This window comes from Gobio gobio (genome assembly GCF_949357685.1).
Source record: "Gobio gobio genome assembly, chromosome: 8".
Classification (NCBI taxonomy): domain Eukaryota; kingdom Metazoa; phylum Chordata; class Actinopteri; order Cypriniformes; family Gobionidae; genus Gobio; species Gobio gobio.
The window spans coordinates 56,997,969-57,142,147 of NC_137114.1; the positions used below are offsets into that span (position 1 = coordinate 56,997,969).

At 44.7% G+C, this 144,179-nt stretch overlaps 2 protein-coding genes and 1 long non-coding RNA gene across 10 annotated transcripts in view; 2 read left to right on the top strand and 1 right to left on the bottom strand.

Annotated features, from left to right (window-relative positions):
• Positions 1 to 20,124, top strand: part of LOC307130462 — a 29,177-nt gene extending 9,053 nt beyond the window's left edge. For 2 of the 3 annotated variants that reach the window (XR_013817035.1, XR_013817036.1), the window contains exons 2-3: positions 17,960 to 18,658; positions 18,777 to 20,124. This is a non-coding gene — a long non-coding RNA (uncharacterized lncRNA). The remainder of the gene's footprint in view (positions 1 to 17,959; positions 18,659 to 18,776) is intronic. The other variant, XR_013817037.1, reaches the window with a different exon arrangement.
• Positions 20,125 to 36,724: 16,600 nt separating this feature from the next.
• LOC307130529 (NXPE family member 3-like) lies at positions 36,725 to 95,194 on the bottom strand. Its single transcript, XM_079823561.1, has 8 exons — positions 95,083 to 95,194; positions 94,291 to 94,358; positions 54,838 to 55,230; positions 54,327 to 54,742; positions 54,159 to 54,235; positions 53,823 to 54,026; positions 53,409 to 53,746; positions 36,725 to 37,308 (listed from the first exon to the last, which is right to left on the bottom strand). Exons 1-8 carry the CDS (start codon positions 95,108 to 95,110, stop codon positions 37,114 to 37,116), a joined length of 1,719 nt encoding a protein of 572 aa, XP_079679687.1. The 5' UTR covers positions 95,111 to 95,194; the 3' UTR covers positions 36,725 to 37,113.
• Positions 95,195 to 122,507: 27,313 nt separating this feature from the next.
• Positions 122,508 to 144,179, top strand: part of arap1 (ArfGAP with RhoGAP domain, ankyrin repeat and PH domain 1) — a 92,014-nt gene continuing 70,342 nt past the window's right edge. For 4 of the 6 annotated variants that reach the window (XR_013817038.1, XR_013817039.1, XM_079823434.1 and 1 more), the window contains exon 1: positions 122,508 to 122,638. The gene's annotated coding sequence lies outside the window, so the exon portion shown is untranslated. Of the gene's footprint in view, positions 122,639 to 122,846; positions 123,015 to 127,481; positions 127,565 to 144,179 lie in introns of those variants that run through there. The other 2 variants (XM_079823436.1, XM_079823437.1) reach the window with 2 other exon arrangements.

Genomic DNA, 144,179 nt, shown 5'->3' on the forward strand with positions numbered 1-144,179 from the left:
ATCCATCATAAAAGTGCATCTGTCCATCATAAAAGTGCATCCATCCATCATAAAAGTGCATCCATCCATCATAAAAGTGCATCCATCCGTCATAAAAGTGCATCTGTCAAGTTAAGTCAACTTTATTTATATAGCTCTTTTAACAATGCAGATTGTTTCAAAGCAGCTTTACAGTGTTAAACAGGAAAATAATGCAGCATAATTTTATTCAGCCGTACAGCCGCTCTGGAGAAAACGGTGATGTTATCAGTTCATTTCTATTATCATACAGTGACAGTGTGGGCTTTAGATCAGTAATTAGATCAGTAATTTAGTCAGATCATGCAACGCACACCCACAAAAGCTCCCTAGAATCACAGCTCTCCCAAGGTTGGAGAGTCTTAACAAACTATCAACAAAACACTTCACCAAAACATGCAGATAACATGTGCTTTTCTCTCAGCCAGGGGGACAGACAGGCCAATGCTTTAGTGTTTCAGTAAAAGGAAATATAAAATGAAATAAAATAAAATGAAGGACAAATCCATATTTCATCTCTGGAAGCCGTCACCGCTCAGAGAAAATATAAAGGAAGAAACAATCACTGGTCCTCTTGATATAAGCAAAATCATAACTGGAAAGAATCATTAAAGTCATAATAATTATATAGGAGGATGAATATTATATAGATATAATATATATTCTATAGAAGTTTTCCTCTGGCCAATTAACAAACAGCGTATGATTATTATTCTGGCAACTTTACAGGTCAGAGGTCATAATAGATCGGAATATTCGAAGGATCGGAGTCCTCACGCCGGAGACGGGTTTATTGAGGATCACTGGAGAAAGTCTTGATAGTTTGGTCCGATGGTGTTGAAGTTGCAATCGATTTCTTCTGCATTGGCTGAACTTGCACGTTATTTTGACTCCGTCGTGGTCAGGTCAGAGGTCATATTAAATAGGAATATTCGAAAGATCTGAGTCATCACGCCGGAGACGGGTTTATTGAGGATGCTGTGTCGATGAGGCAGTTTCAGGGGAGCCTAATCACGGTCTCTCAGACACTTCAGGGTCATGTGTTGGTCTTGTCTAGCGCAGGTCCACCATCTGATCTGGATCCGGCCCGGATCCGGCTGACTGCAGTAAACCTCAGGATAAACAGAGAGACTATCATTAGCGTAGATAGTCACGAGTACTACAGGTGTTATGGGAAGTGTTCCCGATGTTTAATAGGGAGCCAGTGCAGTGTTGACCATAGATATATCCATAATAAAGGCTAGATGTCTTACGGCGGAGTCTCTAACGTCATCACTGGCGGCCATCTTGTCACAGGCAAGCGTTCTGGTGGCCATCTTGTCACAGGCAAGCTTTCTGGCGGCCATCTTGTCACAGGCAAGCTTTCTGGCGGCCATCTTGTGACAGGCAAGCTTTCTGGCGGGCATCTTGTGACAGGCAAGCTTTCTGGCGGACATCTTGTCACAGGCCAGCTTTCTGGCGGGCTCCTGATGTGAGGCGAGTGATCTGAACTCAAATACTCTTATCTCGCTGAAATCTTGACAGATTTACAAATGGTTTGGTTTCTTACAAACGTTATTAATGTGGCTATAATTATGGATGCTTGAACAAATTATGAATATGATTTTTCATAAGTATGCAGTGTCATAACTACATCTCTGAAGTTTATAACAAATCAAACAGTTTGAAAATTGGTAGAAAATTGAGCAAGTTATGGTTATTTAAAAAGTGCAAGCACCATTAAAACACAATGAGTGAGTGAGCTGCCTGTGACAAGATGGCCGCCAGGTGCGGACGTCGATCTCCATTGGCCAGCAGCGCGGACGAGACATCTAGCCTTTATTATGGATATCTATGGTGTTGACAGAACCGGCTAATATGGTCACACTTCCTGGTTCTAGTAAGAACTGGAGCTGCTGCGTTTTGGACCAGCTGGAGTTTGTTTATTAGGCGAGCAGGGCAACCACCCAGTAGAGCATTACAATAATCTACAGCTCATCAACGACTCAACTCACTGTCACTGAGAGCATGTGCCGTAATGTAGAGATATTTTTAAGATGGTAGAAAGCAGTTTTACAGATGCTAGAAACGTGGCTTTCAGATGAGAGATTGGTATCAAAGAGCACACCCAGGTTCCTCACTGACCAGAGGACTGGACAGAGCATCAAGTGTTAGAAAGTATTCTAGGTTACTACTTGTGGAGCTTTGTCAAATAATTAAAAATTCAGTTCTTTCTGAATTGAGTTGCAGGAAATGGCCGGTCATCCAATGTTTTATATCTGCTCTGCATTCCGTTAATCTTGTGAATTGGTAAGTTTCTTCAGGGCGTGAAGAAATATAGAGCTGAGTATCATCAGCATAACAGTGAAAACTAACGCCATGCTTCCTAATGATATCTCCCAGTGGTAGCATGTAGAGGGTGAAGAGCAGCGGTCCTAGCACTGAGCCTTGTGGTACTCCATACTGAACTTGCGATCAGTGTGACATCTCTTCATTTACTGCTACAAACTGATAACGGTCAGATAGGTGTGATTTAAACCATGCCAATGCAGTTCCACTAATGCCTACATAATTTTCGAGAAGATTGTTGTGGTCGATAGTATCGAATGCAGCGCTAAGATGGAGTAACACTAATAGAGACATACAGCCACGATCGGATGATAAGAGTAAATCATGTGTAACTCTGATGAGAGCAGTCTCAGTGCTATGATACGCTCTAAATCCTGACTGGAAATCCTCACAGACGCCATTTCTTTCTAAAAAGGAGCATAGTTGTGAAGACACTGCCTTTTCTAGTGTTTCTGACAGAAAGGGTAGATTTGAGATCGGCCTGTAATTGACTAATTCTGGAGGATCAAGTTGTGTTTTTTTAATAAGTGGTTTAATAATAGCCAACTTAAAAGTTTTGGGTACATATCCTAATGACAAAGATGAATTAATGATATTAAGAAGAGGATCTATGACCTCTGGTAGCATCTCTTTTAATAGCCTAGTCGGTACAGGGTCGAGCATACATGTTGTTGATTTTGATGATTTAAAGGGGTGGTAAAACACATTCTTTCGAAGGCTTGATTGTGTTTGTGGGGTGCACTGTATCATGTGTTCATGCTTTGTTTTTAAAAAATTGCATTATTTTTCATATATTTGACCTTTATTCTACACTGCTCTGTCCCTCCTTGTAAAAACGGTCTGATGGTTTCCGGGTTCTATGAAGCCGGTCCCTCAAAAATACGCAATGGGCTCAGATTGGTTAGCTGGCCCAGTGTGTTGTGATTCGCTAACCGCAGTGCACGTTTGTTGGAAACTAGAGCCCGACCGATAAAGGATTTTTAAGGCCGATACCGATACAAATATTTGGTCACTTAAAAATCCGATATTCCGATATATCAGCCGATATATATAAAAAATAAAAAAATAAAATAACAGAAACGCGTAAAAAAACACAAACAGATTTCCCTTATACATCAGTTATTTGTAGTTATTCATGATCCCTCAGCCTCTCTAAAATAATATGATAATGCAGTTTAAAAATAAACTTGTTTGTTTTATTGTTACAACAGAACAGAGGAACATAAAATATATTAAAGTTCTGATAAATAAAATGTATAAAAATACAAACTTAAGATATGAAACTTAAAGTCGTTTGGACGAAAACACAATAGGCTAACAAAAACAAAAAATCAAAGTTACCAGTATTAATAGATGTGGTAAGCTTTATAAATATAACTTTTAGCAAGACTGGAAAAAAAAATATTCAGTTAAGTTCTAGAAGTTCTGATAAATAACAACAACAGCAAAACATAAACTATATACAGTATAAATATGAGCCACCTTATAATTACAATGTCAACTTGCTTATCAAATCAAATCAAATCAAATCAAATCACTTTATTGTCACACAGCCATGTACACAAGTGCAACAGCAGGTGAAATTCTTGGTGCAGTTCCGAGCAACATAGTAGTCACGACATGACATGTACAACATTTAGAGCAGCATCAGATTACACTGATGCGCCCACAATTACTCACAGCACAGTAAACTCTACAATAAACAATAAATAATTTACACAATGTGAGTGTGGTTCTCACAGCTTTAACCAATATACACATACTTACAATATACATATACTTTAAACAATATACTTTAAACAATATACTTTAAACAATATACACACTAAAACATACATTAAACAATATACATTACGCTATAATAATAATAATAATAATAGTATACAATGTACAGTATACATTATTATTCACAGTAGAGATCCAATGTGCAATAGGTGCTATATGATAAATAATAAATTATATAAATGTGTATATAATGTGTGTGTATCGACAGTGGGTTGTGCTGAGTGATATTCTGTCCAGTGTGTGTTATGATCCTGATGGATCAAGAGTTCAGGAGTCTAATTGCTTGTGGGAAGAAGCTGTTCTGGAGTCGGCTGGTGCGTGTTCTGATGCTGCGGTACCGCCTGCCTGATGGCAGCAGTGAGAGCAGCCCATGGCTCGGGTGGCTAGAGTCTCTGATGATCCTCTGAGCTCTCTTCACACACCGCCTGGCGTAAATGTCCTGGAGGGAGGGAAGCTCACCTCCGATGATGCAGCTGGCCGTGCGCACTACCCTTTGCAGGGCTTTGCGGCTGCGGGCGGTACTGTTGCCGTACCAGGTGGTGATGCAGCCAGTCAGCAGGCTCTCTGTAGTGCTGGTGTAGAACCGTGTGAGGATGTGGCGGTTCATTCCAAACCTCCTCAGCCGTCGCAGGAAGAAAAGGCGCTGATGAGCCTTCTTCACAACGGCCTCGGTGTGGACGGACCATGAGAGTTCCTCTGTGATGTGGACACCGAGGAACTTGAAGCTGCTGACTCTCTCCACCGGTGCTCCATCGATGGTGATGGGGCGGTGTTCTCTCTCATTCCTCCTGAAGTCGACCACCAGCTCCTTGGTCTTGCTGACGTTGAGGGAGAGGTTGTGCTCCTGACACCACCGTGTCAGAGTGTGCACCTCCTCTCTGTAGGCCGTTTCATCATTGTCAGTGATGAGACCTACCACCGTCGTATCGTCAGCAAACTTGATGATGGTGTTGGAGCTGTGGGTTGCCACACAGTCATGTGTGTACAAGGAGTACAGGAGTGGGCTGAGAACACAGCCCTGAGGGGCTCCAGTGTTGAGAGTCAGTGGTGAGGAGATGTTACTGCCCATTCTGACCACCTGGCGTCTGTTTGACAGGAAGTCCAGGATCCAGCTGCATAACAGGCTGTTTAAGCCGAGAGCCCGGAGTTTAATGTCAAGTATGGAGGGCACAATGGTGTTGAATGCTGAGCTGTAGTCTACAAACAGCATTCTCACATATGTGTTCCTCTTTTCCAGGTGGGAGAGAGCAGTGTGAATAGTGGATGAAATGGCATCATCAGTGGAGCGGTTTGTGCGGTATGCAAACTGCAGTGGGTCCAGTGAGGGGGGGAGAACAGAGCAGATGTGGTTTCTGACTAGTCTCTCAAAGCATTTGCTGATGATGGGGGTCAGAGCAACAGGACGCCAGTCGTTTAAGCAGGTGGTTTTTGCTTGCTTCGGTACAGGAACAATGGTGGACGTTTTGAAGCATGTGGGGACCACAGACAGGGAGAGGGACAGGTTAAAAATGTCTGTGAAAACTCCAGCCAGTTGGCGCGCGCACGCTCTGATGACGCGGCCCGGAATGCCGTCTGGACCCGCGGCTTTACGGACGTTCACCCGCCGGAAGGATCGGGTAACATCCGCTACAGATACGGAGAGTGCACTAACCTCTGTATCTTCAGCCACGAGCTCTCTCTCCGCGAGGGCGGTGTTAGTTCCCTCAAAGCGAGCATAGAAGGTGTTTAGCTCGTCCGGGAGAGAGGCAGCGGTGTTCACGGTGGAGTTTGTGTTCCCTTTGTAGTCCGTGATGGTGTTAATTCCCCTCCACATGCTTCTAGAGTCGGTGGTGTTGAACTGTCCTTCAATCTTGTCCCTGTACTGGCGTTTTGCTGCTCTGATGGTTTTCCGGAGGGCATAACTTGCTTGTTTATGCTCCTCCGCATTACCGGAGTTAAAGGCGAAGGTCCGCGCATTGAGTGCCGCGCGAACATCCACATTTAGCCACGGCTTCTGATTGGGGTACAGCCGTATTGTTTTGGTCGGAACAACGTCTTCTACGCACTTCCTGATGAAACACGTTACGCTATCGGCGTAGACCTCGATGTCGTCATCAGAGGCCGACCGGAACATCTCCCAGTCCGCGTGATCAAAACAGTCTTGTAGCATAGAGTCCGATTGGTCCGACCAGCACTGGATGGTTCTGAGGGCGGGTGCTTCCTGTTTCAACCTCTGCCTGTATGCGGGCAGAAGGATGATGGAAGCGTGATCCGATTTGCCAAATGGTGGGCGCGGGAGTGATTTGTAACCATCCTTGAAGGGAGAGTAACAATGATCCAGAACTCGGTTCCCTCGTGTGTTGAAGCTAACATGTTGGTGGTATTTGGGTGCGATGCGCTTGAAGTTGGCTTTGTTAAAGTCCCCGGTCACAATAAACGCAGCCTCAGGATGCGCGGTTTCCTGCTCACTCACTGACCTATACAGTTCCTTCAGTGCCCGGTCTGTGTCGGCTTGTGGGGGAATATACACCGCTGTGATGATGACCGCTGTGAATTCCCTCGGTAGCCAGAATGGTCGACACATAACCGTGAGAAATTCCAGATCAGGAGAACAGAAAGACTTGATAGAATGTACGTTCCTCTGATCACACCAGGATCGGTTGATCATAAAACATACACCCCCGCCTTTGCTTTTCCCGGAGAGATCTTTTTCTCTGTCCATCCGATGCACGGAGAACCCCGTGGTTTTGATGGCCGAATCTGGAATCTCAGCGGACATCCAAGTTTCTGTAAGGCAGATAATGCAGCAGTCCCTCGTCTCTCGTTGGAAAGAGATCCGTGCTCTCAGCTCGCAGAGTTTATTGTCCAGAGACTGAACATTTGCCAGTAAAATACTGGGAAGCGGGGGTCGGTTTGCGCGGCGTCTTAATCTGATGAGCACGCCGGCTCTGCTTCCCCTTCTCCGGCGGCGTTTCCGTGGTCGGGCCGCCCAAACAAAAGGATCCGCTGCTGTGTTTGTAAGCAGCGGTTCGTCACTGGAGAATTTAAAGTCCAGTTTTCGGTGTGCGATTGCCGAACCAATGTCCAAAAGTGTCTGTCTGTCGTACGTAGTGAGGCAGACAACATCCAAGACAAAAAACACAAAAACTATAAACAGAACAAACAAAAAACTACAATGTTTCAGCAGAGCTTGCGACGTTGCGGCCATCCTCGGCGCCATCTCGACTCGACTCCCTTTACCCTTTACATGCACTTTTAATTCTATCCATCAAGCTACCACAAACCATTTTCAATCATCATTTGCTGCCTGCCTTCTAAAATCTACTAACGTTACTGATGATGACTCGTGTAATCCATTATTTGACTCGTTAATGCGGCGTCTGAACGAAGTCACGCACTTTCGTTCACTCTTCACGAGCCTAACTTACGATTTACAATGCAGAGACTGGAACTACAAATATACTAGTTATAAATACAGTAATCATTACTTTATTTAGGCAGAATAAGTTTGTTGTGTTTTTCAAGGCGCATTAATGTTAGCGGTCTCCCACTGATAGCCATGGCATTAGCTAGCTTTGTGGTTAGCGTCTATGATAAGTTATAATTTAGAAATATGTATACTTTTTCAAAATAACGGGCAGGGGAGAGATGATACGTCTCATGATGTCAAACTGTCAGACTATTAAAGAAATACATTTTATTCAGTCACATTGTCCGAGGTAAAATAAGTCAGTCAACTGTAACCTAGCGTAATTACCAGCTCTCTTGGCTTACATGTAACAGCAAAACTGGACTTGGCAGTTACAAATTGTGTCATGTTATTTGAGTTAAGAGAACTGATGGGGATGTTCTTTTAACTGTTATTCAATTCAAGCAATGTATGTCTCGTTGCCAACTTACATGCATTTCGCGGATGATCTGTGTTGTGAATGCAGCGCTCAGAGCGCTGAAGCTCAGCATGACTCTGCTGGATCAGCTGGTGGTGTTGCCAGCCGGCACGTTGTAGAGCGCCCTCTGGTGGACAAACTATGAAACGCCAACACTCAATGTGTTTGAGAGGTGTTTCGTCCGGTTTTTTTATTTTTAAAAAAATATTCATTTATCGGCCATCATAAATGCTGATACCGATAGTTTGGAAAAAGCCTAATATCGGCCGATAATAACGGCCCGCCGATATATCGGTCGGGCTCTATTGGAAACGTCACGCCCCTTACCTTTACCGGTAGACTGTGCTTTGGGTAGTATTAGAAACAATGGCGTCAATAAAATCATACCAATTTGAGCCTGAATCAGACCCCGACAATTTTAGTGAAGATGATCGAGCAGAACCTGTTCAGTCCTCAAGAGTAAAGACTGCGGATCTACAGTGATCGCTACCAGAGGTGTCAAGTAACGAAGTACAAATACTTCATTACCTTACTTAAGTAGAAATTTTGAGTATCTAAACTTTACTGGAGTAATTATTTTTCAGCCTACTTTTTACTTCTACTCCTTACATTTTCAAGCAATTATCTGTACTTTCTACTCCTTACATTTTAATAATAGCCTCGTTACTCCTATTCCATTTCGGCATGTTTTCATTCCGGCTTGTCATTAAAAAAAAAACAACTATCCAGATAAATCGCGCCATCCGGACAGAGTGAATTTGATTGTGGTTGGATGAGAAGGATAAACACAAACCATTCCGACACCCTATTGGGTTGTAGGTGATCAATCACGCCTGCACCTGCACAAATTATGTTGCCAGATAGGGCGGGTTCTCGCGACGAGCACGCACTTTCAGCCAATCAGCGATCAGCAGGCAGTGCCCATTCATGACTTTAGCCGGGTTTTTAGCGTGATAACTCGTAGCTGTATATTCCAGTGATCGCTATGCCAGTGGCATAAATATACAGTAAGTTGTATCTACAGTAAAGAGTGGGAGAGTGACTCAACTCTCAAATGTGAATTACACCTGTGACTCGAAGACTCTTTATAAATATAACCATGACTCCAGTCCATCGTCATATACACACACTTAAGACATCTGCAACTAGCAAACCCTACAGCTGCTGAAAGAGGTTTAAATCAACGATTAATCCGTTTTGACTGTGCTAAGTGCGTGTGCCATGTACTTCACGAAAGACATACTGTAGTTTTGTCAAAGCAAAGTGCAACACAAAGGTTGTTATTTTTTGTTGGCAGATTATTGTACAGTATCAATGAATTACGCATTTTGGTAGTGGTGTGAGCATTAACGTGTGAAATGCCTGTTTATTCCATTGCTTTTCCAATCTCTATATTGGGCACTTTTTGCACGTAAATTGGCTTCTTACTGTTGACATGGAAAATTATGTATGTGTTTTTCTGAGGTATAGCTGTTTTGACAGTTTCTACCCGGACATATAGTCATATTTGATCCGTTTTACTGGGATTAAAAAAACAAACATGTATCATCAATGTTATGTTTTAAGGAGATAAAATGGTAACTTACTTATCAACATTGATTGGTATGGCAATAAAATAATACATTATTTTGGCAGTTAAAGTTTTTGGGGTTTTTTCTTGGAGTGACTAGTTGCCTATAAGTATTGTAAAGGTGCAAAAAGTCAAAATTGTTATCAATAACCATTTTTTTTTAAATATAAATGTACATTTGGTTAGGTTTTTGGGCTGGAAATCGTCGACCCAATCTGGCCACACTGATCACACATTCAAATAATGGTTATTGATAACATGCCTCTGAATTTTGACTTTTTGCACCCCTACAATATTTATAGGCAACTAGTCGTCAAATCTTCCGCTCCATGAAACACGTTAATGCTCAGCAGTACACATGGTTCTTTAATGTATTTGCATTGTCCTAAAATGCGTTCTTTTTCAATGGGAATATATATCATTTACTCACCCTCAAGTTGTTCCAAACCTGTATGAGTTTCTTTGTTCTGAAGATATTTGGAAGAATGTTTGTAACCAAGAAGATAGAGCAACCATTGACTGCCATTGTAGGGGAAAATACTATGGTAGTCAATTGCATATAATCTGCTTGGTTACAAACATTCTTCAATCTTCAGAACAAAGAAACTCATACAGGTTTGGAACAACTCGAGGGTGAGGAAATGTTGACAGAATTGTCATTTTTGGGTGAACTACCCCTTTAATGGCATTCTTTTTTCCCCTTACATTACTTTTACTTTTATACTTTAAGTAGTTTTGAAACCAGTACTTTCACACTTTTACTTGAGTAAAAAAGCTTGAGTTGATACTTCTACAGAAGTCTTTTTAAACCCCAGTATCTATACTTCTACCTGAGTAATGAATGCGAATACTTTTGACACCTCTGATCGCTACTGAATGGCACTGTTACTTTTGCATTTTTAGAACGATTATAGCCAAATATCTGTCGCAAGAACTATTAACCCAAAACGAACACTAAACATTGGCTTTACTATAGTAGCCAAATCACACACAGAAGCATGTTTAGCATGCCTGTAGATAAACAATACATAAAAGCTCTAATCAAAGGATCATTTACACTAATGCCAAGTTCGCTGTTGAGATTTTATTTTTTCCAGTGAACATATACAATACAAACACAACAAGAACATAGTAATACAAATTCTAAGAGTATAAATATGAAAAATTGTATAGAAAATATAAGGTCACAGTTACGTTTAGTCAGACTAAACATTTACAGATTATGAACATATTTACAGTATTTGAGTAGTATGAATATATAAATATAAATAATCTCTAAATAATAGCATTGAATGAGTGTGTGTGTGTGTGTGTGTGTGTGTGTGTGTGTGTGTGTGTGTGTGTGTGTGTGTGTGTGTGTGTGTTCTCCTATAATCGTGTGAGTGTGTGTATGTGTGTGTGTGTGTGTGTGTGTGTGTGTGTGTGTGTGACATCAACATCAGAAGCTGAAGCTTTATTTTTGTTTAATTTAGCCACTCTATGGAATAAATACCTAGGGTTGTGTTTGTTTTCTTCTAAGAGAGTTGAGAAATAAGCAGATCTAGCAGTTTTTACGGCCTTTCTGTATGCGATCATGCTATCTTTCCACCAAATGCGAGAAACCTCCAGTTTTGTTTTCTTCCATCTACACTCCATTTTTTTGGCTGCTGTTTTAAGGGCATTTTAATCATAAAAGTGCATCCATCCATAATCCGGGGGTTAATAAAGGCCTTCTGAAGCGAAGCCATGCGTTTGTTTAAGAAAAATATCCTTATTTAAAATGTTATAAAGTAAAATATCTATCACGGGCGGCCAAGGCTCATTGATGCACGTGAGGAGCGAAGGCTTTAAGACATTGATTAACTGGACATAGAGTTAAAGGTCATAGGCTGAAATGCAGGAGGTGTGAGTCATGAGCGTTGTGTGTGTGTGTGTGTGTGTGTGTGTGTGTGTGTGTGTGAGGATTTGAAAACTTCAGCGATTTACATGACCTTACAGTCCAAAACACTCCGGATGTTTCACTTCTCACCAAGCTTTCTCTCGCCCGGTTAAACTACAGCAAGATAAGCGTAACGGTTCAGAGATTATGACCATTAGTGCTGTTAGTCTTGTAAACAAAATGGCGGCTTCACTGTAAGGAGATTAATATTACACACTGCACCTTTAACTAATACACACTTTACATGTGCTTTCATTTCTCTCTGAGACCAGCCTCAGATCTCCATTCCAAAGCTTGTGTGTGTGTGTGTGTGTGTGTGACCTGAAGATCCAGTCATGAATGTGGCACGTCTAGTTTTGTGGATGTGTGTGTGTGTGTGTGTGTATGTTTCATGCAGATGTCGCTCTTAAATAGCTGAGTGTACTGTGTTAGAAAATATGGTAGTGTCTTCAAGTGTTTTCCTTTTTCTCAGAAGAAAATTACACCTTTACTCATTTCACACTCACTCTCACACACACACACACACACACACACACACACACACGCACACACACACTCACACACTCACACACCCTGTCATTTCACACTCTGTGTTTGTTTGCATTTAACAGATGCACTTCCTGGTAAATAATTTTAAATGAGGAAGCAACAAAAATAAAAGAGTTTGTTTTTTGATCCTGTGTGTGTGTGTGTGTGTGTGTGTGTGTGTGTGAGAGAGAGAGAGAGAGAGAGAGAGAGAGAGAGAGAGAGAGAGAGAGAGAGAGAGAGAGAGAGAGAGAGAGAGAGAGAGAGAGAGAGAGAGAGAGAGAGAGAGAGAGAGAGAGAGAGAGAGAGAGAGAGAGAGAGAGAGAGAGAGAGAGAGAGAGAGAGAGAGAGAGAGAGAGAGAGAGAGATTGAATTGAATTTTTACAAACAATTTTAATACACTTTTCAAAAATTAAATTACAATCATAAACATTTATCAATCAGATCATAACAAAGTTCACAAAAAGAAAAATACTACTTCATTTTCAAACAGACAACACAGGGCACTATTGCAACACCAAATATTAACAAAGGTATCGAGATCATCAACAAATTTATAATAATTATAATCAATCAAGATTCTTGCCTGTACCATATTAAAAAAAAGCTCAACTACATTTTGTACTACATTTTCTTCAATTTTTTTCTTTCTACTCAGATAAATTGCTAATTTAGCCTTGCCTATGATAAAATTCAACAACTGACAATGAAATCTTTTCTCTCTAGCATATTTAAAACCAAAAATAAACAATTCCACAGAAAAGGTTTCACCACATCTTTCAAAAATATTGCTTAATGACAAAAATAGAGGTTTTAACCTGTAACACTTTGCAAAAGCATGGAAGACAGTTTCTCTTTCATTACAAAAAAGACATTTGTCACTACTTTCAGGGTTTATAACAGATACAAAGGAATTAACCGCAATGGCTCCATAAAGGATTTTCCATTGCAAATCTCCAGTTTTCATTATCAATGGTGGTTTATAAAGTGACCTCCACTGAGGTTTTATATCTGCACTCAAATTGAAAACAGTACGCCACGGGGTATCAACTTTCCCATCCAACATCTTTTTGTTAAAACCAAACACACAATATTTATATAATTTTTTTCCAACACAGGATAAAAAATCAATATACACAGTACTGCAAGACTCCAAAAAAACTCCAGAAAAATTTTCCACATTCACAGCAAAAACTAAATTTGGAAAAGGATCCACTGGATTAGGTTCGATAAGCCCATCTCGGAACCTAGACAACAGAGTTAATTCAGTTGGTTCAAGTGTAGATTTCCATTTTGATAAAAGCTTTGTAATGATGCGAACGGACTTAAAGCCCAACTTTTGAGCAATTGTACCATTGTTCTTTAGGTCACAGTCTGTTTCCTTCAATAACAGGCCCAAGGTTAGGATTCTGTTATCAATAAGGGCTTTGTTAAGTCCTGGAAATAAACCATTTTTAGACAAATCCATTCGTGTACCATATATTAAGGGCTCCTCCAATAACCAATGAAGTGATTGTAGATCCTCTGTTCGCTTGAAGTGAAAAAGATTCCAGACTTTAAAAATGTTTCTATAGAAAATTGGTAGTCCAGAAACGTCTATGTCCGAAGAATTCACGAGGAAAAATTTTTTGTCCAATCCTAGACCTTTGAACTTGCGTAGAATGACATGGGCAACAGCACACCACTTCACATCAGAAGAACTAACCAACAGTTTCTGAATACGCTGAAGCCGAAAAGTTGCCACTCTGCTCTGCAGATGTACCAAACCTTGACCCCCTTCTTCTTTAGATAGAAAGAGCAAACTTTGAGGAATCCAATGTATATTGTCCCAAAAAAAATCAACTAAGATGGCTTGAATTTTCTTCAATAAAAGAGAGGGGGGATCAATACATGCAAATTTATGCCATAACGAGGACGCAACCAAGTTATTAATTATTAGGATACGACCCCTATACGACATTGCTGGAGTCAGAAATTTCCATCTTTCTAAGCGACCTTTAATTTTTTCTAAAACATTTTCCCAATTCATTTGTAAAGTAGAATCGTCTCCCAAAAAAACACCTAAGTATTTAAGACCTGTTCTTCCCCAAAAAAAACCTTCTGGTAACTTTGGCTTTCCTCTCAACCATTTACCTAATAAAAGAGTTTCACTTTTTCCCCAGTTTACATTTGCAGATGATAACTTCTTAAAATCGGATAATATCTTCAATAATTTTTCAATGTCATCTTGATCATTAATCATTATGAGGACATCATCAGCATAGGCTGATAAAATAAAATTATCTTTGCAATTTGGCAAACATACACCTTTTAACTGAGCTCTAAATTGCTGTAAAAGGGGCTCAATTGCTAAGGAATAAAGCATTCCAGATAATGAGCATCCCTGTCGAACCCCTCTATTCACTTTAACAGGAGCACATAAACCACCATTGATTTTAATAAGACTCTCAATATCACAATAAAGAACCTTTATGAGATCGATAAACTTTGGGCAAAAGCCGAATGATTTTAAAACTTTCCAAAGGTAACAATGTTCCACACGATCAAAAGCTTTTTCTTGGTCTAAAGAGATTAAGCCACAATCCAAATTAAGCATCTTGGAGACCTCTAACATATCACGAACCAACGAAATATTATCAATTATTGTTCTGCCAGGGACACAATAAGTTTGATCAGAATGGATGACAATATCCATAACTTCTGCTAATCGATTTGCCAGAATTTTAGAGAGCAATTTATACTCACTACAAAGCAGAGATATGGGACGCCAGCATCTTATATCAGTGAGGTCGCCTTTCTTGGGCAAGAGGGTTAATACTGCTCTCCGGCAGCTTTGAGGAAGCCGGCCCTCAGCCAGGCTTTCATTTAACACCTCTAACACATCCTCTTCCAGGACAGCCCAGAAGGTCTTATACCACTCAATTGGTAGACCATCAACTCCTGGAGCTTTTCCTGACTCCATTCCTTGAAGTGCTTTACACAACTCAGCTCTTCCAAGAGCACCTGAGATCTTTGCATTGTCTTCTTCTGACAATTGGGGTAGATCATCAAAAAAAGCATCCTCCCTCTCATATTCTGCTCCGAGTTCGTTCGTGTACAGTTTTTCATAAAAACTGATTGCTCTCTTTCTAATTTCTTTAGGATTAGACAAAAGCTTACCAGACTCTGAACGTAGAGCATGGATAACTCTGCTCTGTCCATTTTTCCTTTCCAAACCGAAAAAGAAACTGGAGGGAGCATCCATATGATTTAATTTTTGGAATCGCGATCTGACCAAAGCTCCTTGTGTTTTAACCTGCAGTAAATCATTCAGCTGTGTCTTCTTTTTTGCTAGAATATCAAAATATTTTTGGGTTCTAGTTGATTCAGCCAATTCTTGTAGTTTTAGGATATCAGCCTCCAAGATACTTACATTTAAAAAGGTCTCAGCAGTGATATTAAGAGTATATTGTGTACAGAATTGCTTTATTTGGACTTTTCCATAGTCCCACCATTGCCTTACAGAGTTAAACGTTTCCTTCTTTGTCTTAAAATCATCCCAAAAAATTGTAAACATTTTTTTAAAATATTTATCATTTAATAAATTAGCATTTAACTGCCAATAGGCACTCTTTGGTTTAATTGAATTAACAAACACATGACACTGTACCATACAATGGTCAGAGAAACCTAAAGGAGTGATTAAACATTTTTTAATGATGTTGCAATGATGATTAAAAATATAAAACCTATCTAGCCTAGCTAAAGAAATTGTATTGTCTCGAACATGTGTCCAAGTATACTGTCTTTGGGTTCCTTCTAAATGCCTCCACACATCACATAACTCATAGGTTTTAACAAGTTGAATAAGGCGTTTACGCGAAGGTGTGTGCGGTTCGATGTGATTTCTATCCAAGTTCGATACAGTACAATTGAAATCACCACCTAAAAAAAGATATTCTTCTCCGTGACAGTTTTGTATAACAGAACTAAGTATGTCTAGAAAAACCATTCTTTCAACAGCAGAGGTAGGGACGTATACACAAATCAGAACAAAAGTACACTTTTCAAAAGTAACCCTTACTTTCAAGAGTCTTCCTTTAATGACTTCGTCAATCTGATATGTATGGGGAGACATTTTTTTTGTAAAAAGGATAGCAACTCCTCCACTGAGTGAGGTATTATGACTCAAGATTGAGAGCCCACTCCACTCTACTGCCCATTCAGGGGCATTTCTAAAATCACTATGCGTCTCTTGTAGCATAGCAATATCTATTTTCTTTAGTTTAATTTCTTCAAACAAACCAGCTCTTTTTTTTATATCTCTCAATCCATTAACATTGATTGTTGCTATGTTTACATCACAAATAATTAAAGAAAAAAAGAGAAAAAATAAACAAAAAAACAGAGGTGAAAACACATACTCTTTCAAGGTTTTAAAGTTAAGTCTTTCCACTGTCAACATTATCCCCTAATGAAAGCTTTCTCACAATTTTTTTCAACCGGTAAACCTCCTTGTTTGTGAACAAACTCTCAGACATAGAAAACCTGACCTTGTCAGCAAATTTTCTTGTGTCTGGGAAAAAATCAGCTACACACACACCTCTTCTATTTTTTGTTGCTCTTAAAAAGAGTTTAATATCCTCAACTTCATAGCCGCTGCTAGTAAAGTCACTTTGAGACAAACAAATGCTGGAATCAGAGGATTCACTGTCACTTTCTATGTCTTCATCAATATGCGTACTTCCAATGCCTATCTTTATGGCCTTTGCAATTTGAGGAGAATCAGTATTTTTCCTTTTATTCGGGACTTTAAAACGATTTTGCTCTGTTTCTGTCTTGTTTTTATCCAGATGTTGATGAGACTGTGGCATATTAGACTCATCATCACCTTCTTGCATTTCTGTCTGTACACTAGGATCATTTGTTTCAGTGTTAACAAGATCATTTTTACCAGCCATAGTAACAGAGCCAGCTCCCTGAGATTCTAAACTCACTCTCTCAGATACAGCGTCTTCGATCCTCTTATCGGTATTCACGGTTTCACTCGCAGCAATGTCCGATGGTCCCGCTTTAACAGTCTCATTCACATTTTTCTCACTATCATCATTGACTTTGTTAGGACAAGAACGAATTAAATGCGTTGTTTCTCCACACCTAAAACACTTCATTTTCTCTGTTGTGACATAAATAATATAATCACAATCCTCTACTTTGAGACGAAGTGACAAATCAATCTCTTCATCATCTTTTAAGATCATGAACAGATAGCGTCTAAACGACACCACATGTTTCAACAACGGAGACTTGCATCCAACTGGAATCATCTTAATCGGTGATACAACTTTACCGTACCGTGACATAATATTAACAAGAGTTTCATCACTGACAAACGGAGGAACGTTCGATAGTAACACTTTCTTAGACGGCATAGAAAGCGGGAGTACCGGAATAAAACTCTCACCCACAACAATGCCGGTTTCAACTAGCTCGTTAGCTTTTTCAACTGAACTAAGAAAAATTACTACAGCACTGTTCATTCTAGAGGCCGACAATACATGCTCATGTCCCACCATTTCACCTGCAGCCAAACAACATTCCTCTACAGTCACCGCGGACGCCACTTTCACTCCGTGACGCCGTGTGAGGGAGCTTAACATTTGCGATCGCGGGGCCGCCATGCTGCCTATAGCAACAGCAGCACACACGGCCCAACTCAATAATAACAACACGAAAAAAACTCCACTTACTAAAACTAATCCTATAAAGCAGAGAGAGAAAAAAAAGAGAAGAAAAGTACTCACATTCACTTCTCACACTCAAGCCACTCAGCCTCACACACCTGTCCACTCGCACCGGAAACGGAAACGAGAGAGAGAGAGAGAGAGAGAGAGAGAGAGAGAGAGAGAGAGATCATCATGACGATGCATAAAACTACAATAAACAATATTTTGTTTTATTGTGTTGTAGGGCTATAAGAAACTACACGCCTGCACCCTCCACTGGGATCCTCCATCTCTCCTGCTTTGCAAGCTTTGTTACTCCCATTGGCTCCAACTCATCTGCAGATCTTCCACCTTGTCCCTACAGTACAGCAACATCACCCTGATTCTCCAGCCCTCTGACTCCATCTTTGTCTCCAGCATTCCTGATTCTGCCTTGTTCTTCTGTCTCCTTGGCTCCAACCTGGTATATTGTGCCTAAAGCTCCACTGTGGGTCTCCATTTCTCTGACTATATCAGGCCATCCCAGTCTCTCGTATTCATAAAGGCTGCTTTGCATATATTTGTGACATGCATATCTTCTTATTATTGCATAACACTACAATAAACAATATTTTATTTTATTATGTTGTAGGAATATGAGGACACCTTGTAGTTTAAAACAAATAACTACACCTGCATCCTCCAATCCTTTGGGTCTACTCCATCTGTCCAGGTTCATCAGTACCACTGACTTCACTTCCATCTCCACCTTGGCCCTCTGGTCCAGCGTTATTACCCTGGTGCTCCAGCTTTCTGCCACTATCTTGGTGTCCAGCCTTCCTGACTCCACCTTGGTTTTCTGTTTACCGGGCTTCACCCTGGTCTGCTAAAGGTTTCCCATGGGTGTCCATCCCTCTGGCTTGGTACCCCATCAAGGCAACAAAAGTCTTCACAGACACTTAATGTAAGCATATTTAGTATTTATAAATGATTTGCACATGTTTTTCATATGGATATTATTTGTTAATCATCTTAGCATTGCATAAAACTAAAATCAACAACAATTTTGTTTTATTGTGTAGTAGGACTATGAGTACAGTACACCATCTGTCATCTTCTAGTTTAAAACAACGGACTATGTCTGCATAGTCCGACCCTTTGGCTCCACTGGGATCTTCTATCCCTCCAGCATCTTCATCAGTCCCACTGGCTCAACCTCAGTCCACAGATCTTTTGTCTCCACCTTGGCCCTCTGGTCCAATTGCATCACCCTGTTTCTCCAGCCATCTGTCTCCATCTTGGTATTCAGCCTTCGTGACTCCACCTTTTTTCTGATCTGCACCACCTAAAGTTCCACCATGTGCCTCAATCCTTTCAGCTCTATCCACTGTACCATTACTGCCATTGCAACTAATATTGGTTTTAATGTGGTATCGTCCTCTGCTAGCTCCACCAAAGTCTCTACCTCTACCACCACACTGGCTGTTGTGATGTAGTATTTATGTATCAAAAACTGCCTTTGGAAAGGGCAGATACTGTCATGTTCTGTTTCTGTTCCAGGACTGTTATTTTGATTCATTTTGTTCAATGGTTTCTCAGTTTATGTTTAGTTACCTTGTTTGTTTGATTTTGAGTTTTTCTCATTTGTTTCATTGCTTGCCCATTATGCTCATCTGTATCTGGTGAATACATTGTAATTTCTCTGTATTTATATATATATATATATATATATTTGTTTTTTTTTTTGTTTTTTTTTCTGTTTATTACCACTGTCTTAGCTTTGCTAAACTAAACTATTTTGTTGTAGTTTCGCTTGCCTGTGCTTTGAATAATTTGTATAATCTTTGTATTTGATTAATAAAATAGAATGTACTGCGTGTTACAATATCCTTGAGCAAAGCACTTAAGAATGGTGCAAGTTTTGCATCTGAAATTGTTCATTCTTAAATATTTTTTATTTTAAAACATAAACTGACAGTCTACTTACACTGTACATGTTTAAAATTAGATTTAAAACAGCTTTTAGACACATTGTACTTAATGAAAAATTAATCAGTATATGGCTCTACAGATTGATAACACAAATATATATATTTTCTTTATCATTCTGATTTCATTAATTTAAATGCAGAACTGCTACTTATTGTCAATAAAATCTAAGAATTCTGCCATTATTTCTTGATAATTTATGAAATTGATTTTTTTTAACTGTTTTTGCCTTTGAACAGTTTTTCTATTTTCATAAGTCAATGTTGATTGGACGAATGTTGTAAGAATGGAAGAAACAACAATAGCAGACGTTTTAAATATAATTAAATGGTAAATGGCTGAAAAAACATAAGGAGAATTCTTTATGATGTATTACACTTTCATTTAAGTTTAGGTGTGTTGTCATCAAATTGATGAAGGTATTGAGGAATGCTGATTACAGTGAAATGTCATAGATACAGCTTATTGCATCCAATAAAAAGTTATAGAAAAAACAAATGATTATAACCTCTCCATTTTGAGTTGAACATGACTGTGGTCCCTCCTCAGTCCCTTATGTGGAAAAACATGGTTTAATATGAATCATTACTAACAAGGCTCAAAATTGTGACCATTTGTGTGGCCTATGTGCCTGAAATTTCATCTGTACAACCTCAAAATATATTTGGGAACATTTGTGCAAGTGCAAATAATTGTGGAGGTGCAAACTTTTTTTTCATTTCTACAAAGTGTAATTACTGTGCCTGCTGTGAGCTGATACACTGATTGGACCACCATTCTATAATTAACAAATTAAACTTCATCTTCGTGCTCTAAACTTTAAAGCAGGCTTTAGGTTGTTTAATTAGTCACTTCCTTTCACTGTGCTCTGTGTACATGACAGAGAGCTAACCAGCGCGCAAAATGTAAAGAGCTGAAAGAATTTTACTTGCCCGACCAGACATAAGTAGCCTGATTAACTGTTGAATAACAAACATAACTAAAGAATAACCAAAACGCAATAATGATTCAGATTGTATTTAATTTAGTGTAAGTGATGGTGGATAATAATGTATGTAGGGCCTACTATAATGTTACTGATGGTAACAAGGTTGCGTTGTTGAGGCTCGTGCAGCCTCTCAAGGAGAAATTAAAACAAATCAACAGCACATACAAATATTGAAAATGTGATAGTTTCATACAACAGTTTAATAAACAGTTTAAATTAAGTGATTTACATTTTAGACGTAATATGTACTTGTTCTTTTTCAGCAGCAAAAATAGTTACAAACAAAGATCACAGCAGACAGCACCTTTCTATTAGTGAATGATTCAGAGTTTTGAACGAATCCGTTGAGTCAAGATTAAATGACCCTTTCATAAACAACTGCCTCATTCATGAATGAATCAGCCGTTTGAACAAATCGTTTGAATAAATGACTCAATGAATCACCCATTAAGATGGTCACCTTCCGCCACCTACTGGATGTTTATGTTCATGTATAAATTATTGAATTTGATTGGCAACAGCCCTATAGTGAATTATTATTCTAATAAGACACTTTTATTCTATTTCTTTTAATGTATTGATCAAATTAAAGAATTAAAAATGAAAATGCATTTAATAACATTGGAGGGGAATGGCCTTCAAAAAAAATGGTGAGAATATTAATTTAAAAAATTGTATTTGTAAAACAAAAATCTTATTTTCATCACACACACACACACACACACACACACACACACACACACACACACACACACACACACACACACACACACACACACACACTTACACTCAAACATAATATATAAACGTGTTAGTTGTGGTAATCCTACATTTTTGCATGTGCTCCTAAGTTTTTAATTGGGAGCACTAATGCTACCAAGTAAAAAAATAATAATTTCCAACCCTGACTAATATTAATTATACATGTATTACAGTTTTTCTCAGTCGCTTTGGTACATTTCTCAGATCAGAATTGAAATTCTCAAAGCTACCTGTTCAATCTTCATATCATTGTGTCACTTGTGCACATCAAAAAATCAGTTACTCATTTCTTTGAAAAAGTTGCAAATACTTTGGTACATCCATGCAAATGATTATGTACAATTCTCTGCTGTTTCCTACATTATCAATTGCTTATGTCATGTTGATCAAAATGTATTATAATGGGTCTCTGTTGAATAGTCTCACCCCCACAACATTTAGGCATTAGTTCATAGCAGAAGTCTTTACATGCAAAATGGTTTAACAAAGTTTTCATAATATGTCAAGCATATTTCTATACATTTCCATTAGACGTTCACATTTCTACTTTTGTTTTTTCTTTTTTTTCCCTTTGTGCTATGCAGTGCTGTCTTTTCCTTACTGTATCGCAATGACATGGTCTGTCAACAAATTACAGTACAAACAGTAAAAGCCTAAATGTGAATCTTGTCCAGTCTCTTGCAATCAAACTCCACACATACACTGAGGTGTAACCTACAATTTACAATACAGTTTTTCTTGATTGCTTTGATGCAGCCGTCAGCTCAAACTCCACATTTTCAAATTAGTTAACACACAGGCCTAAACAGTGGCACTCATAGTCAAAATGACACATTTTGTTTGCAAAAGGCTGTAACCGCACCAAAACATTTAAAATATGCAACAAAAGCAAATTTTGCCTTCAAACAACACAACTTGCACACAAGTATATGAACTCTTTCAGTCAATCATTACACAATTGACAACAAAATACAAAATACAGAACTCAGTGCACCATTGCTTGTCATTGTAGCCTATTGCCAGTCACATTTGTTGTCTTTCTATATAGGCTGTTTCAAATTTGCCTTTTTGCAAAGAATTGGATCCAGAATAAGAAATGCTTTGATGCATTTTTTATTGATTCCATGACATTCATTTTTTTTCAAACCGTGTCTGAAAACTGAAATACTGTAAATATTACAGAGAATACATGTAAACCAAAATACAGTAAAGTCTATTGGAGTAGCCTATAAGACATAGCCACTATTGATACTCAATCTCTTCTGTCGTGATGATGGGGCCACATGGCCTCATCCACATCACATTCAATATCCTCTCTTACAATGCACCCAGGTAAAAATCTTATTGCATGCCTTATCCAACCTGGACATTCCTCTGCACCTATTTCTTGGGCAGCAGCAGTCATTGCATTCAGCAAGGGGCATTTGCTCATAGGGATGGTGATCATAAACCTTCTACCTCCAAGCACTGAAGAACTCCTCTATGGGATTGAAAAATGGGGAATATGTCATCCACCTCGCACACAGACTCCTCTTCCTCTAACCCCTCTACCTCTTCCTCTCACTCTCATCTGCCTTAGACCTCCTCCATCCATGCTGGTAAAGAACAACACAGACGTGGCACCATTTTTTTTATAAAGCCTGCAGACTGATTGCTAATTGAAGATTTTTGTAAAGGAGTGTCAAACAGTTGCTTCAGTGATTTCATACTGATCTAGGTAGTTTCTAATAGTTAGGAATAAATGGTTTCTGTTTGGTTACCATAGCTAAAACAATGGAGTTTGGACTGCTTGAATGACATCCGTGTTACAGTAACTGTTTTGCAAAAGGGTGGGGAAAATGTGTCAATCCAATGAGAAAGGGTGAACACATTTGCAAGACGTGTCTTCTGCTCTGCTGAGATAGTGATGATGAAAACTGAGTGGATCCTAGTTTCTTTAGCCAGGTCAAAGCAATCAAGAAAAACTGTAATTGTCATCAAAACTTTCACCATAGTTTACATCAGAACATCCCTCCAGTGTACACTGTTTTTGACAACATGACTAAGCAATTTGACTGTCTTATCCGTACACAATGACACAAGGATTTGTCATTCTGATGGCACTGACATGTTCATTGACACAAATATTTACTTTTGAGAGATGATCTAAGGATTTTGAGCAAGAGACTGGTTTTTGCAGGTAATCCATGGTGTTTTGCTATTTGTACGAATTGTTTTGAGAAATGCACTTACTGTTTTGCAAATGTCGAGGATGATTCAAGAAATGAACCAAAGCGACTGAGAAAAACTGTAATATACAATATTAACACAAAAGTGTTTGACATGCTTAATGAAATATAATAACATTATTAATGAAACAATAATGAGACAAAGTCTTCTTGACTAATATGAAAAATGCATTGTAGTCTGAGAGTGTCAGACCAACTGCAACAATGAACAATTATACAGTTTAAGAAGATTAGGCAAAATGGCTGAAATGTCAATAGGTGGCACAGTTACGAAATTGATGTGGTGTGGTCAGAATAAGGGAACAATGACACATGGAAAGTTTGATGCCAATATGTCAAAGCATTGCAGAGATACTACCTCAAGAGTCATTTGGCCTCAACTTCGTCGCTGCGGTATACAAAAATGGTTTCATCTATTAATGCAAAATCCATAACTTTTTGTTGACACAGTCTGAAGATGATATGATTCGATTTTGGTGGAAATCGGACAAACGGTCTAGGATGAGTTTGAAAAAGTAGGTTTTTATCAAATAGCAACATGGAGGTCAGGAATTTTTACCAAATATGGCAAAATTAGTATCTATGTTCTCGGCATGAGCCAAGGAATGTATTATTACCAGTTTCATTAAACTAGGCAAATTTAATCAAAAGTTATTAGCATTTTTGTACATTTTGTTATAACTTTTGACCACAAGGTGGCGCTGCCCCGAAACTTTTTGAGTACCTTCAAGTCATGGTGGGGAAGACACATACTGAGTTTCGTAACAATACACTAATGCATTCGTAAAAAATAGCATTATTTGACAAAATTCAGAGATGGATACCAGGCTGCCAGGCTACAAACGGCCAAAATTGCTGATATGTGAAAATTGGATATTGTCTGACTCAGCGTGATGCCCTGAATCTAAAGAGACCAGGGCTGCGTTTCCCAAAAGCATCGTAAGCCTAAGTTGATCGTAAAAACGATCGTACGAGTGATCTTAATATTAAGGTCTGTTTCCCAAAAGCATCGTAACGTAAGTAGCACTTGAAAATGATCGTAGATCTACGAGTGCTCTGGAGTAATCGTAAAGCTCTAAGTGTATCGTAAGAAGACAGAGTTATGAGGCAGTGGCGGCTACTGGTCTGTCAGAGAGGGGAAGCTCATTTTCGGCCTACATCATAAAATTGTCTATTTATTTAAAAGTAAATTCTGCCCTACGTTCCTTTTCAAGAAAATGGTCTGTGACCCTGTCGTACCAACTAGGAGTCTTTTCAAGTGACTTAACCAGTGTCCTCTCAATGGCCAGCAGAGCTAGGCTGCTTAAACGGCCTTGCCCCATTGTGTTTTGGGTGTAGGACTTGAGTTGCTTTAAACAGGAGAAGCTCCTTTCTAAACCTGCAGATGTAGCTCCAATTGTTGCCACTAATGAGAACAGTTTGTAAAGCTGAGGCATTGCACTGTCCAACTCCATGTCTTTAAGGAACACCAAGTAATCACACAGCTTTCCCCTGTTACCCTGCAAGTCCTGATCTGAATACAGGACTTGAAGTTCTGACCTCAGTCTTCCTGAATCAAAGTGATGGCCATAACTTTTCAGGACACTTTGGAAGGCCTCCTCTGGAAATACCTGTCTCATGTCATCAAATTTCCCTGGATTGACTAATTCTAAGAAGAGCATGCTTTCCAAATTTGAAAAACGTCGAGGAATCTGCTCCAAGATGTTATCAAGGATGGCCATGTACAGATTTCTGTATCGCACTTGGGGATCCTGCAATTGGGTCCGACGGCGCTTTCTCATGGGCTCATCTCGTGGGTCTGATGTGAGATCTGCTGTTTTGGCATAAATGGCTTGGAAAGCCCCCTCTGACCTCTTCTCTTTGACAAATGCAAGAAGAGATTCAATTCTGTTCTTGCAGTAAAGAACATCCATTGCCCTCTGCTGGACAATATCAAAGACCACATCAGTCTCAGAGAAGATTTGTTCATATGTGTACAACATGAACACAAACTCAAAATCCTCCAGTTTCCTCACAAAGCCTTTGGCACAATCCAGTGTATCCTCATCCATTGTTGTATCTGCAATGATGTTCTCAAATGTCTGCAGGAGGCCATCATAATTGTTTGCCACAGTGCTCACTATCCGTGATGTGAAATTCCATCGAGTAGGAGCGTTTCTGGGCAACCTTGAACAGTCTGCAGACTCCAGAAATGTGGCAAATCCAGAGAGTAATGCAAAAAAAATTCTGCACTCAGGCAAGCATTTAGCCCCCTGTGACAGCACCAGATTCAGTCGGTGTGCATAGCAATGCACAAACATTGCACTGGGGGCTATTGCTTTCACTTTGGCCTGCAGACCATTGAGATCTGAAGCCATGACAGCTGCCCCATCATAGGTCTGTGCCACAAGCTTGTCCTTAAAATTGTAGCCCTGCATGTTCTCATTTAATATTTCAAAAACGGACTGGGCACTATCCACATAGCGAACAATGACAGAGAGTTGGGCATGGCAGGATATATCAGTTGTTTCATCCACCTGCCATCCAAAAAAGGGAGCATCCTGAATTTCATCTCTGATCTGATCAGAAACGGTGGCTGCAAGAGCAGAGATCAAATCATTTTGAATAGTATGGGACATACCAGAAAACACAGTTGAGGACTCAAATTGTGTGGACAGGACAGAGTCATATTTAGCTAATGTTTCTGTGAACTCCCTGTAATTCCCCTTGTTGGATAATTCACTACTTTCATCATGTCCCCTAAATGACAGCTCCTGCTGGCCAAGCAAGGATGTCACATCAATAAGGCGGTTTAGGAAGGCCCTGTTTTGTTTGACTATTTCATTATGTTTAGCCACTTGAATGCGAGCACCTTCATTTATTGCATGCTCAACCCTGATCCTGCCCATGCAACTTAATCTTGAACACACACTCACATGTTCATTGCTCTTTTCATGTCTTTTATATGCCCTGTCAAAGTTAGACAGATCTCCAAACCCCACCTTTGACCAAACAACACATCCGTGAGATGGTTTCATCAAGAGGCATGGCCAGCAGTACATTTTATTTGTCACAGCACTTCCAGTCAGCCAGCTAACTTTGTCATACTAGGAGAGCTTAAAAGACCTGTTATTTTTCCCTATCTTTTGCACTAAATCAATCTTAGGTGTTGATCTGCCCTGCTGTTTAATTCAAAGTTTTTCCTCGTAAGGAACACTTTCAAATGGCTTCGCCAAAATCAGGTCGACAATATTAGCACCGTCTGCCATCGTGCGCAGTTTCACCCACGACGCTAGCCTAGCCTACTTACGTTATATGAATGAATGAAGGAATGAATGAATGAACGATCTAAAAAAAAAAAATTAAACTCTGTAAAACTGAAACAAGGAATGTGGTGTATAATTGTGTGAAATGTATGATGAAAATCAAGCAATTTCGGCAAGCAAATATCAAAGAAATAGGTTGCAGCAGTTTTTATTTCGAATGAACTTGAGAAATCCGCAATGGGACTGAGCGCGAATAGCTTCAGTGATTCCTTATAGTACAGAATCGCTGTCAGTCAAAAGGAGATGCAGTCTTTCGACAGACCCTCCAATCATCACGCAGAAGCTCGGAGTCCGGGCCAGCACTGCATGAAAAGTGGGATTTTCGACCCCATAAACGCCTGTATACTCCTGGAAATCTCCCTAATTTTCGGCAGTTTTCGACAATTTAGAGGCAGCGAACGTCGCGTTCGTCTGTGCCACAAATTGTCGTAAACGAACCATGACGTAGGTGGAGAGCCCCCCCCCGCTGAGAGACCGCGCGGAGGTGCGACGCCTCTAATTTGCATATGAATAGCAGCGAAACCAGAGAGTCAACGGCCAGACTTGAATTTACTCACTCACTATTGGCTGAAGCCACTACATTTAAAAAAGAAAAATCCCTCGTGATTGGTTGGCAGATCACTGCAAACCAATCATTATTGGTCCCCCTGGCTCATTATAAATGTAAACCCCAATAATAATAATAATAAATATATAATTTATGTTGTAATAATTTGTTTCATATTAATGTTATTGTGCTATGAAGTATTCATACCATCAAGGAATATATGGGAAAATTATACGGACCGTGCCGTTTATTCAAACAAGGGGCTTCATTTATAAGCATACAGCTGTTCATTCAAAGAAAGGGCTTCATTTATAAAACACAGCGGTTTACTCAAAGAAAGAGCTTTATTGTTAAACACACAACTATGTACAGTGCAGCAGTAATGTCTCGTAATGTAAAGTTCGGCGTGCTCCAGGCTGCGAGAGCGCGGTGGCCGCACAATCCATCCAGACACCCCGTCAACAAAGCCGTCTTCCTCGTCAAACATGAGTTCAATGGCCGCGGACTTCCAAACGTCCACCTCATCCAGCACACTCTTGCTTCCAGCAACTGTAATACAATCCATAAAGACAATAAGCAACCTGAAAAATACTCACATTGACAAAAAACGGATCTAATATAATAAATCTTACCCTTTTTCTTCTTGATCGACTCCGAGCTAAACTTCGCAGTTTCAGGTTGTTTGTATCTGAAGCTCCGGCGTGTCGATTCATAATACGTCTTACAGGCAGCTGGAAAACAATTACATGAAACTGGTATTAATAAAAACAGTCACGGTAAAATTAAACAAGGAATGAGAAACACATTAGAAGTTACTTACACACAATTTCGTCATGATCAGCGGTTAAATCTGGACTCGCGGAAATCTCTCCAAGCAGATAAGAGCTCGCGGCTTCGTTATGAGGCGAGGATAGTCTGTGTAAACAAAATGTGCAGTTTTAAGCTCGGATCTATTAACGCATCCATTTCCTTATACAGCTGAATAAAAGCATATTCTTTAAATCGTAACGTTACATTACCCATGCTGTGGTTCATAGCGGCTGCAGTTTGCCTCAGAGTTATGAAGACGAAGACAGCCTCCTGAAAATGAGTCCAAAAAGTTCGTCGCGTCCATGATGCAGAGATTGAGTTGAAGACGGTGTCCTGTCATTGTTGATCACGAAAAAGGAAAGCAGCAAAAAACATAAAAAAATAGTTTAAAGCTCGTCTTCTACGCGTCATGGCCATGACCTCGACCTCGCACCTCATTGGACTAGGGCTCTGATATGGAACGCGCCCGGGGCCAAATCTCTTTATACGAAACGCGTGACTTATGATCGTTTCAACCTTCAACACGCCCTGTTTTCCGCTTCACGCACAGTTTTAACATGTTAAGAAGACACATTTGAACGTGTTTCTTAACGCGCACATTCTGTACATGTCGAAGCGTAATATTTTTTTTTTTTAAAGCAGACTTACCTTTAGATGTAGCCTAGGCTACATACATATTAATATAAGATATTAATTAATTGCTTAACTGACTACTGTGCTAGAGTAAAGTAGCCTAATGTTACAATGTATATTAAGTAAATGCTTAATATTATACAATTATTATAATTTATCTATATGGGTTATTGTTTGTTTTTTAAAGTTAGGCTATATATAATTTCTAAAAGTATAGGCTAATTTACACAGCACATATTTATAACTGAAAACACACACAACTTTATTCACTTTCACATAATAATGTTTTTGTAATTTGGTGTTTAGTTTGTTGTATAGTTTGTTTATACTGTTCTGTCTCTGTTTTGTTTCCAGGAACATCTGATGAGTGCTATAATAAAATGACTTCATTATATTTAAAATATGTTTTGATATTCATTTTATTTATATTATTAATATTTTATTTACCCATAAACGTGTCTTTAGGAAGCCATAAGTTATAGAGACAAGAATAACTTTTGCCATTTAAATGCCACATTCATTTACTGAGGACCCATACAGCCAATGATCATGTGTGAAAACACTTATACATAAATTGATCACTTAGAAATCAAAACTAAGGTTTGAGAAAGAAAGAATATGCATACAACAAAATATATTGTTTCATAGCAGCTTCAGTAACAAGTTCAAAACAAATTCTGCTGTAAACCGGCTCTAACAAGCCAATATAGTGTCAATATTCAGCTCAAGTGACTTCAGTGTTGATTCAGTTCAGTTGATTTCAGTTCAACTGTAAATTCCATGTTAATCTTGAGTACCTATAGAGTAGTGTTGCATCCGTCATATCTCTGTAGAGTCTTTAGTTTGATCATATTTATAACGCTGTACCGATTCTTTTCGAAAACACCCGAGCTCATGCAGGCGTGCAGAGCTAAAGAGTCACGGACACACACACACACACACACACACACACACACACACACACACACACACACTACATCATGACATTATCCCTGGATAACTTTCGATTCACTATAAATGCCACCCAGTTGTGCATTGTGTAGTTAGATATATGCAAAAACAACATTTTTGGAAATAGTTAAAATAGTTTTGCACAAAGTGTTGCTTTTGCAAGAGATGTCTGATGTTTTGTGTGTAGAGTTACAAGAAATGGAGCCATATTTTCAGAAATTGTGTGTAAGCAATTAGATAAAACTGTAAATGAATCCATTTTATTTTAGTTCAGGACTCATAGTCCAGGTGTTAGTAATCTGTGCTTAATCTTTGTTCCAGGCAACAATTTTTTAACTCACGATTAACTAGATTAAGGCCTACTCTTGGCATAATTTAAACCAGGAAACCACCTATTGAAAATCTGCATTGATAATTCATAAAATGTGGTGTGAGCTCAATTTAAATGACAATTACAGAAAAACACAATCTGACTTAACTATAAACACACAAACTTGTACTTTTCACATTTATGATTAATAGCCATTTAAAAAATCATTCACAGTGCAGGGTGGAAAAATTAATGTTGGTATGTAAACTGTATGCTTTACTTGATTTATTTGTGTGCTTTGGTTCATTGTCTTGTTGCATCACATAACCTCTCTAAAGGTTGAAGACATGAACTGCTGTCCTGTATTTTTTTATTTTTTTTACATAACATTGGTTATCGCTAATGACATACAGTGTAATTAATCTACACTGTGAGCCCGGACAAGTTGAATCTACTTAAAAAATTGGAGCAAACTGGTTGCCCTAAAAATTTAGTAATGTGTACTAAAACGAGTACATTTTACTTAAATTTAAGATAACATTTTAACTTAAACTTTAAACTTGTTTTAGTCAAAAAAATTCAGAACCTAGATAAAACTCCCCCTGCTGCTACTCTGATTTGCATTTGTGTAGCTCACAGCATGTTCATTTACATGATAAAGCCTCCCCTAGAATTAAGGGGAGGGGGGGTCATGGGGGGACAACTGCCAAGCAAGGCCCACGTCAATTTACCACAATTTACGGCAGTTTTCGGTGTTGCCTGCAAATTGCCGTGCACAGTCGTAAACCTGAAGTTTCACGGCAATCTACAGTGTCACATACTGACGAAAATCCCACTTTTCATGCAGTGCAGCCCACTCCCCATTCACCCCCAGAGACGCTGAGCGTCCGTGGGCGGGACATAATCGCAGCGTTTATCCAATGACCGTCTAGTTTCGAAGCGCTGAAAAAAAACGTTCAAAGCAGCCCCATTGAAGTCAATGGACGCTGGGCTTCAATAGGGAAATGCACTGTGACGCTGCGGGAATGTATGAGAAGGAAATCGAGTCAGCCGACCTGCTATATGTAACTGATTCTGAACGAACTCGTCTTTGAGATGAACGTTTTCTAACGCATTTTTAGTCAATAAAATGTTAATACAATAGTACATATTTGACCATTAATTTTGTGACATTATAAGGGAAGCCGAGCTTCCCTTGCAGTCTTAAAGAAATTGCCACTGTTATGAGGTCACCTACAGGACAACAGGCAGATTACACCTTTAACTTTATTCAAGTGCATTGTGATAATACTATAAGGTTTTGATTGTACTTTATTGTACATTTTTTTATTATTTTTTTTATTTTAATATTCTCATTATTATCAATGTTGATTTAAAAAAAATTATAAATACACAACTGAATTAAATTAGGATATTTATTTCGTCTTTTTGAAATGTATCTTTTCTTGTTTTTTTTGTTCAGCCTTTTGTCAGTGCCTCAGCCTGTAGGTAGTTGCTTTATATAGACGTGTTTTGATTGCTAATCCACATAGGATGACAATTATTAGCAGTGATGCCAGTAACGCGTTACTTAGTAACGCGTTACTCTAATTTGACTACTTTTTCCAGTAACGAGTAATCTAACGCGTTACTATTTCCAAACCAGTCCAAGTCACTGTGAGTTACTATTTTTGTCATTTTCCATAGTAAAAATATATATTTTTGCTTTCTTGTTTAGTCTCAGCAGGGTTTTTCCGGCATAGAGAATTACGAGGCGGCCGCTCCATCTGTCGACAAAACTCAAGACAGGCAGTCACTTGCTCAGATTAGGCATATCGTGATAATTAAATAATCATCAGAAATATATATTGTCACATTATCCTTCAGCAATCATTATTAGTATATTATGATTTGCTAGTAGCCTACAAAGTCATCTAAAGCCATTCCATAGCTGAATGTCTTTCCTCCGCTGTAGCTGTCAATCATTCTCCGTTCAGCATTCAAACTGTGCGTCGCGTTCGGTTCCAGTCAGCAGTCAGTGGTTAAGCTCACTCCATATGATATATTACCGTTATAATACTTGATAAAATAATTTATCTTCCTGGAGTTTATCTAGCGGTTTCTGAAAGATGTTGTGCTCGCTACCCAGGTGACAACACAAGGACTATTAATTAGCATCACACGCACAATAACCGGAATTTAAAACTGTGAAGAAACAAATAATCAGTGAATGTTTGGACCGATATAGGCTACATAGTAGACTAGGATTTGTGGGCTCAACACTCATCTTCTCTTTATGCCGTGAACTTTTCAATGTGCACTCACGCTGCACTGCACACACTGATTCCATGTTGCTTTAAGCGCATCATTCGGCACCCGGGATGCGCATAAGCGCTTTGTTGCCGCTCTGTTTTGAAGCGTTTCATATATTTTCATAGTTTTGTGCACTTAAAGATTATTAAAAAATATATTGTTCTCACGTATCGATCATATATTTGTTGTCCCTTTACAGAGCTGCACATTACGTTTACAATAAAATATAAATCTTGTAATTTTATATTATTTGTGTAGGCCCATATAATTATTTACATTCATATATATAAATATAAATTAAAAATTTAATATAAATTGTTTTTCATAAATGTATTTAATAAGAACACAAAGTAATTTGTACCTTTTCATTAACATGTTTAGATTTTATAAAATTAGTCAAATAATTTTTTTGGAGATACAATTTCAGGAGATACATTGTTGACGTTACTTTTAAAAATGCACTTTCCAATAAAGTGTTGGCAAAAACGGTTGTCATTTTTATGTTGATGCTGCAGAGGTGTTGTCGGCAACTGATGAATGTAACTAATAAAGTAACTTGTAATCTAACTTAGTTACTTTTAAAATCAAGTAATCTGTAAAGTAACTTAGTTACTTTTAAAATCAAGTAATCTGTAAAGTAACTAAGTTACTTTTTCAAAGTAACTGTGGCAACACTGATTATTAGGTGATACTTTCAGAGGAAACAATTCCATATAGGCAAGGCAAGGCAAGTTTATTTGTATAGCACATTTCATACACAGTGGCAATTCAAAGTGCTTTACACAGAAATGAAGTTAAAATAGTTATAAGTGAATAAAATAAAAATATATATAGTATAATAGTTATAATAGGAATTAAAAGGAAATTAAAAGGAAATAAAAATAAAGATGAAATCCCCTCTCTGTGGTGGAAGAAAATGGAGAGTCAGGTATACTTTAAAAATATTTGTCAGGTAACTGTGCGTTTAGACAGTACCCTTACAGACAAATCTTCTTGGCCTAACTTGAGGGTGTTCTCTAGATGTTTTACCCGTCAGAGCAGATCTAAACGGGTCTTCCTCGCACCGGAGGGAGTACTCAAAAAAATATTTGTCAGGTAACTGTGCATTTAAACATTACCCTTACAGACAAATCTTCCTGGACAGGAACACCAGGGCTATCTCTACTTTGTTCGACCGTCAGAGCGGATCTACACGGTCCTTCCTCTTACCACCAAGGCTATACAGATCTATCCGTCAGAGCAGATCTAAACGGATCGTCCTCGCACCGGAGGGATTTCGATTTATCGCTCCCCCGTCTCTCAACCTCTTCCACCCAGACAGCCTTATAACCTTATAGCCTTATAACCTTATAAGCCTATAAGGTTATATTTCTTCGCAAATGGACAGCGACTCTTAAGTAGCACTTAGAGCGCGTTCTTGCGCGTTCATGTTAAGTAAATTTTTGGGAAACGCACGTGGAATTGCTGTGAGTGAACGTAACTTCGCTCGTAGAACATGCTCTTTAGAGCTAAGATACATCGTTATTGGGAAACCCGGCCCAGGTTTGTGTTGGCCAAAGCGTTCAGAAGTTATAAGCAAAATTAGACCATTTTCGTATCTCCGGACCAGTAGGTGGCGCTTCGTCGAAATGCTGCATGTTGCCTCAGGTCATACTTGTGTTGACATTTACCAAGTTTGGTTTGAATACGATAAAGCGTTGCGGAGATATAGCCTTAAGTGTATTTTTGCAACCGCTTCGTAAAATTTGTCCACGTGTTTATCGAGAACGATTTGACGAATCAACATGATTTGCAAGATTTTTTGTCTGCATGGTCTGAAGATGATCTGTAAAATTTTTGTGAAAATCGGACAAACCGTCTAGGACGAGTTCACAAAAGTAGGTTTTTTTGAAAATTCAAAATGGCGGGAAAATTTTCTTGACAGAAAATGACGTCATATGGTGCACTTGAATCGACTTGAGCCAAGGAATCAGAGGAAAAAATAATTGTGTTTCTAGCTATTATGATTCGAAAGTTATTAGCATATACATGAGTCAAACTTTGGACTAATTGTGTCGCTAGAGGGATTGAGTTAGAGACTCCAAATTTGCTATGGTGACATTTCAGAATGTCCTCTATTAGTGTGCCACATTTCACAACTTTTTACCATATGGTTCTATGGGCTGCCATAGACTCCCATGGCGGAAGATGAATATTAATAATAACAAGCAGCCATTATCGGGACCAAGCGCAAAGAAGAAGACAAGACATGCCAAAATGGCTGGCAGTGTCAGATCAACTGCAGCAATGAGCAATTGAAGACCTTTTAAGGTGATTTTAGGCAAAATAGCTGTAAAATTATAAATACAGTCAATAATAATGATTTAATGGTTTATCACTTTCAACCAAAAGGTGGCACAGTTACGAAATTGATGTGGTGTGGTCAGAATAAGGGAACAATGACACATGCAAAGATTGGTGTCAATATATCAAAGCAGGGTGTCAATATAGTGTCAATATGTCATTGCAGAGATATAGCCTCAAGAAGCATTTTCATTATAAGTATTGACCACATGGCGGTGCTTTTTTGAAACCTTTTAAGTACCTTAAAGGCATGGTGCTGATGGCAAATACCAAGTTTCGTAATGATACACCAATTCATTTGAAAAGCATAGCATTTTATATCATAATACTGTATTGTAGTAAATGGGAATTTCATGTTTTGTTCTATTATAGCGCCACCAAGTGGCACAATCCTACCATTTTTTGTATGTGTCCTCGGAGTGAGCGCATACATGTCTGTGTCAAGTTTGGTGAAAATATCTTGTTTTGTTTTGGAGTTATAGACATTTATATGAAAAAAACACATGAAAAATGACTGACACCTGACTTTGATTTGATTTTACACCCCCTTACTATCAATATTTTGACATTTGGGCATAAATATATGGCTATTGACCTATGTTTTCGAACTTCTGACGCTGGTTTCGTCTCGATCGAACTAGCGGTTTCGAAGATATCAGCTAATGTTTTTAAAGCATTAAATTGCAACGCTGCACAAACCATATGCCAAAACCTAGCAAGTCTGGTATCGTTGGACTCGGCGAGGATTCAGGAGACAAAAAAAGTTACTCCCATGAAAATACGTCAAGTTCACCCAAAGTTGTAAGCATTTGAAAAAAAAAATTCTGCACTAGGTGGCGCTGTTTCGAAACTTCTTGGGCTCATTCAGGGCATCGTGTTGATGACCCAAAGTTTCGTAACAATCCGTTCATGTGTTCATAAAATACAGCATTTTAGCACATAATTCAAAATGGCCGACAGCCAAAATGGCCGATATGGTAAAATTGAATAACAGACAACTCGGCATGCCGTCCTGAATCTAACGAGACCACGTTTATGATTTTTCGACAAACGGTTCTAAAGTTATAAGCAAAAACAGCAATTTTTTGTATCTCCGGACCAGTAGGTGGCGCTGCGCCGAAACGCTGCATGTGTCCTCAAATCATGCTTGTGATAAGATGTACCAAGTTTAGTTTAAACACGATAAAGCGTTGTGGAGATTTTGCCTTAAGTGTGTTTTTGCAACCGCTACGTAAAATTTGTTTGCGCATTTTTCGAAAACGATTTGACGAATCCACTTGAATTCCATGTTTTTTTGTCATCATGGTCTGAAGATGATCTGGTTAAATTTTTGTGCAAATCGGACCAACGGCCTAGGAGGAGTTTGAAAAAGTTGGTTTCGGTTAATAAAAAATCGGAAAATTTTAATGACGGAAATGACATCATATGGTGCAATTGAATCGGCTTGAGCCAAGGAATCTAAAGAAAAAATGATTTTGTTTCTAGCCTTTATAGTTCAAAAGTTATTAGCAAAAACATGAGTCAAACTTTGGACAGGTGGTGGCGCTAGAGAGATTGATTTAGAGACTCCAAAATTGGTGTGGTTACTATTGGTAATGACCTCTATCAGTGTACCAAATTTCATCATTTTCCCGCAAACGGTTCTATGGGCTGCCATAGACTTCCATGGCGGAATAATAATAATAAGAAATCTAACGGTTTCAAGAGGGGCTCCGCACCTTCGGTGCTTGGCCCCTAATAATAATAATAAGAACCGGAACGGTTTCAATAGGTGCCTTCACTCCATCGGTGCTTGGCACCTAATAATCACAATATAGTTTATCTGTTATTAAAAATAAGAACAATGATGCAAATAAAAAAACTGAACCAATACAATATGAAACAACAATTAACAGTGCTTTATATTTCAAGACATAATGCAGAAACTGAATAGCCAAATGTAAAAATAATCAGTGCATATTATTTAGTGTATTAATTACAAATAAACATATCATTAAAAACAGACAACAGGTTTTTCAAGCAAGTCTAAAAAAAATATGTTTTGAATTTGAGGATGATACTGTATAACAAAAAATGAGATCTCTGACATGTACTAAACCATTCTCTTTTTTTTTCTTTTTTAAATGGTTGTAGTGGAGATTCAATGAGTGGTTTATAATTTGACAATTTAATTACAGCTCATAACCTAGACATAACCGGAATTATTTTTCTAGTAATAACAGTCATTGAACACAAAATTGTCATGATAATTTAATTTAAATTCAGTACGGACAAATAAAAGAGAGTAAAATGTCAATCTCATTTTTAATGACAATAGGGCCAGGATGAATGTTCTCTTCACTGTAGTGACATGAAGTCATTTGCCACACATCTAGAATATGAACCCCAACACCCTGAAAAGCCCAGCGCAGAATTCTGTTCAACTGTAGAGAATACCAGTCACTGCCAAAAATATCCTATTATAGAGACAGAAAAACACAATATCATTCATAAACTTGCATCACAGAGTGGCTTCATTGTATCACTTGGTACTCTATACACTTTAATACACTTTTATCACTTTTATTTATGGAGATATGTTGTCACATCCAGTTCCGATTAGTAGCGTAATTTATTTTGCACCTGCATTATTGTCAATGGACGGTTGCCAATTTTGTCAAAAAATTATAATAATTTGAATTTGACAATAAACATAAATATTTCAAATGGTTTATTTAGCATTACATGATACCCCACCATGTGTGCATTCTTCCATTTTAATGTCCAACATCATGTGAGTGAGGCAATTTTCAGCATTGACTATGTTGCCACAGTCAGTCAAGAGATAAATTAAGATTTGCACACTGTTCAAGTTACTGCTAAGAATAATTATCGGAATACACTACAATATACGAAAGGGTGTATTCGTGTATAAATGCTATCCCAATATTGCATTCAAATGGATAATCAAACAAAATCAAAAGAATTTTGATCAAAACAAAATAAAAAAAATTCAATCAAAAGTTTTGAATAATTCACTCTAGGCTGGAAATATTCCTTTATTTGAACAATTTAAATTTGATCAACTTAATGATTTTATTGCAAAGTAGAGTGCATGAAAGCAATCCATTTTTTTATGGGATGTATGACATTATCTAATTCGGATGGTCTTTAATTTGACGTGTTGTTTGTTTTCTATTTTGAATTTATTAAAATATTTTAAAACGTAAGCATACTCTGAAGTATTGCACATGCACATAAAGTAGGCTTCTGCGCTCCCTGTAGCAACTCATAATGTAATAACTGCACATAAATGTAAAAACTGCACATAATGTAAAATGCATGAAATTTTTATTGTAATAAAATGTTCATAATGTACATAATAAAATCTTGAGCTCATAATGTAATAATGTTTACATTATGAGAAATCAATATTGTCATATTGTGATAACTTTTAAAACATACAAAAACATAACAACATAAAACATCTCGGTTAGGTATGAAACTAAGGGATCTTGCGCTGCGTCACTGCTGTGGGAACGCTATACCCACATCTCCATAGGAACCAGATGCCCGCCTGTGTGAAATTGCACACTACGAATCGAGCACCGATGCCCTCGGTGTAGAGCTGAGGTCAAGTTCATAGAACCTCACAAAAAGCTATGCAGTGAGGACAACCCTGCCTCATCACACACTCTTGAAGGGAAGCAGCCATACTCTTAGTAGAGTGTGCCCGTACAGCCAAAGACCGGCCACCTCATAAGCAAGTGAAATGGCCTCGATCACCCACTTGCTCATTCTCTGCTTAGATGCTGGGCATCCCCTTCTAGGTGACCCGAAACATACGAACAGCTGTGCAGTTTTCCTCCACAGGGCAGCTCTGTGGACATAAGCATCTAAAGCTCTCACAGGGCAGAGCAGATTAAGCTTTTCCTGGTCTGACGTCCAAAAGGGAAGAGGACAATAGGCCTGCAGAATAACTGGTCTTACAACATTAGTAGGAACCTTAGGAATCTATCCCAGCCTTTGATGAAGGAAGGCCTTAACCATACTCAGAGAAAATTCCAAGCCCGTGGGTACCACCGAAAGAGCTAGAATGTCTCCTATTCTCTTGAGAGACATAATAGCAAAAAGTTTTTAGTGTAAGAAATGTATCAGGAACTTCTTCAATAGGCTCGAAAAGAGCCTCTGAAAGGCCCTAAAACACAATGGCCAAGTTCCAAGCCTGCACCCAAGAACGTTTCGGTTACATATGTAACCCTCGTTCCCTGAGGAGGGAACAGAGACGTAACATCATTGACTGACGAATGGGGGTTTTGCCTAAAAGCCAATCATCTTTGAGATCTTAGAAAACGCCCAATGGCAGTGCCAATGCCATGGGCATGCGGAATTTGCATGCATAACTCCGCCCCACCACGTGGGTATATAAGGGAGTACGCTGGCAATATCGCATTATGTTTACCTGCTGAGGAGCCAAGACTGAACTCCCGGTCGTTCCAGCGGTACAGCGGACGTGGCAGAGGGACGTTACGTCTCCGCTCAGGGAACGAGGGTTACATACGTAAACGAGATGTTCCCTTTCATTCACTCCAAGTAACGTCAGTGACTAACGAAAGGGGGTTCCATGGACGGAGAACTCTGGGGTACCAGCCAAAGGTGGAATTTTTAACCCCAGGATGCAAGGGCTTGGCAAGGGAAAGACACCTGCTCAAGGAGGCTTACGGTGGAAATACACATGTGGGGGTCGCCCAGAGGGGAACCATGCACACGGAGGCACCTAGCCTGACACGAGGGTCTGGGCTCGAGAGGGCAGACTTACTGGTGTCAGAGTCGACAGTGCTGGAGGAGCTCAGGGCTTCTGGAAAGCTCCACTCAGTGATTGTAGAATCTTGCGAATGTGTTGGGTGTCGCCCAGCCTGCAGCTCTGCAGATGTCTGTCAGCGAAGTGCCATGCGCTAAAGCCCAAGAGGAGGCTACACTCCGGGTGGAGTGAGCCCTGACCTCAAGGGGGCATGGACGCCCTAGCGTCTGGTAAGCCAAAACAATGGTGTCCACTATCCAGTGAGACAACCTTTGCTTTGAGAGAGCCTTTCCCTTCAGCTTCCCACCATAAAAGACAAAGAGTACTGGACAGAGCAGTGCCAAGGCTGGGTCTGCCTCCTCCAAAGGCAGCTCTTGCAGGTTTACCACCTGGTCTCTAAACGGAGTGGTGGAAACCTTGGGCACATATCCAGGCTGGGGTCTCAGGATCACAGGAGAATTAGCCGGCCCGAACTCAAGGCACACTTTGTCAACCGAAAATGCCTGCAGGTCCCCTACCATCTTGATGGAGGCCAAAGCGATCAGGAGCACTGTCTTCGTTGACAGGCACCTAAAATCAACCGACCGCAATGGCTCGAAGGTAGCCCTCTGCAGAGCATCTAAGACTACTGCGAGGTCCCAAGAGGACAGCGAGGAGGATTTAATCTCCTGGCTCGCCTCAGGAACCTGTTGACCAGGTCGTGCTGACTTACCTGTTTGTTCTCCACGAGGTCATGGTAGAGTGATATAGCGGCCACGTAAACCTTCAGGGTGGAAGGAGACAGCCTTCAATCCAACCCTACTTGGAGAAATGAGAGCACAGACCCGATCGGGCATTTCCAGGGATCTTCTTGGCGAGAAGGACACCAGGTGATGAAGAGGTTCCACTTCAACGCATAGGCGTGTCGAGTAGATTATGCCCTAGCAGAAGTGATGGTAGCCACCACCTGAGGTGGTAGGGTACTCAAACCTGCCACGTCCCATCCAGGAGCCACACGTGGAGGTTCCAAAGATCGGGATGCGGGTGCCAAAGAGTGCTCCGTCTCTGAGAGAGAAGGTCCTTCCTCAGAAAAATCGGCCAGGGGAGGGGCTGTTGCAAGGAGTATGAGTTCTGAGAACCAGGTCCGGCCGTGCTAGTACGGGGCGACCAAAAGGACCTGCTCCTTGTCCTCCCTGATCGTGCAGAGTACCCGTGCAAGAAGGCTCACTGCGGGGAACGCATACTTGCGTAGACCCCGCGGCCAGCTGTGCGCCAGTGCATCCGTGCCGAGCGTGCCCTCGATCAGGGAGTAAAACAGGCGGCAGTGGAAAGAGTCATGGGAGGCAAACAGATCTACCTGTGCATCGCTGAACTGTTCCCAAATCAGCTGGACCATCTGTGGATGGAGTCTCCACTCTCCAAGGAAGTGGCTGAAACTGTGAGAGCTCGTCGGCTGCACGGTTTAGTTCTCCTGGGCTATGGACAGCATGAAGGGACCTCAGATGCTTCTGACTCCATAAGACGAGATGGCGGGTGAGTTGACACGTACGGCGGGAGCGCAGACCACCCTGGTGGTTCATGTATGCTACAGTGGCCGTGTAGTCTGACCAGACTAGTACATGTTGACCCTTGAGCAACGCTCGGAAGCGGTGCAGGGCGAACCGTACTGCCAGCAACTCAAGGCAACTGACATGCAGGAGGCGCAGGGGTCCTGTCCAGGAGCCCGCGGCAGCATGTCCATGGCAAATGTCACCCCAGCCCGTGGTGGAGGCATCTGTTGATACAACAACATGCCTGGAAACTTGTTCTAAGGGAACACCTGCCTGTAGAAAGCTGAGGTTCAACCACAGGGTGAGGGTCTGCAGGCAGGCCAGAGTCACTGGCCCATCGTGCTGCCGGAGTGGGGCAAGGGCTGCCTCGACAATCTTCGTGAAGACGCAAGGGGACAGAGCTGGCCCGAATGGGAGGACAGCGTACTGATATGCCCGCCCCTCGAAAGCAAACTGTAAGAACGATCTGTCGAGGTAGGGTGGAGACATGAAAGTAGGCGTCCTTCAGGTTGATTGCTGCAAACCAATCGGCTGGACGAACGCATTCGAAAAGGCTTTCGCTGTCAACATCTTGAACGGAAGCGTGTAAAGGGATCGGTTCAGGACGCGCAGATCCAGGATTGGTCATAACCCACCAGTTTTCTTGGGTACAATGAAGTAGGGGCTGTAGAAGCCGGACTTCATTTCGGCTGGAGGGACAGGCTCGATCGCACCCTTCGCCAGTAGGGCGGCAATCTCTGCATGCATGACAGGGACATTGGGCCCCACTATGGTGTAACGGACTCCTCGGAAGCAGGGAGGAGCCTGCGTGAACTGAATCGCATAGCCGAGCCTGATGGTCTTCGCGACCCAGCGGGACAGTCTGGGAAGCTCTAGCCAGGCTCCCAAGAACTGCACCAGCGTGGTCATTCGGACCACAGACGTACCCCGGGTGGGGCAGTGAGGCAGCGTGACTGGCCCAGACGCGGGAGGAATAGCGTCCCGCGGCTGCGACCTGACAGAGGAGACCAGGGAAGGAAGTGTGTTCCATTTGGGGAATGCCCTGAGAGGAGGCTGGGCGCGGCCCTGGGGCGGTGTACACTGCCGTCACCGGTCTCTGGGGGCTCAGAGATGGGGACATGAGTTCTTTCCAGGCGCCGCTAGCCCAGGGGCCAGCAGCGGAAGGATTTTCCCCCGGCCCTCCACCAGGGGAAGGAGAGATGCTGCTACCATCCCCTGGAAAGAACTGGAACCCTTCTCTGAGTTGTCCGCGTCAAGAATGCTACAGCGCCTGGCGTTAGGCAGGCTGCCGGACTGGAGCGGACTGGGTGACATCCTGCAACCACCTCCACGGCGAGGCCCAGGTGAAGATGAGGGGGGAGGGCGCCCTCGGCGGAGAGCAGGCTGAGGCGACTGAGCCGTTTCTGAAACAAAGAAAATACAGCAACTATTGACTACCATAGTATTTTTTTCCCTACTATGGTAGTCAATGATTGCTCTCTCTGCTTGGTTACAAACATTCTTATAAATATATTATTTTGTGTTCGGCAGAACAAAGAAACTCATACAGGTTTGGAACAACTTGAGGGTGAGTAAGTTATGACAGAATTGCCATTTTTGGGTGAACTATCCCTTTAACTGTCCCATATATATCGATCTCAAATTAGGACCTACATGCTCAAAGGTGTTATCATTGTTTTTACAAATCATTTACTACTAATAATATTATTATCCGTGTGGAGACATTTCCCCACAAAGTAAGGAATACCAGGACACACACACACACACACACACACACACACACACACACACACACACACACACACACACACACACACACACACACACACACACACACACACACACACACACACACACACACACACTTCATCATTTAATCACACTGTCTTCACAACAGTTTGTGTTGGTTGTAGTCAGATGACTTTAGCTGTAGTGGTCACACTGCTAGCCTACATTGTACAACTGAAGAAATAATCTTTAAATAAATAATATTTTAATTGTTTTACAATATTTTTTTTATCTTTAATATTAATGAGTTTGTCTGGAATTTATCATTTTTATATTTTTATATATTTTTATATTTTTACGTTGCATTTATTTGGTTCTTTGTTCAATGTCAGACCATTGTTTGTCGTATAGGTCATAGTTTGAATCTTAAAAGGTGAAGACCCAAATCTATTCATGTTTTGTAAGATTCTCCTCTCTCCGTTAAATGTGTTTTGTTGGACTGTCCTGGGTTAAAACAAGAATGCTCTTTTATCAAGTTATTTCACTTAAGGACTTATTTAGTAAGATTATGCATGAAAAGGTTTTGGATTTTTTTTTATCATAAGTTGATTATACAAATCTTGTATATGACTTGTCATGTTTGTTTGCTTGTTAGGGCCCAAGCCCTGAAAGGGCGCAGAGCCCTATTGTTCTTCCTCAGATTATTCTTTGTTTTTTTTTTTTTTTTTTTTTTTTTTTTTTTCGACTTCTCGGGTACTTTTGGGGCACTTAACATGCTCGAAAACTCTTGAAACTTCGCACAGGCGTCGGAATGCGCGGCCATCAGAGCCGGGCTGAAGCTGGTACCCGGGCGTGGCAGGGGGGCTCGACAGCGCCCCCTAAAGTGGGGTCTGAAAACTTGGTCCATATATCAAACACACTTGCACGTACATGTATGAAACTTGGTACACATTTAGATCTCATCGGGCCGAACAACTTTCGTGCTCATAGTTATGTGTCAGCCCAACAGGAAGTGAGCTATTATGGGTTGTTCGGAAAACGCATGCTCTGGAATTTAATATACTCCTCCGAGGCCATTGTTTCGATCATTGCCAAACTCGGTCAGCATGAAGAGAACATATCCAGGATGCTAAATTGCGAGCGGATTTTTGATATCTCGAAAAGTCTGGCCGTGGCGATGCAACGAATTTATGGCGAGAAAAGGGAAACAGGAAGTGTGTTATAACTTGTGCAAACATTGACTGGTTTGGATGAAACTTCAGCTGTGTGTTTGTTATAAGAAGCCGATCACATGGATATGACTTTTGTGAGTCAAAGTTATAGCGCCACCAACTGGCAGCAGGAAGTGTGTCACTTTCAAAAATGCTTTGAATCACCATCTTATTTTCACCAGATTTATTTCAAACTTCATCAGTATAATGTGAAAACATGACAGATAGAGACGTATGAAATGGATTCCTGAAATTTCAAATACTGTTGCCATGGCAACGTGTCAAAGTTTAATAATCTTTTGGCTGTTCTGAGGCTCTTAGCATGCTTGAAATTGCTTGAAACTGCTTGAAACTCAACACACACATCAGAGATGTCAGTCAGTACACATTGGCAAAGCCTCAGAAACGGGCGGGGATGAGGGGCTCTCTAGCGCCACCTTTTGACAAAAGTGAAGGGCTTCGTTTCATCTACAATCACCAAACTCAGTATATATATTGACCTCATCGAGCCGGACAACTTTCTAATTTACAGTCATTAGCTCCGACCAACAGGAAGTCAGATATTTTGGTTTGAAGGTAAATTTTTGGTTAAATCGGGGTCTGAGTTTTTACGTTCTCCTCGTAGGCGTTTTATTCAATCTCCACCAAACTCGGTCAACATGAAACAAAGATACTGAAGATGCTAAAATGTGAACGGATATTGGATATCTCAAACGGTGTTTCCATGGCAAGGGATTAAATAAGGACAAAAAAGGGGAACAGAAATTCTCTGTGTCTGCTGCTCTCCCCTCAATGAACACAAGATGGCAGCATTGTATTAGTTTTGAAGCAGGATAAAAAAAAACTTGTTTCTCTCTCTCTCTCTCTCTCTCTCTCTCTCTCTTGTTTGTGATTTATGAGGACACAAATTTGTATAATGACATGGGTATTACACTGGTATTACAACGTGTATGTGTGTGTGTTTAAAAACATACTAAAACAATGTTTTATTAAAATGTAACCAAATAGCTTTAAAATAATCATACTATTTTTCAGATCAATATATTTATTTTATTTAATATATTTCTTCTGAATATTTCTTCTCTGTCTGCCCTCCCCTCACTAAAAGGTAGCAGTGTTGTTCTGAGGCTCTTAGCATGCTTGAAATTGCTTGAAACTGCTTGAAACTCAACACACACATCAGAGATGTCAGTCAGTACACATGGACAAAGCCTCAGAAACGGGCGGGGATGAGGGGCTCTCTAGCGCCACCTTTTGACAAAAGTGGGGGGGTTAGTTTTATCTTGAGTCACCAAACTCGGTACATATATTGTTCTCTTCGAGCCGGACAACTTTCTAATTTACAGTCATTAGCTCCGACCAACAGGAAGTCAGATATTTTGGTTTTAAGGTGAATTTTTGGTTAAATCGGGGTCTGAGTTTTTACGTTCTCCTCGTAGGCGATTTATTCAATCTCCACCAAACTCGGTCAACATGAAACAAAGATACGGAAGATGCTAAAATGTGAACGGATTTTGGATATCTCAAACGGTGTTGCCATGGCGAGGGATTAAATAAGGACAAAAAAGAGGAACAGAAATTGTCTCATATCTTGTAAAATCATATTTTGATTTCAATTAAATTAAGATTGTATGTTTGGCAATTGAACTTAGATTAATTTAAAATGACTATACTATTTTTCAGATGAATATATTTATTTATTTAAAATATTTCTGTGAATAATATTTTCTGTGTCTGCTGCTCTCCCCTCAATGAACACAAGATGGCAGCATTGTATTAGTTTTGAAGCAGGACAAAAAAAAACTTGTTTCTCTCTCTCTCTCTTGTTTATGTGATTTATGAGGACACAAATTTGTATAATGACATGGGTATTACACTGGTATTACAACGTGTATGTGTGTGTGTTTAAAAACATACTAAAACAATGTTTTATTAAAATGTAACCAAATAGCTTTAAAATAATCATACTATTTTTCAGATCAATATATTTATTTTATTTAATATATTTCTTCTGAATATTTATTCTCTGTCTGCCCTCCCCTCACTAAAAGGTAGCAGTGTTGTGTTATTTTTTAAACTCTCTTTGTGTGTGTGTGTGTGTGTGTGTGTGTGTGTGTGTGTGTGTGTGTGTGTGTGTGTGTGTGTGTGTGTGTGTGTGTGTGTGTGTGTGTGTGTGCAGGCCCGTCGCGACAAGGCAGGCAAACCAAGCAATTGCTTGGGGCCTCGAGCTGGCCTGGGGCCCCAAGACAGCGACAGGTTAAGAATAAAATGAAACGACAAACTGTGTGAGCGCCCCATTGATAGTCAATGCAGTAAAGTGCAATGACACTGTTATCGGGATCCCCCTTAAGGGCCCCCTCTCAGAAGTCGCTGACAGCAGTCAGCCAACCACGCGATCTCTGCTGTCGGCAAAATACAAAATCTTCGGATTTTAAGCGGAATTTTATGCTTCAGGAAGCCAGAAAAGAAAATAGAGAAAGGAAGAGGAGGATAAGAAAAAACAAGATAGTGGTATGTGATAAATTACACTGGATAAAATAGCTCTACTTGTCTTGTACAAAAAAAGTGTAAGTTTGCAGCAGGTAGGCTAGCAAAAATATGTTTATGTTAGCTATCGTTACCTGCCTGACGGCAAATGCTGCTTGTAACGAACAGTTAGAGCAACTTTTTTTTCGAACAGACGGAATGACATGAGATTGCTATAGCTTTGTAATAGGTTTTGATGAAAGTGGCATAGCATGCTCTACTAACTATTATTTATGCTATGCATAAATAACCTGGAATAGTTAATATAGCATGCTATATTAACAATTATTATAAACATTATTTAACCAGAAAGAGGCAGAGGAACATGATTTTTTTCATAGCTTATCTTAATGTGCTAGTGTCGGGATATATACGGTAGTGACAGTTTATGCAAATATGACATTATTTTTATGAGTTACCAATAGATCTTGAACAATTACTTTATTCTGTGGCAATTTTTACACTGTTACATTTTGAAGTACAGTATCAGGACAACCCACATGTTTGACTGGTACTGTTTACATGTTTTACTGGTACTGCCCACGTTTTACTGGTACTGTTTATTAAACTATTTAACAAGGTATTATAGTCATCGGTTGCAACTTTATAATAACCATCCAGATAATGTTTATAGACAGTTTACAAAACAACTAGTAACCCTTAAGTATTCCCAAAGTGTTAGGAATATCTGGTCCGTCTATCTATGTAAAAGTAATGTTTATAGATGTTTAAAAAATGGTTACTTAAAGGTTTAAAAAAAATTTAATGATACAGTGGTGTTTTTTGCAAATGTTTTCACATTTTATGCACAGTATATGCAACAACAGTATTTGCACTGTAAACCTTTTTATTAATATAAAGTGTGGGTGAACTTAAACTGTATGGCTATGCTGCGGTATGCTGTCTGTGTGTGTGTGTGTGTGTGTGTGTGTGTGTGTGTGTGTGTGTGTGTGTGTGTGTGTGTGTGTGTGTGTGTGTGTGTGTGTGTGTGTGTGTGTGTGTGTGTGTGTGTCAGTGTCCTATCTGTGTGGATGCGTCTCATGTCAGCTAATCAAGGGACACTGACACACACACACACACACACACACACACACTCGACGCATAGATAGACTCGCGTCAGTTTCCTGCTCACATCGAGTTCTCTTTTGCTCTTGAACAAACAATAACACAGAGGATTGTGAGTATTTTCATATTCGAGTCTTAAATTAGTTAAATAACGTCTTAAATGAACTTAAAGAGTTGTGAGGAAATGAGATGCGCGGGACAGCGCGTGAGATCCACGGCTGTTCTTAAAGTGACAGGAGCACTGATGATGCCTGTCATTAATGTTCATCAAAGAACAACGGGAACAGAGAAAATTGTAGCTTTAATGATGATTCATCTATATTTCATTTATTATTTATGCAGTTAAGGAAGGTTTGATAACTATTACATTTCTGTATAACAGGGAAGGCCATGGGTAAATATAACATTTATTATTTTGGTGATTTAGGTAAAATGGTTTAAAAAAACACAGCAGAACCACAGCGCATCTGATATGACTGGCATAACGCTGGCGAAGTTAGGGACCGTCTGCAAAGTTACATACAACATTGAAACGTGTATAACGTTACCAAACTTCACTAGCATTTAAAGAGAATGACAGTCATAAAACTGACTGTAAAGTGTTCATCTAGGTGTCAGGTATGATGCACACATTTTGATATTTAATAAAATAAACTGTCAAATCATATGGAAATATGGATATGCATTATTTCACTTGGATACTGTTTGGGCTCTAACACAAAATATGCTTGATTTAAATGCATCATAGCTGAACACTGATGAGAATATTTATTGAGAATATATTTACAGAGATAATATTAGAGATTATATTTACGACAAATTATTATTATTTATGCGTTATGCGTTGCTATTGACGACGGCCATTAAGTAAAGAAATCCCACAGAATCTAGCTTAAAAAAGTGCTTAGAGCTGCTTTAGTTATTTGTTGTTTGTTTAATTTCAAATATAAAACTTGTTGAAATGTTTTAAGTGTGTGCATCTGTTCTTTTTGAACACTTTCATCTTGTTTGAACAAAACCGTGATAATATTGATAACCGTGATAATTTGGGTCACTATAATCGTGATGTTAAATTTCCATACCGTTTCATCCCTACTTTAGTGTGAATAAGTAAAAAAGAACTACAAACACCTTGAATTAAATACTGGCCTTCTGGACTTACAAAATTTTGAGCAGGAAAATATAACTTTTATTTATTTTATCCTATGATATTAAAATTAATCTAGATTTAAATTACATCATGGGTGTGGCTTGTGGTGATAGTGGCACCAGTTGCTGCGGTAAATGTGGCATATTCGAGCGATTCTAAAATATTCTCCTGTTTAAATGCATATTGCCTGCCGTGCACAGTTAAGCTGATGCCACCGGCGTGGCGGTGCCACCGGCTTGGGCCCGTCATCGCTGCTCGCAGCTTTAATTTTTATTGTATTTATATGATATTTGTATATTTGTATTTTAATTTTTGCCATGAATATAGCCTTAGATGCTGACATGGCATTAAATAAAACAATCTGTATTCTATTATTTTATTTTTATTATTAAAATGTCTGCATAAGAGTTAACTCTAATCTGTGCAAACATTAAACTTTGCTGAAATTAAAAATCTTGATTTGGTCTCTACACTTTGTTCTGGTAACTCTGCTAAACTATAATTACAAAAACTAAAACTGAAACGAAATACATAAAAATGTGTTTACAAAATAAAAATTAAACTAAAACTAGCAAAACAATTTATAAAACTAACCAAAACTAAACTGAAATTTGTTGCATAATTGAAAACGATAATAAAATAAAAACTAATTTAATAATGCAAAACTATAATAACCTTGGATGGTAGACACCATCACTTCCGCTAGAGCTCCCTCTACGAGGCGCCTCTATGCGTTGAAGTGGAACCTGTTAGTCGATCGGTGCTCTTCTCGCCAAGAAGACCCCTGAAGATGTTCGATCAGTTCTGTGCTTTCCTTCCTACAAGCACGTTCTGATCGTCAGGTTCCTGAGGGGGGTGAGGAGACTAAATCCGCCTTGCCCTCCCTCTATACCCTCTTGGGACTTAACTCTGGTGCTAATCGCACTGCAGAGAGCGCTCTTTGAGCCTTTGCTTTCAGCTGAGTTAAAAATTCTGTCTCTGAAGGTACTACCCTCTTGATGGAGGCCAATGCAGTCAAGCATTGGCCTCCATCAAGAGGGTAGGGGACCTGCAGGCATTTTCGGTCGACGAATCGTGCCTGGAATTCGGGCCTGGTAATGCTCATGTAATCCTGAGACCCCGGCCTGGATATGTGCCCAAGGTTCCAACCACTCCCTTCCGGGACCAGGTGGTGAGCCTGCAAGCGCTGCCTTCGGAGGAGGCAGACCCAGCCCTAGCTTTTCTCTGTCTGGTCCGCACCCTGTGGACTTGCATTGGACAGAACGCAAAGCTTTCCGTAAGTCTGTTACGGAGGCCAGCAGAAGGGAAAGGCTGTCTCCAAGCAGAGGATGGTCCACTGGATAGTGGATGCCATCGTCTTAGCGTATGAAGCCCAAGACGTGCCCTGCCCGCTCGGGTTAAGAGCCCACTCCACTAGGGGTGTTGCTTCTTCCTGGGCGCTGGCTCGTGGCGCCTCGCTGACAGATATTTGTAGAGCTGCGGGCTGGGAGACACCTAACACGTTCGCTAGATTCTATAGCCTCCGTGTAGAGCCGGTATCTTCCTGTGTGCTCACTTCCCATAGTCAGTAACACTGAAGTGCCTGTTCTAAGTGTCGGCTTGCTGCGCCATTCTCTTCCCCTTGTAACGGATATGTGCGCTTATTTGCTCCAGGAGATGCCCCTATAAGGGCAGGGGTCACCCCGGGGACTTCCGTATGTTGTACTGCCCAAGGCCAGTCCATACGGGTATTCTCCACATGGTAACTCCCTCTGGGCATGATGTGGCTTCCGCAGCGGCCCCTCCGGGCACGCTTTCCCAGCGCAATAGTCTGCTGAGTGGGTCTTGCGGAACAGCAGCAGTGACTCTCTCTGCGTGAGTTTTCCCGCCCGGAACAGACGGGGTCTGAGGGGCTCTTCGCTGGGAGCTGGAAGGGGATCCCCCCAAAGGGATCCCAATTCGTCGGTGACGTCTGACATACGTCGAACGTGACCAACTGAAAGGGAACGTCTCGGTTAGGTATGGTAACCCTCGTTCCCTGAAGGAGGGAACGGAGACGTACGTCCCATCGCCACAGTTGCTGTACCATCACTGCATGGCCGAGTCACTAGTTCGTCTCCTCAGTGAAAAACAATAGTGCGCTGCTCTCTCTTCCTGTTTATACCCGCAGCGCGGTGCGGAACGCAAGATGCAAATCTCGCACGCCAATGGCCCATTGGCCTGTTCTCTATATCTCAAAGCTGATAGGGGCTCCCTGAAGTGATCCCAATTCGTCTGTGACGTCCGACGTACGTCTCCGTTCCCTCCTTCAGGGAACGAGGGTTACCATACGTAACCGAGACGTTTTCTGTTATTGTCCCGTTTACTGGTTGTTCTGTTTTATTGTCAAGAGTGTTTTTTTTTCTAGTTCTTTTGTTGAATAAAAACTTTACTGCTGCACTTAGATCCTCTCTCTCATCGTTCATTGCAATCGTGTGTGACGGTAGTAGTAGTATCAGTACTCTGGTGGATTTTGTAGGCAGGTTAAGACTGGATTTAGATTTGTAAAATGTACTGTAAAGGAATGCCAATAGTGAAGTGACCCATACTTGGAATTTGTGCTCTGCATTTAACCCATCCAAGTGCACACACACAGTAGTGAACACACACACACCCAGAGCAGTGAGCAGCCCTATTGCTGCGGCGCCCGGGGACTTTGCATGAATATTTAAATATTGCATTTTGTTATAGTTTAAAGACTGGATTTAGATTTTTTTTTTAATCTACTATGAGGGAATATTAATATTCTTTTGTTGTTGTTTTTTTTTAAGCTAATACAATTATGACAGGCTATTATAATTTTGGTAAATGTATAATGTAATACATTTCTCATAACATAATAATTATTACATTACGAATATTTTATTACAATAATAATGTAATACTTATTACAATATGTGCAGTTTTTACATGATATGCAGTTATTACATTATGAGTTGCTACACTCCCCTTTAAATCATGAAATATGTGCCGCAATAACATGACACCATTTTTCATTTAAGGCGAGACACGGCAGGTGAAAACATAATTTTTTCATGCAGTGGTCAATTTTGAGATTTTGGGCCAGTTTGCTCCCTTAACATGTAAGCTTTCATGTCAAAATAAAAAAAATGTCAACATTACACATTAAGGTGGTTATTTAATTATATTTGGTCACCGTGCGCCTTTAGATTTCGACCCGAAATCATCAAACGTTATTCTAGCGCGATCTCTCCTGCCGTCTCCATTCACAGAAACATGTCATGTTTGGTATCATTATAAAGCTCTCAGTCTCACACACAGCGCTGGCTAATCCAAATATGGACATTTCCTTTGTAGAACTAACCAACTGCGAAAATTTGCAGCCGAAAACCACATCTGATTGGTCGATGTGAATTTCTCACGCGCTGCCGCTTGCTTGTGTATTCTCCACCTGAGAGAAAGTGCAGACAATGCTGAAATCGGCTCATAAACGCTCACAGAAAAGACCAAGTAGCAAGAGCTAGTAAAAAGAAAGTAAACAACAACAGATTAGACAACGAAACCCCGTCAGAATTAGATTCAAATAGTTATAGATGGACCAATACAACAAACAGGGACAGTTCATCAGCAGTTTTTGTGACTGGTGTTTGTTAAGGTAGTTCTCTTAAGGTAGATCTCTAATAGCTATTGCTATTAATAATTTATTCATTTATCAATTTCCACGTGTTTTAAATATTATACACTACTGATATTAATTAACTGAATATATATTTTGTTTGTAGGTTGGGGGTTTTATAGAAATGTATGCAGTTATACAGTATAAAACTTTAAAGGCCGTTTTCTCAAAATGAGTTTTTCCTCACACTCAGAATCAGATTTATCCACTTCAGGAGCACCTACAAGCCCCAACTTTTGCAGTCTTATACTGAACTATAATCTGAAGGCTTTTACAGAGGGATTTGTTGATATATCATTCCTATCCTGAGTTATAGGTCCTTTAACTCCAAAAAACATGGCGAAAATAGATTTTTTTAAGGCTATTGTCAGTATTCTCTAATTTACTAAAGCACAGAATAAGATATCCAGAATCCCCTCTGTTAAAGCCCTCTCATCTAACATGTCAACAAATAGAACCAAGAATTTTAAACATGGTCCTTTCCAATTTCCAGATTTTGTTTTTGGAAAAGTATGCAAATGAGCGTATATTTAAGTATATAAGGCCTCATTTGCATATTAAAACATTAATTTACACAAAACGTGTAATACATTTTTTTCTTATGTTTATGCCAGTAATAAACTGGAGAAGTTTCACAGTGATATCTTGTAATTAAAAAAAAAATCCCTATTCACCTGTAGTGTCTCGCCTTAACATCATCCCCAATTAATGATAGTAAACTGATGTGTTTATGGCATTATGGCAAACTGAGGTTGATGTGTTTAGATGAAATATCTGTTATTAACTGTACATCAATAAATAACATCAATCCTGTGCTACGGGAACTGCCGTTGATACAGGCTACAGAGGAAGATATTTTATGCTGCTATTTGAAGCTTCCGCTTTTGAAGTGACAAAAGCCTATAACATTACCTTATAGCCAGTGTTGGCAGTCTTGATTATAACAGTAGTAGCAGGTGCGCGCTGTAACAAGGCTAGAACAGCTTTGCGGACACTCAACACTCTATGGGTGAAGAAATCCAGGGGGTATGTGGAGAAATGGAACCCCAGATTGAACACAAGGACAGTGTCGGATCCTCCAGCCAGGTTATTGATCTCATTACTCATGTAGTGCAGATTAGAAAATACTGCTTTCATAGTTTGCCAAGGAAGGCCGTGAGGCCTCCAGCATAAGTCAATTTTGTTCGCCACATCCACTGCTATGAGTGGCCCAAAGAAATATGGTTTGTTGAAAAACTTCTCCTCCAGGGCTGAAAAACAGACCCACAATTACTGCATTTATAAACTGTATACTATATAATTCTAATTAACAAATAAGCAACTCACTTGGTAATGTTTCCACAAGGAATTGAAACCACTGTTTTGAAGTAGAGTCTCCCATCATGTAGATGTGTTTGTCTTTCAGGCAGTCTGTTGTCGCTTGGGTTGTAAAATGGCGGGCGCTACAGACAAATGAAGTCCACACATCATTCAGGTAAAAGCCAGCCGGAACTGGAGTGTGTAAACCAGGACGACATTTCTCTGTAACATCTGCAGGACGAATAAATGTAGGTTCTGTCAAATGTATACGTTTTTAAAAAGGAGATTTTATTTGACTTGAAAATTGATTATGTGCAACACATTTCCCATTATTCTGCTGGGTTAAGCTATTGACCAACATACCAATAGTTCCATTTCCATCAGATTGAAAAATGTTTATGATCCTTTTATCTCCATTGATACCTTTGTTAGTTTGCTCCCTGCCAAAGAGAACATGGTTGTCATAATTCCTTTCCATCAATGCATCAAATAGATCAAATGCACAGTCAATCAAAAGTTTGTTAATCTCACATAAGCAATTTCTCCTCATCAGTCAGGGGGTTGTTATAACCACCCAAAGAGGTGTACACAAGGGCATTGCATGGCAGTGATTTGGGTCTCTGACAGAGCCAAGTTTCTCCAGTAGGTGGATCGATGTATTCACAGCAGCAGTTTCCTTGTCTCATACGCTCTAGTCCATTCTTGCCCCACTTTAAATTACACACCATTATTTCCTCCAGCCAGGTATTATTTGGTCCTGATCCCTCATAATGTCCATAGAAAAACACTCTGTCAGCGTCAGTATCTGTGAGATGCTTCAGGAGCTGCACAACTTCACTGGAGTGAATTAGACGCACAGCCACCTGTGCCTCTCCGACCCACGGCAGGAGGAAGCGTACAGAGTAGGAGCCATTGAGCAGGTCTACCACCTCCCCAAAAACACTGGCCTGTGACAGAGGCACATTTTCAGTATAACTCTCTATGACACAAGCAGCAGATTAGATCATGTTAAGTACATCATGTGTAAAAAAAAATCACTGACCTTAGTTTTGTCCCAGAACAGCTTGGCTTGAAAAAAGTCACCTCCGTAACCCTTGGATTTGTTGCCAAAGTCCTTTGCGTGCACAGTAACAAAAAGTTCCTCCCCTATTTGATAGCTCTCTTTCAGGTCCTGAATGATGAATTCAGTGTGGTCTGGACTAGTCGTCATGGACACATTTGTGATTGCTCTGTCAGGCCTGGGCCAGTAAAGAGCCCTCTGTAACCTGGAGTAGTCATATAAAGTGATACCGAATTCAGAGTAAAATGAGATTGACTCTTCTGAAGTGAGTACTGAAGGAGAAGAGGAATTTGTATGGAGGCCGGCAAAGTGCAGAGAGAAAAAGCTGGGTGGAGGGTGTTTCTTCCTTGCTTTACCTACATAAGACCATTTGACCTACAAATACACAAAATATTGTTGTTAATCAAAAGTTTTGTCTTCAATAGTTTTGACTACAATCATGCTTGTAGATTACTAAACTAAACTTCTAGGGTTATGTACATAACCCTGATTCCCTGAGAAGGGAACGAGACACAGCGGCATAACGTTGATGCTATGGGAACGGCATACGGTGTGACCTGTGTCTGAATTATGCATGGAACATGGCAATTGATTGGCAGACGGCAGTCCTATAAAAAAATGATTCTAAACAGCATGGGTCTCACATAAGCATGCATTTTTACCCGATGATTTGAATGATTTCATGCATAAACAGTATCCCTTATGGTCCACTCGTTGCGTTCTTTCTTCCAGGTTGTTATTCCACACACAGCACAAAGGAAAAAGATATACTTTTTTTATGAAGGAACTGTTATGACATCCACTCCAAACATTACAAAGTTCACGATAGCTTTCATTCACACAGTAATTTCACTTCACCTAATTACTCTTCAACAGTGGACTAGCCGACGTTGTCAAAGGTTTCATCTTTGCAATGCAATTGGATCCCGTAAGTCTATGCATCACATCATATTTTGCATAGGCTCGTATGAATCAAGATCAATTTAACTATATTATTGATATGCAAATTACTACCCAGCACACATGTGACATCAAATAGTCTGTCATGTCTGTATAACGTCTGTCAGTTCAGGCCCACCTTTGCACGTCTGTGGACGTGCAAAACTGGTTCAATATCTGGACGTCTGACTAGGACCCCCTATGGATGTCTGTGGACGTGTGAAACTGGTTCAGTATCTGAACGTCCGACAAGGAAACCATTTGGACGTCTGTGGACGTGCAAAACTGGTTCAATATCTGGACGTCTGACTAGGACCCCCTATGGATGTCTGTGGACGTGCAAAACTGGTTCAATATCTGGACGTCTGACTAGGACCCCCTATGGACGTCTGTGGATGTGTGAAACTGGTTCAGTATCTGGATGTCTGACTAGGACCCCCTATGGATGTCTGTGGACGTGCAAAACTGGTTCAATATCTGGACGTCTGACTAGGACCCCCAATGGACCTCTGTGGACGTGTGAAACTGGTTCAATATCTGGACGTCTAACAAGGGACACCCTTTGGGTGTCTGTGGACGTGCAAAACTGGTTCAATATCTGGACGTCTGACTAGGACCCCCTATGGACGTCTGTGGATGTGTGAAACTGGTTCAGTATCTGGATGTCTGACTAGGACCCCCTATGGACGTCTGTGGATGTGTGAAACTAGTTCAATATCTGGACGTCTGACTAGGACCCCCTATGGACGTCTGTGGATGTGTGAAACTAGTTCAATATCTGGAGGTCTGACTAGGACCCCCTATGGATGTCTGTGGACGTGTGAAACTGGTTCAATATCTGGACGTCTGACTAGGACCCCCTATGGACGTCTGTGGATGTGTGAAACTAGTTCAATACCTGGACGTCTGACTAGGACCCCCTATGGACGTTTGTGGATGTGTGAAACTAGTTCAATATCTGGACGTCTGACTAGGACCCCCTATGGACGTCTGTTGACGTGCAAAACTGGCTCAATATCTGGACGTCTGACTAGGACCCCCTATGGACGTCTGTGGATGTGTGAAACTAGTTCAATATCTGGACGTCTGACTAGGACCCCCCTATGGACGTCTGTTGACGTGCAAAACTGGCTCAATTTCTGGACGTCTGACTAGGACCCCCTATGGACGTCTGTGGATGTGTGAAACTAGTTCAATATATGGACGTCTGACTAGGACCCCCTATGGACGTCTGTGGATGTGTGAAACTAGTTCAATATATGGACGTCTGACTAGGACCCCCTATGGACGTCTGTGGATTTGTGAAACTATTTCAATATCTGGACGTCTGACTAGGACCCCCTATGGACGTCTGTGGATGTGTGAAACTAGTTCAATATCTGGACGTCTGACTAGGACCCCTTATGGACGTCTGTGGATGTGTGAAACTAGTTCAATATCTGGAGGTCTGACTAGGACCCCCTATGGACGTCTGTGGATGTGTGAAACTAGTTCAATATCTGGATGTCTGACTAGGACCCCCTATGGACGTCTGTGGATGTGTGAAACTAGTTCAATATCTGGACGTCTGACTAGGACCCCCTATGGACGTCTGTGGATGTGTGAAACTAGTTCAATATCTGGAGGTCTGACTAGGACCCCCTATGGACGTCTGTGGATGTGTGAAACTAGTTCAATATCTGGACGTCTGACTAGGACCCCCTATGGACGTCTGTGGATGTGTGAAACTAGTTCAATATCTGGACGTCTGACTAGGACCCCCTATGGACGTCTGTGGATGTGTGAAACTAGTTCAATATCTGGACGTCTGACTAGGACCCCCTATGGACGTCTGTGGATGTGTGAAACTAGTTCAATATCTGGACGTCTGACTAGGACCCCCTATGGAAGTCTTTTGACGTGCAAAACTGGCTCAATATCTGGACGTCTGAGTAGGACCCCCTATGGACGTCTGTGGACGTGCAAAACTGGCTCAATATCTGGACGTCTGGCTAGGACCCCCTATGGACGTCTGTTGACGTGCAAAACTGGCTCAATATCTGGACGTCTGACTAGGACCCCCTATGGACGTCTGTGGATGTGTGAAACTAGTTCAATATCTGGACGTCTGACTAGGACCCCCTATGGACGTCTGTGGATGTGTGAAACTAGTTCAATATCTGGACGTCTGACTAGGACCCCCCTATGGACGTCTGTTGACGTGCAAAACTGGCTCAATTTCTGGACGTCTGACTAGGACCCCCTATGGACGTCTGTGGATGTGTGAAACTAGTTCAATATATGGACGTCTGACTAGGACCCCCTATGGACGTCTGTGGATGTGTGAAACTAGTTCAATATCTGGACGTCTGACTAGGACCCCCTATGGACGTCTGTGGATTTGTGAAACTAGTTCAATATCTGGACGTCTGACTAGGACCCCCTATGGACGTCTGTGGATGTGTGAAACTAGTTCAATATCTGGACGTCTGACTAGGACCCCCTATGGACGTCTGTGGATGTGTGAAACTAGTTCAATATCTGGACGTCTGACTAGGACCCCCTATGGACGTCTGTGGATGTGTGAAACCAGTTCAATATCTGGAGGTCTGACTAGGACCCCCTATGGACGTCTGTGGATGTGTGAAACTAGTTCAATATCTGGAGGTCCGACTAGGACCCCCTATGGACGTCTGTGGATGTGTGAAACTAGTTCAATATCTGGATGTCTGACTAGGACCCCCTATGGACGTCTGTGGATGTGTGAAACTAGTTCAATATCTGGAGGTCTGACTAGGACCCCCTATGGACGTCTGTTGACGTGCAAAACTGGCTCAATATTTGGAGGTCTGACTAGGACCCCCTATGGACGTCTGTTGACGTGCAAAACTGGCTCAATATCTGGACGTCTGACTAGGAGCCCTTATGGACGTCTGTGGATGTGTGAAACTAGTTCAATATCTGGACATCTGACTAGGACCCCCTATGGACGTCTGTGGACGTGTGAAACTGGTTCAATATCTGGACGTCTGACTAGGACCCCCTATGGACGTCTGTGGATGTGTGAAACTAGTTCAATACCTGGACGTCTGACTAGGACCCCCTATGGACGTTTGTGGATGTGTGAAACTAGTTCAATATCTGGACGTCTGACTAGGACCCCCTATGGACGTCTGTTGACGTGCAAAACTGGCTCAATATCTGGACGTCTGACTAGGACCCCCTATGGACGTCTGTGGATGTGTGAAACTAGTTCAATATCTGGACGTCTGACTAGGACCCCCTATGTACGTCTGTTGACGTGCAAAACTAGTTCAATATCTGGACGTCTGACTAGGACCCCCTATGGACGTCTGTTGACGTGCAAAACTGGCTCAATATCTGGACGTCTGACTAGGACCCCCTATGGACGTCTGTGGATGTGTGAAACTAGTTCAATATCTGGAAGTCTGACTAGGACCCCCTATGGACGTCTGTGGATGTGTGAAACTAGTTCAAAATCTGGAAGTCTGACTAGGACCCCCTATGGACGTCTGTGGACGTGTTAAACTGGATCAATATCTGGACGTCTGACTAGGACCCCCTATGGACGTCTGTGGATGTGTGAAACTAGTTCAATATCTGGACGTTTGACTAGGACCCCCTATGGACGTTTGTGGATGTGTGAAACTAGTTCAATATCTGGACGTCTGACTAGGACCCCCCTATGGACGTCTGTGGATGTGTGAAACTAGTTCAATATCTGGACGTCTGACTAGGACCTCCTATGGACGTCTGTGGATGTGTGAAACTAGTTTAATATCTGGACGTCTGACTAGGACCCCTTATGGACGTCTGTGGATGTGTGAAACTAGTTCAATATCTGGAGGTCCGACTAGGACCCCCTATGGACGTCTGTGGATGTGTGAAACTAGTTCAATATCTGGACGTCTGACTAGGACCCCCTGTGGACGTCTGTGGATGTGTGAAACTAGTTCAATATCTGGACGTCTGACTAGGACCCCTTATGGACGTCTGTGGATGTGTGAAACTAGTTCAATATCTGGACGTCTGACTAGGACCCCCTATGGACGTCTGTGGATGTGTGAAACTAGTTCAATATCTGGACGTCTGACTAGGACCCCCTGTGGACGTCTGTGGATGTGTGAAACTAGTTCAATATCTGGACGTCTGACTAGGACCCCCTATGGACGTCTTTGGATGTGTGAAACTAGTTCAATATCTGGAGGTCTGACTAGGACCCCCTATGGACGTCTGTGGATGTGTGAAACTAGTTCAATATCTGGACGTCTGACTAGGACCCCCTATGGACGTCTGTGGATGTGTGAAACTAGTTCAATATCTGGACGTCTGACTAGGACCCCCTATGGACGTCTGTGGATGTGTGAAACTAGTTCAATATCTGGACGTCTGACTAGGACCCCCTATGGACGTCTGTGGATGTGTGAAACTAGTTCAATATCTGGACGTCTGACTAGGACCCCCTATGGAAGTCTTTTGACGTGCAAAACTGGCTCAATATCTGGACGTCTGAGTAGGACCCCCTATGGACGTCTGTGGACGTGCAAAACTGGCTCAATATCTGGACGTCTGACTAGGACCCCCTATGGACGTCTGTTGACGTGCAAAACTGGCTCAATATCTGGACGTCTGACTAGGACCCCCTGTGGACGTCTGTGGATGTGTGAAACTAGTTCAATATCTGGACGTCTGACTAGGACCCCCTATGGACGTCTGTGGATGTGTGAAACTAGTTCAATATCTGGACGTCTGACTAGGACCCCCTATGGACGTCTGTGGATGTGTGAAACCAGTTCAATATCTGGAGGTCTGACTAGGACCCCCTATGGACGTCTGTGGATGTGTGAAACTAGTTCAATATCTGGACGTCTGACTAGGACCCCCTATGGACGTCTGTGGATGTGTGAAACTAGTTCAATATCTGGACGTCTGACTAGGACCCCCTATGGACGTCTGTGGATGTGTGAAACTAGTTCAATATCTGGACGTCTGACTAGGACCCCCTATGGACGTCTGTGGATGTGTGAAACTAGTTCAATATCTGGACGTCTGACTAGGACCCCCTATGGAAGTCTTTTGACGTGCAAAACTGGCTCAATATCTGGACGTCTGAGTAGGACCCCCTATGGACGTCTGTGGACGTGCAAAACTGGCTCAATATCTGGACGTCTGACTAGGACCCCCTATGGACGTCTGTTGACGTGCAAAACTGGCTCAATATCTGGACGTCTGACTAGGACCCCCTATGGACGTCTGTGGATGTGTGAAACTAGTTCAATATCTGGACGTCTGACTAGGACCCCCTATGGACGTCTGTGGATGTGTGAAACTAGTTCAATATCTGGACGTCTGACTAGGACCCCCCATGGACGTCTGTTGACGTGCAAAACTGGCTCAATTTCTGGACGTCTGACTAGGACCCCCTATGGACGTCTGTGGATGTGTGAAACTAGTTCAATATCTGGACGTCTGACTAGGACCCCCTATGGACGTCTGTGGATGTGTGAAACTAGTTCAATATCTGGACGTCTGACTAGGACCCCTTATGGACGTCTGTGGATGTGTGAAACTAGTTCAATATCTGGACGTCTGACTAGGACCCCCTATGGACGTCTGTGGATGTGTGAAACTAGTTCAATATCTGGACGTCTGACTAGGACCCCCTATGGACGTCTGTGGATGTGTGAAACTAGTTCAATATCTGGACGTCTGACTAGGACCCCCTATGGACGTCTGTGGATGTGTGAAACAAGTTCAATATCTGGAGGTCTGACTAGGACCCCCTATGGACGTCTGTGGATGTGTGAAACTAGTTCAATATCTGGACGTCTGACTAGGACCCCCTATGGACGTCTGTGGATGTGTGAAACTAGTTCAATATCTGGAAGTCTGACTAGGACCCCCTATGGACGTCTGTGGATGTGTGAAACTAGTTCAATATCTGGACGTCTGACTAGGACCCCCTATGGACGTTTGTGGATGTGTGAAACTAGTTCAATATCTGGACGTCTGACTAGGACCCCCTATGGAAGTCTTTTGACGTGCAAAACTGGCTCAATATCTGGACGTCTGAGTAGGACCCCCTATGGACGTCTGTGGATGTGCAAAACTGGCTCAATATCTGGACGTCTGGCTAGGACCCCCTATGGACGTCTGTTGACGTGCAAAACTGGCTCAATATCTGGACGTCTGACTAGGACCCCCTATGGACGTCTGTGGATGTGTGAAACTAGTTCAATATCTGGACGTCTGACTAGGACCCCCTATGGACGTCTGTGGATGTGTGAAACTAGTTCAATATCTGGACGTCTGACTAGGACCCCCTATGGACGTCTGTGGATGTGTGAAACTAGTTCAATATCTGGAGGTCTGACTAGGACCCCCTATGGACGTCTCTGGATGTGTGAAACTAGTTCAATATCTGGAGGTCTGACTAGGACCCCCTATGGACGTCTGTGGATGTGTGAAACTAGTTCAATATCTGGATGTCTGACTAGGACCCCCTATGGACGTCTGTGGATGTGTGAAACTAGTTCAATATCTGGAGGTCTGACTAGGACCCCCTATGGACGTCTGTTGACGTGCAAAACTGGCTCAATATCTGGAGGTCTGACTAGGACCCCCTATGGACGTCTGTTGACGTGCAAAACTGGCTCAATATCTGGACGTCTGACTAGGAGCCCTTATGGATGTCTGTGGATGTGTGAAACTAGTTCAATATCTGGACGTCTGACTAGGACCCCCTATGGACGTCTGTGGATGTGTGAAACTAGTTCAATATCTGGACGTCTGACTTGGACCCGCTATGGACGTCTGTGGATGTGTGAAACTAGTTCAATATCTGGACGTCTGACTAGGACCCCCTATGGACGTCTGTTGATGTGCAAAACTAGTTCAATATCTGGACGTCTGACTAGGACCCCCTATGGACGTCTGTGGATGTGCGAAATTAGTTCAATATCTGGACGTCTGACTAGGACCCCCTATGGAAGTCTTTTGACGTGCAAAACTGGCTCAATATCTGGACGTCTGAGTAGGACCCCCTATGGACGTCTGTGGACGTGCAAAACTGGCTCAATATCTGGACGTCTGGCTAGGACCCCCATGGACGTCTGTTGACGTGCAAAACTGGCTCAATATCTGGACGTCTGACTAGGACCCCCTATGGACGTCTGTGGATGTGTGAAACTAGTTCAATATCTGGACGTCTGACTAGGACCCCCTATGGACGTCTGTGGATGTGTGAAACTAGTTCAATATCTGGACGTCTGACTAGGACCCCCTATGGACGTCTGTGGATGTGTGAAACTAGTTCAATATCTGGAGGTCTGACTAGGACCCCCTATGGACGTCTGTGGATGTGTGAAACTAGTTCAATATCTGGAGGTCTGACTAGGACCCCCTATGGACGTCTGTGGATGTGTGAAACTAGTTCAATATCTGGAGGTCTGACTAGGACCCCCTATGGACGTCTGTGGATGTGTGAAACTAGTTCAATATCTGGAGGTCTGACTAGGACCCCCTATGGACGTCTGTTGACGTGCAAAACTGGCTCAATATCTGGAGGTCTGACTAGGACCCCCTATGGACGTCTGTGGATGTGTGAAACTAGTTCAATATCTGGAGGTCTGACTAGGACCCCCTATGGACGTCTGTTGACGTGCAAAACTGGCTCAATATCTGGAGGTCTGACTAGGACCCCCTATGGACGTCTGTTGACGTGCAAAACTGGCTCAATATCTGGACGTCTGACTAGGAGCCCTTATGGACGTCTGTGGATGTGTGAAACTAGTTCAATATCTGGAGGTCTGACTAGGACCCCCTATGGACGTCTGTGGATGTGTGAAACTAGTTCAATATCTGGAGGTCTGACTAGGACCCCCTATCGACGTCTGTTGACGTGCAAAACTGGCTCAATATCTGGAGGTCTGACTAGGACCCCCTATGGACGTCTGTTGACGTGCAAAACTGGCTCAATATCTGGACGTCTGACTAGGAGCCCTTATGGACGTCTGTGGATGTGTGAAACTAGTTCAATATCTGGACGTCTGACTAGGACCCCCTATGGACGTCTGTGGATGTGTGAAACTAGTTCAATATCTGGACGTCTGACTAGGACCCCCTATGGACGTCTGTGGATGTGCCAAATTTGTATAATTTCTGAACGTCTGACTAGGACCCTTTTGGGACGTCTGTGGACGTATGAATCTAGTTCAATATCGAACATCTGAATAGGGACCCTTACTGTGGTTATTTGTGGATGTGCAAGAAAGCCAGGACTCCTTTTGGACAGAAGACTATTTCAGTATCTGAACCAATCTGAAACGTGTCATTGTGAAATGTAAAAAGTATTTTGACAAATCACACAAAATACTGTTAAATAAATAAATTAAATAAAAAAATCACATTATTATATAGAAAATAGGAAATTATATTTGATATTAAGTTGATATTATTCAATCATGGCAAAATTATTCAATTATTTACAATTTCTTTAATATATGGATTGAGAAAGGCAAACTTTCTGGGAAATTTCTGGAAAAAAAAATATTGGTGAAATTTTGCCCAATTTTAATAGCAAAAGTTGCAGTGCATGTACACGTAATTTCCAGCATTAAAAGCAATTCAGTAGAATTGGAACCCACTATCAAGCGATCTTGCACACAGGGTTGAGCCCACAATGAGCCTACAATTTCACTGATTTATATTGCATTTTTCTTTTTTTGAAGTTTGAAGGACCATATGTGTATTTTATATATATATTTTTTTGTTGTTGTAAAGACTCCTAATTCAATGCTGATTTAGCACATATATCATCATTTAGCACACTACAGTTATTAATATTAGTTTGAGCATGTCCTGATGTCATTGGATGACACTGAATACTGTACTGATATAGCAAATACATGTTTATATGTGTGAGATTATATGTGCTAAATAAATCAGGATTGTTTTTCAGTGAAATGTCCCTTCAAATAAGTAAATTAAAGAATTGTTACATTTTATCACACACATATAGCAAAGGCATGTGGTCCAGTTTTGGTATAAATCTGGCACAGCTGGTGCAGATGTGGGCCAAACATCTATTTTGACTAATTTTGGTATGTGGAATTCATTTCTGCCATTGATATGACCATATTGGGTGATTTTTGACCTTGAAAGGGCATGGTCAAGGTCGTTTTCTATTTCTACAGCGAGCTGCAGGATGTTTTGCCTTCTCCCTCTGACACCAACAGTATATGGAAGTCAATGGGGCAAAAACAGCCACGAGGAGTAAATGAGGGAGAAAAATTTTTAATCTGATGCTGCACAAAAACTAACAATGCATCAAAGCCAAAGTTGTTTCTGATCTTTGACATGTCCAAGACTGTGATAAAAGGTACAAAAAATACAGTCAACAATTACATTTAATATTGAAAATAAGTCATTTTGTGTGGATGCCGCCGTGGAACATCACTCGTTCGAATCAGCTATCGCGTCTGTTTTAAGACTTTTTCTTGTCTTCTCTTGTTGTGATCTGGCGCTATATAGAAAATAAAATTAACTTGACTTTCAAGGGGGGTGGGGGGTGCATTGAATTCAAGTCTGCAGACTTCTTCAACAAACATTTGTGAAAGAATGGGTTGCTCTCAGGAGCTCAGTGAATTCAAGCGTGGTACCATGATAGGTTGCCACCTGTGCAATTAATCTATTTGTGAAATTTTCTTTACTACTAAATGAACTAACTTGGAATGCACCCAGTGTTGACTTGCGTGATTCAGTTGCATCCCGTGGTTCATTCTGTGGTCTGCAGGGCCCATTGGCGTGACCAGCCCCTGTTATCTCCGCCATAACCGGTTGCCATAACCAGTTTTTGAAGTTTTCACACCCAGGGCAAGAACAAAAGAGAATGCAGAATAGGGAGAGAATAAGTGCAGTTCCCTTTCGTTCAGTCACTACGACGTAACGTTAGTGACTAACGAATGGGGGTTTCGCTTAGAAGCCTATCAACTTCGAGTTTTGAGAAAACGCCCAATGGCGTGCCAATGCCATGGGGCATGCGGAATTTGCATACGTAGCTCCGCCTCACTGCGTGAGTATATAAGGAAGTACGAGGCAATATCGCATTATGTTTCTGCTTTCGGAGCCAAGAGTACCTACCTCTTCACTCCTACAGCCTTCTGAGACTCTGTCAGCTTCTTCGAGACGAGCAGCTTTCCAGTCGGTGTTGGTGTGACGGCGCGTTCCAGTGATCGCATACTTCCTGCCTGCTGATCTGTGCAGTGGTCTGCATCCAGCTGGTGTGTGTTTCCCTGGGCGCTTCGGCATCGACTGTGAAGTTTCCTCTCACAAAAGAGCTTGCACGTGACGCGTCCTTTTCAGGATGTTTCGTCCGTGCACTTCTGGGTGCGGTAGATCGCTTTTTTCTTTCGACGGGCACGAGCGCTGTGTGACGTGTTTGGGCTTTCAGCACGCTCAGGCAGCGCTCGTGGATGACTCATGTTCTCTCTGCGGGAACCTGGCCATCTCAGTGCTACGATCGAGACTCCGTGAATTCCGTGCTGATGCCGGAACGAGAGTCCCCTCCGTCCCCCCCCAATCTGCGGTCTCCTCTGGAGGCGGCACTTTGGCTGGTGACCAGGGTGATCTGAGGGTGACGGTGTGGAATAAAGCTCCGACGCTAGTTCCTCGGCCCACACCCCCCTCTCAGGCACTTGACCCGGCCCGCGCTCAGGCGTCTACATCGGGGCCGGCTCCTGCTGTCCCGACTGTGGCGTTTGGCGCGGCGGAGGAGGAAGTGATGTCTATCGCCGCATCACAAGGTGGGCTGGAGTCATCTGAGGATGAGGATTCGGCTGTGCTGCCACCTTCGGGTGTCCCAGCATTGCCCGAGTCGGACCCAGAGTTGACAGCCATGCTCTCTCGGGCCGCCGCAGCGCTTGGACTGGAGTGGAACCCTCCGCCTCAGCCCGAGCGTTCGCGGTTGGATGATTGGTTTTTGGGGGCGGCGCGTTCGGACACCCGTCCGGCCGCTCCTCCAATACCTTTCTTCCCCGAGGTGCATGAAGAGGTCGCGCGTTCCTGGAAGGCCCCGTTGTCTTCCCGTGAACGTTTGGCGGCCTCTTCCGCCTTCACCTCTCTCGATGGAGCCGCGGCTCATGGGTACACTGGGGTCCCCCCAGTCGAACGTTCTGTTGCGATGCAACTGTGTCCACAGAGCGCTTCGTCCTGGCGTGGTGACCCAAAGCACCCCTCCAAGGCCTGTAGGTTTTCGTCATCTCTGGTGGCGAAGTCCTATAGAGCTGCGGGGCAGGCCGCCGCTTCTTTGCATACCATGGCAACTCTTCAGGCTTACCAAGCCAAGTTGCTGTGCGATATGCACGAGAGAGGGGCTGATCCAGGGCTCAGCAATGAGTTGCGTGCCGCCACCGACCTCGCTCTCCGGGCGACGAAGGTGACCGCGCGCTCCCTGGGTCAGGTGATGTCCACAAATGTGGTCCAGGAGAGACACTTATGGCTCACCCTGTCTGATATGCGCGACGCCGAGCGAACACGTTTCCTCGACGCCCCCATATCACAGGATGGGCTATTCGGCGGAGCGGTCGAGAGCTTCGCCCAACAGTTCTCGGCCGCTCAGAAGCAGACTGAGGCAATAAAATACATCCTGCCCCGGCGGTCAGCTGCTGCCTCCACCCCACCGCCCGCGCAGGTGCCTCAGCCTGCTCGCCGCCGAGGACGTCCTCCCGCGGCCTCCTCCGCCTCTGCGCCACCCAAGCAGCAGCCTCCACCCGGGCCGCGCAGAGGCAGCCGCAGGAAGGCGTCCCAGTCCGCTCCAGCCCCGCAGCCCGCGAAGAAACGCCAGGCTAAGCGGCGCTCCTGATGCGGACGGCTCAGGGATGGGCAGTTCTTTCCAGGAGACGGCGGCAGGGCCGCTCCTTCCCCCGGTGGAGGGCCGGGGGAGAATCTTTTGTTCAGCTGCTGGCCCCCGGGTCAGCAGCACCCTAATGTGGTTAAAGAAAGAACTGACAAACCCATCCCTGAGCCCCCAGAGATCGGTGACGGCAGTGCGCGCCACCCTCGGGTCACGCCACTCTCGTCCCTCTCTGTCGCCAGCCCCCTGGCAGAGCAGACCCCCGTGGAACGCGAGTCCTTCCCTGGTCTCCTCTGTCAGGGCGCAGCCGTTAACCGTGCTCCGACCCGGGGACGCCCAACAGCCTCCCCTGTCCGCGCCGGTAACGCTGCCTCGCTGCCCCACCCGGGGTACGCCTACTGTCCGTATGACCCCGTTGGTGCAGTCTCTGGAAGCCTGGCTTCAGCTTCCGGGGCTGTCCCGCTGGGTTGCCCGGACCGTCAGGCTCGGCTACGCGATTCAGTTCGCGCAGGCTCCTCCCCGTTACAGGGGAGTCCGCTATACCGTGACCGGGGCCCATGCCCCCGTCATGCGTGCGGAGATTGCCACTCTACTGGCGAAGGGTGCGATCGAGCCTGTCCCTCCAGCTGAAATGAGGTCGGGGTTCTACAGTCCCTACTTCATTGTACCCAAGAAAACCGGTGGGTTACGGCCAATCCTGGACCTTCGCATCTTGAACCGATCCCTTCACCGGCTTCCGTTCAAGATGTTGACTGCGAAACGCCTTTTCGAATGCGTTCGTCCGGACGATTGGTTTGCAGCGATCGACCTGAAGGACGCCTACTTCCATGTCTCCATCCTTCCTCGACACAGACCGTTCCTACGGTTTGCTTTCGAGGGGCGGGCATACCAGTACGCAGTTCTCCCATTCGGGTTATCTCTGTCCCCTCGCGTCTTCACGAAGATCGCCGAGGCAGCCCTTGCGCCCCTTTGGCAGCACGGGGTCCGCATCCTGAACTACCTCGACGACTGGCTCATACTAGGCCACTCTCGAGAGCAGGTTTGCGGACACAGAGATCTGGTTCTCCACCACTTAACCCGTCTGGGCCTTCGGGTCAACTGGGAGAAGAGCAAACTCTGCCCAGTGCAGAGGATCTCTTTTCTCGGTATGGAGATCAACTCGGTCGCCATGTACGCGCAGCTTTCGAGCGAGCGCGCGCAGTCTCTGCTGACTTGCCTCCGACAAATCGAGAGCAAGAATGCGGTTCCACTGAAACTTTTTCAGAGGCTCCTGGGGCATATGGCATCTGCAGCCGCGGTAACGCCGCTCGGATTGCTTCATATGAGACCGCTTCAGCACTGGCTTCGCGATCGAGTCCCGAGATGGGCATGGCAGTCTGGCACGCTCCGGATCCAAGTGACTCGGGCCTGCTTACAGACACTCACCCCGTAGTCGAACCTCAGCTTTCTACGGGCCGGTGTGCCCTTAGAACGAGTTTCCAGGCATGTTGTCGTATCGACGGATGCCTCTGCCACGGGCTGGGGTGCCATGTGCAATGGACAAGCAGCCGCGGGCTCCTGGACAGGACCCCAGCGCCTCCTGCATGTCAATTGCCTCGAGTTGCTGGCAGTACGGTTCGCCCTGCACCGCTTCCGAGCGTTGCTGAAGGGTCAACATGTGCTCGTCCGGACAGACAACACGGCCGTAGTAGCGTACATCAACCACCAGGGCGGTCTACGCTCCCGCCGCATGTCTCAACTCGCCCGCCATCTCGTCTTATGGAGTCAGAAGCGCCTGAGGTCCCTTCGTGCTGTCCATATTCCGGGAGTCCTGAACCACGCAGCCGACGAGCTCTCGCGGTTTCAGCCTCTCCCGGGAGAATGGAGACTCCATCCCCGGACGGTTCAGCTGATTTGGGAACAGTTCGGCGACGCACAGGTAGACCTGTTTGCCTCCCACGACTCTTCCCACTGCAGCCTGTATTATTCCCTGACCGAGGGCACGCTCGGCACGGATGCACTGGCGCACAGCTGGCCGCGGGGCCTACGCAAATATGCGTTTCCCCCAGTGAGCCTACTCGCACAGCTTCTGTGCAAGATCAGGGAGGACAAGGAGCAGGTCCTTTTGGTCGCCCCGTACTGGCACGGCCGGACCTGGTTCCCCGAACTCATTCTCCTTGCGACAGCCCCTCCCTGGCCTATTCCTCTGAGACCGGACCTCCTTACTCAGAGACGGGGCACCCATTGGCACCCGCGTCCCGACCTTTGGAACCTCCACGTGTGGCTCCTAGACGGGACCCGGCAGGTTTGAGTGGCCTACCACCTACGGTGGTCGCCACCATCACTTCCGCTAGGGCAGAGTCCACTCGGCATGCCTATGCGTTGAAGTGGAACCTCTTCGTCACCTGGTGCTCTTCCCGCCAAGAAGACCCCTGGAAATGTCCGATCGGGTCCGTGCTTGAGTTTCTCCAAGAGGGGCTGGAGCGAAGGCTGTCTCCCTCCACCCTCAAGGTATATGTGGCCGCAATATCTGCCCACCACGATCTCTTGGAGAACAAAAAGGTAAGTCAGCACGACCTGGTCATCAGGTTCCTGAGGGGAGCTAGGAGACTGAATCCTCCTCGCTCTCCTCTCGTACCCTCTTGGGACCTCGCAGTAGTACTAACTGCTCTGCAGAGACCTCCCTTTGAGCCTTTGCGGTCGGTCGATATTAAGTTTCTGTCTATGAAGACGGCTCTGCTGACCGCATTGGCCTCAGTCAAGAGGGTCGGGGACCTGCAGGCATTTTCGGTTGACGAAGCGTGCCTGGAGTTCGGGCCGGCTAACTCTCACGTGATCCTGAGACCCCGGCCTGGATATGTGCCCAAGGTTCCCACCACTCCGTTCAAGGACCAGGTGGTGAACCTGCAAGCGCTGCCTTTGGAGGAGGCAGACCCAGCCTTGGCATTGCTCTGTCCAGTACGCGCTCTCCGCGCCTACGTAGACATGACGCAGTGTTTCAGGACCTCAGACCAGCTCTTTGTCTGTTATGGTGGAGAGCGGAAGGGAAGTGCTCTCTCAAAGCAAAGGCTGTCTCACTGGATAGTGGACACCATTGCTTTGGCTTACCAGCAGCAAGGCCGACCATGTCCCCTTGGTGTGAGGGCACACTCCACCCGGAGTGTGGCTTCCTCTTGGGCTCTAGCGCATGGCGCCTCGCTAGCAGACATCTGCAGAGCTGCAGGCTGGGCGACACCCAACACATTCGCCAGATTCTACAATCTCCGAGTGGAGCCAGTGTCCGACTATGTACTCGCCCCCCCGAGGGGCCGGTGATGGGCCAGGCTCAGGTGTCTTCGCTTGCTCGCCACTCCACTCCACGGACTGGATACGTGCGATATTTTCCTCAGGTGAGCTCCCCGAGAGCCCTGAGCTCCTCCAGCAAGGCAAGGCAAGGCAAGTTTATTTGTATAGCACATTTCATACACAGTGGCAATTCAAAGTGCTTTACACAGAAATGAAATAAAAAATATTACAGTTATAATAGGAATTTAAAGAAATAAAAAATAAAGAAAATATTGAAAGATAAAAATAAAGAGTATAATTAAAAATAAAAATAAAAACAGGGTTAAATTTAAGCATATAAATTAAAATGCAAGCAGTTCGGACAAAGCACGTACAGTGGCACAGCTCATTCAGTAAATGCACAGCTAAACAGATGTGTTTTGAGTCTGGATTTGAAAGTGGCTACTGTTGGAGCACATCTGATCTGTTCAGGAAGCTGGTTCCAGCTACGGCTGGCATAATAGCTAAAAGCAGACTCTCCTTGCTTTGAGTGAACCCTTGGTATTTCTAATTGACTTGATCCTGATGATCTGAGTGATCTGTTGGGTTTGTATTTAATCAGCATATCTGCAATGTATTGAGGTCCTAGGTCATTGAGTGATTTATATACAAGTAATAGCACTTTAAAATCGATCCTAAATGTAACTGGAAGCCAGTGTAAAGATCTGAGGACTGGTGTGATATGGTCATATTTTCTGGTTCGGCTCAGGATCCTGGCAGCAGCGTTCTGTATGAGCTGCAGCTGTCTAATGGTCTTTTTGGGAAGGCCGGTGAGAAGACCATTACAATAGTCCACCCTACTGGTAATAAAAGCATGAACGAGTTTCTCTAAGTCTTGCCTGGAAACAAAGCATCTAATTCTTGATATATTTTTGAGATGATAGTAAGCGGATTTAGTTATTGCTTTGACATGACTATTGAAACTCAGGTCTGACTCCAAAATCACACCAAGATTCCTGACTTGATTTTTTGATTTCAGGCCTTTAGCCTCAAGATATGCATTCACCTTGAGAATTTCATCTTTGTTTCCAAATGTAGTAATTTCAGTTTTGTCTTTGTTTAACTGAAGAAAGTTTTGGCACATCCAACTGTTAACTTCATCAATGCATTTACATAGAGAGTCAATGGGGCTGTAGTCATTAGGTGATAGGGCTAAGTAGATCTGGGTGTCGTCAGCATAGCTGTGGTAAGCCATTTTGTTATTTTTCATTATTTGGCTGAGTGGCAGCATGTACAGGTTGAATAGTAGTGGTGCAAGAATTGACCCTTGTGGGACTCCGCATGTCATGGATGTCCACTCAGACTTATGGTCACCTATACTCACATAATAACCTCTCCCTTCTAAGTATGACCTGAACCATTTGAGGACCATTCCAGAAAGCCCAACCCAATTTTCTAGCCTGTCAAGAAGTATTTTGTGGTCAACAGTGTCGAATGCAGCACTGAGGTCCAGTAGTACCAGAATTGATGTTTTGCCTGTATCTGTATTGAGGCGAATATCATTTATTATCTTAATGAGGGCCGTCTCTGTGCTGTGATGCGGTCGGAAACCAGATTGAAAATTGTCAAAGTATCCGTTTGAGCTTAAGAATTTGTTCAGCTGACTGAAAACAACTTTTTCAATGATCTTGCCTATGAAGGGGAGATTTGAGATTGGTCTGTAGTTGCTCAATATGGAGTTATCCAGATTTCTCTTTTTCAGGAGAGGCTTAACTACTGCGGTTTTAAGGGAGTTTGGAAAAGTCCCAGAAAGAAGTGAGGCGTTTACCACTTCTAGGAGATCTGCTTCTAAACAGTTAAACACACTTTTGAAAAAAGAAGTGGGGAGTGTGTCAAGGGCGCAGGTTGATGTTTTAAGGTGCTGTACTGTTTCTTCTAAAATTTTACCATCAATTGCTTCGAAATCAGTCATAGTATCTTTCTGAGGCTGTGGTCTGATCTGATTCACCTCAGAGCAACTGAACGATGTGCTGATCGCATTTCTGATATTAATGATTTTCTCGGAGAAGAAGGAAGCAAACTCACTGCATTTGCTGTCTGAGAGCATTTCACTGGGAATGTGACTCGGGGGGTTTGTTAGTCTCTCTACAGTAGCAAAAAGAGTGCGCGTGTTGTTTATGTTTCTGTTTATAATATTTGAAAAGAAGGTCTGTCTAGCTTTGCCTAGTTCCACATTGAAAGCACGAAGACTGTCTTTATAGATCTTATAATGGACTACAAGTTTTGTCTTTCGCCACATGCGTTCCGATTTCCTGCATTGTCTTTTCATTAATTGCACTTCTGTTGAGTTTCTCCAAGGTGCTTTTTGTTTGCCACTCTTTTTCCTGGCTTTTACAGGAGCAATATCATCAATTACACCCTTAACTTTTGAGTTAAAAGAGTCAAGGAGAAAATCAACAGAGTCTGCAGATATGCTTGGTGTTAGAGATATAGCCTTCATAAACAGCACACTAGTGTTCTCATTTAAGCATCTATTTTTGATAGAGACAGATCTGGTTTCAATGGCAGGAGAGATTGATATATCAAAGAAAATACAGAAATGATCAGACATTGCCACATCCTTAATAACTATTGATGAAATGTTTAGTCCCTTACTGATAAGTAAATCTAGAGTGTGTCCACGATCATGTGTGGGTCCGTGAACATGTTGTGTCAAATCAAAAGTGTTAAGAACAGTCATGAGATCTTTTGTTGTACTGGATTCAGCATTGTCAATGTGAATGTTAAAATCCCCAGCAATAGCAAAACAGTCATACTCAGATGAGATTGCTGATAACAGCTCTGTAAAGTCATCAATAAAGGCCGGAGAATATTTCGGAGGCCTATAAATAATGATAAGCAGGATGCGTGGAGCACCTTTTAGCACAATGCCCAGATATTCTAGAGACAAATAGTCACCAAACGATACTTGCTTACATTGATAGACATCTTTAAATAGTGCTGCGACCCCCCCGCCCCTTCTGACTGGTCTGCAGACACTCATAAAAGTAAAGTTAGGAGGGGCTGTTTCATTGAGGACTGTTGCACTGCAGCTGTCTTCTAGCCACGTTTCATTTAGCAGCAAAAAATCTAGGTTGTTTGTGGATATTAAGTCGTTGACTAGAAATGATTTGTTTTTAAGTGAACGGATGTTTAAGAGTGCTAACTTAACAGTATTAATTTTAATTTTTTCCCCCATAGTAATCTTAGTTTGACAATTAACAGGCAGCAGATTAGATGGGTTTGCCATACGGCCTGAGAAAGCCTTGGACTTTCTATCACGTAACAGAACAGAAATAGAGAAAGATAGAGGCACACTGGATTCACGCATGTTTTGTAAACATTTGATAAGATTGCTGTTGACGTTGCGAGGACCCAGAACACGTCACTGAGAGCTGGTATCAGTTGTTTTTGGTGCAGATGGAGGAGGGTGTGTGCCCTGGCGTTGTGACCGAAGAAATCTCACAGGAGGAGGGGCAGAGCGAGCTGGGCCCACAGTCTTTGGTGGTTGTGGGGCTCGACGCTCTTTGGTTGATATCTGGGGGCTCGCAGTGATCGAGTATGATTGTCTGTTTCCAGTATAAACAAAATCCATTTTCTCTGTGAAGCTCAGAGGCGGGGATGCTGTAGAGCGGGATAGATAGATAGATAGATTCAACTTTATTGTCATTACACAAGTACAAGTACAAGGCAACGAAATGCAGTTTAGGTCTAACCAGAAGTGCAATAGCAGCAAGTGCAGGATATATACAATGGTTGCGTAAGTGCAGGACATAAAAATGTTCTGAATATATATAAATATGTATAAGTAGAGAGATGGTTATTACTATAAGTAGAACTGAATTTACAGATGAATATATACAGTGAATAAATATACAGATGGCTATTACTATAAACAGAATTTACAGGTGAATATGTACTATGAATAAATATACAGATGGCTATTACTATAAACAGAATTTACAGGTGACTATGTACTATGAATAAATATACAGACGGTTATTACTTGAACAGAATTTACAGTTAGAGGTATACAATAATATGTTAGGCTAATATGAGGAATATAGCAGTGGATTAAGTTAGTACAATAAATTATGGACAGAGCTATCCGAAAGAAAGTGTAAAAGTGCAGTGGAAAGTGGTTGCATATTCCAGTTAGAAGTACGGTGCAAAATGCAAATGTAAACATTGTTACTGTAAATACAGTCGGCAGTGCAGATGAGCATTATCCAGTTACGGTATGGTGGTGCAGAATGCATAAGTAAACAGTTGTTACTGTGATAAACAGTCAGTAGTGCAAATAACAAAGTGAAGGCAGATGTGAGGTAGGAGAGTTATCAGTTTATGAGGGAAGTGGATCAACGGGGGTTTGAGTTCAATAAAGAGACAGCTCTGGGGAAAAAACTGTTCTTTAATCTGCTGGTCCTGGTCCGGAGGATCCTGAAACGCCTGCCGGAGGGCAGGAGAGAAAACAGTCTGTGTGCTGGGTGAGAGGAGTCCTTGAGGATGCTGCGAGCTCGATGCAGACAGCGTTTCCTCTGGATGTGCTCGATGGCAGGCAGTGGAGTCCCTGTGATGCGCTGGGCAGTTTTCACCACCCGCTGCAGTGCCTTGCGCTCCGCAACAGAGCAGCTCCCATACCACACTGCCACACAGTTGGTCAGGATGCTTTCTATTGCGCAGCGGTAGAAGTTCACCAGGATGGCCGAGGAGAGCTGATTCTTCCTCAGTGTCCTCAGGAAGAAGAGGCGCTGGTGAGCCTTCTTGACCAGGCTGGAGGTGTTGGTCGTCCACGACATGTCCGCCGAGATGTGGATCCCCAGGAACTTGAAACTGGAGACACGCTCAACAGCCATTCCATTGATGTGGATGGTGTCGTGTGTGCCTCTTGACTCCTTCCTGAAGTCCACGATGAGCTCCTTCGTTTTGGTGGTGTTGAGGAGCAGGTTATTATCAGCGCACCATGTGGCCAGGTGCTGGATCTCTTCCCTGTAGGCAGTCTCATCGTTGTTGCTGATGAGACCAATCACCGTAGTGTCGTCCGCAAACTTGACGATGGAATTAGTTCCATACACAGGCTTGCAGTCGGAGGTGAAGAGGGAGTAGAGAAACGGACTTAGCACACAGCCCTGTGGTACACCAGTGTTGAGTGTGATGGATGTGGAGCAGGTGGATCCTGATCGAACATTCTGGGGTCTGTCAGTTAGGAAGTCCAAAATCCAGTTACACATTGAAGTGTTGATGCCCAGGTCTCCAAGTTTGGCAATTAACTTGGATGGGATGACAGTGTTGAATGCTGAGCTGAAGTCAACAAACAGCATGCGTGCATAAGTGTTTTTACTGTCCAGATGGGTGAGCACAGAGTGCAGTGCCATGGAAACGGCATCCTCTGTGCTCCTATTGCTGCGGTAGGCAAACTGGTGTGAGTCCAATGTGGATGGTATAGAGTCTTTTAGGTGTTCCAGGACCAGCCGCTCAAAGCACTTCATAATGATGGGTGTGAGTGCTACAGGGCGGTAGTCATTAGGGCACCTCGGGCTGGAGTGTTTCGGCACTGGCACAATGGAAGTGCGTTTAAAGCATGATGGTACAGCTGCTTGGGCGAGTGACAGGTTGAAAATGTCTGTAAAAACCCCAGCGAGCTGCTCCGCACATGCCCTGAGCACACGTCCAGGGATGTTGTCTGGTCCAGCAGCCTTGTGCGCGCTGATCCGGCTCAGTGCCTTGCAGACATCTGTGGTGGAGAGTGTGATTGGTGGGTGGTCAGCTGAGGGTTTGAGCTTGGTGGCAGTTTCTCTGTTGTCTCTTTCAAAACGAGCATAAAAGTAATTTAGCTCATTCAGGAAGTTGACATCAGTGGCTGCGGGGGTGGAGTGGGGGGGTTTGTAGTCACTGATGGCCTGGATGCCCTGCCACATGCGTCGAGGGTCAGAGTTGGAAAAGTGACCCTCAATCTTAAGCTTGTAGCAGTGCTTGGCCTTTTTGATGCCCCTCTTCAGGTTTGCCCTGGATGCGCTGTAGGCTTGTGCATCTCCTGATCTGAAGGCAGTATTGCGTGACTTCAGCAGGAGTCGTACTTCCCTGTTCATCCAAGGCTTCTGATTTGGGTATGTGGTGATCTGTTTCTGGGTTGTAACACTGTCGATGGTGGTATTGATATGATCCAATACTGAGGAGGTGTAGGAGTCAATGTCCGTGTGAGCGCCACTGGTGGCTTGAGAAGCAAACATACTCCAGTCTGTGTTTAGAAACCTTTCCTGGAGTGTGGAGTCTGCCCCCGCAGGCCACACCTTGATGGTTTTCATTGATGGCTTCACGCGGTTGATGAGGGGTGAATATTTGGGTCTGAGAAACAAAGAGAGGTGGTCTGACTGTCCCAGGTGGGGGAGGGGTGTCGCAACGTAAGCGCCAGCCATGTTTGTATATACATGGTCTAAGGTTTTGTTTCCTCTGGTGTGGCAGGAAACATGCTGGTGAAACTTGGGTAGCACTGACTTTAAGTTTGAGTGATTAAAGTCACCTGCAACAATAAACGCAGCTTCCGGGTGATCAGTCTGTTGTTTACTGATGGCTGCGTGAAGTTCTTTCATAGCAAGCTTGGCATCAGCATCGGGTGGAATATAAGCTGCTGTGATAATAGTGGAGGTGAACTCCCGCGGTAGATAAAACGGTCTACATCCAACCATGAGAAACTCCAGGTTAGCTGAACAATGACTCCCAACAATAGCAGAGTTTGTGCACCAAGCTTTGTTAATATAAATGCACAATCCACCCCCTCTGCTCTTCCCAGAGCCATCTAATGTTCTATCCGCCCGGAGTGTGTGGCGTCCCGCTAGCTCGATAGCGGTGTCCGGTATTCCGCTGTTTAACCAGGTTTCCGTGAATATTAGGACGTTACAGTTCAAAAGTTTCTTACTGTGTGTGATGCTGAGTCGAATCTCCTCCATTTTGTTCACTAGCGACCGTACATTGGCAAGGAAAATGCTGGGTAAAGAGAGCCGATGAGGAGTAAGCGTTAGCTTAGCACGCGTTCCTCCACGTCTCCCTCGCCTTTGTTTACGATCACGCCGCCGTCTGCGTGCACTTCCGCCCGGCCGGGTAGAGTGCAGAGTCACCGGTGTCTTAGCGATCTCAGGAAGGAGTTGTAGATTGTCCATAAAACTGTCGGAAATTCGCAAACCAATATCCAAAAGCTCAGCGCGGGTGTACGATGTAAAGGCACAACTGTTCTGTGCGAACAGACCCGAGAAGAACAGGAAAAATACCGCAAAATTGCAGAATCTGGAGAGACGCTGAGCCTCGCGATCTACTCGCGCCGCCATCTTGGTATACCAAAAAAGTATACCAGATGCTGGGATAACATGTCTGGTGAGGGGGGCTGTTTCTCTGGTGTTACCGGAAACTGCAATATGTTATCGTCCGGTTCAAGGAGTGACATTTCTTCCAGCCTATTGCTTATATTACATATAAGTTTTAAAAGTTCACCAGTGTCACTCCTGATGGTCCCCATTTTTACCAGTGCCTCCACAGACTCCACAGTATGGGCTGAGATGTTACTGTTTAGTGGCTCGATCTGTGTCACTTCGAGCTGTTCTAATCCATCACAGTCTATCTGTGGTGAGCTCTGAGGGCGGGGTTCAGCTGGGAGTGTGTCCATGAGAAGTGGTTGTTGTGGCTGCGTGGTGTTATCATTGTCCTTGTGGGGTGTATCAACCGCATGTCCATTCAGATGCTGAAATGAAGTCCTGTGATCGTACTTTACTGGTGTGTGTGTGCTATCCAGGTTGAGTGGGTTAGCACACACAGCTGAAGGATGATGAAGGGAAAAATAAATATTGTCCTTTAGCACTCTTGCACCGAGTTTGTTTGGGTGGAGGCCATTTGATGTAAACAGTTGTCTCTGACTCCAGAAGAGATTAAAGTTGTCGATAAAGTTCACTCCCTTCATGTTGCAGGTTTTTTGCAGCCATGTATTAAGCCCAAGTAGCCGTGAGAACCTATTTGTTCCTCTTGCTGGAAGTGGTCCACTGATGAACGGCTGAACTTTCAGTTTTCTAAGTGTTTCAAAAAGTTCATTAAAATCCCTCTTTAGAAGTTCTGACTCCTCTCTCTGAATATCGTTCTTTCCCACATGAATGATAAGTCGATTTGCAGTCTTATGTTTCATCAGAATGTTCTTAAGTTCCCTGTTTACATCAGAGACTGTTGCTTGTGGAAGGCAGCATGTAGTTGTATCCCTGCTGCTAATGTTTCTGATTGTTGAGTCCCCCACTATGAGAGTCCTGGGCTCGGCTGCGCTCTGAGCTGAGGGCCGCTGTCTGCTTGACCTTGAGCGCCTGTTAGCAGTGTTAGCTGCGGGCTGATTCAATCTGTGTTCGGTCATATTCATCACATTTGGGGATTCCTCACCCACATTCATTAGCACTTCAAATCTGTTTTCAAGATGTATATTTGGTGGTAGAAAACTAGTGTTTGCAATCCTTGTGTCTGGGGTAGAGCATGCTACTGCGTTAATATGTGATGCTCGTGACAATCTGATGTCTCGAGTGCCTTTGGGTCTTGCTCCCTGTTTGTTCCATTGATTAGTGTGTTGATCAGTTACTTGTTTCTCTACATGTTGAGTAGCACTACATTTATGGGACTCACCGGCAGTGTGCAGAGGGCGATCATGATGAAGCTCTGCTGTGTGATTCGTCTGGTTGGATGGTTCCGCAAATAACTTTGTTTCAAGAACTGCAATCCTTTGTAAAAGTCTGTGGCAGTTTGTGCAGCAAGTAGATTCTAGAAGAGGCATTTTCTTATCCTTTTGAATGTAGGCAGCTGTGTTTTCCCTTCTCCGGAATGTAAGCTGAAGGCAGTGGGAGGCTGGTCGGTTGAAATATTCCGCTTTTTGTTTAGGAATTCAGTCACCAGAGTTTCTAATTTTATCATTGGAGTCAAGCTTTGTCAATGTGCTGATTTGCTGAAGTTGTAAAATATAGAAGCGATAGAGCAAAGCGCAGAGCAGTAAGCAAGAGCGTCCGAACAGTAGCGAAGCAGGAAGTAGAAGCAGCACTGTCGACGCCGACATCAGTTCAGTCTGCCCTCTCGAGCCCAGACCCTCATGTCCGGCCAGGTACCCCATGTGCATGGTTCCCCTCCGGCGACCCCCACATGTGTATTTCACCGTAAGTCTCCGCAGTGAGCGGGTTTCTTCCCTTGGCGTGTCCCCACCACCCCTAGGGTTAAAAATCCACCTTCGGCTGGTACCCTAGAGATCTTCCATATGCAGCCCTCTCCGGGTCATATGTGTCTCTTAAGTCCTCCCCACGGGTAGGCATCTTGGCATTCCCTCACTTGGATATGCTTCCCAGTGTACCTTGGTAATCCTGTGTTAAGTGGGAGTCCTTCGTCCGTACTAGTCTTACGACAGGGAACTCACACTTACGCAGGGCGCTGGAAGACGGCTGAGTGGCGGGATTAAATTGGGACCCCCATTCGTTAGTCACTAACGTTACGTCGTAGTGACTGAACGAAAGGGAACGTCTCGGTTACGGATGTAACCCTCGTTCCCTGAGGAGGGAACGGAGACGTAACGTCCCCTTGCCACATCAGCTGTGTTGCCTGGAACGCAGGAGTTCAGTCTTGGCTCCTCAAGCAGGTAACATAATGCGATATTGCCTCGTACTTCCTTATATACTCACGCAGTGAGGCGGAGCTACGTATGCAAATTCCGCATGCCCCATGGCATTGGCACGCCATTGGGCGTTTTCTCAAAACTCGAAGTTGATAGGCTTCTAAGCGAAACCCCCATTCGTTAGTCACTAACGTTACGTCTCCGTTCCCTCCTCAGGGAACGAGGGTTACATCCGTAACCGAGACGATTTCCAAACTCAGCCAGGGGCATTCTCCCATGTCGCTGCTAACACAGCCACTCCCCACTCCCCACTCAAATCATTTGACTAACAAATACACACACCTCCACGATTTCAACACTTCAATGTGAATATCCGGGACAAATTAAGTTATTTATATATATGTACAGGGCTCTCAAGTGTCACGCATTGAGCATGACAGTCACTCATTTTGGTCTTTGGTCACGTACTTCCGCCACACATTGTATTTCTCACGCAGAAAAATTATTTATCATATATTTAATATGCCGCAGCGCCCTGGCCGTGCTGCCCTCTCTCTAGAACCAGGCAGGAATCAAGTGCGTCTCCCCTGGAGTTCTTAGCTTGCCACTTATCACAAATACTCCTCACTGCAGACTGTAGCGTATGTGTTACCGCGCATGCGCAAAGAACGACGTATCGTCAGTCTTTAATACGCATGTGCCAATGATGTCATGTTTGTGTAACCGCACATGCGCACAAGTTTGTTTCAATCACTTCCAGATGATGTTAGCGTTTGTTCGAAGGCGATGGATTCCATGGCAGTAATAAGCATTATTTATGTTGTTTTTAACAATTGTGCATTTGTGTTTTTTATTATTATTGTAGGCCTAAGGGATGCCATAGAGAGCTTAAATTAATGAAGTAATGTCATTGATTGTTGCATGCATTGCAAAAAAAAGTTGTTCCTCAGTATTTTTGTCCTGTTTTCCAAAATAGTTATTTAATCATCTTTAAACAGAGATGCATTTACATGGGATGCAAATATGAATTGGAGTCTCAAAAGACTGAATACAATGATGTACATTTAAGTTTAAAACAAAGGAAAATATCTGTCAAGGAGTTATAAAACCTTCCCTTTGAAATAAGTAAATTTTCTGAGCTTTGATGGATGATATTTGTTATTATTTTAATTATAAACTCTCTTTATTTTTTATCAATTTCAAGAATTCGTATTTTATGTCATTTTGTATCTCCAGTAAATGCATCTTGGTTAAAAAAAAAAAGACACTTGTACAACTACTGAGGAACAACACTTTTTTCTGTCTGTCTGTCTGTCTGTCTGCCTGTCTGTAATGTCTGTCTGTCTGTATGTCTGTCTGTAATGTATGCCTGTCTGTCTGTAATGTCTGTCTGTAATGTATGTCTGTAATGTCTGTCTGTCTGTCTGTCTGTCTGTCTGTAATGTCTGTCTGTAATTTATGCCTGTCTGTCTGTAATGTATGTCTGTAATGTCTGTCTGTAATGTATGTCTGTAATGTCTGTCTGTAATGTATGTCTGTAATGTCTGTCTGTCTGTCTGTCTGTCTGTAATGTCTGTCTGTAATTTATGCCTGTCTGGCTGTAATGTCTGTAATGTCTGTCTGTCTGTCTGTAATGTCTGTCTGTAATTTATGCCTGTCTGTCTGTAATGTCTGTCTGCCTGTCTGTAATGTCTGTATGTCTGTAATGTCTGTCTGTAATGTATGCCTGTCCGTCTGTTTGTAATGTCTGTCTGTAATGCCTGTTTGTCTGTAATGCCTGTCTGTAATGTCTGTCTGTAATGCCTGTTTGTCTGTAATGCCTGTCTGTAATGTCTGTCTGTAATGCCTGTTTGTCTGTAATGCCTGTCTGTAATGTCTGTCTGTAATGCCTGTTTGTCTGTAATGCCTGTCTGTAATGTCTGTCTGTAATGTCTGTCTGTAATGTATGCCTGTCTGTAATGTCTGTCTGTCTGTCTGTCTGTATGTCTGTCTGTAATGTATGCCTGTCTGTCTGTAATGTATGTCTGTAATGTCTGTCTGTAATGTATGTCTGTAATGTCTGTCTGTCTGTCTGTCTGTCTGTCTGTCTGTCTGTAATGTCTGTCTGTAATTTATGCCTGTCTGTCTGTAATGTCTGTAATGTCTGTCTGTCTGTCTGTCTGTCTGTAATGTCTGTCTGTAATTTATGCCTGTCTGTCTGTAATGTCTGTCTGCCTGTCTGTAATGTCTGTATGTCTGTAATGTCTGTCTGTAATGTATGCCTGTCCGTCTGTTTGTAATGTCTGTCTGTAATGCATGCCTGTCTGTAATGTCTGTCTGTAATGCCTGTTTGTCTGTAATGCCTGTCTGTAATGTCTGTAATGTCTGTCTGTAATGTCTGTCTGTAATGTATGCCTGTCTGTAATGTCTGTCTGTAATGCCTGTCTGTAATGTCTGTAATGTCTGTCTGTAATGTCTGTCTGTAATGTATGCCTGTCTGTAATGTCTGTCTGTAATGCCTGTCTGTAATGTCTGTAATGCCTGTCTGTAATGTATGTTTGTCTGTAATGCCTGTCTGTAATGTCTGTAATGTCTGTCTGTAATGTCTGACTGTAATGTATGCCTGTCTGTAATGTCTGTAATGCCTGTCTGTAATGTCTGTTTGTCTGTAATGCCTGTCTGTAATGTCTGTAATGCCTGTCTGTAATGTCTGTCTGTCTGTAATGCCTGTCTGTAATGTCTGTCTGTAATGTATGCCTGTCTGTAATGTCTGTCTGTAATGCCTGTCTGTAATGTCTGTAATGCCTGTCTGTAATTTCTGTTTGTCTGTAATGCCTGTCTGTAATGTCTGTAATGTCTGTCTGTAATGCCTGTCTGTAATGTCTGTAATGTCTGTCTGTCTGTAATGTCTGTCTGTAATGTCTGTCTGTAATGTATGCCTGTCTGTAATGTCTGTCTGTAATGCCTGTCTGTAATGTCTGTCTGTAATGTATGCCTGTCTGTAATGCCTGTTTGTAATGCCTGTCTGTAATGTCTGTCTGTCTGTAATGCCTGTCTGTCTGTAATGTCTGTCTGTAATGTCTGTCTGTAATGCCTGTCTGTCTGTAATGTATGTCTGTAATGTCTGTCTGTCTGTAATGCCTGTCTGTAATGTCTGTCTGTAATGTCTGTCCGTCTGTAATGCCTGTCTGTAATGTCTGTCCGTAATGTATGTCTGTCTGTAATGTATGCCTGTCTGTCTGTCTGTAATGTCTGTCCGTAATGTATGTCTGTAATGTATGTCTGTCTTTAATGTCTGTCTGTAATGTCTGTCTGTAATGTATGTCTGCAATGTATGCCTGTAATGCCTGTTTGTAATGCCTGTCTGTAATGTCTGTTTGTCTGTAATGCCTGTCTGTCTGTAATGTATGTCTGTCTGTAATGCCTGTCTGTAATGCCTGTCTGTAATGTCTGTTTGTCTGTAATGCCTGTCTGTCTGTCTGTCTGTATTGTCTGTTTGTCTGTAATGCCTGTCTGTAATGTATGCCTGTCTGTAATGCCTGTTTGTAATGCCTGTCTGTAATGTCTGTTTGTCTGTAATGCCTGTCTGTCTGTCTGTATTGTCTGTTTGTCTGTAATGCCTGTCTGTAATGTATGTCTGTAATGTCTGTCTGTCTGTAATGCCTGTCTGTAATGTCTGTCTGTAATGTCTGTCTGTAATGTATGCATGTCTGTAATGTCTGTCTGTAATGCCTGTCTGTAATGTGTCTGTAATGTATGCCTGTCTGTAATGCCTGTTTGTAATGCCTGTCTGTAATGTCTGTCTGTAATGTCTGTTTGTCTGTAATGCCTGTCTGTCTGTCTGTATTGTCTGTTTGTCTGTAATGCCTGTCTGTCTGTCTGTCTGTAATGTCTGTTTGTCTGTAATGCCTGTCTGTCTGTCTGTAATGTCTGTTTGTCTGTAATGCCTGTCTGTAATGTATGTCTGTAATGTCTGTCTGTCTGTAATGCCTGTCTGTAATGTCTGTCTGTAATGTCTGTCTGTAATGTATGCATGTCTGTAATGTCTGTCTGTAATGTATGCCTGTCTGTAATGCCTGTCTGTAATGCCTGTCTGTAATGCCTGTCTGTAATGCCTGTCTGTAATGTCTGTCTGTAATGTATGCCTGTCTGTCTGTAATGCCTGTTTGTAATGCCTGTCTGTAATGTCTGTCTGTCTGTAATGCCTGTCTGTAATGCCTGTCTGTAATGCCTGTCTGTAATGTCTGTCTGTCTGTAATGCCTGTCTGTAATGTCTGTCCGTAATGTATGTCTGTCTGTAATGTATGCCTGTCTGTCTGTCTGTAATGTCTGTCCGTAATGTATGTCTGTAATGTATGTCTGTCTTTAATGTCTGTCTGTAATGTCTGTCTGTAATGTATGCCTGTCTGTCTGTCTGTAACGTCTGTCTGCAATATATGTCTGTCTGCAATGTATGCCTGTAATGTCTGTCTGCAATATATGTCTGTAATGTCTGTCTGCAATATATGTCTGTAATGTCTGTCTGCAATGTATGCCTGTAATGTCTGTCTGTGGTGTCAGCATTGCGAATGATGTCAAGTGGCCAAGGATACACAGCTTCCTGCCCGAAGTTTCATGGGTCATTTATTAGCATCCAGGCCTAATGAGATCCTGGCGATAGATTTTACTGTTTTGGAACCATCGCGGACAGGTATAGAGAATGTATTAGTGATGACTGATGTCTTCAATAAATACAGTATGGCTGTCCCTACTCGGGACCAGAGGGCAGAGACCGTGGTGGGGGTATTGGTGACAGAGTGGTTCTATAAGCTGGGGGTACCTTGTCGAATTCACTCAGACCAAGGTCGAAACTTTGAGTCACAGTTAATGCGACAGTTGTGCAATTTGTATAAGGTCGAGCGGTCTCGCACTACGCCGTACCATCCGGGTGGTAACGGCCAGTGCGAGCGGTTTAACCGCACGTTGCACAACCTTTTGCGTACCCTCCCAGCTTCAAGGAAAAGGGATTGGGTATCCTGTCTCCCGCAAGTATTGTTTTTTTACAATACTACTCCCACCCAGACCACTGGTGAATCGCCCTACCTTCTGATGTTTGGGCAAGAACCAAGACTACCAGTGGACTTCCTTCTGGGAAGGGTTCAGGACGTGGTACCTGGTACGGTACATGACTGGGTGATAGAACATCGAGCCAGGCTTCAGGTTGCTTTTGAGGGGGCTCGTGAACGTATAAAGGCGGCAGCAGACCGTCGAAAGGCTAATTACGATCAGCACGTTCGGGATGCCCCGTTGGTTGAAGGTCAGACGGTTTATCTTCGGCAGTGACTTATGCAAGTCTGTATTAAAGTTTATAAGTGAGGTTGTTTCATGTATGCTTTTATGTTATTACAATTAAAACTTTTGTATTTGACTGATACCTGTGTCTCCACGTTTTGCTTGCCACTGGGCAGGGAACCTGTGTAAAGCCTTTTAGTTAAATGCTTTGGATGAAATTCCCAAGGTGGCGTAGTCGGGCATTGTTACTTAATCTGGTAATCTCAAATCCATTTGCTAAAGTTACCTGGCCCCTTTTGGGCTCTCGCCACACATACTTGCTTCTACCTTTGGTTTATCCCTCTCTGTTCCCCTGTTTGAGGTTTCAATTGTATCAGACCTTCCCTGACTCATCCCATTTCCTTGTTTAGTTTGAACCTTCTTTACTGCTTGCACATATGAAACAATATGCCCTGCTTTGTACTTAAATGGCTTGTTTTTGTGCTATACACCCTAAATATGCTGCATTATGAGGACCTCCACAGTTGCAACACTTAGGTTCAACAAGATCCCCACATTCTCCATATCCATGTTCACCTCCACATGTACAACAACGCTTCTTTCCCTTGCAAATTTCAGCTACATGACCTAATCTTTGGCAATTGAAACATCTCAATGCAGGTTTTATAAAAGGATTTACTGGTGTCACGACCGGCTCAAAGCCGTGACAAATAAGTGGAGGATATAGTAGGTTGGTGAGGTTTTGCAACACATAAGGTTTATTTATGTAAATAATAAAATATATAATACAATAAATCAAGGCCAAAATAACTACACTCTCTGTCAGACAAATTATGTTAATGTGTCAGACAGAACCAAATTCAAAGTAATGACAAAAGAAAGCAAACAAAACCATAACGAAACTGAAAAGGGAGCAAACAACTCAGGACGCTCTCGTGATGGTGCTGCACGACCTGAAGCTCTCTCCAAGTCCCTCAAGTCTCTCGTTGACTCTCAAAGGCTCAACTTAAATAGAGGAAGAAACAGGTGCACATAGTTTGCTCAAGGAGCCTGCCCAGGTGCACATCGTTCTCCCAATGAGTTTCTCAGCCACACCCACCGGTCGGCAACAGCAATAGTAACGGGAGACCCGTCACACACCCCCCCTGAAAAGAAGAGAGCACAGTCTTAAAACAAAACAACATCTACAATTCAAATATTCCCGTGGAAATAGTTAGGCCGACTTGTAAATCTCCCCAATCCCGTCAACTCGCTCTCCTTCAGCAGCCTGGCTCCTAGGACGCACATTTAAGAAAGAAACAGAGAGACAAAGTCAGAGGAAATACATACTCTAGTCTGTTTTTTACGATTTGGCATATTAATCAAATGATTCAGACTAGAAATCTGACTAACCACAGTAAAGGGTCCAACAAACTTAGCCTGAAAGGGCGATCCCACAACAGGCAACGATGCCAGTACCTGGTCACCAGGTTGAAAAGAACGCAACTCTGTTCGACGATCAAAAGTTGTTTAACTGAATCTTGAGCTTTTTTCAGAGAAGACATTGCCAACTGACACGCCTCAAAATTGCCTACGAAAATCACTAACATATGACAACACATTTTTCGGCGGATCAGACTTTTCCCAGTCCGCAGATAAAACAGCCAATGGACTTTGCACATCGTGACCAAAAACAAGGTAATTTGGACTGAACCCAGTACTTTCTTGGCCAGCTTCCTGAGCTGCCATCCTCAACCAAGGTAGACCACTCTCCCAGTCCTTACTCATTTGAACACAATACGATCTCAACAAAGATTTCAGTGTTTGATGAAATCTCTCCAGTGCTCCCTGACTTTGGGCATGAATAGCACTGGAGAGATTATGTTGAATATTAAGCGGTTTCAAAACTTGACCAAACAAATTAGAGATGAAATTACTTCCCTGATCAGATTGAATCATTTTTGGTATTCCAAACACCGAAATGAATTGGGTCAGCGCTTGTATGACTAGTTTTGCCGTTACAGAACGTAACGGATATGCAGCCGGATATCTAGTTACTTGGCACATGATTGTAAGCAAATTCACTACCTGCCTTTGACCTAGGCAATGGCCCAACACAATCTACAATGAGATGTTCAAATGGTTGACTAATGGCTGCAATTGGATAAAGAGGGTCAAATGGTTGACTAATGGCTGGAATTGGATAAAGAGGAGCAGATTTCAAAGTTTGATTTGGTTTTCCAGTAATCTGACATGTGACAAGACTTAATGTATTTGGACACATCAAGTTTCAATTTCGGCCAAAAGAAACGTGTCAAAAGTAACTTGTACATCTTTCTTACTCCCATGTGGCCGGAAGTATCATGTGCGGTCTGTAACACTAGTTGCCGGAGACACTGAGGAATTAAAATTTGCACCATGGGATCACCAATCGCAAACTCTACCTGTGGCACCCATTTTCGAACCAGCAATCCTTCATCTAAGTAATACCCAGATGAAAGATTCACAATTATATCTTTAGAGACAACTCGGTCAAATAATTCAACAAGAGTCAAGTCAGCTTTTTGTTTTTCGATCAATTCATCAATTCATCGGGTTATCACGCAAGACGGTAAAACATTCAAAGGACCGGTCAAACTTTCATCACCATCTAATTTCAAGATCTTCGGACATGGTATAACCACTAGATGTGGTGAATCATTTCCCCAGACACGATCACCAGCCAAGTCATTCCCCAGAACTACGTGTATTCCCTCCACAGGCAAGCAGGAACGAACAGCCACCTCCACTTCGCCCTGAATCAACTAAGAGTGCAAAATTATTTTATGAATTGGGACAGACATAACATTTAGGCCAATGCCCTTAACCAACACATTACTTCCAGTATAAGAATCCGGTGAAAAAGGCAACACAGACTCTAGCACAAAGGTTTCTGAGGATCCTGTATCACGTAGAATCTTAACTGGTACACTTTTTTTTTGCATCCACCAATCTAACAGAACCTTCTGTAACGAATGGAGTAAACGCTGAAACACACGCCGAACAATTTTCCTGCATATTACTTCTTGTTGAAGCAGTCACCGCTAAAGCAACAGGCCTTACAGGAGACAAAGAATTAGATTTCACGTTAGAATGGTCAGCTTTTGCTTTCAATATCGGACATTCATTCTTCCAATGACCAAACCCATGACAATAATTACACATATTTGCTTTATCTTTTTCTTCAAAAGAATTGTGCAACTGTGTGCTGGGTAAATCAGGCACAAACCTGGAAAATGCGTTGGATTTTCGCCATGGTTCATTTTGAACATTCTCTTCAGCGGATCTGTAACCAAAAACAGTTTTATGAGTCAAAGAAAATTCATCAGCCATGACGGCCGCCTCATACACGGTGTCAGGTTTACATTCGTTGATGTCGCAATACGACCTGAAACTGAACTCTTGAATTGCTCAAGCATCATTGACTCCTTTAAATTGTCAAGTGTTTTTACCTCAGAAGCTACACACCAACGATTAAAATGAACCGAGATCTCGTGTACAAATTCAATATACGTCTGCTTTTCCCTTTTCTTCCAGGACCTAAATCTTTGTCTGTAGGCCTCTGGAACCAGTTCGTAAGCCCTCAACAATGCCGCTTTTACCGCTTTATACTCAGAAGCGTCCTCTACGCTAAGTGAAGAATACGCTTCTTGGGCTCTGCCTGTAAAAACAGACTGCAACATAAGAGTACGCTCTTCATCTGGCCAATTTCGTGCATCCGCAACACATTCAAACAATAAAAAGAATCGCTCAACCTCTTTTTCATCAAATTTAGGAATCAACCTCAAATTACTCACAATATCAAACTTGCACGAACTCGAATCACGTACCTGTTCTCCAGTTAAGGAAAGTTTACCATCTCTTATTAGATCCAAACGATAGCGTTCCAGATCAAACTGCTGTTGTTGTAACTGGATTTTCTGTAACTCAATGTGATTTTGTGCGTCTAACATTTTGTCCTTAATTTCAACCTGACTTAACAACAATTGTTTTTGTTGTTCAAAAGTTAAATGATACGTGATGTCGTGATGTCGCAATATCAAAAGTTGACGCGTCTTCCGAAATGTGATACTCTAAGACTCCGCGTTCAGGTAACTCCATCTTTATCATGGTTAAGATTATCTTTCAGACGTTTATCCTGACATGACAAATTAATTTTGTAATGAGTTGCAAGTTCTACTAGCTGATCTTTAGAAAAATCATTCAACAAATCTTCAGATGGAGCACTAATAAGTTCCTCAACCTTTGAGGCCATTGTACCATAAGGCTACTTAATTTACCAAAATATTTGAGGGGAAGAAATTGGACAAACAATTCCCTCTAACTAAATTTAGAAACTACCTAAACTCATCCCTGATCTTTGTACAGTTACTTGCAGCGGGTTTTTATTCACTATAAACCAGCGTTTGCAATAGCAACCGATTAACGAGTCACCATTACAAAACACGGATGTGTTCCCGAGATAAATGCTCCAACTGCTTTCACCATACAAACAAAACAAACTAAAATAAAAAAAGATCGGAGCATCCGGTTAAGGATACCCCGCTAAACCTAACCAGGGAAAAGTCTAATCCAAAACAATCTTTCCCTCAAATATACAAAGAGTAGCCATACATACGTTGAAACTCCCACGAAACAATCTGGCTCCGAGGAGTCAGATGTGCTGAGTGACGAGGCGGGTGACGTGGAGCCTGAACCATCGCTTCACGCACCCGCTCCAAAGGAGCTAGTGGAGGTTTTGACCCGCGCCGTGGCCAAGTTACGAATTGACTGGCCACAGGAAGAACCTGAAATCCAGCCGCCCAGTAAGCTGGATGAACGGTTCTTCAGGCGAAGGCCTCAACCTCCACGCCGGGGCCTTTTTTCCCAGACCTACACAATGAGTTGTGTAGGTCTTGGGACAAACCCTACTCAGCCAGACTTTCCAACCCCCCAGTACTCGACTTCGGTAACGTGCTGGGGGCGGTGGAGCAGGGTTATGGGACGCTGCCTCGGGTGGAGGAAGCTCTCGCGAGCTATCTTTCTCCCGAGGCCGCTTCGTCCCTTAAGGCCCTGGTACTACCCACCAAGCCAACCCGTGATACATCAGCGCTGGTGGGTAGGGCCTATATGGCTGCCGGGCGGGCTGGTAGCTGTCTGCACACCATGGCGGTACTGCAGGCCTACCAGGCCGACCTCCTCAAGGAGCTCGACGAGGGCGAGGGCCCGTCTCCGGACGACGTCCTCGAACTAAGGAAAGCCACCGACTTGTCTCTCCGCATCACCAAGGAGACGGCCCGTTCCATCGGCCGCTCCATGGCTGGTTTGGTGTGTGTGGAGAGATATCTTTGGTTAAACCTGTCGGGGATGAAGGAGAGAGAGAAACACTTTCTCCTGGATTCCCAGATTTCACCTTCTGGGCTTTTCGGCGACGCGGTTAACACCGTCGTCGAGAGGTTCCAGGAGCCGCACTAAGAAGGGTATCCCAATGTGAAGGCTGCACCTCTGAAGGACGCATTTGAAGTGCGATTGCGTCACAGCGGCACTATGAAGGCTGTCCCAATGTGAAGGCTGCACCTCTGAAGGACGCATTTGAAGTGCGATTGCGTCACAGCGGCACTATGAAGGCTGTCCCAATGTGAAGGCTGCACCTCTGAAGGCCGCATTTGAAGTGTGATTGTGTCATAGCGGCACTACGAAGGGTATCCCAATGTGAAGGCTGCACCTCTGAAGGCCACATTTGAAGTGCGATTGCGTCACAGCGGCACTACGAAGGGTATCCCAATGTGAAGGCTGCACCTCTGAAGGCTGCATTTGAAGTGTGATTGCGTCATAGTGGCACTACGAAGGGTATCCCAATGTGAAGGCTGCGCCTCTGAAGGCTGCATTTGAAGTGTGATTGCGTCATAGTGGCACTACGAAGGGTATCCCAATGTGAAGGCTGCACCTCTGAAGGCCGCATTTGAAGTGTGATTGTGTCATAGTGGCACTACGAAGGGTATCCCAATGTGAAGGCTGCACCTCTGAAGGCCACATTTGAAGTGCGATTGCGTCATAGCTGCACTACGAAGGCTGTCCCAATGTGAAGGCTGCACCTCTGAAGGCCGCATTTGAAGTGTGATTGCGTCATAGTGGCACTACGAAGGGTAAATCATAACACTACTGAGTGTGTTCATTTTGTTGTTTTAGGTTAGAAGCCAAGTGGAAGAATTGCCATCGGAATAACCCCACAGCTGACAACCAGAGATGCGCGCGCGCACACACAGCTGCCTGTGCGTTTGCAAACACACACACGGGCGCGTGGAAAGAGCACATCACCTTTACAACTATTAAAATAAATATACTTTGTTCCGTACAATTCATACGTGTCTGTTTTCTTTGGTTTGCCGACATATAAAATAAAATGCTGCTAAAGGGAAAGTCCCCTAAACGTCCCGAATGGCCGCTGGACGTCCTGTGAACGTCCTTATGAACGTCAGGAGGACGTCTTTGAGGATGTTCGCGGGACCTCGAGGACCCTACACATGGACGTCCGGGGGACAATCGCTGAGGCCATTTAGGGGACGTTCTGGGGACCTTTTTTTGTTAGCTGGGTAGATCTTTTATATGATGTATAGTTTGTCACTTGTAATTACTTACATCTGACAGTCATTTGAGCTAATTTAAACAAATAAAGCTTAAGGACGAATGCGCCCTCAATCCGGTTAAGAGGTGTAATGTAATACTATTGTTATCTACTATACTTACCTCTGCACCGTGTAAAAGTGAGTACTGAACATGTTTAGGTGTATTGTGTTTATAGTGTTCATGGGTTTAGAGAAGGTAGCTTTAAAGATCGTGTATATATATCGTGTCTAGTCAGTGTCATGACTCATGAATATGCATTAATGCTTGCACTTTGAGACATTATATTTGATACTGAGTTAAGGAAACTGACGCTAGTAGAGTAAAAGAGCGCTCAGTATGTTATGAGTGAGTGTACACGCTACAGAGAGTGCTCCTGATCTAACCTGATCTAGTCATTTTCATATCTTCAAACAGAAAAACAGAAATAAATGTGTTGCAGAAAGGAAGAGCACCGCCTCATTCTTGAAGTGTAACATTTCATTAAAGGGTTAGTTCACCCAAAAATGAAAATTCTGTCATTAATTACTTACCCTCATGTCGTTCGACTCCCGTAAGACCTCCGTTCGTCTTCGGAACACAAAGGTGTTCTACTAAACCGTCTTTAGTACCTTTTAAGGGTCTTGAGAGTGAACCGTGCATTGTGCCAATGGAGGCCTTTCAGAGCCATCAGATTTCAACTAAAATATCTTCATTTGTGTTCCGAAGACGAACGGAGGTCTTACGGGTGTCGAATGACATGAGGGTAAGTAATTAATGACAGAATTTTCATTTTTGGGTGAACTAACCCTTTAATTTGATTGACAGCTGTGTTTTAGGGAATGTTTAGGCTGTCTCATGCATGCGGCTCGCGCCTGTGAGTTCATGAATTGTGTTTACCTATTCACTTAGCCTATCATTTGCAGTTGTGTGTGATAGATAAACAGCAGCGATGCACATTTCTATAAACAGGACTTTTAAAAAACTTGCATTAACGCGGGAGAGAATCCATCCATCAGGCCGCAAATAACGGTAAGACTTTTCAATTCCAAGTGCAGGTTTATTATATAAAGCCAGGATACATTATAGTGTAGGGGTAAGGTGCGTGGCACTAAGCTTTGACGCAATTCAACCTGAGGTTCGAATTAGGCTTTTGTCGAACTCGCAGTGCTTCCTTTTCTCATCACATATCAGATAGGAAAGGCGTTTATTTTCAATTAAAAATGAAGAAAATATTCGAAAAGTGGAAAGAAAGTGTTGTTTGTTGTAACCACTGCTCATGTTTTGTATGTGGACAGGTTGTAGTTGCAGTTTTGGTATTGACAGTGACACGCGTGAAAGTGCCCGCTCACTTTTGCCCAGGCCCGACCCCGACCAAAAATACAATTCTGCCTACTCCACTGGACTATCCATGCCAATACACACACCTCCACGATTCTGACACCTCAATATGAATATACAGGAGAAATGAAGGCCCACAAAGTTGCGGGGCAGGGGAGGAGGCGGTTTAGTAGGTATAACATCCACCTCAAATCTCTCCACATTTAATCCCTGAGAACTAGAAATGCATACACACAATAATAATACTAATAATAATATGCTTTCAATTCAGCTTTCTGACATCTACAATTTGGAAAATATTATAGCCATAGACAACATTGAGAAGTTCAGAATCATTTATAGTACCCTACAATAACAATAACCTGCTACACCTGTAAGTCTACATAGGCTACTTAATAAATGTTAGCATATATCATGGAGAATATTGTTCTCAAATGAATTTACACAATTTTACAGAATCCGCATTGTACCCAATATTTTGTATGCTATTTAGTTTGATTAAGCATTATTGATTTTAATTGTGTTGTGTTGTGATAGTTGTGATAAATGAACTTACCAGACAACACATGATTACCAGTAGACACAGACCGATAAAAATCTTCCGTAATGATCTTTCCCTGTAAACTGTAAAAGCATTATGTCATCACAGTGCATTCCTTGTCATGAACAAACTGCATTTGCGTTTTCTATTAGCCTATACAATACCTAAATATAGCTACACATTTGTAACTTAAAAATATATGACCCATTTAATGCTAATGATTAATATTTATTATTAAATAGCACTAATAATAACAATAATAATAAGATTGAAGTAATGTTTTTAAGTAAACCAACAATGTAAAATTGCAAGAGATATGCCTGTGGCCTATGATACAAAATTAACATTCAACAAACACAAATATTTTTCCCCAAACAAATAATATTTGACATATAAAACATTTTTTTTTACAGTGGTTGATAGCATATCAAATTATCACAGGTTCACTGATATTATTACAATAATTTAAAAAAAGGGGATTTGGCCTTTTTCTTGTTTTGTTTCTTTTTTTATTTGCATTAAATGTTAAAGCAGCTTATGTGCTGATAAGAGTTTTACTGCTATTGTGTCCTTATATCTTATTAATATGTGGGACATTAATTGTTGTGTACTATAAGCTATACTTAAACTATAAAGAAAGATGTGCCATTCGGTTGTTTGAAATGGACATTTTTAATATAATAATTGTTTGCTGATCAGTTTGCTGACCCAATTCATTATTAAGCCATAAATTATATTATATTTATATATTATTTTTATATTATTTCCATGAAAAAACAAATGCCAAGAAGTATTAAAATAACTTACAGTATTGTTCCCGAGTTTGGAGCACCATTTTGAGAAGATATGCAATTGTAAAAGTAGCCTGATAGTCCAAGGGAGTTTTTCTTAAATGGTTAGTCTGCGTGTTAACGATAATGTTACTGCTTGGCTCATGAATATTCATTAGTTCACATATCCCTGATGATTTGTTGATATACAGAGGCTGGTACTTCCAAATTCAAATAATTTTTTCCACCCTACAGGATTGGGGAGGTTCATTTTAAAAAGTATTACACTACAGATTACAAAATACATGCTTTAAAAATGTATTTGTAATGAAGGGGCAGGTCAGTTACCTGTGTCTCTTCTTTTATACCCTATTCCTTCTCAATGTTTCTTTTTACTATTTCCATAACCTGAATAATCAAGGATAATGAATCTATGTATCTCTTTCTCTGCTTTCATATATTGAGTTTAAAGGTGATTGTAATTCTGTGTGATTTCATACTTCTATATATTTAGTTTAAAAGATGATTTTGTAGTTTTAAATCTAGTCTCTTCAGCTGCTTGGGTTGACCTCCTGCCAGGATGCATGGCTCTCTCTGGTGAAGGATAGCTGTGGCTGTATCGCTGTTTGGGTATTGGGTGTTCTCTTGATAAACGGTCATAATCCCCTGACATGAACTAGAGTGTGATGCCCTAGTGCTTGTATGTGTGTGCGTTTCACATGTTCTGTGCAGGTTTGTTGGAGCTATCTGATCGGGGCCTGACCCCCCTCCCGACATGCAGGCGTCTGAGGCCATCTGTTATTGTTGATGTAATCTATGTCCTTGTAACCAGTATAACTGGTAGGCAAAATTCTCTGTAAGTTAGAGTCTGGCCTGCGATTCCAGCTCTCTCTAGTCAAGGGGTCTCAGCTCTCTCTAGTCAAGGGGTTCTCAGCTCTCTCTAGTCAGGGGGTCCAGCTCTCTCTAGTCAGGGGGTCCAGCTCTCTCTAGTCAGGGGGTCCCAGCTCTCTCTAGTCCAGGGGGTCCAGCTCTCTCTAGTCAGGGGGTCCAGCTCTCTCTAGTCAGGGGGTCCCAGCTCTCTCTAGTCTGGGGGTCTCAGCTCTCTCTAGTCAGGGGGTCCCAGCTCTCTCTAGTCAGGGGGTCTCAGCTCTCTCTAGTCAGGGGGTCCCAGCTCTCTCTAGTCCAGGGGGTCCAGCTCTCTCTAGTCAGGGGGTCCAGCTCTCTCTAGTCAGGGGGTCCCAGCTCTCTCTAGTCTGGGGGTCCCAGCTCTCTCTAGTCAGGGGGTCCCAGCTCTCTCTAGTCAGGGGGTCTCAGCTCTCTCTAGTCAGGGGGTCCCAGCTCTCTCTAGTCAGGGGGTCTCAACTCTCTCTAGTCAGGGGGTCCAGCTCTCTCTAGTCAGAGGGTCCAGCTCTCTCTAGTCAGGGGGTCCAGCTCTCTCTAGTCAGGGGGTCCAGCTCTCTCTAGTCAGGGGGTCCAGCTCTCTCTAGTCCAGGGGGTCTCAGCTCTCTCTAGTCAGGGGGTCCAGCTCTCTCTAGTCAGGGGGTCCAGCTCTCTCTAGTCAGGGGGTCTCAGCTCTCTCTAGTCAGGGGGTCCAGCTCTCTCTAGTCAGGGGGTCCAGCTCTCTCTAGTCAGGGGGTCTCAGCTCTCTCTAGTCAGGGGGTCCAGCTCTCTCTAGTCAGGGGGTCCAGCTCTCTCTAGTCCAGGGGGTCCAGCTCTCTCTAGTCAGGGGGTCCAGCTCTCTCTAGTCAGGGGGTCTCAGCTCTCTCTAGTCAGGGGGTCCAGCTCTCTCTAGTCAGGGGGTCCAGCTCTCTTTAGTCAGGGGGTATCAGCTCTCTCTAGTCAGGGGGTCCAGCTCTCTCTAGTCAGGGGGTCCAGCTCTCTCTACTCAGGGGGTCCAGCTCTCTCTAGTCCAGGGGGTCCAGCTCTCTCTAGTCAGGGGGTCTCAGCTCTCTCTAGTCAGGGGGTCCAGCTCTCTCTAGTCAGGGGGTCCAGCTCTCTCTAGTCCAGGGGGTCCAGCTCTCTCTAGTCAGGGGGTCCAGCTCTATCTAGTCAGGGGGTCCCAGCTCTCTCTAGTCCGGGGATACCAGCTCTCTCTAGTCAGGGGGTCCCAGCTCTCTCTAGTCAGGGGGTCCCAGCTCTCTCTAGTCCGGGGGTCTCAGCTCTCTTTAGTCAGGGGGTCCAGCTCTCTCTAGTCTGGGGGTCCCAGCTCTCTCTAGTCAGGGGGTCCCAGCTCTCTCTAGTCAGGGGGTCCCAGCTCTCTCTAGTCAGGGGGTATCAGCTCTCTCTAGTCAGGGGGTCCAGCTCTCTCTAGTCAGGGGGTCCCAGCTCTCTCTAGTCAGGGGGTCTCAGCTCTCTCTAGTCAGAGGGTCCCAGCTCTCTCTAGTCAGGGGGTCCAGCTCTCTCTAGTCAGGGGGTCAGGGTGTCTCAGCTCTCTCTAGTCAGGGGGTCTCAGCTCTCTCTAGTCAGGGGGTCCAGCTCTCTCTAGTCAGGGGGTCAGGGTGTCTCAGCTCTCTCTAGTCAGGGGGTCAGGGTGTCTCAGCTCTCTCTAGTCAGGGGGTCTCAGCTCTCTCTAGTCAGGGGGTCTCAGCTCTCTCTAGTCAGGGTGTCTCAGCTCTCTCTAGTCAGGGGGTCAGGGTATCTCAGCTCTCTCTAGTCAGGGGGTCTCAGCTCTCTCTAGTCAGGGGGTCCAGCTCTCTCTAGTCAGGGGGTCAGGGTGTCTCAACTCTCTCTAGTCAGTGGGTCTCAGCTCTCTCTAGTCAGGGGGTCTCAGCTCTCTCTAGTCAGGGGGTCCCAGCTCTCTCTAGTCAGGGGGTCTCAGCTCTCTCTAGTCAGAGGGTCCCAGCTCTCTCTAGTCAGGGGGTCAGGGTGTCTCAGCTCTCTCTAGTCAGGGGGTCTCAGCTCTCTCTAGTCAGGGGGTCTCAGCTCTCTCTAGTCAGGGGGTCCCAGCTCTCTCTAGTCAGGGTGTCTCAGCTCTCTCTAGTCAGGGGGTCCCAGCTCTAGTCAGGGGGTGCCAGCTCTCTCTAGTCAGGGGGTCTCAGCTCTCTCTAGTCAGGGGGTCTCAGCTTCTATTTACTATTTCCCTAACCTGAATAATCAAGGATAATGAATCTATGTATCTCTTTCTCTGCTTTCATATATTGAGTTTAAAGATGATTGTAATTCTGTGTGATTTCATACTTCTATATATTTAGTTTAAAAGATGATTTTGTAGTTTTAAATCTAGTCTCTTCAGCTGCTTGGGTTGACCTCCTGCCAGGATGCATGGCTCTCTCTGGTGAAGGATAGCTGTGGCTGTATCGCTTTTTGGGTATTGGGTGTTCTCTTGATAAACGGTCATAATCCCCTGACATGAACTAGAGTGTGATGCCCTAGTGCTTGTATGTGTGTGCGTTTCACATGTTCTGTGCAGGTTTGTTGGAGCTATCTGATCGGGGCCTGACCCCCCTCCCGACATGCAGGCGTCTGAGGCCATCTGTTATTGTTGATGTAATCTATGTCCTTGTAACCAGTATAACTGGTAGGCAAAATTCTCTGTAAGTTAGAGTCTGGCCTGCGATTCCAGCTCTCAGCTCTCTCTAGTCAGGGGGTCTCAGCTCTCTCTAGTCAGGGGGTCCCAGCTCTCTCTAGTCATGAATATTCATTAGTTCACATGACCCTGATGATTTGTTGATATACAGAGGCTGGTACTGCCACATTCAAATTATTTTTTCCACCCTACAGGATTGGGGAGGTTCATTTAAAAAAGTATTTCACTACAGATTACAAAATACATGCTTTAAAAATGTATTTGTAATGAAGGGGCAGGTCAGTTACCTGTGTCTCTTCTTTTATACACCTATCCTTCTCAATGTTTCTTTTTACTATTTCCCTAACCTGAATAATCAAGGATAATTAATCTATGTATCTCTTTCTCTGCTTTCATATATTGAGTTTAAAGATGATTGTAATTCTGTGGGATTTCATACTTCTATATATTTAGTTTAAAAGATGATTTTGTAGTTTTAAATCTAGTCTCTTCAGCTGCTTGGGTTGACCTCCTGCCAGGATGCATGGCTCTCTCTGGTGAAGGATAGCTGTGGCTGTATCGCTGTTTGGGTATTGGGTGTTCTCTTGATAAACGGTCATAATCCCCTGACATGAACTAGAGTGTGATGCCCTAGTGCTTGTATGTGTGTGCGTTTCACATGTTCTGTGCAGGTTTGTTGGAGCTATCTGATCGGGGCCTGACCCCCCTCCCGACATGCAGGCGTCTGAGGCCATCTGTTATTGTTGATGTAATCTATGTACTTGTAAACAGTATAACTGGTAGGCAAAATTCTCTGTAAGTTAGAGTCTGGCCTGCGATTCCAGCTCTCTCTAGTCAGGGGGTCTCAGCTCTCTCTAGTCAAGGGGTTCTCAGCTCTCTCTAGTCAGGGGGTCCCAGCTCTCTCTAGTCAGGGGGTCCCAGCTCTCTCTAGTCCAGGGGGTCCAGCTCTCTCTAGTCAGGGGGTCCCAGCTCACTCTAGTCAGGGGGTCCCAGCTCACTCTAGTCAGAAGGTCCCAGCTCTCTCTAGTCAGGGGGTCTCAGCTCTCTCTAGTCAGGGGGTCCCAGCTCTCTCTAGTCAGGGGGTCTCAGCTCTCTCTAGTCAGGGGGTCCCAGCTCTCTCCAGTCCAGGGGGTCCAGCTCTCTCTAGTCAGGGGGTCCAGCTCTCTCTAGTCAGGGGGTCTCAGCTCTCTCTAGTCAGGGGGTCCTAGCTCTCTCTAGTCAGGGGGTCTTAGCTCTCTCTAGTCAGGGGGTCCCAGCTCTCTCTAGTCAGAGGGTCCCAGCTCTCTCTAGTCAGGGGGTCTCAGCTCTCTCTAGTCCAGGGGGTCCAGCTCTCTCTAGTCCGGGGGTCTCAGCTCTCTCTAGTCAGGGGGTCCCAGCTCTCTCTAGTCCGGGGGTCTCAGCTCTCTCTAGTCAGGGGGTCCCAGCTCTCTCTAGTCAGGGGGTCTCAGCTCTCTCTAGTCAGGGGGTCCCAGCTCTCTCTAGTCAGGGGGTCTCAGCTCTCTCTAGTCAGGGGGTCCCAGCTCTCTCTAGTCAGGGGGTCTCAGCTCTCTCTAGTCAGGGGATCCAGCTCTCTCTAGTCAGGGGGTCCAGCTCTCTCTAGTCAGGGTGTCTCAGCTCTCTCTAGTCAGGGGGTCCAGCTCTCTCTAGTCTGGGGGTCCCAGCTCTCTCTAGTCAGGGGGTATCAGCTCTCTCTAGTCAGGGGGTCCAGCTCTCTCTAGTCAGGGGGTCCCAGCTCTCTCTAGTTAGGGGGTCTCAGCTCTCTCTAGTCAGGGGGTCCCAGCTCTCTCTAGTCAGGGGGTCAGGGTGTTTCAGCTCTCTCTAGTCAGGGGTCTCAGCTCTCTCTAGTCAGGGGGTCTCAGCTCTCTCTAGTCTGGGGGTCTCAGCTCTCTCTAGTCAGGGGGTCCCAGCTCTAGTCAGGGGGTGCCAGCTCTCTCTACTCAGGGGGTCCAGCTCTCTCTAGTCCAGGGGGTCTAAGCTCTCTCTAGTCAGGGGGTCTCAGCTCTCTCTAGTCAGGGGGTCCCAGCTCTCTAAAGTCAGGGGGTCTCAGCTCTCTCTAGTCAGGGGGTCCCAGCTCTCTCTAGTCAGGGGGTCCCAGATCTCTCTAGTCAGGGGTCCCAGCTCTCTCTAGTTAGGGGGTCAAGCTCTCTCTAGTCAGGGGGTCCAGCTCTCTCTAGTCCAGGGGGTCCAGCTCTCTCTAGTCAGGGGGTCCAGCTCTCTCTAGTCAGGGGGTATAAGCTCTCTTTAGTCAGGGGGTCCAGCTTTCTCTAGTCAGGGGGTCCCAGCTCTCTCTAGTCAGGGGGTCTCAGCTCTCTCTAGTCAGAGGGTCCCAGCTCTCTCTAGTCGGGGGTTCAGGGTGTCTCAGCTCTGTCTAGTCAGGGGATCTCAGCTCTCTCTAGTCAGGGGGTCCCAGCTCTCTCTAGTCAGGGGGTCTCAGCTCTCTCTAGTCAGAGGGTCCCAGCTCTCTCTAGTCAGGGGGTCAGGGTGTCTCAGCTCTCTCTAGTCAGGGGGTCTCAGCTCTCTCTAGTCAGGGGGTCTCAGCTCTCTCTAGTCAGGGGGTCCCAGCTCTAGTCAGGGGGTGCCAGCTCTCTCTAGTCAGGGGGTCCAGCTCTCTCTAGTCCAGGGGGTCTCAGCTCTCTCTAGTCAGGGGGTCTCAGCTTCTATTTACTATTTCCCTAACCTGAATAATCAAGGATAATGAATCTATGTATCTCTTTCTCTGCTTTCATATATTGAGTTTAAAGACGATTGTAATTCTGTGTGATTTCATACTTCTATATATTTAGTTTAAAAGATGACTTTGTAGTTTTAAATCTAGTCTCTTCAGCTGCTTGGGTTGACCTCCTGCCAGGATGCATGGCTCTCTCTGGTGAAGGATAGCTGTGGCTGTATCGCTGTTTGGGTATTGGGTGTTCTCTTGATAAACGGTCATAATCCCCTGACATGAACTAGAGTGTGATGCCCTAGTGCTTGTATGTGTGCGTTTCACATGTTCTGTGCAGGTTTGTTGGAGCTATCTGATCGGGGCCTGACCCCCCTCCCGACATGCAGGCGTCTGAGGCCATCTGTTATTGTTGATGTAATCTATGTCCTTGTAAACAGTATAACTGGTAGGCAAAATTCTCTGTAAGTTAGAGTCTGGCCTGCGATTCCAGCTCTCTCTAGTCAGGGGGTCTCAGCTCTCTCTAGTCAAGGGCTTCTCAGCTCTCTCTAGTCAGGGGGTCCAGCTCTCTCTAGTCAGGGGGTAACAGCTCTCTCTAGTCAAGGGGTTCTCAGCTCTCTCTAGTCAGGGGGTCCCAGCTCTCTCTAGTCAGGGGGTCCCAGCTCTCTCTAGTCCAGGGGGTCCGGCTCTCTCTAGTCAGGGGGTCCAGCTCTCTCTAGTCAGGGGGTCCCAGCTCTCTCTAGTCAGGGGGTCCAGCTCTCTCTAGTCAGGGGGTCCAGCTCTCTCTAGTCAGGGGGTCCCAGCTCTCTCTAGTCCAGGGGGTCCAGCTATCTCTAGTCAGGGGGTCCAGCTCTCTCTAGTCTGGGGGTCTCAGCTCTCTCTAGTCAGGGGGTCCCAGCTCTCTCTAGTCAGGGGGTCTCAGCTCTCTCTAGTCCGGGGGTCTCAGCTCTCTTTAGTCAGGGGGTCCAGCTCTCTCTAGTCAGGGGGTCCCAGCTCTCTCTAGTCAGGGGGTCCCAGCTCTCTCTAGTCAGGGGGTCCCAGCTCTCTCTAGTCAGGGGGTATCAGCTCTCTCTAGTCAGGGGGTCCAGCTCTCTCTAGTCAGGGGGTCCCAGCTCTCTCTAGTCAGGGGGTCTCAGCTCTCTCTAGTCAGAGGGCCCCAGCTCTCTCTAGTCAGGGGGTCAGGGTGTCTCAGCTCTCTCTAGTCAGGGGGTCTCAGCTCTCTCTAGTCAGGGGGTCTCAGCTCTCTCTAGTCAGGGGGTCCCAGCTCTCTCTAGTCAGGGTGTCTCAGCTCTCTCTAGTCAGGGGGTCTCAGCTCTATCTAGTCAGGGGGTCCCAGCTCTCTCTAGTCCGGGGGTACCAGCTCTCTCTACTCAGGGGGTCCCAGCTCTCTCTAGTCAGGGGGTCCCAGCTCTCTCTAGTCCGGGGGTCTCAGCTCTCTTTAGTCAAGGGGTCCAGCTCTCTCTAGTCTGGGGGTCCCAGCTCTCTCTAGTCAGGGGGTCCCAGCTCTCTCTAGTCAGGGGGTCCCAGCTCTCTCTAGTCAGGGGGTATCAGCTCTCTCTAGTCAGGGGGTCCAGCTCTCTCTAGTCAGGGGGTCCCAGCTCTCTCTAGTCAGGGGGTCTCAGCTCTCTCTAGTCAGAGGGTCCCACCTCTCTCTAGTCAGGGGGTCAGGGTGTCTCAGCTTTCTCTAGTCAGGGGGTCTCAGCTCTCTCTAGTCAGGGGGTCTCAGCTCTCTCTAGTCAGGGGGTCTCAGCTCTCTCTAGCTAGAGGGTCCCAGCTCTCTCTAGTCAGGGGGTCAGGGTGTCTCAGCTCTCTCTTGTCAGGGGGTCTTAGCTCTCTCTAGTCAAGGGGGTCTTAGCTCTCTCTAGTCAGGGGGTCCAGCTCTCTCTAGTCAGGGGGTCCAGCTCTCTCTAGTCAGGGGGTCCAGCTCTCTCTAGTCAGGGGGTCTCAGCTCTCTCTAGTCAGGGGGTCCAGCTCTCTCTAGTCAGGGGGTCCAGCTCTCTCTAGTCAGGGGGTCTCAGCTCTCTCTAGTCAGGGGGTCCAGCTCTCTCTAGTCAGGGGGTCCAGCTCTCTCTAGTCCAGGGGGTCCAGCTCTCTCTAGTCAGGGGGTCCAGCTCTCTCTAGTCAGGGGGTCTCAGCTTTCTCTAGTCAGGGGGTCCAGCTCTCTCTGGTCAGGGGGTCCAGCTCTCTTTAGTCAGGGGGTCTCAGCTCTCTCTAGTCAGGGGGTCCAGCTCTCTCTAGTCAGGGGGTCCAGCTCTCTCTACTCAGGGGGTCCAGCTCTCTCTAGTCCAGGGGGTCCAGCTCTCTCTAGTCAGGGGGTCTCAGCTCTCTCTAGTCAGGGGGTCCAGCTCTCTCTAGTCAGGGGGTCCAGCTCTCTCTAGTCCAGGGGGTCCAGCTCTCTCTAGTCAGGAGGTCCAGCTCTATCTAGTCAGGGGGTCCCAGCTCTCTCTAGTCCGGGGGTACCAGCTCTCTCTAGTCAGGGGGTCCCAGCTCTCTCTAGTCAGGGGGTCCCAGCTCTCTCTAGTCCGGGGGTCTCAGCTCTCTTTAGTCAGGGGGTCCAGCTCTCTCTAGTCTGGGGGTCCCAGCTCTCTCTAGTCAGGGGGTCCCAGCTCTCTCTAGTCAGGGGGTCCCAGCTCTCTCTAGTCAGGGGGTATCAGCTCTCTCTAGTCAGGGGGTCCAGCTCTCTCTAGTCAGGGGGTCCCAGCTCTCTCTAGTCAGGGGGTCTCAGCTCTCTCTAGTCAGAGGGTCCCAGCTCTCTCTAGTCAGGGGGTCCAGCTCTCTCTAGTCAGGGGGTCAGGGTGTCTCAGCTCTCTCTAGTCAGGGGGTCCCAGCTCTCTCTAGTCAGGGGGTCCAGCTCTCTCTAGTCAGGGGGTCAGGGTGTCTCAGCTCTCTCTAGTCAGGGGGTCAGGGTGTCTCAGCTCTCTCTAGTCAGGGGGTCTCAGCTCTCTCTAGTCAGGGGGTCTCAGCTCTCTCTAGTCAGGGTGTCTCAGCTCTCTCTAGTCAGGGGGTCAGGGTATCTCAGCTCTCTCTAGTCAGGGGGTCTCAGCTCTCTCTAGTCAGGGGGTCCAGCTCTCTCTAGTCAGGGGGTCAGGGTGTCTCAGCTCTCTCTAGTCAGTGGGTCTCAGCTCTCTCTTGTCAGGGGGTCTCAGCTCTCTCTAGTCAGGGTGTCCCAGCTCTCTCTAGTCAGGGGGTCTCAGCTCTCTCTAGTCAGAGGGTCCCAGCTCTCTCTAGTCAGGGGGTCAGGGTGTCTCAGCTCTCTCTAGTCAGGGGGTCTCAGCTCTCTCTAGTCAGGGGGTCTCAGCTCTCTCTAGTCAGGGGGTCCCAGCTCTCTCTAGTCAGGGGGTCAGGGTGTCTCAGCTCTCTCTAGTCAGGGGGTCTCAGCTCTCTCTAGTCAGGGGGTCTCAGCTCTCTCTAGTCAGGGGGTCCCAGCTCTCTCTAGTCAGGGGGTCTCAGCTCTCTCTAGTCAGGGGATCCAGCTCTCTCTAGTCAGGGGGTCCCAGCTCTCTCTAGTCAGGGGGTCCCAGCTCTCTCTAGTCCGGGGGTCTCAGCTCTCTTTAGTCAGGGGGTCCAGCTCTCTCTAGTCTGGGGGTCCCAGCTCTCTCTAGTCAGGGGGTCCCAGCTCTCTCTAGTCAGGGGGTCCCAGCTCTCTCTAGTCAGGGGGTATCAGCTCTCTCTAGTCAGGGGGTCCAGCTCTCTCTAGTCAGGGGGTCCCAGCTCTCTCTAGTCAGGGGGTCTCAGCTCTCTCTAGTCAGAGGGTCCCAGCTCTCTCTAGTCAGGGGGTCCAGCTCTCTCTAGTCAGGGGGTCAGGGTGTCTCAGCTCTCTCTAGTCAGGGGGTCCCAGCTCTCTCTAGTCAGGGGGTCCAGCTCTCTCTAGTCAGGGGGTCAGGGTGTCTCAGCTCTCTCTAGTCAGGGGGTCAGGGTGTCTCAGCTCTCTCTAGTCAGGGGGTCTCAGCTCTCTCTAGTCAGGGGGTCTCAGCTCTCTCTAGTCAGGGTGTCTCAGCTCTCTCTAGTCAGGGGGTCAGGGTATCTCAGCTCTCTCTAGTCAGGGGGTCTCAGCTCTCTCTAGTCAGGGGGTCCAGCTCTCTCTAGTCAGGGGGTCAGGGTGTCTCAGCTCTCTCTAGTCAGTGGGTCTCAGCTCTCTCTTGTCAGGGGGTCTCAGCTCTCTCTAGTCAGGGTGTCCCAGCTCTCTCTAGTCAGGGGGTCTCAGCTCTCTCTAGTCAGAGGGTCCCAGCTCTCTCTAGTCAGGGGGTCAGGGTGTCTCAGCTCTCTCTAGTCAGGGGGTCTCAGCTCTCTCTAGTCAGGGGGTCTCAGCTCTCTCTAGTCAGGGGGTCCCAGCTCTCTCTAGTCAGGGGGTCAGGGTGTCTCAGCTCTCTCTAGTCAGGGGGTCTCAGCTCTCTCTAGTCAGGGGGTCTCAGCTCTCTCTAGTCAGGGGGTCCCAGCTCTCTCTAGTCAGGGGGTCTCAGCTCTCTCTAGTCAGGGGATCCAGCTCTCTCTAGTCAGGGGGTCCAGCTCTCTCTAGTCCGGGGGTACCAGCTCTCTCTAGTCCGGGGGTAACAGCTCTCTCTAGTCAGGGGGTCTCAGCTCTCTCTAGTCAGGGGGTCTCAGCTCTCTCTAGTCAGGGGGTCTCAGCTCTCTCTAGTCAGGGGGTCCCAGCTCTCTCTAGTCAGGGGGTCTCAGCTCTCTCTAGTCAGGGGATCCAGCTCTCTCTAGTCAGGGGGTCCAGCTCTCTCTAGTCCGGGGGTACCAGCTCTCTCTAGTCCGGGGGTAACAGCTCTCTCTAGTCAGGGGGTCTCAGCTCTCTCTAGTCAGGGGGTCTCAGCTCTCTCTAGTCAGGGGGTCTCAGCTCTCTCTAGTCAGGGGGTCCAGCTCTCTCTAGTCTGGGGGTCCCAGCTCTCTCTAGTCAGGGGGTATCAGCTCTCTCTAGTCAGGGGGTCCAGCTCTCTCTAGTCAGGGGGTCCCAGCTCTCTCTAGTTAGGGGGTCTCAGCTCTCTCTAGTCAGGGGGTTCCAGCTCTCTCTAGTCAGGGGGTCAGGGTGTTTCAGCTCTCTCTAGTCAGGGGTCTCAGCTCTCTCTAGTCAGGGGGTCTCAGCTCTCTCTAGTCTGGTGGTCTCAGCTCTCTCTAGTGAGGGGTTCCCAGCTCTAGTCAGGGGGTGCCAGCTCTCTCTACTCAGGGGGTCCAGCTCTCTCTAGTCCAGGGGGTCTAAGCTCTCTCTAGTCAGGGGGTCTCAGCTCTCTCTAGTCAGGGGGTCCCAGCTCTCTAAAGTCAGGGGGTCTCAGCTCTCTCTAGTCAGGGGGTCCCAGCTCTCTCTAGTCAGGGGGTCCCAGATCTCTCTAGTCAGGGGTCCCAGCTCTCTCTAGTTAGGGGGTCCAGCTCTCTCTAGTCAGGGGGTATCAGCTCTCTCTAGTCAGGGGGTCCAGCTTTCTCTAGTCAGGGGGTCCCAGCTCTCTCTAGTCAGGGGGTCTCAGCTCTCTAGTCAGAGGGTCAAAGCTCTCTCTAGTCGGGGGGTCAGGGTGTCACAGCTCTGTCTAGTCAGGGGGTCTCAGCTCTCTCTAGTCAGGGGGTCTCAGCTCTCTCTAGTCAGGGGGTCCCAGCTCTCTCTAGTCAGGGGGTCTCAGCTCTCTCTAGTCAGAGGGTCCCAGCTCTCTCTAGTCAGGGGGTCAGGGTGTCTCAGCTCTCTCTAGTCAGGGGGTCTCAGCTCTCTCTAGTCAGGGGGTCTCAGCTCTCTCTAGTCAGGGGGTCCCAGCTCTCTCTAGTCAGGGGGTCTCAGCTCTCTCTAGTCAGGGGGTCAGGGTGTCTCAGCTCTCTCTAGTCAGGGGGTCTCAGCTCTCTCTAGTCAGGGGGTCTCAGCTCTCTCTAGTCAGAGGGTCCCAGCTCTCACTAGTCAGGGGGTCAGGGTGTCTCAGCTCTCTCTAGTCAGGGGGTCTCAGCTCTCTCTAGTCAGGGGGTCTCAGCTCTCTCTAGTCAGGGGGTCCCAGCTCTCTCTAGTCAGGGGGTCCAGCTCTCTCTAGTCAGGGGGTCCAGCTCTCTCTAGTCAGGGGGTCCCAGCTCTCTCTAGTCCGGGGGTACCAGCTCTCTCTAGTCAGGGGGTCCCAGCTCTCTCTAGTCAGGGGGTCCCAGCTCTCTCTAGTCCGGGGGTCTCAGCTCTCTTTAGTCAGGGGGTCCAGCTCTCTCTAGTCTGGGGGTCCCAGCTCTCTCTAGTCAGGGGGTCCCAGCTCTCTCTAGTCAGGGGGTCCCAGCTCTCTCTAGTCAGGGGGTATCAGCTCTCTCTAGTCAGGGGGTCCAGCTCTCTCTAGTTAGGGGGTCCCAGCTCTCTCTAGTCAGGGGGTCTCAGCTCTCTCTAGTCAGAGGGTCCCAGCTCTCTCTAGTCAGGGGGTCAGGGTGTCTCAGCTCTCTCTAGTCAGGGGGTCTCAGCTCTCTCTAGTCAGGGGGTCTCAGCTCTCTCTAGTCAGGGGGTCCCAGCTCTCTCTAGTCAGGGGGTCTCAGCTCTCTCTAGTCAGAGGGTCCCAGCTCTCTCTAGTCAGGGGGTCAGGGTGTCTCAGCTCTCTCTAGTCAGGGGGTCTCAGCTCTCTCTAGTCAGGGGGTCTCAGCTCTCTCTAGTCAGGGGGTCAGGGTGTCTCAGCTCTCTCTAGTCAGGGGGTCTCAGCTCTCTCTAGTCAGGGGGTCTCAGCTCTCTCTAGTCAGGGGGTCCCAGCTCTCTCTAGTCAGGGGGTCTCAGCTCTCTCTAGTCAGGGGGTCCCAGCTCTAGTCAGGGGGTGCCAGCTCTCTCTAGTCAGGGGGTCCAGCTCTCTCTAGTCCAGGGGGTCTCAGCTCTCTCTAGTCAGGGGGTCTCAGCTTCTATTTACTATTTCCCTAACCTGAATAATCAAGGATAATGAATCTATGTATCTCTTTCTCTGCTTTCATATATTGAGTTTAAAGATGATTGTAATTCTGTGTGATTTCATACTTCTATATATTTAGTTTAAAAGATGATTTTGTAGTTTTAAATCTAGTCTCTTCAGCTGCTTGGGTTGACCTCCTGCCAGGATGCATGGCTCTCTCTGGTGAAGGATAGCTGTGGCTGTATCGCTGTTTGGGTATTGGGTGTTCTCTTGATAAACGGTCATAATCCCCTGACATGAACTAGAGTGTGATGCCCTAGTGCTTGTATGTGTGTGCGTTTCACATGTTCTGTGCAGGTTTGTTGGAGCTATCTGATCGGGGCCTGACCCCCCTCCCGACATGCAGGCTTCTGAGGCCATCTGTTATTGTTGATGTAATCTATGTCCTGGTAAACAGTATAACTGGTAGGCAAAATTCTCTGTAAGTTAGAGTCTGGCCTGCGATTCCAGCTCTCTCTAGTCAGGGGGTCTCAGCTCTCTCTAGTCAGGGGGTCCAGCTCTCTCTAGTCAGGGGGTCCCAGCTCTCTCTAGTCAGGGGGTCTCAGCTCTCTCTAGTCAGGGGGTCCCAGCTCTCTCTAGTCAGGGGGTCTCAGCTCTCTCTAGTCAGGGGGTCCCAGCTCTCTCTAGTCAGGGGGTATCAGCTCTCTCTAGTCAGGGGGTCCAGCTCTCTCTAGTCAGGGGGTCCCAGCTCTCTCTAGTCAGGGGGTCTCTGCTCTCTCTAGTCAGAGGGTCCCAGCTCTCTCTAGTCAGGGGGTCAGGGTGTCTCAGCTCTCTCTAGTCAGGGGGTCTCAGCTCTCTCTAGTCAGGGGGTCTCAGCTCTCTCTAGTCAGGGGGTCTCAGCTCTCTCTAGTCAGGGGGGGGGGGGGGGTAACAGCTCTCTCTAGTCAGGGGGTATCAGCTCTCTCTAGTCAGGGGGTCCAGCTCTCTCTAGTCAGGGGGTCCCAGCTCTCTCTAGTCAGGGGGTCTCAGCTCTCTCTAGTCAGGGGGTCCCAGCTCTCTCTAGTCAGGGGGTCAGGGTGTTTCAGCTCTCTCTAGTCAGGGGGTCTCAGCTCTCTCTAGTCAGGGGGTCTCAGCTCTCTCTCTAGTCAGGGGGTGCCAGCTCTCTCTAGTCAGGGGGTCCAGCTCTCTCTAGTCCAGGGGGTCTCAGCTCTCTCTAGTCAGGGGGCCCCAGCTCTCTCTAGTCAGGGGGTCTCAGCTCTCTCTAGTCAGGGGGTCCCAGCTCTCTCTAGTCAGGGGGTATCAGCTCTCTCTAGTCAGGGGGTCCAGCTCTCTCTAGTCAGGGGGTCCCAGCTCTCTCTAGTCAGGGGGTCTCTGCTCTCTCTAGTCAGAGGGTCCCAGCTCTCTCTAGTCAGGGGGTCAGGGTGTCTCAGCTCTCTCTAGTCAGGGGGTCTCAGCTCTCTCTAGTCAGGGGGTCTCAGCTCTCTCTAGTCAGGGGGTCTCAGCTCTCTCTAGTCAGGGGGGGGGGGTAACAGCTCTCTCTAGTCAGGGGGTATCAGCTCTCTCTAGTCAGGGGGTCCAGCTCTCTCTAGTCAGGGGGTCCCAGCTCTCTCTAGTCAGGGGGTCTCAGCTCTCTCTAGTCAGGGGGTCCCAGCTCTCTCTAGTCAGGGGGTCAGGGTGTTTCAGCTCTCTCTAGTCAGGGGGTCTCAGCTCTCTCTAGTCTGGGGGTCTCAGCTCTCTCTCTAGTCAGGGGGTGCCAGCTCTCTCTAGTCAGGGGGTCCAGCTCTCTCTAGTCCAGGGGGTCTCAGCTCTCTCTAGTCAGGGGGTCTCAGCTCTCTCTAGTCAGGGGGTCCCAGCTCTCTCTAGTCAGGGGGTCCCAGCTCTCTCTAGTCAGGGGTCCCAGCTCTCTCTAGTCAGGGGGTCCAGCTCTCTCTAGTCAGGGGGTCTCAGCTCTCTCTAGTCAGGGGGTCTCAGCTCTCTCTAGTCAGGGGGTCTCATCTCTCTCTAGTCTGGGGGTATCAGCTCTCTCTAGTCAGGGGGTCTCAGCTCTCTCTAGTCTGGGGGTCTCAGCTCTCTCTAGTCAGGGGGTCTCAGCTCTCTCTAGTCAGGGGGTCTCAGCTCTCTCTAGTCAGGGGGTCTCAGCTCTCTCTAGTCAGGGGGTCTCATCTCTCTCTAGTCTGGGGGTATCAGCTCTCTCTAGTCAGGGGGTAACAGCTCTCTCTAGTCAGGGGGTCTCAGCTCTCTCTAGTCAGGGGGTCTCAGCTCTCTCTAGTCAGAGGGTCCCAGCTCTCCCTAGTCAGGGGGTCTCAGCTCTCTCTAGTCAGGGTGTCTCAGCTCTCTCTAGTCAGGGGGTCCCAGCTCTCTCTAGTCAGGGGGTCTCAGCTCTCTCTAGTCAGGGGGGCCCAGCTCTCTCTAGTCAGGGTGTCTCAGCTCTCTCTAGTCAGGGGGTCCCAGCTCTAGTCAGGGGGTGCCAGCTCTCTCTAGTCAGGGGGTCTCAGCTCTCTCTAGTCAGGGGGTCTCAGCTTCTATTTACTATTTCCCTAACCTGAATAATCAAGGATAATGAATCTATGTATCTCTTTCTCTGCTTTCATATATTGAGTTTAAAGATGATTGTAATTCTGTGTGATTTCATACTTCTATATATTTAGTTTAAAAGATGATTTTGTAGTTTTAAATCTAGTCTCTTCAGCTGCTTGGGTTGACCTCCTGCCAGGATGCATGGCTCTCTCTGGTGAAGGATAGCTGTGGCTGTATCGCTGTTTGGGTATTGGGTGTTCTCTTGATAAACGGTCATAATCCCCTGACATGAACTAGAGTGTGATGCCCTAGTGCTTGTATGTGTGTGCGTTTCACATGTTCTGTGCAGGTTTGTTGGAGCTATCTGATCGGGGCCTGACCCCCCTCCCGACATGCAGGCGTCTGAGGCCATCTGTTATTGTTGATGTAATCTATGTCCTTGTAACCAGTATAACTGGTAGGCAAAATTCTCTGTAAGTTAGAGTCTGGCCTGCGATTCCAGCTCTCTCTAGTCAGGGGGTCTCAGCTCTCTCTAGTCAAGGGCTTCTCAGCTCTCTCTAGTCAGGGGGTCCAGCTCTCTCTAGTCAGGGGGTAACAGCTCTCTCTAGTCAAGGGGTTCTCAGCTCTCTCTAGTCAGGGGGTCCCAGCTCTCTCTAGTCAGGGGGTCCCAGCTCTCTCTAGTCCAGGGGGTCCAGCTCTCTCTAGTCAGGGGGTCCAGCTCTCTCTAGTCAGGGGGTCTCAGCTCTCTCTAGTCAGGGGGTCCAGCTCTCTCTAGTCAGGGGGTCCAGCTCTCTCTAGTCCAGGGGGTCCAGCTCTCTCTAGTCAGGGGGTCCAGCTCTCTCTAGTCAGGGGGTCTCAGCTCTATCTAGTCAGGGGGTCCCAGCTCTCTCTAGTCCGGGGGTACCAGCTCTTTCTAGTCAGGGGGTCCCAGCTCTCTCTAGTCAGGGGGTCCAGCTCTCTCTAGTCAGGGGGTAACAGCTCTCTCTAGTCAAGGGGTTCTCAGCTCTCTCTAGTCAGGGGGTCCCAGCTCTCTCTAGTCAGGGGGTCTCAGCTCTCTCTAGTCAGGGGGTCCCAGCTCTCTCTAGTCAGGGGGTAACAGCTCTCTCTAGTCAGGGGGTCCCAGCTCTCTCTAGTCAGGGGGTAACAGCTCTCTCTAGTCAGGGGGTAACAGCTCTCTCTAGTCAGGGGGTTACAGCTCTCTCTAGTCAGGGGGTAACAGCTCTCTCTAGTCAGGGGGTCTCAGCTGTCTCTAGTCAGGGGGTTCCAGCTCTCTCTAGTCAGGGGGTATCAGCTCTCTCTAGTCAGGGGGTAACAGCTCTCTCTAGTCAGGGGGTCCAGCTCTCTCTAGTCAGGGGGTCTCAGCTCTCTCTAGTCAGGGGGTCTCAGCTCTCTCTAGTCAGGGGGTAACAGCTCTCTCTAGTCAGGGGGTCTCAGCTCTCTCTAGTCAGGGGGTAACATCTCTCTAACAGGGGGTCTCAGCTCTCTCTAGTCAGGGGGTTCCAGCTCTCTCTAGTCAGGGGGTCCCAGCTCTCTCTAGTCAGGGGGTCCAGCTCTCTCTAGTCAGGGGGTCTCAGCTCTCTCTAGTCAGGGGGTATCAGCTCTCTCTAGTCAGGGGGTAACAGCTCTCTCTAGTCAGGGGGTCCAGCTCTCTCTAGTCAGGGGGTCTCAGCTCTCTCTAGTCAGGGGGTCTCAGCTCTCTCTAGTCAGGGGGTCTCAGCTCTCTCTATTCAGGGGGTAACAGCTCTCTCTAGTCAGGGGGTCTCAGCTCTCTCTAGTCAGGGGTTCCAGCTCTCTCTAGTCAGGGGTCTCAGCTCTCTCTAGTCAGGGGGTTCCAGCTCTCTCTAGTCAGGGGGTCCAGCTCTCTCTAGTCAGGGGTCTCAGCTCTCTCTAGTCAGGGGGTCTCAGCTCTCTCTAGTCTGGGGGTCCCAGCTCTCTCTAGTCAGGGGGTAACAGCTCTCTCTAGTCAGGGGGTCCAGCTCTCTCTAGTCAGGGGGTCTCAGCTCTCTCTAGTCAGGGGGTCTCAGCTCTCTCTAGTCAGGGGGTCTCATCTCTCTCTAGTCTGGGGGTATCAGCTCTCTCTAGTCAGGGGGTCTCAGCTCTCTCTAGTCTGGGGGTCTCAGCTCTCTCTAGTCAGGGGGTCTCAGCTCTCTCTAGTCAGGGGGTCTCAGCTCTCTCTAGTCAGGGGGTCTCAGCTCTCTCTAGTCAGGGGGTCTCATCTCTCTCTAGTCTGGGGGTATCAGCTCTCTCTAGTCAGGGGGTAACAGCTCTCTCTAGTCAGGGGGTCTCAGCTCTCTCTAGTCAGGGGGTCTCAGCTCTCTCTAGTCAGAGGGTCCCAGCTCTCCCTAGTCAGGGGGTCTCAGCTCTCTCTAGTCAGGGTGTCTCAGCTCTCTCTAGTCAGGGGGTCCCAGCTCTCTCTAGTCAGGGGGTCTCAGCTCTCTCTAGTCAGGGGGGCCCAGCTCTCTCTAGTCAGGGTGTCTCAGCTCTCTCTAGTCAGGGGGTCCCAGCTCTAGTCAGGGGGTGCCAGCTCTCTCTAGTCAGGGGGTCTCAGCTCTCTCTAGTCAGGGGGTCTCAGCTTCTATTTACTATTTCCCTAACCTGAATAATCAAGGATAATGAATCTATGTATCTCTTTCTCTGCTTTCATATATTGAGTTTAAAGATGATTGTAATTCTGTGTGATTTCATACTTCTATATATTTAGTTTAAAAGATGATTTTGTAGTTTTAAATCTAGTCTCTTCAGCTGCTTGGGTTGACCTCCTGCCAGGATGCATGGCTCTCTCTGGTGAAGGATAGCTGTGGCTGTATCGCTGTTTGGGTATTGGGTGTTCTCTTGATAAACGGTCATAATCCCCTGACATGAACTAGAGTGTGATGCCCTAGTGCTTGTATGTGTGTGCGTTTCACATGTTCTGTGCAGGTTTGTTGGAGCTATCTGATCGGGGCCTGACCCCCCTCCCGACATGCAGGCGTCTGAGGCCATCTGTTATTGTTGATGTAATCTATGTCCTTGTAACCAGTATAACTGGTAGGCAAAATTCTCTGTAAGTTAGAGTCTGGCCTGCGATTCCAGCTCTCTCTAGTCAGGGGGTCTCAGCTCTCTCTAGTCAAGGGCTTCTCAGCTCTCTCTAGTCAGGGGGTCCAGCTCTCTCTAGTCAGGGGGTAACAGCTCTCTCTAGTCAAGGGGTTCTCAGCTCTCTCTAGTCAGGGGGTCCCAGCTCTCTCTAGTCAGGGGGTCCCAGCTCTCTCTAGTCCAGGGGGTCCAGCTCTCTCTAGTCAGGGGGTCCAGCTCTCTCTAGTCAGGGGGTCTCAGCTCTCTCTAGTCAGGGGGTCCAGCTCTCTCTAGTCAGGGGGTCCAGCTCTCTCTAGTCCAGGGGGTCCAGCTCTCTCTAGTCAGGGGGTCCAGCTCTCTCTAGTCAGGGGGTCTCAGCTCTATCTAGTCAGGGGGTCCCAGCTCTCTCTAGTCCGGGGGTACCAGCTCTTTCTAGTCAGGGGGTCCCAGCTCTCTCTAGTCAGGGGGTCCAGCTCTCTCTAGTCAGGGGGTAACAGCTCTCTCTAGTCAAGAGGTTCTCAGCTCTCTCTAGTCAGGGGGTCCCAGCTCTCTCTAGTCAGGGGGTCTCAGCTCTCTCTAGTCAGGGGGTCCCAGCTCTCTCTAGTCAGGGGGTAACAGCTCTCTCTAGTCAGGGGGTCCCAGCTCTCTCTAGTCAGGGGGTAACAGCTCTCTCTAGTCAGGGGGTAACAGCTCTCTCTAGTCAGGGGGTTACAGCTCTCTCTAGTCAGGGGGTAACAGCTCTCTCTAGTCAGGGGGTCTCAGCTGTCTCTAGTCAGGGGGTTCCAGCTCTCTCTAGTCAGGGGGTATCAGCTCTCTCTAGTCAGGGGGTAACAGCTCTCTCTAGTCAGGGGGTCCAGCTCTCTCTAGTCAGGGGGTCTCAGCTCTCTCTAGTCAGGGGGTCTCAGCTCTCTCTAGTCAGGGGGTAACAGCTCTCTCTAGTCAGGGGGTCTCAGCTCTCTCTAGTCAGGGGGTAACATCTCTCTAACAGGGGGTCTCAGCTCTCTCTAGTCAGGGGGTCTCAGCTCTCTCTAGTCAGGGGGTCTCAGCTCTCTCTAGTCAGGGGGTCTCAGCTCTCTCTATTCAGGGGGTAACAGCTCTCTCTAGTCAGGGGGTCTCAGCTCTCTCTAGTCAGGGGTTCCAGCTCTCTCTAGTCAGGGGTCTCAGCTCTCTCTAGTCAGGGGGTTCCAGCTCTCTCTAGTCAGGGGGTCCAGCTCTCTCTAGTCAGGGGTCTCAGCTCTCTCTAGTCAGGGGGTCTCAGCTCTCTCTAGTCTGGGGGTCCCAGCTCTCTCTAGTCAGGGGGTAACAGCTCTCTCTAGTCTGGGGGTCTCAGCTCTCTCTAGTCTGGGGGTCCATCTCTCTCTAGTCAGGGGGTAACAGCTCTCTCTAGTCAGGGGGTCTCAGCTCTCTCTAGTCTGGGGGTCCCAGCTCTCTCTAGTCCGGGGGTAACAGCTCTCTCTAGTCAGGGGGTCCAGCTCTCTCTAGTCAGGGGTCTCAGCTCTCTCTAGTCAGGGGGTCTCAGCTCTCTCTAGTCTGGGGGTCCCAGCTCTCTCTAGTCAGGGGGTAACAGCTCTCTCTAGTCTGGGGGTCTCAGCTCTCTCTAGTCAGGGGGTCCCAGCTCTCTCTAGTCAGGGGGTCCCAGCTCTAGTCAGGGGGTGCCAGCTCTCTCTAGTCAGGGGGTCCAGCTCTCTCTAGTCCAGGGGGTCTCAGCTCTCTCTAGTCAGGGGGTCTCAGCTCTCTCTAGTCAGGGGGTCTCAGCTCTCTCTAGTCAGGGGGTCCCAGCTCTCTCTAGTCAGGGGGTCCCAGCTCTCTCTAGTCAGGGGTCCCAGCTCTCTCTAGTCAGGGGGTCCAGCTCTCTCTAGTCAGGGGGTCTCAGCTCTCTCTAGTCAGGGGGTCTCAGCTCTCTCTAGTCAGGGGGTCTCATCTCTCTCTAGTCTGGGGGTATCAGCTCTCTCTAGTCAGGGGGTCTCATCTCTCTCTAGTCTGGGGGTATCAGCTCTCTCTAGTCAGGGGGTTTCAGCTCTCTCTAGTCTGGGGGTCTCAGCTCTCTCTTGTCAGGGGGTCTCAGCTCTCTCTAGTCAAGGGGTCTCAGCTCTCTCTAGTCAGGGGGTCTCAGCTCTCTCTAGTCAGGGGGTCCCAGCTCTCTCTAGTCAGGGGGTAACAGCTCTCTCTAGTCAGGGGGTCCCAGCTCTCTCTAGTCAGGGGGTAACAGCTCTCTCTAGTCAGGGGGTAACAGCTCTCTCTAGTCAGGGGGTAACAGCTCTCTCTAGTCAGGGGGTAACAGCTCTCTCTAGTCAGGGGGTCTCAGCTCTCTCTAGTCAGGGGGTTCCAGCTCTCTCTAGTCAGGGGGTATCAGCTCTCTCTAGTCAGGGGGTAACAGCTCTGTCTAGTCAGGGGGTCTCAGCTCTCTCTAGTCAGGGGGTAACAGCTCTCTCTAGTCAGGGGGTAACAGCTCTCTCTAGTCAGGGGGTAACAGCTCTCTCTAGTCAGGGGGTCTCAGCTCTCTCTAGTCAGGGGGTAACAGCTCTCTCTAGTCAGGGGGTATCAGCTCTCTCTAGTCAGTGGGTAACAGCTCTCTCTAGTCAGGGGGGTCTCAGCTCTCTCTAGTCAGGGGGTAACATCTCTCTAGTCAGGGGGTCTCAGCTCTCTCTAGTCAGGGGGTCTCAGCTCTCTCTAGTCAGGGGGTCTCAGCTCTCTCTAGTCAGGGGGTCTCAGCTCTCTCTAGTCAGGGGGTCTCAGCTCTCTCTAGTCAGGGGGTAACAGCTCTCTCTAGTCAGGGGGTCTCAGCTCTCTCTAGTCTGGGGGTCCCAGCTCTCTCTAGTCCGGGGGTAACAGCTCTCTAGTCAGGGGGTCTCAGCTCTCTCTAGTCAGGGGTCTCAGCTCTCTCTAGTCTGGGGGTCTCATCTCTCTCTAGTCAGGGGGTCCAGCTCTCTCTAGTCAGGGGGTCTCAGCTCTCTCTAGTCAGGGGGTCTCAGCTCTCTCTAGTCAGGGGGTCCCAGCTCTCTCTAGTCAGGGGGTCCCAGCTCTCTCTAGTCAGGGGTTCCCAGCTCTCTCTAGTCAGGGGGTCTCAGCTCTCTTTAGTCAGGGGGTCTCAGCTCTCTCTAGTCAGGGGGTCTCAGCTCTCTCTAGTCAGGGGGTCCAGCTCTCTCTAGTCAGAGGGTCCAGCTCTCTCTAGTCAGGGGGTCTCAGCTCTCTCTAGTCAGGGGGTAACAGCTCTCTCTAGTCAGGGGGTCTCAGCTCTCTCTAGTCAGGGGGTCCCAGCTCTCTCTAGTCAGGGGGTCCAGCTCTCTCTAGTCAGGGGGTCTCAGCTCTCTCTAGTCAGGGGGTCTCAGCTCTCTCTAGTCAGGGGGTCCCAGCTCTCTCTAGTCAGGGGGTCTCAGCTCTCTCTAGTCAGGGGGTCTCAGCTCTCTCTAGTCAGGGGGTAACAGCTCTCTCTAGTCAGGGGGTCTCAGCTCTCTCTAGTCAGGGGGTCTCAGCTCTCTCTAGTCAGGGGGTCTCAGCTCTCTCTAGTCAGGGGGTCCAGCTCTCTCTAGTCAGGGGGTCTCAGCTCTCTCTAGTCAGGGGGTAACAGCTCTCTCTAGTCAGGGGGTCTCAGCTCTCTCTAGTCAGGGGGTCCCAGCTCTCTCTAGTCAGGGGGTCCAGCTCTCTCTAGTCAGGGGGTCTCAGCTCTCTCTAGTCAGGGGGTCTCAGCTCTCTCTAGTCAGAGGGTCCAGCTCTCTCTAGTCAGGGGGTCTCAGCTCTCTCTAGTCAGGGGGTAACAGCTCTCTCTAGTCAGGGGGTCTCAGCTCTCTCTAGTCAGGGGGTCCCAGCTCTCTCTAGTCAGGGGGTCCAGCTCTCTCTAGTCAGGGGGTCTCAGCTCTCTCTAGTCAGGGGGTCTCAGCTCTCTCTAGTCAGGGGGTCCCAGCTCTCTCTAGTCAGGGGGTCTCAGCTCTCTCTAGTCAGGGGGTCTCAGCTCTCTCTAGTCAGGGGGTAACAGCTCTCTCTAGTCAGGGGGTCTCAGCTCTCTCTAGTCAGGGGGTCTCAGCTCTCTCTAGTCAGGGGGTCTCAGCTCTCTCTAGTCAGGGGGTCTCAGCTCTCTCTAGTCAGGGGGTCTCAGCTCTCTCTAGTCAGGGGGTCCCAGCTCTCTCTAGTCAGGGGGTAACAGCTCTCTCTAGTCAGGGGGTCCCAGCTCTCTCTAGTCAGGGGGTAACAGCTCTCTCTAGTCAGGGGGTAACAGCTCTCTCTAGTCAGGGGGTAACAGCTCTCTCTAGTCAGGGGGTAACAGCTCTCTCTAGTCAGGGGGTCTCAGCTCTCTCTAGTCAGGGGGTTCCAGCTCTCTCTAGTCAGGGGGTATCAGCTCTCTCTAGTCAGGGGGTAACAGCTCTGTCTAGTCAGGGGGTCTCAGCTCTCTCTAGTCAGGGGGTAACAGCTCTCTCTAGTCAGGGGGTAACAGCTCTCTCTAGTCAGGGGGTAACAGCTCTCTCTAGTCAGGGGGTCTCAGCTCTCTCTAGTCAGGGGGTAACAGCTCTCTCTAGTCAGGGGGTATCAGCTCTCTCTAGTCAGTGGGTAACAGCTCTCTCTAGTCAGGGGGGTCTCAGCTCTCTCTAGTCAGGGGGTAACATCTCTCTAGTCAGGGGGTCTCAGCTCTCTCTAGTCAGGGGGTCTCAGCTCTCTCTAGTCAGGGGGTCTCAGCTCTCTCTAGTCAGGGGGTCTCAGCTCTCTCTAGTCAGGGGGTCTCAGCTCTCTCTAGTCAGGGGGTAACAGCTCTCTCTAGTCAGGGGGTCTCAGCTCTCTCTAGTCTGGGGGTCCCAGCTCTCTCTAGTCCGGGGGTAACAGCTCTCTAGTCAGGGGGTCTCAGCTCTCTCTAGTCAGGGGTCTCAGCTCTCTCTAGTCTGGGGGTCTCATCTCTCTCTAGTCAGGGGGTCCAGCTCTCTCTAGTCAGGGGGTCTCAGCTCTCTCTAGTCAGGGGGTCTCAGCTCTCTCTAGTCAGGGGGTCCCAGCTCTCTCTAGTCAGGGGGTCCCAGCTCTCTCTAGTCAGGGGTTCCCAGCTCTCTCTAGTCAGGGGGTCTCAGCTCTCTTTAGTCAGGGGGTCTCAGCTCTCTCTAGTCAGGGGGTCTCAGCTCTCTCTAGTCAGGGGGTCCAGCTCTCTCTAGTCAGAGGGTCCAGCTCTCTCTAGTCAGGGGGTCTCAGCTCTCTCTAGTCAGGGGGTAACAGCTCTCTCTAGTCAGGGGGTCTCAGCTCTCTCTAGTCAGGGGGTCCCAGCTCTCTCTAGTCAGGGGGTCCAGCTCTCTCTAGTCAGGGGGTCTCAGCTCTCTCTAGTCAGGGGGTCTCAGCTCTCTCTAGTCAGGGGGTCCCAGCTCTCTCTAGTCAGGGGGTCTCAGCTCTCTCTAGTCAGGGGGTCTCAGCTCTCTCTAGTCAGGGGGTAACAGCTCTCTCTAGTCAGGGGGTCTCAGCTCTCTCTAGTCAGGGGGTCTCAGCTCTCTCTAGTCAGGGGGTCTCAGCTCTCTCTAGTCAGGGGGTCCAGCTCTCTCTAGTCAGGGGGTCTCAGCTCTCTCTAGTCAGGGGGTAACAGCTCTCTCTAGTCAGGGGGTCTCAGCTCTCTCTAGTCAGGGGGTCCCAGCTCTCTCTAGTCAGGGGGTCCAGCTCTCTCTAGTCAGGGGGTCTCAGCTCTCTCTAGTCAGGGGGTCTCAGCTCTCTCTAGTCAGAGGGTCCAGCTCTCTCTAGTCAGGGGGTCTCAGCTCTCTCTAGTCAGGGGGTAACAGCTCTCTCTAGTCAGGGGGTCTCAGCTCTCTCTAGTCAGGGGGTCCCAGCTCTCTCTAGTCAGGGGGTCCAGCTCTCTCTAGTCAGGGGGTCTCAGCTCTCTCTAGTCAGGGGGTCTCAGCTCTCTCTAGTCAGGGGGTCCCAGCTCTCTCTAGTCAGGGGGTCTCAGCTCTCTCTAGTCAGGGGGTCTCAGCTCTCTCTAGTCAGGGGGTAACAGCTCTCTCTAGTCAGGGGGTCTCAGCTCTCTCTAGTCAGGGGGTCTCAGCTCTCTCTAGTCAGGGGGTCTCAGCTCTCTCTAGTCAGGGGGTCTCAGCTCTCTCTAGTCTGGGGGTATCAGCTCTCTCTAGTCAGGGGGTCTCAGCTCTCTCTAGTCAGGGGGTCTCAGCTCTCTCTAGTCTGGGGGTATCAGCTCTCTCTAGTCAGGGGGTCTCAGCTCTCTCTAGTCAGGGGGTCTCAGCTCTCTCTAGTCAGGGGGTCCCAGCTCTCTCTAGTCAGGGGGTCTCAGCTCTCTCTAGTCAGGGGGTCTCAGCTCTCTCTAGTCAGGGGGTCCAGCCATCTCTAGTCAGGGTGTCTCAGCTCTCTCTAGTCAGGGGGTCTCAGCTCTCTCTAGTCAGGGGGTCCAGCTATCTCTAGTCAGGGTGTCTCAGCTCTCTCTAGTCAGGGGGTCCAGCTCTCTCTAGTCAGGGGGTCCCAGCTCTCTCTAGTCAGGGTGTCTCAGCTCTCTCTAGTCAGGGGGTCCAGCTCTCTCTAGTCAGGGGGTCCCAGCTCTCTCTAGTCAGGGGGTCTCAGCTCTCTCTAGTCAGGGGGTCTCAGCTCTCTCTAGTCAGGGGGTCCCAGCTCTCTCTAGTCAGGGGGTCTCAGCTCTCTCTAGTCAGGGGGTCTCAGCTCTCTCTAGTCAGGGGGTCCAGCTCTCTCTAGTCAGGGGGTCTCAGCTCTCTCTAGTCCGGGGAGCGCTGGGACCCGCAATTATAACCAAAACTGTATATGGATCCTCCATGAATTGTGTTATATTTCCTTAAATGTGTATTTTGTGTGTGTGTGTGTGTGTGTGTGTGTGTGTGTGTGTGTGTGTGTGTGTGTGTGTGTCACTTCCTGTTTTAGAGAGCTGTTGTAACACCACGTGGACACTACAGTACTGTACAGTAAAACCACAAGAAAGTGTTGTGTCATGTGACTACACACACACACACACACACACACGAGTCCGTTGGGTCATTCTCAGAAAACGCACGTCTTATAGTTTGAAACCGTTACAGCTAATCTCTGAAGAAATTATATTTTCCATCCTCAGGCCCCAAAATGTCAGAGTCATAACAGCCATAAACAGGTCCATCAGATACTTCTGGGAATTATTATTGTCTTTTTTTTCAATTCAGTAATTTATATAAAACACACAGTCATGCAATCATACAATCATGAGATAATTCACCTCTAAAGGAAGCTTTCAGTTTACAGAGCTGTGCAGACGACACACACACACACACACAAAAAAAATCGTACAATAGATGCAGATTTTCACGTAGGCCTAGATAAAAAAATCAACAATAATAAAAAAATAAATAAAAATCGCAAAGCCTCATTCACTTCCATATTCGGGCACCCGTCCGAAAGTGAACATCAGTATGAGAGAAGGGCAAACTCTGTTTTCGGGGCTGCAGCGCTGCACGCGACCGGCACCTGAGCTGAGCCTGCATGAGCAGCAATAGAAGATGTTTCATAATTACATTCCATTTAAGATGAGGAGGAGCAGTCACAAGCCTCCAGATCAGGACAGACAGGCAAAATAGGGAAATGATAGATGAGCAAGAGGATGAGATGATGGAGACGAGAGCATCAGCAAGGGAAGATATTGAGTGGGGCAGAGTCAACAGATTTAGATTTTTTGCTGAGGTTGGCTAATCCCCCAGCTCATGTACAAAGCAGCAATCTTAAATATGATCAGACCTTCATCACATTTCCCAGTTCAGTCGGGCCTTGCCGTCCTATGGTAAAGTTCCCTAAAAATCCAGATGGGCGCTCTTTTCAAGCCCAATGGTATAATGATGACCCCTGGCTGGAATATTCTCCACTGAATGATGCTATGCATTGCTTTAGCTGCAGGGATTTTATGAATGAGGAAAGATTTCAGAGCAGGACAGGATGGAAGTCTGTAGGGATAAACTTGTGGAGGCAGGCCAAAGTGAAGATCAAGGAGCACCGTAGCAGTGAATTGCATATGCTAAGCATGATTAGGTGGAAAGCCTTTACAAAAGATGCACCGCAGAGGGCTTTTGCAGTAGCTGATTCTCAGATGGAAGCAGCCAAAGAAAGAGAGAGGCAGAAAAACAGAGAGATTATGTTCCGTTTAATAGACATCACATTATATCTGGCAAAACAAGCTTTAGCCTTTAGGGGAAATGAAGAAGACTTGTCAAGTTCAAATAGAGGACATTTTCTGAACCTGGTGGATTTGCTTGGCCAATATGACAGCGTACTCAAGCATCTCAAGAAAAACAAGCATCAAACCAAAGGTGCCAGGTGTCTCTCCTGTCCAACAGGACACAAAATGACCTCATAAAAGCACTTAGTCTTTATGTGAAACGAATCATACAGAAGGAAGTGACAGAAGCATCACAATTTTCTATTTTGAAAAAATAGAATAGAATTTTCTATTTTTTTCTATTATGATCCTCTAGCGCCGCCTCCTGGCCAAAGCGAGCACGTGCCGCTGTTATAAACACTAGAGAACTACAAAATAACAGATAAAACTACACGGTCCATAAACATCAGTCACTTCTACAGCGCTTGTAAAATAAATCCCGCTTTCATGAAGGACTGAAATAAGCTTAAAACAAGATTTTCAGTAAGTAAATAAATAAATATGATATTTCTCAGCGCTGCTCAGGATGGACCAATCACATCGAGTGTGAGGGTTTGAGGATTTGAAAATATTGTTTTAATAAAGACAATCCATGTTGTATGTTTAAGTGATTAAACGTGTCAAACTAGATTGAACGCGGGGTGTTTGTGTGTCGCGCGCCCCCTGAGGAATTTGACCGTGTCGCACAGCAACCGCGGCGGTATTTGACGCCCAGAGTGGCGCGTCGCGTCAAATCAGTCGCGTCTTGCGGGTTTCACACACGCGCTCATGTGACGCGCCGCCTACGGAAGAAGTTTCTTGCAGAGTTTTTCTCCGTTTCAGCGGATCGCAGTGGAGAAACACACGGGACTATAGTTTACAACCGTCCGGAGAAAAACATCCACATCCAGAGCGAAAACAAGCCCGAGTCCTGGCGGAGACGCGTCAGTAAGTGTGTGTGTGTGTGTGTGTGTGTGTGTGTGTGTGTGTGTGTGTGTGTGTGTGAGAGAGAGAGAGAGAGAGAGAGAGAGAGAGAGAGAGAGAGAGAGAGAGAGAGAGAGAGAGAGAGAGAGAGAGAGAGAGAGAGAGAGAGTTTGTTCAACTGCTGCGCGCGTTCAGTCATTTGAACGGAATTCGCCCCGAACTGAAGGAACGCTCCGCCGGTTCTCAGCGTGTGGTTCTCCGGGACTCTCGCCGGTAAAGCCCGTTATATTAGAGATTACCGTCTCCAGGCGGGATCCGGGACTTTTCTACGGTCATTAAAGGCGGAATATGAGTTTGCAGCGGGACTGAAGTCACTCTGGTTTTCAAACATCCGTGTCCAGTGAGTCAGAATTCTGGATTATTCTCTGATTTAGATTATAGTGTTTTATTGACATTGTCTAATTACATCATCATATATAGACACACACATTACACGCTTATCTGTCTGTCTCTCCGTGCTTCTGTCTGTCTCTCCGTGCTTTTTTTTTTTGCTTACTTGTTTGTTTGTCTGTCTCTCTGTTTGTCTGTCTGTCTGACTGACTGTCTGTCTGTCTGTCTGTCTGACTTACTGTTTGTCTCACTGTCTGTCTGACTTACTGTTTGTCTCACTGACTGTTTGTCTGTCTGTCTGTCTGTCTGACTTACTGTTTGTCTGTCTGTTTGTCTCACTGACTGTTTGTCTGTCTGTCTGTCTGTCTGTCTGACTTACTGTTTGTCTCACTGTCTGTCTGACTTACTGTTTGTCTCACTGTCTGTCTGACTTACTGTTTGTCTCACTGTCTGTCTGACTTACTGTTTGTCTCACTGACTGTTTGACTTACTGTTTGTCTCACTGTCTGTCTGACTTACTGTTTGTCTCACTGTCTGTCTGACTTACTGTTTGTCTCACTGACTGTTTGTCTGTCTGTCTGACTGACTGACTGTTTGTCTCACTGACTCTCTGTCTGTCTGTCTGACTGACTGTCTGTCTGACTTACTGTTTGTCTCACTGACTGTTTGTCTCTCAGTTTGTCTGTCTGTCTGTCTGACTGACTGTTTGTCTCACTGACTGTCTGTCTGTCTGTCTCACTGTCTGTCTGACTTACTGTTTGTCTCACTGACTGTTTGTCTCACTGACTGTTTGTCTCACTAACTGTTTGTATCACTGTCTGTTTGTTTGTCTGACTGCCTGTCTGACTTACTGTTTGTCTCACTGTCTGTCTGACTGACTGTTTGTCTCACTGTCTGTCTCACTGTCTGTCTGACTGACTGTTTGTCTCACTGTCTGTCTGACTGACTGTTTGTCTCACTGTCTGTCTCACTGTCTGTCTGACTGACTGTTTGTCTCACTGTCTGTCTCACTGTCTGTCTGACCGACTGTTTGTCTCACTGTCTGTCTGACTGACTGTTTGTCTCACTGTCTGTCTGACTGACTGTTTGTCTCACTGTCTGTCTGACTGACTGTTTGTCTCACTGTCTGTCTCACTGTCTGTCTGACTGACTGTTTGTCTCACTGTCTGTCTCACTGTCTGTCTGACCGACTGTTTGTCTCACTGTCTGTCTGACTGACTGTTTGTCTCACTGTCTGTCTGACTGACTGTCTGACTGACTGTTTGTCTCACTGTCTGTCTGACTGACTGTTTGTCTCACTGTCTGTCTGACTTACTGTTTGTCTCACTGTCTGTCTCACTGTCTGTCTGACTGACTGTTTGTCTCACTGTCTGTCTGACTGACTGTTTGTCTCACTGTCTGTCTCACTGACTGTTTGTCTCACTGTCTCTCTGACTGTCTGTCTGTCTGACTTACTGTCTGTCTGACTTACTGTTTGTCTCACTGACTGTTTGTCTGTCTGTCTGACTGACTGACTGTCTGTCTGTCTGTCTGACTGACTGACTGTCTGACTGACTTACTGTTTGTCTCACTGACTGTTTGTCTGTCTGTCTGACTTACTGTTTGTCTGTCTGTTTGTCTCACTGACTGTTTGTCTGTCTGTCTGACTGACTGTTTGTCTGACTTACTGTTTGTCTCACTGACTGTTTGTCTGTCTGTCTTACTGTCTGTCTGACTGACTGTTTGTCTCACTGACTGTCTGTCTGTCTGACTGACTGTCTGTCTGACTGACTGTTTGTCTCACTGACTGTCTGTCTGTCTGTCTGTCTGACTGACTGTCTGTCTGTCTGACTTACTGTTTGTCTCACTGACTGTCTGTCTGTCTGTCTGACTGACTGACTGTCTGTCTGACTTACTGTTTGTCTCACTGACTGACTGTCTGTCTGACTGACTGTTTGTCTGACTGTCTGACTGTTTGTCTGACTGTCTGTCTGACTGTTTGTCTGACTGTCTGTCTCACTGTCTGTCTGACTTACTGTTTGTCTCACTGACTGTTTGTCTGTCTGTCTGACTGACTGTTTGTCTCACTGACTGTTTGTCTGTCTGTCTGACTGACTGACTGTCTGTCTGTCTGTCTGTCTGTCTGACTGACTGTCTGACTTACTGTTTGTCTCACTGACTGTTTGTCTGTCTGTCTGACTTACTGTTTGTCTGTCTGTTTGTCTCACTGACTGTTTGTCTGTCTGTCTGACTGACGGTTTGTCTGACTTACTGTTTGTCTCACTGACTGTTTGTCTGTCTGTCTTACTGTCTGTCTGACTGACTGTTTGTCTCACTGTCTGTCTCACTGACTGTTTGTCTCACTGTCTCTCTGACTGTCTGTCTGTCTGACTTACTGTCTGTCTGACTTACTGTTTGTCTCACTGACTGTTTGTCTGTCTGTCTGACTGACTGACTGTCTGTCTGTCTGTCTGACTGACTGACTGTCTGACTGACTTACTGTTTGTCTCACTGACTGTTTGTCTGTCTGTCTGACTTACTGTTTGTCTGTCTGTTTGTCTCACTGACTGTTTGTCTGTCTGTCTGTCTGACTGACTGTTTGTCTGACTTACTGTTTGTCTCACTGACTGTTTGTCTGTCTGTCTTACTGTCTGTCTGACTGACTGTTTGTCTCACTGACTGTCTGTCTGTCTGACTGACTGTCTGTCTGACTGACTGTTTGTCTCACTGACTGACTGACTGTCTGTCTGTCTGTCTGACTGACTGTCTGTCTGTCTGACTTACTGTTTGTCTCACTGACTGTCTGTCTGTCTGTCTGACTGACTGACTGTCTGTCTGACTTACTGTTTGTCTCACTGACTGACTGTCTGTCTGACTGACTGTTTGTCTGACTGTCTGACTGTTTGTCTGACTGTCTGTCTCACTGTCTGTCTGACTTACTGTTTGTCTCACTGACTGTTTGTCTGTCTGTCTGACTGACTGTTTGTCTCACTGACTGTTTGTCTGTCTGTCTGACTGACTGACTGTCTGTCTGTCTGTCTGACTGACTGTCTGACTTACTGTTTGTCTCACTGACTGTTTGTCTGTCTGTCTGACTTACTGTTTGTCTGTCTGTTTGTCTCACTGACTGTTTGTCTGTCTGTCTGACTGACGGTTTGTCTGACTTACTGTTTGTCTCACTGACTGTTTGTCTGTCTGTCTTACTGTCTGTCTGACTGACTGTTTGTCTCACTGACTGACTGACTGTCTGACTGTTTGTTTGTGTCACTGTTTGTTTGTTTGTCTGACTTTCTCTCTGCATTTCTGTCTATCTGTCAGTGTAGTTCTGAAAGCTTTATTCATGTTGTATTGCCAAAGCATTAAAACAACACAGAATAGTTTAGAACATCTTAACATTTAGTAGATCATCATAATAATAATGAGAATAAAAACGAAATGAACTATACACACACACACACACACACACACACTACACACACACACACACACAAAGTCATGAAACAACTACTGAACATCATCTAGATGTGTGTGTGTGTGTAATGGGGGTGTGGTTTTGGGCTGTGTGTGTGTGTTTATTGGTTGGTTCTGGTCGTCCCTCAGGAAGTGGAGAGTTTGGCTTCTGGTTGGGCTACAGATGTTCATCTGATAATATTGATCTGATGTCACGGGTCTGATTATCAATAACACACAATGAGTTTCGGAAAATGTAAAAGTGCCTGTAGTTTAGTGTGATGGTAGTGGAGAGTCCCCATAAAACCTGTGTGTGTGTGTGTGTGTGTTCAGATGCACTTGTCGAGCTTGAAGGAAACACCGGAGCATGTGTGAGTGAGCCAGACTAGCAGGTATGTGTGTGTGTGTGTGTGTGTGTGTGTGTGTGTGTGTGTGTGTGTGTGTGTGTGTGTGTGTGTGTGTTTGAGGGATGTGGTCTTAAGCCACGAGATTTCACAGGCGTTGTGGGGAAACTAATAGAGTTCTTAAAGAGACACAGCACTAAACTAAAGGGAAGTGCGGAGGGACATTTCAGTTCCTTTAACTCACAGAATGGAGATCTGTGTGACACACACACACACACACACACTCTCGGGCGTGTAAGTGTTATCCCGTCCTGTGATGTGGCTGGAATGTTAATCTGATGTTTGTTATGAAGCGGCTCTAGTTTCTCTCAGCCGATGTCCGTCAACAGTTCCTCAAATTCTGAATTACATCAGCTTTCAGTGAAACGAGAGACTGTATAAACTTCATAGCCTCACCCTAGCAACCAGTTAGAGCACCCTAGCAACCATACAAACCCTTGAACGGGTCGGTGTGTGTGTGTGTGTGTGTGTGTGCGGCGTGGCAGCAGTGGGTTCCTCTGCATGTTGATGAGCGGGACAGGACTTCACACCCCTCGTGTTTGTGCGACTGTGTGTGTGTTTGTGCGACTGTGTGTGTGTTTGTGCGACTGTGTGTGTGTTAGTGAGACTTTAACCACAGCGCCTTTGCTCTTTTCATCCTGTTTCTGACGAAACCGTCGAGTTTAATCACAGAGTTTACTTCTCCTCGCTCCTCGTCTGACATCATCTGCTTCTCAGACTGGTTGAGGTAGGACGGTGTCTTTCTCTTTAAATATGCATCCATCCATCATAAAAGTGCATCCGTCCATCATAATAGTGCATCTGTCCATCATAAAAGTGCATCCATCCGTCATAAAAGTGCATCTATCCATCATAAAAGTGCATCTGTCCATCATAAAAGTGCATCTATCATCATAAAAGTGCATCTGTCCATCATAAAAGTGCATCCATCCGTCATAAAAGTGCATCTATCCATCATAAAAGTGCATCTGTCCATCATAAAAGTGCATCCATCCATCATAAAAGTGCATCCATCCATCATAAAAGTGCATCTATCCATCATAAAAGTGCATCTATCCATCATAATAGTGCATCTGTCCATCATAATAGTGCATCTGTCCATCATAAAAGTGCATCCATCCATCATAAAAGTGCATCCATCCATCATAAAAGTGCATCTATCCATCATAATAGTGCATCTGTCCATCATAAAAGTGCATCCATCCGTCATAAAAGTGCATCTATCCATCATAGTGCATATATCCATCATAAAAGTGCATCTATCCATCATAATAGTGCATCTGTCCATCATAAAAGTGCATCCATCCATCATAAAAGTGCATCTATCCATTATAATAGTGCATCTGTCCATCATAAAAGTGCATCCATCCGTCATAAAAGTGCATCCATCCATCATAAAAGTGCATCTGTCCATCATAAAAGTGCATCCATTCTTCATAAAAGTGCATCCATTCGTCATAAAAGTGCATCTGTCCATCATAAAAGTGCATCTGTCCATCATAAAAGTGCATCTGTCCATCATAATAGTGCATCTGTCCATCATAATAGTGCATCTGTCTATCATAATAGTGCATCCGTCCATCATAATAGTGCATCTGTCCATCATAATAGTGCATCTGTCCATCATAAAAGTGCATCTGTCCATCATAATAGTGCATCTGTCCATCATAAAAGTGCATCCATCCATCATAATAGTGCATCTGTCCATCATAATAGTGCATCCGTCCATCATAAAAGTGCATCCGTCCATCATAATAGTGCATCCGTCCATCATAATAGTGCATCTGTCCATCATAAAAGTGCATCCATCCATCATAATAGTGCATCTGTCCATCATAATAGTGCATCCGTCCATCATAAAAGTGCATCTGTCCATCATAATAGTTCATCCATCCATCATAATAGTGCATCTGTCCATCATAATAGTGCATCTGTCCATCATAATAGTGCATCTGTCCATCATAATAGTGCATCCGTCCATCATAATAGTGCATCTGTCCATCATAATAGTGCATCTGTCCATCATAATAATGCATCTGTCCATCATAATAGTGCATCTGTCCATCATAATAGTGCATCAGTCCATCATAATAGTGCATCCGTCCATCATAATAGTGCATCCGTCCATCATAATAGTGCATCCATCCATCATCATCGTGCATCCGTCCATCATAATAGTGCATCAGTCCATCATAATAGTGCATCCGTCCATCATAATAGTGCATCTGTCCATCATAATAGTGCATCCATCCATCATCATCGTGCATCCGTCCATCATAATAGTGCATCTGTCCATCATAATAGTGCATCCGTCCATCATAATAGTGCATCCGTCCATCATAATAGTGCATCTGTCCATCATAATAGTGCATCCGTCCATCATAATAGTGCATCAGTCCATCATAATAGTGCATCCGTCCATCATAATAGTGCATCTGTCCATCATAATAGTGCATCCATCCATCATCATCGTGCATCCGTCCATCATAATAGTGCATCCGTCCATCATAATAGTGCATCCGACCATCATAATAGTGTATCCATCCATCATATTAGTGCATCCGTCCATCATAATAGTGCATCTATCCGTCATAATAGTGCATCCGTCCATCATAATAGTGCATCCGTCCATCATAATAGTGCATCTATCCGTCATAATAGTGCATCTATCCATCATAATAGTGCATCCATCCATCATAATAGTGCATCTATCCATCATAAAAGTGCATCCATCCGTCATAAAAGTGCATCTGTCCATCATAAAAGTGCATCTGTCCATCATAATAGTGCATCCGTACATCATAAAAGTGCATCTGTCCATCATAATAGTGCATCTGTCTATCATAAAAGTGCATCTGTCCATCATAAAAGTGCATCTATCCATCATAATAGTGCATTTATCCATCATAAAAGTGCATCTATCCATCATAAAACGGCATCTATCCATCATAATAGTGCATCTATCCATCATAATAGTGCATCTATCCATCATAATAGTGCATCTGTCCATCATAAAAGTGCATCTATCCATCATAATAGTGCATCTATCCATCATAATAGTGCATCTATCCATCATAAAAGTGCATCTGTCCATCATAAAAGTGCATCCATCCATCATAAAAGTGCATCCATCATCATAAAAGTGCATCCATCCATCATAAAAGTGCATCCATCCGTCATAAAAGTGCATCAGTCAAGTTAAGTCAACTTTATTTATATAGCTCTTTTAACAATGCAGATTGTTTCAAAGCAGCTTTACAGTGTTAAACAGGAAAATAATGCAGCATAATTTTATTCAGCCGTACAGCCGCTCTGGAGAAAACGGTGATGTTATCAGTTCATTTCTATTATCATACAGTGACAGTGTGGGCTTTAGATCAGTAATTAGATCAGTAATTTAGTCAGATCATGCAACGCACACACACAAAAGCTCCCTAGAATCACAGCTCTCCCAAGGTTGGAGAGTCTTAACAAACTATCAACAAAACACTTCACCAAAACATGCAGATAACATGTGCTTTTCTCTCAGCCAGGGGGACAGACAGGCCAATGCTTTAGTGTTTCAGTAAAAGGAAATATAAAATGAAATAAAATAAAATGAAGGACAAATCCATATTTCATCTCTGGAAGCCGTCACCGCTCAGAGACCAAATACAAACTTTAGAAAATATAAAGGAAGAAACAATCACTGGTCCTCTTGATATAAGCAAAATCATAACTGGAAAGAATCATTAAAGTCATAATAATTATATAGGAGGATGAATATTATATAGATATAATATATATTCTATAGAAGTTTTCCTCTGGCCAATTAACAAACAGCGTATGATTATTATTCTGGCAACTTTACAGGTCAGAGGTCATAATAGATCGGAATATTCGAAGGATCGGAGTCCTCACGCCGGAGACGGGTTTATTGAGGATCACTGGAGAAAGTCTTGATAGTTTGGTCCGATGGTGTTGAAGTTGCAATCGATTTCTTCTGCATTGGCTGAACTTGCACGTTATTTTGACTCCGTCGTGGTCAGGTCAGAGGTCATATTAAATAGGAATATTCGAAAGATCTGAGTCATCACGCCGGAGACGGGTTTATTGAGGATGCTGTGTCGATGAGGCAGTTTCAGGGGAGCCTAATCACGGTCTCTCAGACACTTCAGGGTCATGTGTTGGTCTTGTCTAGCGCAGGTCCACCATCTGATCTGGATCCGGCCCGGATCCGGCTGACTGCAGTAAACCTCAGGATAAACAGAGAGACTATCATTAGCGTAGATAGTCACGAGTACTACAGGTGTTATGGGAAGTGTTCCCGATGTTTAATAGGGAGCCAGTGCAGTGTTGACCATAGATATATCCATAATAAAGGCTAGATGTCTTACGGCGGAGTCTCTAACGTCATCACTGGCGGCCATCTTGTCACAGGCAAGCGTTCTGGTGGCCATCTTGTCACAGGCAAGCTTTCTGGCGGCCATCTTGTCACAGGCAAGCTTTCTGGCGGCCATCTTGTGACAGGCAAGCTTTCTGGCGGCCATCTTGTGACAGGCAAGCTTTCTGGCGGACATCTTGTCACAGGCCAGCTTTCTGGCGGGCTCCTGATGTGAGGCGAGTGATCTGAACTCAAATACTCTTATCTCGCTGAAATCTTGACAGATTTACAAATGGTTTGGTTTCTTACAAACGTTATTAATGTGGCTATAATTATGGATGCTTGAACAAATTATGAATATGATTTTTCATAAGTATGCAGTGTCATAACTACATCTCTAAAGTTTATAACAAATCAAACAGTTTGAAAATCGGTAGAAAATTGAGCAAGTTATGGTTATTTAAAAAGTGCAAGCACCATTAAAACACAATGAGTGAGTGAGCTGCCTGTGACAAGATGGCCGCCAGGTGCGGACGTCGATCTCCATTGGCCAGCAGCGCGGACGAGACATCTAGCCGTTATTATGGATATCTATGGTGTTGACAGAACCGGCTAATATGGTCACACTTCCTGGTTCTAGTAAGAACTGGAGCTGCTGCGTTTTGGACCAGCTGGAGTTTGTTTATTAGGCGAGCAGGGCAACCACCCAGTAGAGCATTACAATAATCTACAGCTCATCAACGACTCAACTCACTGTCACTGAGAGCATGAGCCGTAATGTAGAGATATTTTTAAGATGGTAGAAAGCAGTTTTACAGATGCTAGAAACGTGGCTTTCAGATGAGAGATTGGTATCAAAGAGCACACCCAGGTTCCTCACTGACCAGAGGACTGGACAGAGCATCAAGTGTTAGAAAGTATTCTAGGTTACTACTTGTGGAGCTTTGTCAAATAATTAAAAATTCAGTTCTTTCTGAACTGAGTTGCAGGAAATGGCCGGTCATCCAATGTTTTATATCTGCTCTGCATTCCGTTAATCTTGTGAATTGGTAAGTTTCTTTAGGGCGTGAAGAAATATAGAGCTGAGTATCGTCAGCATAACAGTGAAAACTAACGCCATGCTTCCTAATGATATCTCCCAGTGGTAGCATGTAGAGGGTGAAGAGCAGCGGTCCTAGCACTGAGCCTTGTGGTACTCCATACTGAACTTGCGATCAGTGTGACATATCTTCATTTACTACTACAAACTGATAACGGTCAGATAGGTGTGATTTAAACCATGCCAATGCAGTTCCACTAATGCCTACATCATTTTCGAGAAGATTGTTGTGGTCGATAGTATCAAATGCAGCGCTAAGATGGAGTAACACTAATAGAGACATACAGCCACGATCGGATGATAAGAGTAAATCATGTGTAACTCTGATGAGAGCAGTCTCAGTGCTATGATACGCTCTAAATCCTGACTGGAAATCCTCACAGACGCCATTTCTTTCTAAAAAGGAGCATAGTTGTGAAGACACTGCCTTTTCTAGTGTTTCTGACAGAAAGGGTAGATTTGAGATCGGCCTATAATTGACTAATTCTGGAGGATCAAGTTGTGTTTTTTTAATAAGTGGTTTAATAATAGCCAACTTAAAAGTTTTGGGTACATATCCTAATGACAAAAATGAATTAATGATATTAAGAAGAGGATCTCTGACCTCTGGTAGCATCTCTTTTAATAGCCTAGTCGGTACAGGGTCGAGCATACATGTTGTTGATTTTGATGATTTAAAGGGGTGGTAAAACACATTCTTTCGAAGGCTTGATTGTGTTTGTGGGGTGCACTGTATCATGTGTTCATGCTTTGTTTTTAAAAAATTGCATTATTTTTCATATATTTGACCTTTATTCTACACTGCTCTGTCCCTCCTTGTAAAAACGGTCTGATGGTTTCCGGGTTCTATGAAGCCAGTCCCTCAAAAATACGCAATGGGCTCAGATTGGTTAGCTGGCCCAGTGTGTTGTGATTCGCTAAAGGCCTAGTGCACGTTTGTTGGAAACGTCACGCCCCTTACCTTTACCGGTAGACTGTGCTTTGGGTAGTATTAGAAACAATGGCGTCAATAAAATCATACCAATTTGAGCCTGAATCAGACCCAGACAATTTTAGTGAAGATGATCGAGCAGAACCTGTTCAGTCCTCAAGAGTAAAGACTGCGGATCTACAGTGATCGGTACCAGAGGTGTCAAGTAACGAAGTACAAATACTTCGTTACCTTATTTAAGTAGAAATTTTGGGTATCTAAACTTTACTGGAGTAATTATTTTTCAGCCTACTTTTTACTTCTACTCCTTACATTTTCAAGCAATTATCTGTACTTTCTACTCCTTACATTTTAATAATAGCCTCGTTACTCCTATTCCATTTCGGCATGTTTTCATTCCGGCTTGTCATTAAAAAAAAAAACTATCCAGATAAATCGCGCCATCCGGACAGAGTGAATTTGATTGTGGTTGGATGAGAAGGATAAACACAAACCATTCCGGCACCCTATTGGGTTGTAGGTGATCAATCATGCCTGCAACACAAAGGTAAGCGCATTGTTGTTATTTTTTGTTGGCAGATTATTGTACAGTATCAATGAATTACGCATTTTGGCAGTGGTGCATATGCATTAACGTGTGAAATGCCTGTTTATTACATTGCTTTTCCAATCTCTATATTGGGCACTTTTTGCACGTAAATTGGCTTCTTACTGTTGACATTGAAAATCATGTGTTTTTCTGAGTTATAGCCGTTTTGACAGTTTCTACCCGGACATATAGTCATATTTGATCCGTTTTACTGGGATTTAAAAAAAAAAAATGTTTATCATCAATGTTATGTTTTAAGGAGATAAAATGGTAACTTACTTATCAACATTGATTGGTATGGCAATAAAATAATACATTATTTTGGCAGTTAAAGTTTTGGTTTTTTTTCTTGGAGTGACTAGTTGCCTATAAGTATTGTAAAGGTGCAAAAAGTCAAAATTGTTATCAATAACCAGGCATGTTATCAATAACCATTTTTTTTTTATATAAATGTACATTTGGTGAGTTTTTGGGCTGGAAATCGTCGACCCAATCTGGCCACACTGATCACACATTCAAATAATGGTTATTGATAACATGCCTCTGAATTTTGACTTTTTGCACCTTTACAATATTTATAGGCAACTAGTCGTCAAATCTTCCGCTCCATGAAACACGTTAATGCTCAATAGTACACATATGGTTCTTTAATGTATTTGCATTGTCCTAAAATGCGTTCATTTTCAATGGGAATATATATCATTTACTCTCCCTCAAGTTGTTCCAAACCTGTATGAGTTTCTTTGTTCTGAAGATATTTGGAAGAATGTTTGTAACCAAGAAGATAGAGCAACCATTGACTGCCATTGTAGGGGAAAATACTATGGTAGTCAATTGCATATAATCTGCTTGGTTACAAACATTCTTCAATCTTCAGAACAAAGAAACTCATACAGGTTTGGAACAACTCAAGGGTGAGGAAATGATGACAGAATTGTCATTTTTGGGTGAACTAACCCTTTTAATGGCATTCTTTTCCCCTTACATTACTTTTACCTTTATACTTTAAGTAGTTTTGAAACCAGTACTTTCACACTTTTACTTGAGTAAAAAAGCTTGAGTTGATACTTCAACTTCTACAGAAGTCTTTTTAAACCCCAGTATCTATACTTCTACCTGAGTAATGAATGCGAATACTTTGACACCTCTGATCGCTACTGAATGGAACTGTTACTTTTGCATTTTTAGAACGATTATAGCCAAATATCTGTCGCAAGAACTATTAACCCAAAACGAACACTAAACATTGGCTTTACTATAGTAGCCAAATCACACACAGAAGCATGTTTAGCATGCCTGTAGATAAACAATACATAAAAGCTCTAATCAATGAATCATTTACACTAATGCCAAGTTCGCTGTTGAGATTTAAAAAAAAGTTTTTAACATTAGGTGTTTGTCGGATTGTCAACAACAACGCTTCCCCGCGGCGAAACAAAATGGCCGTAGTCCCTACCGGCCGTATGCTGTAGTCCTTAGAAATGGATTTCTTTAAAAGCAAATATCTCCCTTTGCTTTAAACTTTGAACGTTGTAACTTTGCAGATGTTGTTTATGCTCAAACAGCAACATTACATGCTCGCTAAAGTTAGAAAAGTGAAATCGTGGTTTACCACCCCTTTAACGAGTTTAGCCAATTCTTCTTCTCCTATAGCAGTGAATGAATGAGTGTGTGTTTGTGTTCTCCTATAGCAGTGAATGAGTGTGTGTGTGTGTGTGTGTGTGTGTGTGTGTGTGTGTGTGTGTGTTCTCCTATAGCAGTGAATGAGTGGGCATGTTTTTGTGAAATATCAGGACACAAATGTGTATAATGTCATGGGTATTACAAAAAGAGGGTGAAATATGAGGACGTTCCCCATGTCCTCACTTTTCAAAATGCTTATAAATCACACAGAACAAGTTTTTTTTCACAGAAAGTGAACTGTACAGTTTCCTGTGAGGGTTAGGTTTAGGGGCAGGGGCAGTGTGTGTGTGTGTGTGTGTGTGTGTGTGTGTGTGTGTGTGTGTGTGTGTGTGTGTGTGATGGGTAGGTTTAGGGTCAGTGTAAGGGGATAGAAAATACGGTTTGTACGGTATAAAAACCATTACGCCTATGGAATGTCCTCACATTTCACAAAAACAAACATGTGTGTGTGTGTGTGTGTGTGTGTGTGTGTGTCTTCTCCTATAGCAGTGAATGAATGAGTGTGTGTGTGTGTGTGTTCTCCTATAGCAGTGAATGAGTGTGTGTGTGTGTGTGTGTGTGTCTTCTCCTATAGCAGTGAATGAATGAGTGTGTGTGTGTGTGTGTTCTCCTATAGCAGTGAATGAGTGTGTGTGTGTGTGTGTGTGTGTCTTCTCCTATAGCAGTGAATGAATGAGTGTGTGTGTGTGTGTGTGTTCTCCTATAGCAGTGAATGAGTGTGTGTGTGTGTGTGTGTGTGTGTGTGTGTGTGTGTGTGTGTGTGTGTGTGTGTCTTCTCCTATAGCAGTGAATGAATGTGTGTGTGTGTGTGTGTGTGTGTGTGTCTTCTATAGAATCAGAATCAGAAAGAGCTTTATTGCCAAGTGTGCTTGCACACACAAGGAATTGTTCTTGGTGCTGAAGCTTCCAGTGAACATATACAATACAAACACAACAAGAACATAGTAATACAAATTCTAAGAGTATAAATATGAAAAATTGTATAGAAAATATAAGGTCACAGTTACGTTTAGTCAGACTAAACATTTACAGATTATGAACATATTTACAGTATTTGAGTAGTATGAATATATAAATATAAATAATCTCTAAATAATAGCAGTGAATGAGTGTGTGTGTGTGTGTGTGTGTGTGTGTTCTCCTATAATCGTGTGAGTGTGTGTATGTGTGTGTGTGTGTGTGTGTGTGTGTGTGTGTGTGTGTGTGTGACATCAACATCAGAAGCTGAAGCTTTATTTTTGTTTAATTTAGCCACTCTATGGAATAAATACCTAGGGTTGTGTTTGTTTTCTTCTAAGAGAGTTGAGAAATAAGCAGATCTAGCAGTTTTTACGGCCTTTCTGTATGCGATCATGCTATCTTTCCACCAAATGCGAGAAACCTCCAGTTTTGTTTTCTTCCATCTACACTCCATTTTTTTGGCTGCTGTTTTAAGGGCATTTTAATCATAAAAGTGCATCCATCCATAATCCGGGGGTTAATAAAGGCCTTCTGAAGCGAAGCCATGCGTTTGTTTAAGAAAAATATCCTTATTTAAAATGTTATAAAGTAAAATATCTATCATGGGCGGCCAAGGCTCATTGATGCACGTGAGGAGCGAAGGCTTTAAGACATTGATTAACTGGACATAGAGTTAAAGGTCATAGGCTGAAATGCAGGAGGTGTGAGTCATGAGCGTTGTGTGTGTGTGTGTGTGTGTGTGTGTGTGTGTGTGTGTGAGGATTTGAAAACTTCAGCGATTTACATGACCTTACAGTCCAAAACACTCCGGATGTTTCACTTCTCACCAAGCTTTCTCTCGCCCGGTTAAACTACAGCAAGATAAGCGTAACGGTTCAGAGATTATGACCATTAGTGCTGTTAGTCTTGTAAACAAAATGGCGGCTTCACTGTAAGGAGATTAATATTACACACTGCACCTTTAACTAATACACACTTTACATGTGCTTTCATTTCTCTCTGAGACCAGCCTCAGATCTCCATTCCAAAGCTTGTGTGTGTGTGTGTGTGTGTGTGTGTGACCTGAAGATCCAGTCATGAATGTGGCACGTCTAGTTTTGTGGATGTGTGTGTGTGTGTGTATGTTTCATGCAGACGTCGCTCTTAAATAGCTGAGTGTACTGTGTTAGAAAATATGTTAGTGTCTTCAAGTGTTTTCCTTTTTCTCAGAAGAAAATTACACCTTTACTCATTTCACACTCACTCTCACACACACACACACACACACACGCACACACACTCACACACTCACACACCCTGTCATTTCACACTCTGTGTTTGTTTGCATTTAACAGATGCACTTCCTGGTAAATAATTTTAAATGAGGAAGCAACAAAAATAAAAGAGTTTGTTTTTTGATCCTGTGTGTGTGAGAGAGAGAGAGAGAGAGAGAGAGAGAGAGAGAGAGAGAGAGAGTGTGTGTGTGTGTGTGTGTGTGTGTGTGTGTGTGAGAGAGAGAGTGAGAGAGAGTGAGAGAGAGTGAGAGAGAGAGAGAGTTGATTTGCTGATACTGTTTTTAATGCTTATATCAGAAATATCAGTGAACGAGCAGAAATAGCCTCAGAGCTTGAGCTAAGTTTAGTTTAGTCTGATATCCGCTGGTGTTCCAGTTCCTGATTCAAGCTCATTATAATGTGAAGAGAAGGAAGTGCCTCAGCCCAACATGATCCAAGAGTTTCATGTTCCCCGTGATCACTTTACTGTAAACGTGGGCTGGTTTTGATTGGCCTTTGGGCTGGTTTTGATGGGCCTTTGGGCTGGTTTTGATGGGCCTTTGGGCTGGTTATGATTGGCCTTTGGGCGGTTTTTTATTGGCCTTTGGGCTGGTTTTGTTTGGCCTTTGGGCTGGTTTTGATGGGCCTTTGGGCTGGTTATGATGGGCCTTTGGGCTGATTTTGATTGGCCTTTGGGCTGTTTTTGATTGGCCTTTGGGCTGGTTTTGTTTGGCCTTTGGGCTGGTTATGATTGGCCTTTGGGCTGGTTATGATGGGCCTTTGGGCTGGTTTTGATGGGCCTTTGGGCTGGTTATGATGGGCCTTTGGGCTGTTTTTGATTGGCCTTTGGGCTGGTTTTGTTTGGCCTTTGGGCTGGTTATGATGGGCCTTTGGGCTGTTTTTGATTGGCCTTTGGGCTGGTTTTGTTTGGCCTTTGGGCTGGTTATGATTGGCCTTTGGGCTGTTTTTGATTGGCCTTTGGGCTGTTTTTGATTGGCCTTTGGGCTGTTTTTGATTGGCCTTTGGGCTGGTTTTGTTTGGCCTTTGGGCTGGTTATGATGGGCCTTTGGGCTGTTTTTGATTGGCCTTTGGGCTGGTTTTGTTTGGCCTTTGGGCTGGTTTTGATGGGTCTTTGGGCTGGTTTTGTTTGGCCTTTGGGCTGGTTTTGTTTGGCCTTTGGGCTGGTTTTGATGGGTCTTTGGGCTGGTTTTGTTTGGCCTTTGGGCTAGTTTTGTTTGGCCTTTGGGCTAGTTTTGTTTGGCCTTTGGGCTGGTTTTGATTGGCCTTTGGGCTGGTTTTGTTTGGCCTTTGGGCTGGTTATGATTGGCCTTTGGGCTGGTTATGATTGGCCTTTGGGCTGGTTTTGTTTGGCCTTTGGGCTGGTTATGATTGGCCTTTGGGCTGGTTTTGATTGGCCTTTGGGCTGGTTATGATTGGCCTTTGGGCTGGTTATGATGGGCCTTTGGGCTGGTTATGATGGGCCTTTGGGCTGTTTTTGATTGGCCTTTGGGCTGGTTTTGTTTGGCCTTTGGGCTGGTTTTGTTTGGCCTTTGGGCTGGTTATGATGGGCCTTTGGGCTGGTTTTGATTGGCCTTTGGGCTGGTTATGATTGGCCTTTGGGCTGGTTTTGATTGGCCTTTGGGCTGTTTTTGATGGGCCTTTGGGCTGTTTTTGTTTGGCCTTTGGGCTGGTTATGATGGGCCTTTGGGCTGTTTTTGATTGGCCTTTGGGCTGGTTTTGTTTGGCCTTTGGGCTGGTTTTGTTTGGCCTTTGGGCTGGTTATGATGGGCCTTTGGGCTGGTTATGATTGGCCTTTGGGCTGGTTTTGATGGTCCTTTGGGCTGGTTTTGATTGGCCTTTGGGCTGTTTTTGATTGGCCTTTGGACTGTTTTTGATGGGCCTTTGGGCTGGTTTGTTTGGCTTTTTGGGCTGGTTTTGTTTGGTCTTTGGGCTGGTTTTGATTGGCCTTTGGGCTGGTTTTGATTGGCCTTAGGGCTGGTTTTGATGGGCCTTTGGGCTGGTTTTCAAGGGCCTTTGGGCTGGTTTTGATTGGCCTTTGGGCTGGTTTTGATGGGCCTTTGGGCTGGTTTTGATTGGCCTTAGGGCTGGTTTTGATGGGCCTTTGGGCTGGTTTTGTTTGGCCTTTGGGCTGGTTTTGATTGGCCTTTGGGCTGTTTTTGATGGGCCTTTGGGCTGGTTTTCATGGGCCTTTGGGCTGGTTTTGATTGGCCTTTGGGCTGGTTTTGATGGACCTTTGGGCTGGTTTGTTTGGCCTTTGGGCTGGTTATGATTGGCCTTTGGGCTGGTTATGATTGGCCTTTGGGCTGGTTATGATTGGCCTTTGGACTGGTTTTGATTGGCCTTTGGGCTGGTTATGATTGGCCTTTGGGCTGGTTATGATTGGCCTTTGGGCTGGTTTTGATTGGCCTTTGGGCTGTTTTTGATGGGCCTTTGGGCTGGTTATGATGGGCCTTTTGGGCTGGTTATGATGGGCCTTTGGGCTGGTTTTGTTTGGCCTTTGGGCTGGTTTTGATGGGCCTTAGGGCTGGTTTTGATGGGCCTTTGGGCTGGTTTTCAAGGGCCTTTGGGCTGGTTTTGATTGGCCTTTGGGCTGGTTTTGATGGGCCTTTGGGCTGGTTTTGATTGGCCTTAGGGCTGGTTTTGATGGGCCTTTGGGCTGGTTTTGTTTGGCCTTTGGGCTGGTTTTGATTGGCCTTTGGGCTGGTTTTGATGGGCCTTTGGGCTGGTTTTCATGGGCCTTTGGGCTGGTTTTGATTGGCCTTTGGGCTGGTTTTGATGGGCCTTTGGGCTGGTTTGTTTGGCCTTTGGGCTGGTTTTGTTTGATCTTTGGGCTGGTTTTGATTGGCCTTTGGGCTGGTTTTGATTGGCCTTAGGGCTGGTTTTGATGGGCCTTTGGGCTGGTTTTGATTGGCCTTTGGGCTGGTTTTGTTTGGCCTTTTGGGCTGGTTTTGTAACTGAATGCAACCCTGAATGTGATTCATCAGATCAAGTGTCTGGATCTGTGTCTCAAATGCTTGATTTTTGCTCAATGTCTTGTTAATCCGCTGTGGTCGATTGCACCAGCCATGTGTTACAACTTTAAAAGAGCAGTTGTAGTGTAAACGGCCACTAAGTTATAGCATGTGCACTGCTAAAAATGTGAGCGTTACAACATTGAACTTAGTGGTCGAATTAAAATGTCATCAATGAGCTTTTGTTTTTCCTGTAGACTGATATTGAATAAGCTTCAAACCATGTGTGCAGCACAGCTTCAGTATATTGTAATGATTAAGGGAACGGCTTGAGGATTTGAGGTTTAACTTTAAAGTTCCCTAATCTTTTGGAGTCTCCTACAATAGGCTTACATGCATCAAAGGTCAAAAAACACCAATTTCTCATAATATAGATTGCACACAGGGCAAGAGGCTAGTTTCTGCTTATTGTGGACGATACACAATCACATGTTTCTGTATGTCATCCCACCCCAAAGCTGAGGTTTGATGATAGTAAAGTAAACATGAGGGTGAACCAATGCATGTTTTACAGTATGAATCATTTTCTTAGACAAGCGAATTTACTGAAGGCTACCACAAAAGCTGAGCAACTAAGTAACTTATTAAATTAATTCACAATATGTGCACATTCCTTATTAATCTTATGCCTACTCTGCTCTGATTGGTCAGATGGCTCAGTCTGTTGTGATTGGTCCACTCGATGGTGTGGGTTTTGCCGTGTTAATCTCTTCCAGTGTCCTTTGAGGGCGGGACAAAGCAGACGCCGTTCAGCCAATCAAGACCAGATGCAGGCATTATGCAAATTAGTTAAAAATCTACTTGGGTTCAGCAGGAAGTGAGACTGGAATTATTGACAACTCGTTTCATTGGGTTCAGAATCGCTTCATTCTTTTATTTTTCATGCACTTTGATCTTTGAAACTGTGTAGCCCTTTCGACATTCACAAACGGCTCTATTAAAGAGAATATAATAGGGACACTTTAATATTCATAGGCACACCGCACATATCTGTAGTTAATCTGACTGATAATAAACTCAACTGGAAAAATGATCTTATCTGAGCAGGAACAGGAAATTACAAACAGGAAATGAGCTTTTTTTGAAATGCTGAGTCTTTATGATGTGGGCATTGATATTAGATTTTTGTGTGTGTGTGTTTTACTGCAAAATAAGTCAAAACCAAACACAAATATATGAGCAGAGTTCAAACGTAAAATGGGTTTTCGTGAGTAAATATAGTGTTATTTGGCAGCTGGGCGGTAACTTTATTAGGTGCTATTATTAGGTTGTGCGGCGCTGAAAGTTGTGACACTACTGTGAATATGGACTCAATCTACAGTAAACGTGTCTGGGATTCCTGAGGCTCTGTTTCTCCAGGAACTCTGTGTGTAATTTCCCCTCACATGTAGTGAAAATATGAGGAAGAAAATCACAGTGAATGTTCAAGCGTGCAGGTTCAGTTTCACTGAGAGGTGGAGATGGACTTGTGGTACGCAGTTGATGGTGTTGGCCTGTCCTCAGTCACCTTTAGCCCGCTCGCATGTTTCCGATGACGCTGTTCTACTGAAACACACAGACACACACGTCTCTGGAAAGCTGCAGTCAAATGATATGCATTGTGAAAAGTGAAAAAAAAAATCTGTTGGTTATCATTAGTAGTGTTGCATAGGGGCTGAACATTTCCGATACATTTACAGAAGCATTAAAACATTTTCTGAAAATTTCCCAAAGTCTTCCAAGTTTCCTAAACTTTCAAGTTTCCAAAATGTCCAAGATTCCAAAACGTCCAAGATTCCAAAACTTCAAAATTTACAAAACTATTTCAAAACGTCCAAGATTCCAAAACTTCCAAGATTCCAAAACTTCAAAATTTACAAAACTATTTCAAAACGTCCAAGATTCCAAAACTTCCAAGATTCCAAAACATCCAAGATTCCAAAACTTCCAAGATTCCAAAACATCCAAGATTCCAAAACTTCCAAGATTCCAAAACTTCAAAATTTACAAACTATTTCAAAACGTCCAAGATTCCAAAACGTTTCCAAAACGTCCAAGATTCCAAAACGATTCCAAAACGTCCAAGATTCAAAAACTTCCAAGATTCCAAAACGTCCAAGATTCCAAAACTTCAAAATTTACAAAACTATTTCAAAACGTCCAAGATTCCAAAATGATTCCAAAACTTTCAAATTTACAAAACATCCAAGATGCCAAAACATCCAAGATTCTAAAATAGGGCTGTAACGATTTGACCAAAAATAAAAACCTCGATTAATTGAACATTTGACCTCGATTACGATTAATGAACGATTATTTTGCTTTTTTTTTTTTTGCCCTCATAAGGTTTTGAGTAAGTTCACTGATAAGGCTTGTACTGTACATATTTTCTACTATTAGAGGTGGAATTTTTTTTTCTAATGAAAAAGTGCATTTCTTTGTGCAGATACATTAGCACATAGGCCTACATTACATTTATCTGAATGCATTAATGAGAGAGTGATTGTGTGTGTGAATTACTCATACCGTCTCTATTCATCATGAAGCTGTGGTTTGTACTTCAAAGGTATTAATGTATGCCTATAACGGTTGAGTTTCTGAGCTCCTTTAGTGACTTTACTTTAGTCACAGGACGGCGTTGACACTGCGTTTCTGTACGTTTCTGCGCGCAATCTTCACGTGATGTGCGAGCTTCTGTCTGAGTGCTTGTTTGTGGTTTGTCACAATATATCAGGCATTAGTTCAACATAACACACATCTGATGGTCGAAACTCGCTTTAATGTTCAAACTGGCAGGGCTTAAACCACATACAAATGACAAACTTTGTGAGAACGCAGGGGAAAGATCTGCCTTCAGGGCGCGCGCGTTATCAGAGACGCGACACGGCTCTCTGTGTCACTGAAAAAAGCTGAGCACTGAATGGAGAAGTTTTCCGTATCGTTGTTTTTGAATAGTGCACAATCGCTTTAAATGTTGAAACTGGCAAGCCTTTAAATGCATACTTGACAAACGTTATGAGCACGAAAGTGAAAGCGGCTTCAGGGCTTGCGCGCGCCGTCTGTGTGTGTGTGTGTGTGTGTGTGTCAGCGCGTAGGCTTTAAGAACAGCAATTAACTGACCTGTTTAAACTGTGTAAAACATGCAGTTACTATAGTGATTCTGGGCATCTATAACACAGATAACTGCTTCTGCATCTGTGTGTGTCTGCAAACTGCTCTTGATGTGACTGACGGGGTGGAGTCACGTGAAAACCGAAATAACCGACTTGTGAAAAACACGTCGGTTAGAGGTTCTGAATGTCGGTTTCGGTTATTTTTCGATTAATCATACAGCCCTATTCCAAAACTTCCAAGATTCCAAAACGTTTCCAAAACATCCAAGATTCCAAAATGTTCAAGATTCCAAAACATCCAAGATTCCAAAATGTTCAAGATTCCAAAATGTTCAAGATT

Coding starts and splice junctions, on each gene's coding strand:
- LOC307130529 (XM_079823561.1), bottom strand. CDS start 95,110: ATGGTGCTCCAAACTCGGGAACAATACT. Junction 55,231..94,290: donor TGGTAATCATGTGTTGTCTG/GTAAGTTCATTT, acceptor GTGTATTTGTAG/GTCAAATGGTCTTATGTAGG. Junction 37,309..53,408: donor CTGCCAACACTGGCTATAAG/GTAATGTTATAG, acceptor TCTCTATAATAG/GATATTTTTGGCAGTGACTG.